At 38.8% G+C, this 141,018-nt stretch overlaps 15 protein-coding genes, 1 non-coding gene and 1 pseudogene across 26 annotated transcripts in view; 7 read left to right on the forward strand and 10 right to left on the reverse strand.

Annotated features, from left to right (window-relative positions):
• LOC129744641 (4-hydroxybutyrate coenzyme A transferase) overlaps positions 1-867 on the forward strand; it is a 6,926-nt gene extending 6,059 nt beyond the window's left edge. Inside the window, exon 4 of the mRNA XM_055737267.1 lies at positions 1-867. This exon is cut by the window's left edge and continues 68 nt beyond it. Within this exon, the coding sequence (XP_055593242.1) occupies positions 1-120 (120 nt within the window). The 3' untranslated portion in view covers positions 121-867.
• A 5,852-nt stretch (positions 868-6,719) lies between these two features.
• Positions 6,720-10,719, forward strand: LOC129738309 (uncharacterized protein K02A2.6-like). Its single transcript, XM_055729493.1, has 2 exons — positions 6,720-9,995; positions 10,114-10,719. The coding sequence occupies exons 1-2, from the start codon at positions 6,720-6,722 to the stop codon at positions 10,717-10,719; spliced, it is 3,882 nt and encodes a 1,293-aa protein (XP_055585468.1).
• A 948-nt stretch (positions 10,720-11,667) lies between these two features.
• On the reverse strand, positions 11,668-13,791 carry LOC129739698 (nucleoplasmin-like protein). Its single transcript, XM_055731197.1, has 2 exons — positions 13,632-13,791; positions 11,668-12,422 (listed from the first exon to the last, which is right to left on the reverse strand). The coding sequence occupies exons 1-2, from the start codon at positions 13,651-13,653 to the stop codon at positions 11,917-11,919; spliced, it is 528 nt and encodes a 175-aa protein (XP_055587172.1). The 5' UTR covers positions 13,654-13,791; the 3' UTR covers positions 11,668-11,916.
• A 3,623-nt stretch (positions 13,792-17,414) lies between these two features.
• Positions 17,415-54,693, reverse strand: LOC129744649 (serine/arginine repetitive matrix protein 2-like). Of its 3 annotated transcripts, none has more exons than XM_055737280.1 (7): positions 54,208-54,693; positions 23,516-23,843; positions 23,250-23,445; positions 19,179-23,118; positions 18,992-19,109; positions 18,785-18,930; positions 17,415-18,402 (listed from the first exon to the last, which is right to left on the reverse strand). In XM_055737280.1, the coding sequence occupies exons 2-7, from the start codon at positions 23,632-23,634 to the stop codon at positions 18,224-18,226; spliced, it is 4,698 nt and encodes a 1,565-aa protein (XP_055593255.1). In that variant the 5' UTR covers positions 23,635-23,843; positions 54,208-54,693; the 3' UTR covers positions 17,415-18,223. The 3 variants fall into 3 exon arrangements, with proteins under 3 accessions (XP_055593255.1, XP_055593272.1, XP_055593263.1); XM_055737297.1 differs by lacking the exon at positions 54,208-54,693 and adding an exon at positions 53,964-54,187; XM_055737288.1 differs by lacking the exon at positions 54,208-54,693 and adding an exon at positions 53,935-54,187.
• Positions 54,694-57,642: 2,949 nt separating this feature from the next.
• On the reverse strand, positions 57,643-58,855 carry LOC129744676 (pre-mRNA-splicing factor SPF27-like). The gene is made up of 2 exons (XM_055737320.1): positions 58,682-58,855; positions 57,643-58,257 (listed from the first exon to the last, which is right to left on the reverse strand). Exons 1-2 carry the CDS (start codon positions 58,754-58,756, stop codon positions 57,682-57,684), a joined length of 651 nt encoding a protein of 216 aa, XP_055593295.1. The 5' UTR covers positions 58,757-58,855; the 3' UTR covers positions 57,643-57,681.
• Positions 58,856-58,919: 64 nt separating this feature from the next.
• Positions 58,920-62,995, forward strand: LOC129744668 (60S ribosomal protein L4-like). Its single transcript, XM_055737308.1, has 3 exons — positions 58,920-59,075; positions 59,434-59,860; positions 61,932-62,995. Exons 1-3 carry the CDS (start codon positions 59,073-59,075, stop codon positions 62,795-62,797), a joined length of 1,296 nt encoding a protein of 431 aa, XP_055593283.1. The 5' UTR covers positions 58,920-59,072; the 3' UTR covers positions 62,798-62,995.
• Positions 62,996-74,389: 11,394 nt separating this feature from the next.
• LOC129744684 (protein tramtrack, beta isoform-like) lies at positions 74,390-94,462 on the reverse strand. Of its 6 annotated transcripts, none has more exons than XM_055737332.1 (7): positions 94,241-94,462; positions 92,516-92,871; positions 81,797-82,226; positions 81,475-81,714; positions 81,263-81,334; positions 78,916-80,056; positions 74,390-76,638 (listed from the first exon to the last, which is right to left on the reverse strand). In XM_055737332.1, exons 2-7 carry the CDS (start codon positions 92,591-92,593, stop codon positions 76,374-76,376), a joined length of 2,226 nt encoding a protein of 741 aa, XP_055593307.1. In that variant the 5' UTR covers positions 92,594-92,871; positions 94,241-94,462; the 3' UTR covers positions 74,390-76,373. The 6 variants fall into 6 exon arrangements, with proteins under 6 accessions (XP_055593307.1, XP_055593350.1, XP_055593314.1 ...); XM_055737375.1 differs by having other exon boundaries at positions 94,304-94,387; XM_055737339.1 differs by lacking the exon at positions 94,241-94,462 and adding an exon at positions 94,081-94,231.
• An 8,021-nt stretch (positions 94,463-102,483) lies between these two features.
• Positions 102,484-103,700, forward strand: LOC129744724 (crossover junction endonuclease EME1-like). The gene is made up of 2 exons (XM_055737409.1): positions 102,484-102,630; positions 102,722-103,700. The coding sequence occupies exons 1-2, from the start codon at positions 102,529-102,531 to the stop codon at positions 103,568-103,570; spliced, it is 951 nt and encodes a 316-aa protein (XP_055593384.1). The 5' UTR covers positions 102,484-102,528; the 3' UTR covers positions 103,571-103,700.
• On the reverse strand, positions 103,606-113,014 carry LOC129744715 (exosome component 10-like). Its single transcript, XM_055737384.1, has 6 exons — positions 112,750-113,014; positions 106,703-106,847; positions 106,325-106,642; positions 104,773-106,260; positions 104,612-104,704; positions 103,606-104,499 (listed from the first exon to the last, which is right to left on the reverse strand). Exons 2-6 carry the CDS (start codon positions 106,844-106,846, stop codon positions 103,687-103,689), a joined length of 2,856 nt encoding a protein of 951 aa, XP_055593359.1. The 5' UTR covers position 106,847; positions 112,750-113,014; the 3' UTR covers positions 103,606-103,686.
• On the reverse strand, positions 108,092-110,233 carry LOC129738311 (probable serine hydrolase; annotated as a pseudogene).
• LOC129744718 (thioredoxin domain-containing protein-like) lies at positions 110,214-111,760 on the forward strand. Its single transcript, XM_055737399.1, has 5 exons — positions 110,214-110,505; positions 110,577-110,901; positions 110,960-111,121; positions 111,189-111,314; positions 111,400-111,760. Exons 1-5 carry the CDS (start codon positions 110,358-110,360, stop codon positions 111,611-111,613), a joined length of 975 nt encoding a protein of 324 aa, XP_055593374.1. The 5' UTR covers positions 110,214-110,357; the 3' UTR covers positions 111,614-111,760.
• Positions 113,015-113,488: 474 nt separating the features above from the next.
• LOC129739701 (mitochondrial import inner membrane translocase subunit Tim17-B-like) lies at positions 113,489-115,684 on the forward strand. Of its 2 annotated transcripts, XM_055731202.1 has the most exons (4): positions 113,489-113,634; positions 113,994-114,188; positions 114,367-114,751; positions 115,087-115,684. In XM_055731202.1, the coding sequence occupies exons 2-4, from the start codon at positions 114,045-114,047 to the stop codon at positions 115,107-115,109; spliced, it is 552 nt and encodes a 183-aa protein (XP_055587177.1). In that variant the 5' UTR covers positions 113,489-113,634; positions 113,994-114,044; the 3' UTR covers positions 115,110-115,684. The 2 variants fall into 2 exon arrangements, with proteins under 2 accessions (XP_055587177.1, XP_055587176.1); XM_055731201.1 differs by having other exon boundaries at positions 114,367-115,684.
• A 355-nt stretch (positions 115,685-116,039) lies between these two features.
• Trnap-ugg (transfer RNA proline (anticodon UGG)) lies at positions 116,040-116,111 on the reverse strand. Its single transcript has one exon. It is a non-coding gene; the product is annotated as a tRNA-Pro (tRNA).
• A 172-nt stretch (positions 116,112-116,283) lies between these two features.
• Positions 116,284-118,049, reverse strand: LOC129739702 (3-hydroxyisobutyryl-CoA hydrolase, mitochondrial). Of its 2 annotated transcripts, none has more exons than XM_055731205.1 (2): positions 117,663-118,049; positions 116,284-117,505 (listed from the first exon to the last, which is right to left on the reverse strand). In XM_055731205.1, the coding sequence occupies exon 2, from the start codon at positions 117,449-117,451 to the stop codon at positions 116,378-116,380; it is 1,074 nt and encodes a 357-aa protein (XP_055587180.1). In that variant the 5' UTR covers positions 117,452-117,505; positions 117,663-118,049; the 3' UTR covers positions 116,284-116,377. The 2 variants fall into 2 exon arrangements, with proteins under 2 accessions (XP_055587180.1, XP_055587179.1); XM_055731204.1 differs by having other exon boundaries at positions 117,574-118,048.
• A 1,266-nt stretch (positions 118,050-119,315) lies between these two features.
• LOC129739703 (MICOS complex subunit Mic60-like) lies at positions 119,316-123,253 on the forward strand. 2 transcript variants are annotated; one of them, XM_055731206.1, is made up of 7 exons: positions 119,316-119,567; positions 120,125-120,270; positions 120,339-120,538; positions 120,603-121,534; positions 121,604-121,832; positions 122,059-122,079; positions 122,171-123,253. In XM_055731206.1, exons 1-7 carry the CDS (start codon positions 119,517-119,519, stop codon positions 122,794-122,796), a joined length of 2,205 nt encoding a protein of 734 aa, XP_055587181.1. In that variant the 5' UTR covers positions 119,316-119,516; the 3' UTR covers positions 122,797-123,253. The 2 variants fall into 2 exon arrangements, with proteins under 2 accessions (XP_055587181.1, XP_055587182.1); XM_055731207.1 differs by lacking the exon at positions 122,059-122,079.
• A 132-nt stretch (positions 123,254-123,385) lies between these two features.
• Positions 123,386-125,304, reverse strand: LOC129739704 (uncharacterized). Its single transcript, XM_055731208.1, has 3 exons — positions 125,109-125,304; positions 124,550-124,968; positions 123,386-124,484 (listed from the first exon to the last, which is right to left on the reverse strand). The coding sequence occupies exons 1-3, from the start codon at positions 125,116-125,118 to the stop codon at positions 123,597-123,599; spliced, it is 1,317 nt and encodes a 438-aa protein (XP_055587183.1). The 5' UTR covers positions 125,119-125,304; the 3' UTR covers positions 123,386-123,596.
• A 3,556-nt stretch (positions 125,305-128,860) lies between these two features.
• On the reverse strand, positions 128,861-129,629 carry LOC129754571 (uncharacterized). Its single transcript, XM_055750749.1, has 3 exons — positions 129,317-129,629; positions 129,068-129,223; positions 128,861-128,942 (listed from the first exon to the last, which is right to left on the reverse strand). The coding sequence occupies exons 1-3, from the start codon at positions 129,584-129,586 to the stop codon at positions 128,922-128,924; spliced, it is 447 nt and encodes a 148-aa protein (XP_055606724.1). The 5' UTR covers positions 129,587-129,629; the 3' UTR covers positions 128,861-128,921.
• Positions 129,630-141,018: the final 11,389 nt, after the last annotated feature.

Genomic DNA, 141,018 nt, shown 5'->3' on the forward strand with positions numbered 1-141,018 from the left:
TTTGGCAAATCTCTGCGCCAGCGTGCATACGCCCTGATTCAAATTGCTCATCCGGATCACCGAGAGGCGCTCGAGAAGGCAGCATTCGAACGACTAAAGACCATGCCAACACCGAACTAAAGCTATCCAAATGCATGTTTTTATTCAGGTAGGTTTTCTAAAATTTAAACAAAAACAAACGTGAGAAAGATATTAACGAAAACTCAAGAAATCCTACTGCCACAAATGAATTAGATTACCAAAATTATTCCAGTTTACCTTGGAAAGCGATAAGGAGTTTTACTTTCATGTATATTTTCCTAATAAAAATTACGCTATTCGAACAAAAATTTTGAAGTTACCTCAAACAAACTGTTTGGCACTATCCAAAGTTTCAAAAATATTATAGGATATAGCGCTTTGAACAAAAAAAACTAAGTAAAAACAAGTAGTATGTTAGAAAACATGATCTAGCCTCACCTACCATGTAGAACTAACTGGTTAGAGAACAAAAAACTAAGGGCATTCAAAAACAATCACTACTATGTTATGCTAAATTGGAAAATCGCAGTTTTTCAGTATAAGGAACAAAATACAAATTACAAAACGATAGTGAAAAAACGAAACAAACATAAATCACATAAAAGTCAACCATCTATCTCCAAGACGTGCATTGCATATTTAAAGAAAAAAATACACACACAATAAGTTAAGTCATTAGGGAAAATCAACCGTACATAGGAGCACATGGAATTACTGAAACTGTTACGAGATGCGGTACCTTCCTTGCTACTAAGAATGGTATGCACTCAGTTCAGTAACGGTAGATATCATGTTCTATCGACGAGAAGCTGCTACCGCAAGGTCATTAAACAGTTTACGCTTAAATCTACCGGGGGTTTCACTTCGATAGTGAGTATCACATGATCCTCGTAGGTGTACGTACTGTGTATAGTAGAAGGCATGGATGGCAAAACTCCTCAGATCGGCTTGTCCAGTGAAAGAGAATGCTATTTTTTTTTTCGTCTGTTCCCCCAAGCTGTGCGAGAAGAAAAATAAACTACAGGATGTAGAAAGAAACATATCAGCTTCAAAAACTTTGGTTGCAGTAGGGAAGAATCTGGTGAGATCCAACCTTTTTTTACAATTTAAGCATTGCATGATTTTTGTATAAAGTTATCGTACATAAAGCATACGAAGCGTTTGATAGGGAACTCCACGCTTTGTTCCCCCTTTTGTGCCAGTATCTTTTGCGATTTTTACCACATGGTTGGCCTGGCCGTAGTTATCTCTGCAATGCATTTTTAAATGTAACACAGATTACGTTGGAAAGAAAAATGAAGGACGAAAGTCTTTTATTTTCTAGGATGCTTACACGTTTTGGCTATGTCGTTAGAAGAAGAATGAGAATCCTTATGTTTGTTTGACAAAATGTTTTTGTTATGTTTTTTTTTATCTTTTGAGAGACCTTTTATTCGACTTCGTGTACTATGGATACACTGAAATTTCATACAGTTTACGATAAATCTTCGTTCCAGTTCAATTACTATACACCGTAGGCCAGATATTTACTATTTTGAAAAGTTTGAAAGTTTTGAACCCTTTCCTTCCCATGGTAGCACAGGTGATCCAGAATTTGGCACAGCTCGCATTCGAAGCAGGTATCTTCAGGGTTCAACACGCAGGAGTGCGTCGAATGAGAAAGAGCAAATAAAACGCAGCTCTTTCGTTCTCGGTTCACGGGCACATTTGATTGCTCGAAATTCTCTCGAGAAATTTGCGACCAAAACGCAGATTGAAAATTTTTGAGCTGAGCGAATTTGCGCGCGCCTATTCGAGAGCTCGAGCGGTTCGAAAACTGCGTTTGCGTTTATCTAGCCGCGTGCGTTTAGGAACACCGAGCATCTACCGTGAGGACACGGCGGCTCACCGATCAGCGCGCGCGGCTCTCTTTAGCACACGGTGTGTGGGCCGTGTGTTCCGTGTTTGGGGGGCGATTCAGAAATCTGTACGAATAATTTAATTAATAGAATTGGTTAAACAGTTTGTAGCGCGCAACGGGATTGGTGGGAGGGTTATTACAATGAATGTTAGAAGTTTTAAAATATTTATAAGTTATAGTTACCAACACTAGTAACTATGAAATTTTTACCATGAACTAGTAAAATTTCGCGAAAAAGGCCAAATTAAATAGCTTTACGCAAGGGTTGTTAAAATGAAACCGTTTAGATCGATCATATTGATCGATGGTTGGAATATTGATTAGTTGTTGTGTCTTTGGGGAGATTAAACGCGAAATTAAAACAAATTAATGATGATTAACGGCACAAGTACCGCGAGAAATTAGTTTAGCTTCGATTTCAACATGCAAACCCTCTAGTGAAAGGGTTTGACTTGTAGGTGGCGAAAAATAATGTCGCGAATTCGCTAGTACAAGCTACTAGTGTTAGTACAGGTAGAAATTAGTTTAGCTCCGATTTCAACTTGCGACCCCTCTAGTGAAAGGGTTTGACTTGTAGGTGATGAAAAATAGTGTCGCGAGTTCGCTAGTACAAGCTACTAGTATTAGTACAGGTAGAAATTATTTTAGCTCCGATTTCAACTTTCGACCGGTCAAGTGAAAGGGTTTGACTTGTGGATGACGAAAAATAGTGTCGCGAGTTCGCTAGTACAAGCTACTAGTGTTAGTACCGCGAGAAATTAGTTTAGCTCCGATTTCAACATGCGACCCCTCTAGTGGAAGGATTTGACTTGTAGGTGACGAAAAATAGTGTCGCGAGTTCGCTAGTACAAGCTACTAGTGTTAGTACAAGTAGAAATTAGTTTAGCTCCGATTTCAACTTGCGACCCCTCTAGTGAAAGGGTTTGACTTGTAGGTGATGAAAAATAGTGTCGCGAGTTCGCTAGTACAAGCTACTAGTGTTAGTACAGCTAGAAATTAGTTTAGCTCCGATTTCAACTTTCGACCGGTCAAATGAAAGGGATTGACTCATAGGTGACGAAAAATAGTGTCGCGAGTTCGCTAGTACAAGCTACTAGTATTAGTACAGGTAGAAATTATTTTAGCTCCGATTTCAACTTTCGACCGGTCAAGTGAAAGGGTTTGACTTGTGGATGACGAAAAATAGTGTCGCGAGTTCGCTAGTACAAGCTACTAGTGTTAGTACCGCGAGAAATTAGTTTAGCTCCGATTTCAACTTTCGACCAGTCAAATGAAAGGGATGGACTTGTAGGTGACGAAAAATAGTGTCGCGAATTCGCTAGTACAAGCTACTAGTGTTAGTGCCGCGAGTAATTAGTTTAGCTCCGATTTCAACATGCGACACCTCTAGTGAAAGGGTTTGACTTGTAGATGACGAAAAATAGTGTCGCGAGTTCGCTAGTACAAGCTACTAGTATTAGTACAGGTAGAAATAAGTTCAGCTCTGCTTTCAACTTTTGACTGGTCAAGTGAAAGGGTTGACTTGCAGGTGACGACAAATAGTGTCACGATTTCGCTAGTACAAGCTACTAATGTTAGTACAGATAGAAACTAGTTTTGCCCCGATTCCAACTTTCGACTGGTCAAGTGAAAAGGGTTTGACCTAAACTAATTTCTACCGGTACCAACACTTATAGCTTGGACAAGTGAATTCGTCAAGTCAAACTCTTTCACTTGACCGGTCGAAAGTTGAATTCGGAGCTAAACTAATTTCTATCGGTACTAATATTAATAGCTCGTACTAGAGAACTCGCGACTTTATTTTTCGTCACCTACAAGTCAAACACTTTCACTTGACCGGTCAAAAATTGAAATAGAAGCTAAACTCATTTCTACCTGTACTAATGCTAGTAGCTTGTACTAGCGAACTCGCGACACTAGTTTTGGTCACCTGCAAGTCAAACCCGTTCATTTAACCGGTCGAAAGTTTGAATCGGAGCTAAACTAATTTCTACCTGTACTAATACTAGTAGCTTGTACTAGCGAACTCCCGATATTACTTTTCGTCATCCACAAGTCAAACCCTTTCACTTGACCGGTCGAAAGTTGAAATCGGAGCTTAACTAATTTCTCGCGGTACTAACACTAGTAGCTTGTACTAGCGAACTCGCGACACTATTTTTCGTCACCTACAAGTCAAACCCTTTCACTAGAGGGGTCGCAAGTTGAAATCGGAGCTAAACTAATTTCTACTTGTACTAACACTAGTAGCTTGTACTTGCGAGCTCGCGACACTATTTTTCGTCATCTACAAGTCAAACCCTTTCACTTGACCGGTCGAAAGTTGAAATCGGAGCTAAACTCATTTCTACCTGTACTAACACTAGTAGCTTGTACTAGCGAACTCGCGACACTATTTTTCGTTACCTACGAGTCAATCCCTTTCATTTGACCGGTCGAAAGTTGAAATCGGAGCTAAACTAATTTCTAGCTGTACTAAAACTAGTAGCTTGTACTAGCGAACTCGCGACACTAGTTTTCGTCACCTACAAGTCAAACCCTTTCACTAGAGGGGTCGCAAGTTGAAATCGGAGCTAAACTAATTTCTTCTTGTACTAACACTAGTAGCTTGTACTAGCGAGCTCGCGACACTATTTTTTGTCATCCACAAGTCAAACCCTTTCACTTGACCGGTCGAAAGTTGAAATCGGAGCTAAACTCATTTCTACCTGTACTAACACTAGTAGCTTGTACTAGCGAACTCGCGACACTATTTTTCGTTACCTACGAGTCAATCCCTTTAATTTGACCGGTCGAAAGTTGAAATCGAAGCTAAACACATTTCTCGCTGTACTAACAATAGTAGCTTGTACTAGCGAGCTCGTGACACTAGTTTTCGTCACCTACAAGTCAAACCCTTTCACTTGAGGGGTCGCAAGTTAAAATCGGAGCTAAACTAATTTCTACCTGTACTAACACTAGTAGCTTGTACTAGCGAGCTCGCGACACTATTTTTTGTCATCCACAAGTCAAACCCTTTCACTTGACCGGTCGAAAGTTGAAATCGGAGCTAAACTCATTTCTACCTGTACTAACACTAGTAGCTTGTACTAGCGAACTCGCGACACTATTTTTCGTTACCTACGAGTCAATCCCTTTCATTTGACCGGTCGAAAGTTGAAATCGGAGCTAAACACATTTCTCGCTGTACTAACAATAGTAGCTTGTACTAGCGAGCTCGCGACACTAGTTTTCGTCACCTACAAGTCAAACCCTTTCACTTGAGGGGTCGCAAGTTGAAATCGGAGCTAAACTAATTTCTACTTGTACTAACACTAGTAGCTTGTACTAGCGAACTCGCGACACTATTTTACGTCACCTACAAGTCAAACCCTTCCACTAGAGGGGTCGCATGTTGAAATCGGAGCTAAACACATTTCTCGCGGTACTAACATTAGAAGCTTGTACTAGCGAGCTCGCGACACTATTTTTCGTCACCTACAAGTCAAACCTATTCACTAAAGGGGTCGCAAGTTAAAATCGGAGCTAAACTAATTTCTACTGGTTTTTGTTCCGTTAATCATCATTAGTTTGTTTTAATCTCGCGTATGTACTATCTTCCTATAGAAAAGTCAACAAATTAAATTCGAATCATATTCTTATTTAATCGATCTGAATCCCATTGTCTAAATTTACTTTGCATTAAAAGTGGTCGCGACAGTCAAATTCATAACATTTCAATGTTACGATTGAAATTTCGTGACATTATAAATATCGATGTCGCCGTAGCATTTCCAAAAAAAGGATGTCATTCTTGGTATCGAAATTTTACTAGTTAATGGTAAAATTTTCATGAATACTAGTGCTTGGAGCTATTAATAATATGTAACGTAGACCTCCTATAATGATTCTTTTAATCCTCCCGCCAAGTCCATTGCCCGCTACCATTTGTTCTAACTATTTTGCTGATTGAATTAAACACACAGATTTATCAATCGGGCCACGGCAAATACAAAACACAAGCCCCACACTAGAGCCCGTGCGCGCCGCCCGGTGACAAAAAGAGAGCCGCCTCAGACCGTTTGGAGGGCCGCCGCGAGCTGCATTGAGAGCCGCTGCGTGCTGTTCTGTTAACCAAAAGAGAGACCTCGCACGCCGCTCGGTTAGGACGCGCAGTGAGCTAGCCGTGCCTGTCTGACTCGGCCGCTCGCGCAGATTTCGGATAGCGCATCTCGTCGACGAGAACGAGTGGAAAAGATAGAGCGAGCGTGTTTTTGTTTAGAGCGAGAGTGCGTCAACGGCCAGAACGCAAACGATGAAGTGTTTTGCACGAGAGAATGGTTTGCGTGTGTTGCGCGTGGCTAAAAGAGTGCGTTTTGTTGAACCCTGGGTATCTTGGATCAACACCATTTTCAGATCCAGTGTGCATATGTGAACGAAATTTGAAGAAAATCGATTTACGGTTTTTATTCTGGCATTTTCCGAACTTTAAATGAAGTGGTTGTTCGACGTTCTATAATTTGACATATGTCCATAGTAATTCTTCAATAAAAACGGGTACTGCCGTGCAGAAAATTGCTTAAGCCTGGCTTACTTAGATTTCATCTAAAATGTTTTTTTTTTCATTGTAAAGTTGTTAGAGATCAAGCAATCCATGATGAGTTTGAGGAAATCTAGGCAATCCATGGTTTTCACTTCTAACAATGTCATAAGAAAATAAATTCATTCTTAGTTAAGCTATTGAAAAGAACAGTCTTTCATTTACAAGACACAATAGTTTTTGGCGACGAGAATTCAAGAATCCACTCAAGCAGTTACGATGTCTCCAGAGTTCGAAGCTAGTCTTTTGCGGATACTCGAGAACCAAACCCGAATGCTCGAAGAATTCACCCGGCAACGAAACGTTCCAGCTCAAACCACAGGCGAAGGATCCAGTCAACAAAACGGTCATCAGAATCCGGAGGATCCACGCCGGCAGAACCAGAGCGAATTTGTGATCGAATCCCTGTCAAGCGGAATCCACGAATTCAACTACGATCCGGAAGCCGGAGCTACATTTGAAGCATGGTTTGCAAAATATGAGGACCTTTTTGAAGAAGACGCACGAAACCTGGACGATCCTGCTAAAGTTAGGCTCCTTCTCCGGAACCTTAGCACTGTAGCTCATAAGAAATATGTGAACTACATACTTCCGAAGAAATCAAAAGAAGTGACGTTTGCTGAGACGGTCAACACACTCAATTCCATCTTTGGCCGTCATACATCACTTTTCAATCTGCGATACCAGTGCCTCCAGCTCCAGAAAAACCAATTTGACGACTTCTACAAGTATGCCGGTATCGTCAACGAAAGATGTAAAGAATTCAAGCTGTCCGAAATTGATGCCGACCAGTTCAAATGTTTGCTCTTCGTGTGTGGCCTTAGTTCCTGCAAAGACGCCGACATCCGAACGTCTTTACTTTCAAAAATCGAAAGCTCCAACCCTACAATGCCGATGACGCTGCGTTCGTTGGCTGAGGAATGCCAGAGACTTCTGAATTTGAAACGGGACACTGCGATGATCGGAAGCACCGGAAACAAGCCGTCCGTACACGCTGTGAAGCAAACCCACTACCGGAAATCTTCGAGCCAACTGCAATCTGAAACGCCCAACACGCCTTGCTGGAGATGCGGTGAAACGCAGTATTCCAAGTTTTGCCCATATCAAACACATGAGTGCAAAACTTGCAAACAGATTGGGCATAAAGATGGATATTGTGCCTGTTTCAAACCGAAATCTCGCCGGAGGAGAAACAATAAACCAAAGCGACCCAAAGCCCAAGCCCAAGGAATATACTCCGTCAACCAGGTGAACATCGCAGCCAAACGGAAATTTGTTCATGCGGACATCAACGGCACAGCTGTTAAGCTTCAACTGGACAGTGCAGCAGATATCAGCATAATTTCTGAAGAGGTCTACAAGCAACTAGGCAGTCCGCCTGGTGAACAACCATCAATCAACGTTGTCAACGCTTCAGGTGACAGCATGGGTCTTATTAAGGAGTTCCCCTGTACAATCACCCTACACGACGTGGCCAAAGAAGGAAGATGTTTTGTCTCCAACGCAAGCGGTCTGAATTTGTTCGGTGCTGAATGGATTGAACTATTTGGTCTCTGGGACGTACCGTTCAACGCGGTGTGTCGTCAGATTTCTACAAAATGCTACCCTCAAGCTGCTCAACTAGTCGATGGTCTCCAAAAGAAATTCGTAAACTTTTTTAGCGACCAACTGGGACTTTGTTCAAAGAAGAAGGTTTCCTTAACAGTCAAGCCCGGTGCCAAGCCAGTATTCCGACAGAAACGTCCGGTTCCATACGCATCAACCGCCAAGATTGAAGAAGAACTCGAGCGACTTCAAAACCTGGGCATCATCACACCGGTTTCGTATGCAGAATGGGCCGCTCCAATTGTAGCTGTGCGAAAACCCAACGGCAAAGTGAGGATTTGTGCCGACTATTCTACAGGCTTAAATGAAGCACTCATCCCGAATCAACATCCACTTCCGCTTCCACAAGACATTTTCGCAAAGTTGGCCGGCAAAAAGTTTTTCTCACAAATCGATTTGTCGGACGCTTATCTTCAAGTCGAGGTCTGCGAATTTTCCAAAAAGCTGTTGACAATAAACACTCACAAGGGTCTGTTCCAGTTCAACCGACTTTCTCCGGGGGTAAAAACTGCACCTGGAGAATTCCAACATATTGTCGACAACATGATCGCTGATTTGGCGGACACAAGCGGATATCTCGACGACATCATCGTGGCAAGTGACACTTTGGAGGGCCACATTTCTGAAATCGATCGGTTGCTACGTCGTATCGAAGAGTATGGTTTCCATCTGAAAATCGAGAAAAGTACTTTCTTTATGCAACAAATAAAGTACCTTGGTTTCATAATTGACGCTGCAGGAATCCGTCCTGATCCATCGAAGGTCAAAGCTATCATCGACATGCCAGCCCCCAAAGATGTTTCAACTTTACGTTCGTTTCTTGGAGCAATCAACTATTACGGGAAATTCGTCAGGTCCATGCACGATTTACGTCACCCGTTGGATGCGCTACTCAAGAAAGAAGTCAAGTGGAACTGGTCGGAAGATTGTCAAAAGTCGTTTGAAAAATTCAAGAAACTTTTGCAATCCGACTTACTTCTGACCCACTACAATCCCAAACTGGAGATGATTGTAGCAGCTGACGCGTCGCTGTATGGAATTGGTGCTGTTCTACTGCACCGTTTCCCCGATGGTTCCATCAAGGCAGTTTGTCACGCTTCTCGAACACTCACAAGCGCTGATAAAAACTACTACCAAGGCGAAAAGGAAGGATTGGCCCTCATTTTTGCCTGCACAAAGTTCCACCGTATGATTTTTGGCCGGCATTTTACCCTCCACACCGATCACAAGCCTCTTCTTGGTATTTTTGGATCCAAGAAAGGTGTGCCGGTCCACACAGCAAGCAGACTACAACGGTGGGCACTCGTTCTTTTACAATACGATTTCAAGATCGAGTTCAAATCAACTGAAAGCTTCGGGCATGCAGACGTCTTATCAAGATTGATTGGACAACATTCCAAGCCAGATGAAGACTACGTGATCGCTAGCATGCAACTTGAAGCCGACATACGCAGTGTACAAGCCGAATCTGTAGCAGCATTACCAGTCGATCACCAGATGATTTTGCACGAGACCAAACAGGACAGAACCCTCCAAAAGGTGCTCCAGTTTCTCCGTAGCAATTGGCCATCATCCACATCCAACGCTGATTTGCTGCAATTTTTCAAAAGGAAGGACTCATTTTGCGAAATCGACGAATGTGTCATGTTTCTGGACCGAATCGTGATTCCAGCAACATTACGTGAAGCAGTTCTAAGGCAACTTTACGTGGGTCACCCAGGAATGCAGCGGATGAAATCGATTGCGAGAAGCTACGTCTATGGGCCTAACATCGACTGCGACATAGAAGATTTTGTTCGGAAATGTTCCAGTTATGCCATAGCAGCAAAAGCTCCGGTGAAATCAACGGAACTCCAGCTTTTCATCCTCAGTCCAATGGTCAAGCAGAGCGTTTCGTCGACACACTTAAACGAGCTCTCCTCAAGATGGGGGAGAAAAATCCAGATGAAGTGTTGCTGACTTTCCTCGAAACCTATACAGGTACACTCCGAACGCATCTCTTCCACAGAACAAATCCCCTGCTGAAGCTCTCCTAGGTCGGAGAATTCGCACCAAATTCGATTTGATGAAGCGTTCCAGACCCCAACCAACTTTGGTGAACGAGAATCAAAACAACCAGTACAACCAGAAGCACGGTTCCAAGCAACGGTTGTTCCAGCCGAACGATAAAGTGTTTGCTTTGATACACATCCGAAATCAGCAACACTGGGCCCAAGGTATCATCATCGAGCGAAAAGGTCAAGTCGTCTATACCGTTCTTCTGGATGATCCCAAACGCAAAGGATTGATAAGATCGCATGTCAATCAATTGCGTAGTAGAGCAGCATCAGACATGACGTCAACCGAGCAGCAAATTCCCCTTCAAGTTTTGCTAGAAGAATTTAAGATTCCGCAATCTAGAAGTGAAGCTGAAGACGTTGGTCAACCCGCTGATTCCGTAGCAGACGTACAACAAGATCAACTGCAGACATTGCCAGAAATCATCGATGAAGCTGGTCCATCTCATCCACGAATTCCTGAAGAGGTTCGAATTACAAGGAAACGAGCTGCGAAAATAACGCCACCCCGAAAGCGCCGATTACCATCCTATTTCCAGTACTACGAACTTTTCTAAGGGGGAGATTTTAGAGATCAAGCAATCCATGATGAGTTTGTGGAAATCTAGGCAATCCATGGTTTACACTTCTAACAATGTCATTAGAAAATAAATTCATTCTTAGTTAAGCTATTGAAAAGAACAGTCTTTCATTTACAAGACACAATAAAAGTGCTTATTGTTCATGTCAAAAATGAAAATGAACGATAGAAGCGAAAAGTTAATCTTTCTCTCCTTAAGGAAAACCCGTAAGATCTGACAAAAGTTGAGTGAAATTTTAGCTGCATCCCATTTGCACTTTTCCAAAACCATCACCCAAATTCAGCATGGTCATGTTCGGCGACACTACAAAGAAACCTCCAAAGAAAAAATGAAGTAGTTAACGGCCAAAAATAGCATTTTTTAAATGATCCCCATCCGAATCGATTTTAGAAAGCAAGTTGATCGAATCAATGATTTCAGGGCCAGACACAGTTAAAAAGTCTCAAATGCATTTTTTTAAGTGAATTTTTATTTGTTTTTCTCAAAACCCTGCCCCCGTATGCGCACGCTTTCTATGATCCCGTAGCACACATGTGTCCTCGTGAGATTACCCCTTCTTTTTGATCGTTACTTCAAAAGCACAACTTTTTCGGTTGAAATATATTTCTAGACTGTTTGGTAGTATTCCAACTTTTCTGTCCGAGAAATGTACAAAAACTAAAATAGATATAAATAATAGCAGTACTGTCGTGTTTTCTAAACAGAGGTAATTCTCTTCACTTTTAGCAGCAAAGCAACGGGGGCAACTTGGGGGGTTGTTTTCTCTTCTTATAAACTAATTTTGTTTTGTTTTTCATATGTTTGTGTAGGTTTTGTTTTATTTCACTGTATTAAAAGAGCAACTTGCCCTTATTTCCCCTTTTCTTCGCTAACTGGTGCAGCTGATGTAGGTTCTTTTTTCGAAAAAAAGGAATGGTATAACCATTTAAGTTGATTTTAGCGTATTTATCACTTACGATCGTTTTACAATTGTCTGCTAGTTGCTGAATGTAATTAGTTCATAATATATAGATGTTGATGTTGTATATTGTTAGTTATGTGGTAATAGTGTACTTTTAAAAGAAGGATCTGGAGTGAGGTGATCAACAAACGACGTTCGCCGTTCATTTATTAGCTCCGCATAGGTTCCTGATTAATAGAAACGACTATTGACGGGTTGCAGTGGGTGGCAGTTTATTTTTTGGGTTTGCTATTTTTAGCGTTATTACTTCCCGCCGGTCCCCCTACGCTTGGCTTCGGCTTTGAGTTGTTGGTCAGCTTCTGTTTCTTCTTCTGTGGGCCATCCTCATCCTCATCTTCGTCGTCTTCCTCCTCCTCAGGAACCTCTTCCTCCATCTCCTCCATGTCCTCAAACTCTTCGACCAGCGACCCGAGCAGATGCTGTCCGTGGATGTGTACCGGTCCCTTGCCCTCGAGCAGCGTGAATGTGACGGGCGAGTCGCAGAACTCCAGATCCAATCGGCACTGGCGGGCCTCGCCCACTTTCAGTACGGCAATCGGAATGCGCAGTGTGTCCCGAATGGTCATCGTTTCGACCTGCACCACGTTGAACTCGTCAGCGGCGGCCTGGTGACCGAGGATGCACTGTTTGATGATGAGCTTGTGTGTCCTGGGATAGTTGTCGGCTTTGGTGTCCGGATCCCAGGTCACTGACTTGTTGCTTTCATCCAAGGTAGATCCTGCGTTCAGATTTGAAAACAAGTTATTAAAAATTGAGCTAAGGTATAAGATTTTTTTTAATGTCTTTATTAAGATATAAAACTTCCAATATCCCGTCGAATCTTGGTGTTCTGCAGTAACTATCACACTAATAGTCAGAATTATTCTAAGCTATGCTTCGTTAACGTAATTGGCGAATTATTTCACAGAAAAACATATTAAAGTTAATAAAATTACAAATTTTCATTCTTCAGTGTATATTTGTACTGAATAATGCAGAATATGTATTTCAGGTACCAGGAAAGGATGGTAGGCTTAATAGCAACACGTTATCCTACCGTGGGACAAAAATGTCGATTTTCGAAGCGATAAGAGTAGTAATAGTGTTTTTTATGCTGTACAAAAAGCCTTTAAAACTAGTACAACTTCTTTAATTAATGACTTTATCCTCCCACGATAGATTTGAGACATATTTGACCCAGTTTCCTTTAAAATCTTTTGATAAGCATACCGTTAGTGCTCTGCCAAAGGTAGGTATTAACCTAACAAGATTTCAAAAAATATGTATTTCAGAGCACTTTAAATCGCTTTTATCGGTCGGCGATGAATTTTGTGTAACCAACACATTAACAATTTACGCGCCTAAACGAAATACAGGCAAAATACAAACATGTCAGTGTGCTGCAAACTACCATAATACAGAATGACTTGAATTCGCATAAGCGCTAACATAACCAATTTGTTTTCAATTTTCATTTCAAAACTTGTAAATCCTAAACTTTTCAAATAGGTTGCCGTTTTCAAATTGGTAACTTGAGGTCAATTCAAAAGACAAAACCCCCTTGGATTAAACAAAAATAAGCACTTCTTTCTTGTAAAACGACTCACACTCCAAAGGCGGGAATGAAAAAAAAACCGGCAAGTTTCATCAGGTAGGGTAATTCTAGATTTTAGTTTTACAAACAATACATGGTACACGTGTCAAAATGTAGAAACTGAAATGCTTTAAAATCAGTCAATTCCCAAAATCCAAGCCGAAAAAACATTTTACTTCGCATTAGCGCTTTTTTTGCTAGGAGGCACCCATGGCAGCCATTCCGGTTCATTACGAAATGGCAGCCAGAGACGCCGACTCGCGACAACTTTCAATTTTCCCCGAAAACCATCAAAATAATACACGAAACGAACGGAAAATATCTCCAATCGGAGGACTATCATTTCGTACTTACCATAAAAGTATTCATCGGCCATTTTAAAGCGTTTATCGATGACTTGAGTTAAAATTCAACAGCAGGGTAATTCGAAACACGGCACTTTTACACCACGTTAGGACTAGCAAGAGAATGATCGAACATCCGTTTTCCGACTCTTTCTGTCAAACAATGAGTGAGCCGCCTCCGTTTCGTTAGCGAAGCAAAAAGAGAAAAAAGCAAAAGGCAAAAGACGTCGTTAAACTACCGCTGCGCTCTCTCGTTTCGCTGGTAATTCGACTGGTTGGCAGCATTGCCACATAAAAATCTTATTTTATCTGAATAGAATCTCAAAAATCTGTATTGAAATCTGTATAGCTCATTTTGAAGCAGAATTAATGATTTTAAAATGCACTTATTTTTTCAAAAAAAAAAAAAACAAATTCGTCACCCGTGAAGATGTACATAGTTTCTATGCATCGTCCCGGGCGACGATTTTGATTGTTAGTGAAAACGCTATAAGACATTATCACTTTTACCGTGGCATCTTGCAAAATTGTTATTTAATTTATTTATTTATTTTTTTTTGGTTTTGCGAACTTTTTATTCCCCGAATAAAACCAATGATTTACATATGAGAATTGCGTCCATATGGCAAGAAGGTTAATTACTTAAGTTTTACGAGCATTTTATAACTAGAGGCTAACTCTGTTTAAGCTTGTTTGATTTTTAAAGGCCAACTTTAGATTCTTGATTGGTTCTCTGAAGCATGGCCGTGTTTAAGATTTTCATATAGAACAAGTCTCATTTTGAAGCTTGTGGACAGTAGAATTGTTTAAAGTATGATTTCATACATTTGCAGGTATAAATAGTTTAAAACTGTGTTGACCGCGAGCATAATCTGGAATAGTGAACAATGGAAAACCACCGCGGGCTAAAAATCTGTATAAAATTTATTAAAATTCTCAAAAATAGGTAATCTGTATATACAGATTCTTGTTTCCAAAAATTTGGAAAAATCTGCATGATTCAGAAAAATCTGTTCATGTGGTAACGCTGCTCGTTGGCTCGCTCTCTTTCCAGCGAACGGGACGTTTTTGCAGCTCTCTCGCATTCTTCGTTGTGTTTTACTCTTCTCTTAACAACTTCGCAGGGAACTCATTCAATGTTGCCAAATTTTAACAAAGTTTCCGAGACGACATTTTGGTTGCTAATTTAAAACTGCTTTACCGCGGACCATGGTAATACGAAAATAATACAACCAGCACAGCACTAAGAGCACTTGTATCCGTGGTCCAAACAGCCGGTTTAGACCCAAATTTCGTGTTACATTATACCAGTTTCATCTCAGCATTTTTTTGAACTGGTTTAAGGATTGTTCCAAAATTTATGATATTTGGATCCAATTTGACGCAGTTCTATAAACCGTTTGACAGTTAATGTTAATGTAACACGAGTGGGGTTGCCAGTTTTTTCACTGGATTGGATCTAATTTCATTGGCTCAATTCTTGTGACCCAAGGATAGACCACGCCGGATACAGGAAATAATCGAAACAAAATTTCAAACGAACACTACCGTTTACAAGTAGAACGCCAGAGAACTGGAATTGACTGATTTAGATACGAGGTGTCATAGTTATTTGACTCGATTATGAAATTAATACTCAACTGATTAGAGTAATCCGACATATAGTGCTCGGAAACAATACACATGTGTTACAGAAACGATTTACAGATTTTTTCTCACACCTAAATTTATCGGCTTAACTTTCTTAAAGTAGTGTTTCATTCATATTGCCCGGAAGTGCTCAATTAAAATAAGAAAGTGCCCAAGGTTTAAGAAACACAAGGTTCTCCATCATTCACAGTAAGTAGGCGAGAAGTGATCGGGTCGCTCAATGAGTTTGTTTACAAACATAAGAATATTTGCTTAGCTGTTCTATGGTTTGTTGGTAAAAAAAATTTCATGAGTTCCGCAGTTGTATATAACTAAAATGGCTGAATCGAGAATTTGACATACGGTAACACCTCCCATATATACACAGCTTGAATGTGCCTGGCAAAATTTGAAGAAAAATATGTACATCCGGCAACTCTTGTATTATTAAACCGGCGTTTGAAGAACTCATGATGAGCGTCTTTTTAAAATGACGTTTGATAACGGGCGGCTGAAAAGAGCAGCCGCTCGCTGTCAGGGCTGCCAGGCGTCCTGATTTTAAAAAATCTACAAAGTGTTTTATTTTTACAATTTACACCCCCAACCATACACACAACTTTGGTGCAAAAACTTAAAACTCGATACACACGAAATAATAACAATCGGAAGACTAAGGACACACCACACCTTGACAAAAGAAAAACTTTATCAGTGGAAGATTGCGAGAGACGAAAACTGCGATCATTGCCAGGTAAAAGAAGATATTAATCACATTTTATTTAACTGCACTAAATATAGAAATAGATCTAAATTTCAAGCTTTAATCATAAATAACAACATAGACACTATCTTAGAGAAAACTGACATTAAAATTTTAAAGGAAATAGCTAAATTTATAAAGATAAATAACATCAATGTTTGAAGTAAAACAGCAACCTTTTATGCACCTTAACCAGTTCAAGCACGTATAAAATAAACAAAAAACCCTTGCTGAGGTAAACAACTAAAACCACTGTAAAGTTTAACCGCGTAAAGATGCATATGTAGCACAAAACCACCCCTGAATCTGACAAGACTTGGCAGTTTAGCTGAACGTCAGCTTGCCATAAAAGAGAAGAAGAAGAAGAAGAAAGTGTTTTATTGAACTAACTGATGAAAGTGTTTTATTTACGACTACAAATCAAAGGCATTTCACTTATACAAGTTTTTGTTTGTGCTGAGTGTATTCATTTCAGAAACTATTTAATAAAGTCTTCAAAATATATGTAAATGGCCCTGATACAAGAAATATATCTAAATTATAATCCAAACTAAAGATTAAATGATGAGAACATCAGATAAATCTGTTTTAAAATAGTTTATGATGATCTTCGGTTCGAAAGATATTTGAACGGTTTTTTTTTATATACACTGCTACCCAGCCAAACTTTAGCTCGCATCACTAGCATAACGCGTCATACGTTAACTGTGTTGAATGCAATCATTTTTCGCGGCGATCTGATTTTTGGAAAAACCACTTGACCTCTCTGCTCATTTTGCACACTGCTATGTCATATAATAGCCTCTAGAACTGTTTAAAATATGCTGATATAATAAAATTAAAATTCTTAAAATGCCGTTTGTGATGATTGCCTGAAAAGTAACATGTCACGATCATGATATTTTTGTAATTTCTTTATTTGAAACGGTTCATACCTTGAGGCTTTAAAGCGCCAAACTAGTTTTGCATATTAACAATTGTTTGCTTAGGTCTAGATCATCACTTTTTGAAGAGAACAGGAAATAGATAGCGAAATATGAAAATAAAAAAGAATTTTAAATGAAGATCATAGCTTTTAGGAAAAGGTATATTTCCAACATGAAATCAATGTCTATCGCAGCTAGTACATCTCTTACTGGGATGATCATGATATGATGATGCATAAAAACTAGTAATTCGTCAAACCACTTTTATTAACTACACAGACTACATCGCAAATCACTTTTAATTGCTCATCGAAACGAAATTCGTTGAGGATTTATATAAAAAGGACTCAAGAATGGTATGATTCATTATTTTGTATTTCTGGTAGGTACTAACTTATCAAAAAAAAAATGTCATCTTGGTAATGATGTGCTACTTTAAGGGATTTCTCAAAGCATTAAGTTTTCTTATACTATTTTAGTGAACAAGCAAATTTTATTGTGTTCATATCTTCTTTTCATTCAACAGGATAACTAATGATTTTCACAACTGAAATCAGCAAAAAATGTCAACCTTCTTTTAAAACGTTCTACATTTTTCTTTTATTATCTGTTCCTGCAGCTTTCTCCTGAGGCACAACACACTTCATAGATATATTATGAAAAACATAAATCAACTTTAATTTTAATAATAGTATTAATAATAATAGCTTAATATCTCTTCAGGTGCTTCCTTCGGGTTTAAAGACTTTTCACCCCAAACAGTGGGTATATCGGTATTTCTTTTAGAAATTTTAAACTGTTTGCGATGATTGAAAAATAATTCTGCGATGATCGTAAGGTCTCTCCACCAACACAGTTAAAATGTTACTTTCAAATTTTCACTGGTTTTGTTGCTGATGGCACCGTTTTGTATTCTAAAATAATGTTGACACATTTTGCGCGCGATCAGTATAAAGCTTCAACTGAAATCTAGTTTTAAGTAGAAGCAAACAAACCAGAAAACACGATGCAACCATCACAGTAATGACAAGCTATATGAAATGATATAGGTATTTTAAGAAAAATAGTAAAACTAGCTATCAATATTTCAAAGAAATAGCACAATGAAAACCCGTTCATTAAACTAGAAAAAAACTATCAATAGCTAGAAACAAAAATGGAAGCTGAGGAAAGAGTTCCAGGCGATGGAAACACGGAAGATATTGCATGTTGGCAATCTACCGACCACACAATAGTACTTGGAGCAGATAAACCGATGCCAGCCATGGATCGATGATCGACACGTGGTCATGATTTGCGTAGCTTTTTGGTTATAATTTCCTTTTTCAGTTTTTTAAGCATTTCCTCAAACGTTTCACCAACGTCTTTGCGAGTAGCGCTGCTTTGTACCGGCAGAGGAGTCATCAACATCGAGCCATCTGGTGCTATGTAGGGGACCGGTTCATGTTTCATAGACATGTCACCATCTGTGGAGAAGGAACAGTTTAAAGAGATTATAAGTCAATGGTACGGTAATGCAAAAAAAACCGGACACCTTTAAGGAACATTCGTTTAAGAACTGTCTTGCGGAGATTAGAGGGTTTTTGCTTGAATAAGGCTTCGGGTCTTCGAGCTTTTGGATTGACGAATGGAAAATAAAATTAGCGATTGCATGCTCCTCATAAATTAAACGTATTTTGTGCAGGTAAAAATACTTTGCATCATTTCAAAGTTTATGAAAAGTATTGATACTATATTTAATATGAAATTGCCATAAAAAAAGCAAATGAATCGTAAAATAATAGAATGAATGAACATCAAATACAAAACAGTCAAAAATGCTGAACAAACAAATAAGAGAAAACTTACCTAAATCAGCATAATCAGTGCGACAGAAAGCACGACGTCCACCAAAACTAACATCGTATTCGCTTAGTTTAGGATCGTTGCCACTAGAATCAATAGCCTTGTATGCGTCCTGTGGCCTTTCAAATGTAACAAACCCATATTTAGCCCTGAAATAAGATCATTCATTAGATGTAGTTTAACGCTTCTCAACAACAACAAAAAACCTACCCTGATTCTTTGTAGTGTATAGTAACTTGCTTAATCCTTCCGTACTGGGTAAATTTGCGTTTGAGGTCCTCCCGCTTAAGCGCTGCCTCCAAACGTCCAACGTAGACAATGTTTCGTTCTATGAGAAGATAAACAAATAATCAATTAGTTAACAATTTTGTTATATGATTTCAATGGTCCAACTAACCAGGTGATTCACCAGGGCGCCTTCCAACTGTCTGACGCGAACGATTCCGTCCTCGGGACTCGGGTCGCGATGATGAACGAGATCGAGATCTCGACCGACTCGATCGGGACATGGATCGGGAATTTGAGGACGAAAAGCTGCTACGGCTTGTTGAGCGGGAAGAATCGCTTCGGGAACGGCGTCTGCTTCGAGGAACACGTTTCTCGTGATCCCGGTCGTAGTACCGTCGTTGACTTCTTTGACGACAACGTTCTGGTGACACACTGGAAGGCCGGTGATGGCGATGATAAGAATTGCTGCGACTCCGACGGCGTGGTGATCGAGAGCGACGGGAGCTGCACCGACTACGACTTCTTCGACGGCTGCTGCTGCTACGGTAGGAGTGAACAGAGCGATGACGAGCGTCCTCGTGCTCAGAAGAAGAGCTTTTGCTGCGACGTCTTCTATATTGGCGCCGATTACGATCACGCGAGCGCTCAACACTGTGACGGCTTTGTTGACTCTGGCGGGACGAACCGCAACTGCTTCGAGAAACGGTGCGTTGCTTTTGGGGTGACAGTTTTTTTATAGGAGGAAAGCGATCAGATGATGCGGTTTGAACACCGATTGACACGCCTTTCATTCGTTGTCGATCTTTTCGTAAATGCATTATAATTTTGTCTTCGCCATGCTGTTCGGTTTTCGGTTGTTCGGCAGGAGCAGCAGAAACACTTGATGGGGTTTCTCCATAGTCATGTTCATAGCTGCCACCGGCTTTTTCGGGTTTGCCCGGAGAAAAGGCATTTGGTGGAGAAACACCAATATTGGGAGATCCCTGTTGACAGGCTTGACCTCCAGATATGTGACGTTTCTCCGAAGGAGCCTCTGCTACAGTGTCAGTCTTGTTGTTGTTATTAATGTTGCTCTTTTTCTTTATAACCACTTCTTGAATGCTTGATATTAGTGAACTACTTGAAATGATAGCGGGCGCAGATGACTGGCAGCGTTTTATTGTGTCCTTGATGTCGGACAAAAGTTCATTTTTGGGAATGTTCATCTTGTCATCCTCAGAGACCGGCGGTTTTTTGTCTTTCATCTGATCTCGATTTGTTTCTTTAGGGTTGATCGTCACTTCAGTGTTGCAACCCATCGACACGATGATGATTTCTTCGTAGTCTTTGTGCAATTTGAGCATTGTTTTTTCTGCATTTTTGTCGTAGGGGATGGGATTGCCATGCTCATCGAAACCGATAGAAGTGATTTCGGCAAGTGGAACGATTTCAGGAACCGTTTTCGGAAGAATCTTCGCCTCAGACGACTTGATGACTGCTTCTTTTTTAAGTTGCTGCATTCGGAGAGCTTTGAGCTTGGCAGCCGAAATCGGATCTAGGGGAGTGGTTTTGTTTGGTATTTTTGTTTCCGCTGATTTGATTTGTTGCGATGAATCTGTACTGACAGTTGATTCAATATTCAGTGAACAGTTGCTAATCGATTCGCTAATTGTGGTCGAAGCACTCGTAATGCTGCTTCTGCTAGTGCTTTCTGCAACAGGCAGAGAATGAACTGATTCTTCTGCCGGGTGCTCTCTCCTTTTTTTGTATTCCTGTAGGTTAAGTTTCTTCTTCACTTTGACTGGGCATTCCACAGGGCTCCTACTGTTACAAGTATTTAAATTAATATTATCACCGCTGCTAGTGCTAGTTGCATTGATCAGTTGGATTTCAGACTTGAGACTCTCTTCAGTTTTATTGGGGATAACTGCAGGTTGTTCACTAACTGCAACGACAGAAACAACAGTCTGAACTCCGTTCAATTTATTTTGATTTATTTTTAGCAGAGAAATTTGCTTCGGCTGCGTTTGAGGTGGTTGCGCTACTACCGGCGGTGTTACGTTAACTATTCGTTCTACTTTTACGACAGCCGGCGAGATCGGTTCCTCTTTGACTAAAACCTTTTTCTCAACTGGACTTAAAGTTTGAGCTGATTTTTCACACGCCCTGTTATCTGTGTCAGCAGACTTGGTAGCGGTAGAGTCGCTTGGAATAGGGCGACTCTTATCACAGTTATCACCCGTTTTTTCTTTTTTGTCAGCTGGTCCCGTCGCTTCAGTAGATCGTTTTTTGTTTTTAGACATTTTTTTCTTCTGGCGAAGCTGATCCAGGGTTGGCAGTAGGAACGGAATTTCAATAGCTTTGCGCACCGGAGCCGTCGAACTTACGAAAGATCCTGCCTTAAGACCCTTTTTCGGTGAACAGTAATCATGGTCCAATTTTATATTACTCGTAGAAGATGTAAGAGGCTTTCTTTTTGAAACATCAGAAGATGGAACTTTGGGGATGGGCTTAGACTGTTTGCTGCTGCTGTTACCATTGCTCTTTTTATCAGCCGTATTTGCATTGCTCAATGTATGTTTGAGCTTGTGATTAGCATTAGTTAACTTACTTTTGGCCATCAGAGACAGCATTTTGTTACGTGCTAATTGTGCACCAGCGCTCAAAAGCTTAGTCTTGTTGTTTGTGGTGGAATTTTTAACGTTATTGATGCTACTTTTCATTGCATTTTTGTCAGTTTTGATTTCATGTATTTCAGATTTTACTGTCTGATGTGGTAATTGCGCTTGTGATATCTGGGGAGTAGTTTTGGAAGCAATTGGTACTTTTGGGAACGGTTTTGGCTGATTTATCATTCCGTTTGGATTCCAAGTGGGGTCAGATTTGGTATCATCTTTTCGCTTTGGTTTACCGAGCGTCCGTTCTATTCCGAAAATCGTTACACAAGTACGACTATCAGTTTCAGAATCCGATTCTTCTGTTTCGCTTTCACTGTGTTCTACTATTCGCTTAGATTTGTTTGTGCAGCTTCTTCTTGTAACCGATGATTCTTGGAATTCACAATTCGAAGATATCATTAACTCACGAAGCACCTTGAGCTGCTTTCCACGTGACTTGGGGGTTTTTTTCACTGGAGAAGTTTTAACATGTTTCTGGCGCTCCTGTTCCCTAGGTCCCGAAGCAGTCGAATCTGTAGTTCCAAAGTCATCTTCTGTAATATATGACGCTAAATCGAAATTGCTTCCTGCTAATTCTTGCACTAATCGATCATCTGATTCACTAGCTCGAACTGGAATACCTTTAAGAGGACTTAATTCATTCACTATTGCAGTTACATCCAAATCTTCGAAGCTCAAACTTGTGATATCATGTAAATTAGGTCCAACAATGGCAACCGGTGATTGTGGTAATGAAAAGGATTTTCTATTTATGCTCGTAGTACGCTTTCTTCGTTCGATAGCCATCATTTTTCGCCGTTCTATAACTCGAGCCAAACTATCTTGTTCTTGTACTTGTTCTTCATCCGAATCTAGTTCCGGGTCTGATCTTTGCACATAATCTGACGGATGACTGGAGGCTGAAGATGTTGCACGACTACTACTGCAGATGGTACTATTGCTACTGCTACTACTATTACTGTTGGTACTACTTCTGCTACTAGTGCCACTGTTTCTGCTTTTGTTACTGCACCTACTTTTGCTACTAGCACTACTGCTCGAACTAGAACTACTGAAACGTCCATCCATCTTATCACTTTCTCTAGCACTTAATGTCGCGCTTGTGGTACTGCTTCCTCCATCAGAACCTTCCTCATCGGAATCACGGTGTAGATTCTGTAACTCTGGTTCTATATCATCACTATCCAAATTTTCAATTACCCGAAGGACATTAGCTTGGTGTATCACGCGGTCGCCTGCGACAACCTCTTCTCCAACAGCTTTGGATGTTTGGTCACAGGGCGCAAATTCATATCCATTATAAAGATGCATCTGTTTCCCTTTTGTCATCTTATGCTGAATGACTAACTCTTCTTCATCCTCCTCCTCCTCTTCTTCCTCTTCTTCGGAATCATAATCACAGTTCGGATCTATCGAAATAACCTCTACGGCTGGTGACATTTCAACGTCCTCCTGCAAGAAATGGATGTTAACAATAAAGTTAGAATCTGTTCAGGATAACCCTATCGGAGTTTTGAAGTATCGGTTCAAGAGCATAATAACAATTTTAGTGGTGTGATGTTTCTGAAATCTCTGATACTTACATCCACTTCTTCCTCATCTTCGAAGTTTTCGCAATCAGCATCTCCAACGATAGAATGGCCAAAAGCGGAAATGGTAAACCGATTACTAAAGACTTGCTCTTCGTTTTGATCATCATTGGCATCTTCTTCATCCGGAGCGAAAGCATTGCCATAGTGATGACCGACTGCCGGTATGCTGTACTGTAAACTGCGGAATCTGCGAAACACCAAAAACCCACCAACAATTGGTCAAAATCTTCTTCCAAGATTCGCTAACTCTAACTTACCTTTCTTCAGGAAAGGCTTGAAATTCCGCCACGTAACCGACAGGGCCACGTGTGTTTACGTAATGCGATGTCACCGAGGTGTTTTTCGCAGACGATACTTTTAAAATCCTTGATTCCATGTTTAGTTATTAACAATAATATTTTTAATAATAATATATTACAAATTCCTATGTTGATACACGACGGATACACTTTATGGTTGGTTTAGCAGAAACTCGCTTTTCAATTGGGAAAAATCCCGGTTCTGGACCACCTCTCTCCAGAACCGAGACCGTCTTCAGTCGACCTGGTCTGATAGAGCTTCAGAAACTAGACGGCCTCGAAGTCACTGCAATTTGAAAAAAAAAGGAAAAAAAACAAATGAATATTACTCAGAGATGAAATCAACAATATGGTAAAATAAATCATTACATTGAACTATAACCAAAACATCGTCTCACTTGTCCTCTTTATATTATAAGCAGTAACTAGACCACGCGGTTCAATAAACGATCAGTATTCGGAGGTAGAAGAACAGCAATGGAGAATGAAACTGATGCTAACTGCCAAATTTGATACTGGGTGGTAAACACGTGCTTTTAAATATGACTGATCTGCAGAGAATTGAAAAAAAACATTTGACTGTATTGGTAACACGTCTGAAAGCTGTAACAAGAAAGGCTTCGAAAATAACGTTGAACATTGCTTTCTCAATGTGCTTAAATAATACCGTATTTGTTTTCACCACCCGAAAGTGTTGCACCTTCCACGATGAAAACGAGCATGAATCGAGTTTCGCACAGACGGCGGCAACGCTATTCAAACCGTATGGAGCACATCTCTCAGATTTCCCCTTTGTTTCCCCTCGTTTTGACAGATTTAAGCTTTTTTCCTCAGATTTGAGCTTTCGTCTCCTATGCTCTCAAGGCAAAAAAGCTTAAATCTGAGGAAAAAAAGCTTAAAAACGAGATTCACGACCACTTATTTAAAAGATGTTGGTCACACGATACATAGACAAATCGTGTAACGTTGCAGCCATCTGGTTTCGCACCCACCTTTGTTGGTGTACGTGAAATCGGCAGTGTCAACAGAAAACATCAAGCTGTCAAAAATCCGTTTGACTTCGAAAATTAAAATGAAATTTACTTTAGTTGATCATTATCTTTTAAATAATATGAAAATTTTAACATGAATTTATATACTATGTTGAATTGTGAAGATTTCAGATTTATTTTGCTTGGTAGATTCGCATCTGGCTCTGATGATAACTGCAATACCAGCTGATTCTGGGTGGTCTATGTTTGCTGCTGCTAGACTGCAGTTACCCCAGCTTGAAGGTTTCGGTATTTTGAACGTTTATTCCTCGTAAATACCTCGAGTACCTATTTCCGTTTTCAGATGACAAAAGAAAAATTCTTGGAAGTCAAATTGGCGAACTCAGATCGCGGAAATCGGGGGAGAAAATTTAGCTAACAGACCGAAACGAAATTCAAGCTCCCAATGCGGGTGTAGTCTCGAACGGTCCTACGCCGTTTGGCCTAAAGTCATTTGGCATAAAGCCGTTTGGCATAACGTCGTTTGGCATAAAAGTCGTTTGGCATAAAATCATTTGGCATAATGGTCATTTGGCATAATGATCATTTGGCATAATGGTCATTTGGCATAATGGACGTTTGGCATAATGGTCATTTGGCATAATTTCCGTTTGGCATTAAAATATAAAAATTTATAAGGTAACATAAAATGTTGCTATTTACTGATTTTCTAGGTTTAATCAAATCCCTAGGAAGGCCCCGTGTTTCTAGGTTTACCCAAAGCTAGGGACAACCCCTAGCCCGGTCCGCAACGCGAAGCGTAAGGACCATATTTTATTAAAGTTCGAACGCGAAGCGTGAGGAGGCTTCCTCGAAATTTTTATCCATCACTTTATGCCAAACGGCCATTATGCCAAACGGCCATTATGCCAAATGACCATTATGCCAAACGGCCATTATGCCAAACGACTTTATGCCAAACGACTTTTATGCCAAACGGCGTTATGCCAAACGGCTTTATGCCAAATGACTTTATGCTAATCGGTATACAATCGTCTCGAACTACCGGTTTTGAAGGGCAACGGGTGGGAATCCGGGACTTGGCGCAACCGAGCATCGTCACCCTAAGGCACCGCTCGAAGCAGAGTAGCTTCGATGCAGCTGAACGCTTCTTGCTGTGGAGACCAACTTATAGGACCCTTCCGAACAAGAAAACTTTTCGATTTGGTCGATTCCACCAGATCTTTGGGTTGGCCTTTTTGCACTCGGATTTGCTGCTCTTTTTCGGCATCGCCTGGCACCGATTGCAGCAAGCCTTCTGGGCACATTTCTTCTTGGAAGCGTTGTTTGCTTTGGAACCTGCCATCCAGGTGAAATTCTCCGCCTCTGTTGGAAACGGCACTGGTATTGAATCCGGAACAAGTTTCCGTTCTTCGGGATAATAAAGAGAAAAAAAAACAGCTCGAACGCAATTTTTACGGTATAGAAATAAACCAACCAGCTGATATTTGTTTACATCGGGAAGCATGTGCTGTCAAAATTCATGATAGTATTGGTGAGAGCGCAAGCAACACCGAATATTTTCAGAGTGTTCCACCCTCCACTTTATGGTGCACTACCAGTGGACTACCCATCCTGAAAACGAGCATGAAAACAGCAAAAAGTGCACTACCGGTAGTGCCCCGGTGCACCACCACACGAAAACGAATTCTCTATAAGGAATATTTTCCATCGGGTTTGGTTCTCAGTGCTCCGTCTTTAGCGCCGAAGCGTACGCCCTATTGGTTGCCCTTCAAAATATTCCAAATCAACCAACCTCTACAACCATCTTTTCCGACTCTGCAAGTGTGCTAAAAGCAGTCGACAAGGGCAGCATAAAACACCCCTGGATATCTTCCATATCACACGAGGCCTTAACGAAAAGAGCCACCTTGGTTTGGATTCCCGGCCACGCCGGCATACCCGGCAACGAATCTGCCGACCGCTTGGCTTCTATAGGTGCCAAACTAACCCCACCATCTATACCCATCCTGCAACAAGACGCTTACCGTGACACCTCTAACAAAATTTCTCTTGCCTGGGAATGAGACTGGTCAGCATATCAAACAGCCAAACTCAGGGAAGTGAAAAACTGCCTCCGCAAATGGATCAACCGAAAAAAAAACCCCAGAGAAAGAACTGCCCTGAAGCGACTACGAATCGGCCATACCAGGCTCACCCAGGGGTATCTTTTGGATAGAGAAGAACCCCCCATTTGCCCCTCATGCAATTGCGTAGCTTCTGTAAAACGTAAAAAGACGTTGAATGATAGGGGATCACATAATTTCGCGCCCTAAAGCATGGATCACTACAAATCTGGACGCGTTAAAACGGGTCTATCTCGGAGCTATGTAAACGAAAAAAAAAGTTTTATAATCAAAATGTAGGGTTTTTATTGCACTTCAAAGGAAAAATAAGAAAAAAAATATTTCGATGTTTTTTTTGATAAAATTTCGAACTTTTCGTCTAGAACCACTCATCAAAGTTTGGACACCCTATTCACTGACCTCAGCGGCCATTTTGTTCCACAATTTCTTCATCTCTGTTGCTTCCCGAGTCGTCCTTCCATTCTTCTTCATCTTCTGCTTGAAAATTGCCCAAAATTTTCCAATAGGGCGGAATTGAGGGCAGTTGGGTGGGTTGATGTCTTTTTCGACAAAATCCACCCGTTGGCCCAATACCACTGTAGTACCTCCTAGCTGTAGTGGCAGCATGCCAAATCTGGCAAAAACTTTACTGGTCTTTTGTGAGATCTATTGTACGAAAAAAAAAAACATTTTTTAAGGCACTCCTCCTTGTACATTTCGGAGTCCATGGTCTTGTTTTTCACAAAAACCGGGGTTTTTCGTCCGCAGCTGCAAATACCTTGCCAGATCAAACACTTTCTTGCCAACTTATCGGCAAAAACGAATTTGAACTTGGCGGGGACATCACCCCGACCAGGGCAGTGCACCACTGCAGTGGCTTTATAAAATTTTTGGCCAGGAAGCTGCCCAAAATCGATCTTCGCGTACGTTTCGTCATCCATGAGGATGCATCCGTCGTACTTCGTTGGAATCTTGTTGTATAACTCCGGGCACGTCCTTTGGCTAATAAATTCTGCTTCAATGTCCGGTTTGGTTGCTTACTGGCCCGATAGGATCGTATTCCTTCGCGGAGAATAATCCTTCTGACGGTGTACCGGTCGACGTTGAATTTCTTGGCGATGTCGTAGTCCGACTACCCTGTGTTTGCCTTGATCGTTCTCAACACCTTCAAATGCAGTTTCTGATTCTTAGGTCCACTGTAACGCTTGGTTTGAACCTGCCGATCGATAGTATGCATCTCACGGAAACGTTTGAGAACTCTGCACACGGTTGATTTGAGCATTTTTAACGATTTCGCGATTTTTTTTAACCCGATCACGTCGGTTTTTAACGTGAGTGTCCAAAATTTATTTTCGTCTCGCGGCTTCCATCACGTGTAACTTCTTTGGAACAAAACGAATCGTAATGAAATTTTCAGCACTGATAGAGGAAACATTTCCGAACAAAGTACTGTCAAAACATTCCAGATCCAACAACTAGGAGCGCAATGGTATAATAAACAGTGCGTCCAGATTCATGGTGATCCATGCTTTAGTGCCGTTGAAGGGTTGGAGTATATTGAAAAGATATGAAAGACATTCAGTGGTGACGATTTTATGGCTTATAAGACATGACCGAACTTCAATAAAATTGTAAAACGAATATCCTAATAACTTATGTTGCAAATGAGTTACCCGGTCTAAACAGGATAGGTTAAAGAGGAAACGAACTCAAAAATTAAGCGATTTTTATTCTTTCGAGAGCTCTTGCAGAAATTGTAGGAAGTAGGAAATCACACGCAATAAAATATGGTAAAATGAATGTTTTAAAAAGTTTTAATTTGATGTTCTGGTTTAGGAAACTTGACTTAAGCTTTATGTTCCTAAGTACGCCGTAAATTTTACCGCATTGGTAAAATATGGTTATACCAGTAAATTCTACTATCGACGATAAATCCTAAGCTTGTAACCTTGTTTGAAAAAACTATTTCATTATCTCCTAGTTGAAAGAAAGGCTTATTTGTGCATACAATTCGTGTTATCAAAAGGGATTCAACATCATCAGATGATTTTTCGCACACGTAATTATAGCTTGCAAATCTAGGTTCATTAAATGACCTGTTTCGATTATGTTATGCAAACAAATGAATAGTGCAATAATTTACAATGCTTGGTAAATTTTATATATTAACAAAGTGAATAATATGGGGCCTAACACGGATCCTTTAGGTACCCCGGAATCAAGGTTGGCCACAAAACATTGCTTGGCATTCTGCGTTTCAATATAAGAAAGCAAAGCAGAGCATTGGTATGACATACTAACACCTTGAATTTAAGTACAAATTACAACTTTTCTACATCTGCTAATGCTTGTTGTCGAGGGCTCAGGGTAGCAGTGGGTGATTCCCAGACATTAAACGATGCGAACACCAACTCCAAATTTTCGGGTAAGTTATTTAGCTCACTTTTTACGGTCAAATGATGACAACTCGCACTTGCAGTTCGAAAAATTTATTTGCACAATTCACTAAACATTTATTATGGACTTTAAACGAACTTTAATAACTTATATTTAATTTATTTCTAACACTTAACAATTATTGCGACTGTATAACAATTTAGAAATTAGCGGCCTGGCCGTCTTGTCGTCGTGACTGAACAAACTGAAGTGAAGAAGGTGATGGCGGTTCGATAGGCCCAAGCCGATCTGCGAGGGCATAGAACGCGAAATCTCCCGCCAAGAAGTTCGCGGAGTCCTATCACAATAAGTTCGAAATATTTCATGCGCCTCAGTCGCCTCACGCGCCGTCGGTGGTTCGCCGTCGGTGGTTGCGCCGTCGGTGGTTGCGCCGTCGGTGATTGTGCCGTGCCGAAATTACGCTGGCTGATGTAGAGGATCGATTTCCATGCATAAACACTTGTGATCGTCTCCTTTCTTCGCGAGCCATTGAGAGCTCATCAGATCATGATCCGGATATCGTGGGTGCCGAAATTATATCAGACAAAATTCCTTTTTTCCGGGAATTAACCACTTAGGAATTAACCATTAGGATATTGTTTAGTTTAACATCACAAATTCGAACGAATCTTCGAATTTAATTACTATGCCCAAAACCCGAAATTTCTAACTCAAAACAAGAAAAAACAATATTCACATTGGAATTTCATTGTGTGGCATCAAAATATCTCGGCATCAGTTGTGCACTTCGCTTCGCTGCACTGAAGCCTCAGTATGTCAGGCACTGTCAGGTATCCATATGGAAAGTAAATGAGAGCAATTATGTCAAGCCCGAAAAAATTGGTAATCGGTATGAAAATTCCAAAAATTGATATAAATACCGATTTTTTTTAAATTTAATCATATAATATTGAACAAACTATTTTTTTTATTTTAATGAAAAACGTCAGCAAGTGCAAACTGTATACATCGATTTCTCCAAAGCTTTTGACCGCGTTCCTCACATATTGGTAATAGACACACTTAGACACCTTGGACTTCCTGAGTGGATAACAAAGTGGCTTGCCTCGTATTTGAACTCCCGCTTGGCCTATGTTAAAGTCAACTCCTTTTGCTCTTCGAAGTTTTTGATACCATCCGGTGTTCCCCAAGGCAGTCATCTAGGACCGTTAATATTCATACTGTTCGTTAACGATTTATGTGACATGTTGACGTCGCATAAATTTTTTTATGCAGACGACCTAAAGCTTTTCCGACAAATTACATCACCGCTAGACTGCATCATGTTGCAGAATGATCTCGACGTTATTATGAGATGGTGCGATTTGAATGGAATGTTGGTGAACGTCAAAAAGTGCAAAACAATGAGTTTATCAAGAACCCGTAACGTGCATCAGTACAACTACACAATGGGTAATACCGTTCCCGAAACTGTTGACACAATAAAGGACCTCGGTGTTACCTTCGATAGCCGGTTGAGATTTCACACGCATATCACTACAATAACCGCCAAGGCTTACGCTATGCTTGGTTTCCTCCGTCGCAACACAATCCATTTCAACGACGTGTATGCACTTAAAACACTTTATTGTTCGATCGTCAGAAGTATACTTGAATACGCAGCTCCAGTATGGGCCCAACTGACTTTGAGTGAATCTCTCGAAGGTCTCCAGCGAGCGTTTGTTCGGTTTGCTCTTCGGAAACTTAACTGGAATCAGGAATCCCTTTGAACATCGATGTAACCTGATTCATCTTGAAACGCTATCTCGTAGAAGGAAGATCCTGCAATGTTTATTCACATTCGACTTACTGAGCGGCAATATTGAAAACAACGATCTCCTAGATTGCATAAATTTGTGTGCTCCTACACGCCCGCTGAGGAATCAAATGCTTCTTTGGATTCCATCTCATCGAACCACGTATGGCTACTACAACCCAATAGACACATGTAACCGTTTTTTTGATGAGTGTGTTAGTATTTTTGATTTTGGTATGTCTAAGCAATCATTTAAAAATAGGTTAAGGCATCTCTTAGAACAATAAGTCTGTGCGAAACAATATTTTTTCGAAGACTAATAAATATATATAAAAAGAAAGTTAAGTTGTTTAGTTTTGATATGTTCAGAGGACGAATGACCCTGCGTTATGAAACTTCCTTCAAACTATATTTCTGCTTTCAATTTAAAAATAATGCTAAAAACCCAGAAAAAATATTCAGTTTTGATAACTAACTTATCTTAAGACCATGTTAAGCTTTTCTACTGTGTCAAATAATTTTTTTACAATATTTTTTTATTGTATTCATCCTATCTTGGTTCCGAAATTAACCCTCATCCGCACTAGGTTTAGTTACCCTTATCAGATTTAGGAGTGTCAATTTGATACTCCAAGCTAAAATCGTTATAACTCTTTTCATATCTAACCGATTACAACAAAACTTACATATATCACTAGAAACCTTGTAATGTCAGTAAAATGTGTTTGAAACATTATATACAGCTAAAGCTACTATTCAGCAGAAAAGAAAAAAAATCGAAAAAACATGCCTCAGAAAAATTGTTGCAGCTTATGCATTACTTCCTAAAAAAAATATCTATCTTATGCATATGAAAGATTAAGTTATGGTCTACTTAATGAAGTCAAGAAATATTTTTTTATTTTTTTTTTAATGAAAGTTCAAAAAAGTTATCTGAAAAACCTACTTTTAATTCGATTGCTTGTAAAGACTGTTTGAGGGGTGGTAAGAGATTTCAAATTGACACTCTAATGTGGATGAGGGTTAAGAATACAACTTCAAGATATGATCTTTTAACGTTCAAAACAGCTATAATCTCTAATCTCTCATGTTATTTGATGTAAAAGTTTTTATCTCAAGACGGTTGGCATCAGGAGAAAAACATGGCTTAATAGGCACTAGTAATCAGTTAAAAAAAACATAGTTTTCGTTTTATTTTGGAAATAATTTTTTTGTCGGAACTAATATTAAAAATCGGTATGAAATCGGTATGTTTTGCCAAAAATCGGTAATCGATATATATCGTTTTTTGGTCGTAAATTTCCTTAAAAATCGGTATAAATGCCGAAAAATCGGTATATGTGGCATCGCTGGTATGTGGCTTAAGAGAAGCAAATCAGAGCAATGCTTTGCTAACGACGCGGTATTACAGACATTCAATATTGAATATGTACTGAAAATAGTATCATAAACAGAATTCACGATTTCACGAAACGCATTTACCTATAATAAAAAAGTAGGACTCACAGTAAAAGCTTGTATCTAATGATTCATCAATACGAAGCTGTTATTTTCAAATTATTAATTGTTAAAACAATTGTAACCATGTAAACTAAATAAAGCATCGTACCACAACAAAGGGTTGCAGATAACAGCTGGTGTATGAGAATATTGTGCTCTAGAGAAGTGGCATAACCGACCCATAGTACATATTAAGGGCCCTCGATCTCTTCAACAGCGTACACAGCCCCCCGTTTTTTATGTCCCCTTGAACATATATACAAAACAATACCGATCCGATCCGATTTAGAGAAGTCACCGATGGCCATTATCGTCTAAGTTCAGCTCAGATCATTCGGCATATGTGCGGCGGTGTCTAAATTTAACCAACGATTAGGTACTGCGAACCGAGGCGAACGCTTTGTGATTTAATGACAAATCTATGCTACGACAACGAGGTTATAGCGCGCGATTCCGGCCACCACCCGCCCAAAAGGTCGCACACGCGCACTTAAGGAATGTGTACGTTCCATTAACCCGAAATACCGAAAGCATGATTGAAAATGGTTTGTACACAAAAAAATTCTTATAAACTTATGTTCTGTCAGTGTTTTGAAAACTTTTATTTGAGAATTAATTTGTTACGTTATATAAATATTTGTCAGCTGATCACCTGAGAAGGGAAGCCGTCTATCAAGCCGCACGAGTTCTCCCATTCATAAATCATAGCCAAGGGCGCCAACTACTATCACAAACTGTCACCGGAGCGGAATATTAAACCGGCCGGTGTAAAAAGAGCTGGGTCAGATTTTCATATCTAGCATCACGTGTGTATGGAGCATCCGTACCTTGGCTACCTCCGTCAATTGTCTTAGGTAATTTGATTTTGTTATCTATTTTCAGCGGCAAGTGTTCCCTCCTCTAGACAAATATTTTAGCACTTGCATAGAATTGCATAACTGTAAGCGAGAGTTCCCGAGGCAGCAAATGTTCCTCGTTAACATGTGAGGATGGAACCGCCGCCGGCTGCCTGTTGGAAGCTGATGGGCTTGAGGCCGCATACGATGGCGAGGTTTGGCAACTGAAAATAGTAAAAATAGATAAGACCATCGTCGTTGTGCTGTCGAAATGGAGCGTTTTCCACACAAGATGACCATTTGATCTATTAGCATGTAAGGCAAATTGACCGAACTTTAGCTGACTTCATACTTTTTTTTTATTTGAGAAAACCGGTGCGTCTTCTTTTTCAAGGTAATACAGATTAGAAACGAACATTAGATTAGAAGGAACTCGATAAAAAATCTTTCTGGTGGCTCCAACTTTCGCTTTGATATAGGTAACAGAAATATATTAGCCTTTCATAAAACAAAAAAAATATATTAGTCTTTGGGATTTCGAAACATTCTTTTTTTCACTTTTTAAATTATGCATCAAACTTATCGGAAAACTGCATGGATATAGATTAAACATTTTTATGCGGAAAAAAAAGATTTATTAAAAAAACAGTACGGTAAGGTGTGCTGCTGGCCGAAGCATTCTCACGGCAAACGAACATAAAGAAAATTCTTGTATTTGGTCTGCTATGTATTAATACACTGATGACCGTTTTACGCGGTTTTTATATACACTCAGAAAAATACTATTATGTATGCCATAAGATTCTCTTATGAAGTGGCGCCATAAGAAAAATCATTGAAATTTATAAGATTGTCTTATGAAGCGAATGAATTCTGAAGATGAACGCCTGCTGCAATGAAAGGTTGTTGCTTTTCATAAGAGGTTCTTATGGAAACAGTAAATCACTTTCTAATAAGAAAAACTTCAGATATTTCATGCTGAAAACATTCACTTTATTGTTTGCCAAGTTTGTTTGATATTAAATCATTAATGGTGACCATCAGCAGCGCATCAACAGACGCTTCCATCAAGGTTATCTTTGCCGCATCCCAATCTTCGAACTTGCGTTTTTTGCCGATCAGCTAGCTGAAAAGTAAACAAAAAATGTATTTTAGTTTACTAATATATTGAACGTTCACATCAAAAACATCAAATCGAACTTACCATTTCGGAGATGACAATAACATTTAACTTTGAAGAAAAACTAGTAACTATGAACCAGCGATTGCTCCGTACTGTTAGATGATGGAAAAGCTGATGGAATCAATGAATGTGTTCATTATTTTTACACAATGCCGTTTCTTCTATTTTTAATAAGAACATCGTATGAAAATTGAAAGAATTTCATAAGACTCTTATGAAAAATTGTTTTACACTCTAAAATGCGGTTCATAAGATGCATCTTATGAAAATTATAATAAGAATTTGCCTGAGTGTAGTATTTTTTCAGCTTGCGCGTTTTATAAATTATCAAAAAAAAATACACCACTGCACTGGATCGAAATCTTTAGATTGCAGGATTATACATATATCTACAACTAAATTAATGTGACGGTCAGCGATAAAAATTTCTAAGAGTTTTCGGTTTCAAAACTTCTTTGTTTGCATGATTATTTTGAATTAACACTAAACGTACCGGAGGCGGTCAAATGACGGTTTTTGAACTTTAAACGATGATTACGCCTTATATAATTGTTTTTTCGCAAATTTAATGACAGGACTATTTTTGTTTTTGAAATGCAAGTATCTTTGCGTTTTTAATTTTTTTTAAAGTGTTACGGTTTTCGAATAACGTATGTGGTATACCTATTCATACCGCGAGCGGTCAAATGACGGCAAACACCGTTTTCGCTAAAACTCCCTTGTTTCTCAACCGATTTCTACCAAATTTATAGTTTTGAAAAGCTTATAATTCGACTCAAATATGTTTCTCAGACAATTTTCAGCTACAATCAATAACTTTAAAGTTATTTACAGTACAAGAAAAATTTTATGAAAAAACATGCTTCAGGAAAAACGTTGTAAATCAGTTATTAAGTAATCGATAAAAATTTCACTTAGTGCCTGAGAAAGCTGAAGTTAGAAGCTATATGTTGCACATATGGAAATTTTTTTTAAAAATTTTCCAAGATCATGGCCACAAAAAATGTAAAAAAGTTGTGTAAAACCCGTACTTTTCAATCAATCAACCGCCAAAGCTGTTCCTGTTTCAGTAGAAAATTTTGAAAAAGTGAATTGAAAAGTAGACGTAATTTGTCACATCCGGCACTGGATTTTGAGTACGTTAACGTAAGGTTTAGGCAATAAAACTATATGCAAAAGAAAGCAAATTTCATACCGGTTCTAGTGGTGTAACTGCATTGGCGGTGCAATGCTTGGCAAAAATATGATAAATAAAACAGTGAACTAGTTTCTGAATTTTGAGAAGTAAGCACAAATTCTTGCATGGCAGACGGGCGCAGTGGGTGGTAATATCTCAAAGCTATTTTGCACACGAAGACGGGTGAAAGGAAACGAAAAAACAAACGAGCATTCGCTCAAATTTTCTGGTTTTACTTTCAGAAATATATTTATTACCTATATTTTTGTAAAGCATTGCACCGCCAATGCAGTTACATCACTAGAACCGGCATGAAATTTGATTTCTTTTGCATAAAGTTTTATTGCCTAAACTATACGTTAACGTACTCAAAATCCAGTGCAAAGCTGAATTTGGGTGTAGGGATTGTCTCAGAAAATCCAGATTCATAAAAAGTTTGCAAAACAACTACCTTTGAAAAGCCGTCAAAAATTATGTATTTAGTATTTTAAAAACCTAAAGATGCCAAAATGTGACAAATTACGTCTACTTTTCAATTCACTTTTTCAAAATTTTCTACTGTAACAGGAACAGCTTTGGCAGTTGATTGATTGAAAAGTACGGGTTTTACACAACTTTTTTACATTCTTTGTGGCCATGATCTTGGAAAATTTAAAAAAAAAACTTCCATATGTGCAACATATAGCTTCTAACTTCAGCTTTCTCAGGCGCTAAGTGAAATTTTTTTCGAGCACTTAATAACTGATTTACCTTTGTCCTGAAGCATGTTTTTTCATAAAATTTTTCTTGTACTGTAAATCAGCGGTGTTTAAACTCGCCTCGGAAAGAATCATTCGGCTGATTTTTTCCGAGTTTAACTTGTTGTGTGCAGATTGATTTTATCTTCGTTCCAATCATGACGTGATTGCACACAAAACGAAGAGAACAGTTCCGAGTTGATGTTTTCCCCTCCTCGCAGGAATAAAATCACACCAATGAAACAACAGAACGAAGCTTACCGTACACGAATGCTCACGAGCGATCGTTGCCCGACGGACCGAGTTAACATTCCTCGCACCCTTCTCTCGCTCGTTTCCCGTTCCCTTGTATCTATCACTTTTAGCCACGCCCCCATGCGTTGTCCGATTGATGTGTTCGGCTGCCGAACGAAAACGATTTTTTCTTTAGTTCGCTGAACTGTTCGTTTGCTTCGCTGATGTTTCTCCCCCGATTGCTGTTTACTCCTGCCGAGTTTACCCGAAGCTTACTTCCTGATGCTTTCCGAGTCGAACTTTAGATAGCATCATTGCAGATTGAGTTTAACGAAATAAAATCGTTCTGCAAAGAAGGGCAAAGTGCGAGTATGTAGACTCGCGATTTTAACATCTCTGCTGTAAATAACTTTAAAGTTATTGATTGTAGCTGAAAATTGTCTGAGAAACATATTTGAGTCGAATTATAAGCTTTTCAAAACTATAAATTTGGTAGAAATCGGTTGAGAAACAAGGGAGTTTTAGCGAAAACGGTGTTTGCCGTCATTTGACCGCTCGCGGTATGAATAGGTATATACAAAGTGTCGGTATGTTTAGTGTTAAAAAACTACTAGCCGATCTCGTACAAATTAAATTTCGCCTTCAACTATTAATATAAATTTTAAGACAATATTGAAAAAAACATTAAACAGTGCTTATGAACGATCTTTTCTCTTGTCTTTCAACTTCAAATTTAAATAAAAAAAAATCATTGGCCGGCCCATGATACGTTCGTGTACGAACTTTCATCTCAATCGGATCCACGAAATTTAGTTACAAAATTTAACAGTTTGCGAAGTATTGCACCACTTTGCTAGGCACCCAGCAGTGATGTCAATGGAATTTATTGTTTCTCAATGCCTAAAGACACACTCCCATTCAACACTTAATTACTTTTTTGTCTAATAAGATACCAAATATTGTCTAATAAGATTGCAAATATTCCCCTCGGGATAATGATTCTTTTAATCACAAGGGAATAGTTTAATTTTCCCGAAATTCGCGATTCACGCGACACATCATTTTCCCTGTGATTTTTGATGAAACTTCGACGTGCCCACAGGAACTCCAACAAACGTCATTAATTCAGGCAGTGTTTTCCTGAATCACGTTAGACACATTGGCAGAGGACTGAACCAGCTGTCAAATCGCATACAAACGCACCGTACCAAATTTTTGGTACCAGAACGTCAGTGTGGTTCCCGAAATTAAACACTTCACCCCATAACAGACTCGAAATAGGGTAACATTTTGGTTGCCAAACGCATCTGTTGTTGCCATACTGCAGATTTAGAATCAATTTTAACAAGGATTATGCTGAACCCTCTGCATTTTGTGCCCAACCATAATTTATTAATGTTACCAAAGATCCCTTTGATTGACATTCCCGAGCCGCAGATATCATTTTAAGGATTATTAGAAAATTGCCTCTGGTTGAAATTTTTGCAATGAGGAAGCCATGTTGCCCCTCATACGTGTTTCACTCGTTTCATTTTTCTTCTTCCTGCGGGTTTCTTGACTGAAAACTTGGTATGGAAATTTTTGTTTTCTTCAGCCCCTTGCACATTGGTTGTCAAATTTCCTTTCTCTTTTCCGCCACTGCAGAAGATTTTAACCGCGAATAATTTTCAACCCTTCATCCATTTTTCGGTAGCCGTATTCGCGTAAAGTGAAAATTATTTCGATTGAGTTCGTTTTGTTTGTTTTAAATCTAGTTGATGCCTGCCAGATTCCTGCAAAACTCGTGGTGGAACCCATAGATAGTTTGATGACTTATTTTTGCACGAGTCCTTTGTCCCGGTTTGGTTCTTGGCCGGTTCGACTTGCATTAGTTTGCTGACATGACCACGAAACGCAAGGATTCAAAAACCAAATTCGCATAAAGCATCGGTAAGTTTCACTTCCATCCAGTGCTTCATTGAAAATAATTGAATTTGTTTTTTTTTAATTTACAGATCACCTGTTTAGATTGTGTGATGTAAATTGTGACGGTGAAAATGTGTTTACATTGCGAGAAAAAGTGTTTTTTTTTTTTTAATTTAATGGAAATAAATTCATGTTGTTTTGAACGCTATGAACGTTTCTTTTATTTAACAGCGATTTGGTTGAATTTTAAAATTAAAAGAGAAAGGGAAGAGGATAGCAGAATTCATTTCAAATCACAGGAGGAAACTCTTTCGAACTTACAGGAGTTTTGCAAAAATCCCTGCAAATTACAGAAGAATACCTTCTCGAACCTACAGGCGGATTTGACAATTGTATTCCTGAGCTGTTTTTGTGTCTTGAAATCGTCCTGTAATTTCAGTTGTTGAAAAAACATAATGAAATCGTCCCGACCACAGGACACAGAAGAAAAGATTAAGTGTGTACGAAGTTACGGTCCTGAACAAAGTTGTTCTGCGGAGAATTTCCTCTAGAAACTTTATAAATTGGCACAAAAACCATTACCAGGCTTGGTTCCACAGAAGAAACAAAAATGATGTTGATTTTTCAGTACAAAATATTAAATTTTCCCATACAAACCTAAAAGTTCAAATTTACGCAATTGAAAACGTTACTTAAAATTTTTTATGAAAAATTATCGATGAGTTCTAAACCAAAAAGGAGTTTTTAAGACACCTGGGTTTGAGAAATAAATAAATGACCCCAAATCGACTCAGTCTAATGGAGTACCCCTTTCAACCTTAATCAGCTCTTGAGTGTCATGTCAATGTTTACTTTATTCGGGTGCATCCAAATAAAAAAAAATAGAATGCTAAAAAAAATTCACTTAGTGTCCAAGAAAGCTGAAGTTAGAACACTGATAAACTGATATAACTCTGCACCACATTTCCATCAACCAAAGGTTCGTGTCTTCACTGCTTAGTAAGTGATTAATACACTGGTTGTGATGGGGCGCTAGCATTCAAAACTTACTCCACGTGATCAGCATTTTCAGCCTGCTTCAATTTTTCTGGGTGCAAAAGTATAAGTTGCTATGATGTTCAATTTTTGTTAAGTTTTCCTCCCAGTGAAAAAGGTCCCGATTGTTGAAATGTTCTAGATTCATTGAGCTTTGAAATTTGAGGAACAAAATTTGAAACGTTTCGAATTAATAGGATCTTAAAATTTAAAAATTAATTTTATTATATAAATGAATTAAAGTTTGACAGTTTTTAAGAATTAATTTTAGCAAATGAATAAAAGTTATAGATTCAAAGACTTTCAAAGTGAAAATGTTCTTTATCTTATTGAGGGAAAAATCGCAGTTATTTAAAAAAGTATCTTCTGGTGAACGATTTAGTGTAGACATTTTATTACAGAATATGCCTTTTAGGTCATCTGTAATTTCTTCAAATTTCCCCTTGGAATAAAATTTTCAAAAGATCATTCACTCTTCTTTAATAAGAATGGAATTGATCCGATACATTGAAACTAAAATTTAAACTAACTGAGTTACATAACTCTTCATAAAAAATATTTTCGAATTGTCAAATGAAAATTGAAAGATTTACGAAAAAATCGAAATTCAGCTATTGGTATCATTACATGATCGGGAAATGAAGCTTAGGGAATGATGAGCTAGTTGGCGCCAGGAGCTCTGGGCGATGAATATTTCTCTCCTAAACAGGGGGAATTATATCAGCTTATCAGTGGTTAGAAGCTATACGTTGCACATGAGAATATATATATTTTATATTTTTTTTTAAGATGATCACAAAAAAAAGTGGTGTAAAACCAGTACTTTTCAATAAATCAACCGTCAAAATTGTTTAAGTCAGACCAGATAAATTTTGAAAAGTGGATTGAAAAGTTGACGTAATTTGTCACATTTTCGCATCTATAGAGTTTCAAAATACGAAACACAGAGTTTTTGACGAATTTTCAAAGGTAGCTGTTTTTTTTAAATTTTTTGTCAATTTGCTATTTCTCAGATTTTCTTGCACTTAAATTACACTGAGCACTGGATTTTGAGTATATTCACGGAAGATTTTCGCAATAAATTCATATTCATTAGAAAGGAAATTCTAGTTACATTAACGCTGCAATACTTTACACAAATATGATAAATATAAAACTAAAAGTAAATCCAGAAAATTTACGCGAACGCTTGCGTTTTTGTCTGTTTCGCTCATCGCGTCGGTATCGAAATTAGACAAAGTTAGGTAGGTTCAGCATTTGAACAAACCACAAACCTAACTTGTACCCCATAAAAAATTTTCGATCTTATACAATCTTTTTTTATTTCAATTTTTTTTTTATTTCAAAATATTTTTTTTTTTAATTCTAGCGTATTTTATTGCAAATTTAAAAGCTGTTTAGCTGTAGGAAGAAAATAAAACTGCGGTGCATACCGATGAGTTTGTTGATTTATATAATCTTTGCAAAACTTTCCATAAAATTATTGAAAGGTGTAGCAAGCAAGGCTGCAATTCAAAAAAATATATAAATGAACTCAGATTTTTTATTTTGAAATGGTCATTACTTTTTCAATTAAATACTTGGCTTCTTCTCATGTTAGAAAAAAATGAAAGTTAAGTAAAGATAAAACCAATACATAATTAAAGACAAACTTCATTTCAAGTTTAATTGAATTCCTGGATGTTCGATATGCAAAAAATCCGTCTTCTATACAAACTTCCATGCAAAACTGAAACTCCTTGTGTTTATTCAGGAATCAATAAAATCACCTCAAATTTTACACAGATATTTTGTGCATCCAAAAATATATGGGAGCCACACATGGGAGCACAAATTTTACAGCAATCTAATACTACATATCCAACAAGAATTGTGTACTACACGGAAAATAATAAAAAGGTAAAAATTAACAGCTAACAGGGTGAAGGCTCGTGAAAATCAAAAAGGTTACATCTACCTTTTCGAGGTGGAACTCACCTCGTAGCCTGAATCGAGCTGAAAAAGGAACAATTCACCTAGAAAAAAGGTAAACACAAAAAGGTATTTTCTGCTTCGTAACAATGATATTTTTTCGAAATATGGTCATAGTCATAGTCAGAACAATAGTTATAAGGTCAAACTCGTCTTCTTTAGTTAATATCAAATTTTGAATAAATTTAACAAATTTGATTATTGATGATCCAGCAGCAGGGCTATTTACCTTTTAAGTCAGTGAATGGGAAAACGGTAGAATCTACATTTTAGCATAGTAAATCCCAAAAACGTAAAATTCATCTTTTTCCTAAGTGAATAAAAAAAGCTAAAATTTACCGAGAAGGAGGTGTAAAAATATCACCTATGCTTCTCGGTTAATTTAACCTTTTTTTATGTTCCGTGTATAGCAAACCTTTCCCTCTAAAGATCGGGGAAAAGAGCATCCCTTTTTCTCCGTAAATCTCGTTTATCTCGTCTTTTATTTTGAGTATAGTTTCAAATTTTTAGATCAAAAGAAATCTGAACAAAGAAATGTTATTTAAGGTTCAGGGCTGGTAGCGGTTTGACAATGAAATAGTAGGGACTTTAGTGACCAAAATTTGAAAAAAAGTGACCAAATAGTGACTTTGAGGACCGAAAAAAGTGACCAAATAGTGACTATGTAGAACGAAAAAATAACTTTGAAGTACAAAAAATGTGACCAGTCAGGCCCGTGCGATGGACCCTTCCGGGGGGGTCTTCAAAATTCAAATTTAGATAAAATTAATAACAATACCAAAAATAAACAATTGAAAAGGAAAGGGTTTTCTTACACCATTTGTCACTCATGTTCAACACAAAAACTAAAAAAAATGACTGATAAACAAAATTTTGGAAACATATTACAATGAATGTTTCAAATTTTCGATAATGCAAGAAAGTAGGAAATTAATTAGTTTCAAAAGAAATTCTTAGCAAATTTGAAATTAAAAAATATCTGAATTCTAAAATAAATGTCAAATCTTGTACAAAACTTAGCAAATGATGGAAAATGAAAATAATTGTTAATTTTTATTCATCTAAATTTGGAATTCTTTTCCTCATTTTTAACTGGAAGTTTAGTGAGAAATTCCGCTGTAATTTTTTAATTTGAACAAAAAATATTTAATCACGATTTAAAATGTAAATTACCGATTACTGAATAAGAAATGAATTTTGAACAGAATTTAATCAATGTTTGATGTTTTAATTTAATTTTATAAAAAGAAGAATATATTTATAATTATTTTAATAGTGCCAGTTATAGAAGCCAGACATAAAACCTTTAATAAAGTAAAATCCTCCATGTTCAACTACACTGACAAAGAAATGTTAGAAAATGAGTAATTATGTGAATGATAAAAACTGATAAACAATTAAAAATAATGAGTTCAAAACTTTTGTTATTAACACTGCGTATTAAAATTTATTTTGAAAGTTGCTACTTAGAACAATTTTTCAAACTTTTTAGATTAATTTAAAAATCATGATCGATCCAAAAATATGATTTCATATAAAAAATATTAATAAAAAGTTTTTAAAGTTTCAATCGCAGGTTTTTAAGTTTTGAATTACAAGCTCTGAGTATTTTGTCTCTTTTGATTAAAATATTGGGTCCTGAAAGAACAGAAGGTTGAAATTATTTTTTTTTTAATTTAAAATTTGGAGTTAAAGGCTTATGGTTGAAGAACACGAAAATTTAGAATTTAAAAACAAGGAAACAATTGTTAAAAATATGTCTTAAAAATTTAAAAAGTTTGATTAAAAAAAATCCGGCAAGTTGATTATAAAATTGTACAATAAAATTCGGTAGATTTATTTAAAAAATTGAAAAAACAGTATGGAAATAAAAAAGATTAGTTTTTAAAAACATTTCAGGAAGAGTTTTTTCAATAAACATGTTTCATCATAACCATTTTGGTGCTTATTTTTTCAATTATTGATTTGGTAAATAGTGTCCTCAACTAGAAATTTTGTCAAATTCGGCCATTTAGTTTTGGTAATAAAGAGTTTATTACTAGTAAAATTGATAGATAACTGATTATGGAAAAATGTCATTACAAGTATTTTTGACATCACAGCAGAAAGTGTAAAAAAAGCTTGATTCTATTTAAAGCTCATTAATTCATATAAAACTTTTATTTCTAAATAATATGTTTTTGATTTGAGTTAACAAACCCACCGAACGAGGAAAGGTGTGCTCTGAAATGTCTAACCTCACTCGAAAAGCGGCGCGTCGAACTGCAGCAAGGTTTTATATTCGACACATTGACCAACTGTATTGACTGTGCTTACATTCTACAACGTGTCAACATTTATGTACCAACGAGAACACTTCGACAACGTCAGTTTCTTTCAATTCCTCACCACCGTACTGCCTATGGCCAAAACCACCCTATTGACAAGTGTTGTGAACTTTTTAATTTAGTGTACTATTTGTTTAATTTTAATATGTGCAAACGTCGTTTTAAAATAGGCTTAAGAAGAATTTCCTAGTTTTTAAGTCATCAGTCTGTACGGTAATTAAACCAAAGACGAAATAAATAATAATAAATATAAAAGCTGATAGAAATATTGCATACATATTTAGAATAGGGGAACCCAAATTAGTTGAAATTACCGTTTAAATTCATTGCACCTAAAAAAATTTAATTTTTGTGGCCTTGTGTAAATTTTTACAACCCTTTTTTTAAGTATTTAGAAGAACAAAAAACACGAAATAAAATTGAATCTGAAATTGTTTTTTAAAGAATATTTCATAACATCATAACATTCGTTATGACATAAAAGATTTTTTTTCATAAAAAAAATGGTTCGTTTCAATCTCAATCTTAGTTACACTTCTTAATAAAAACCAATTCTAACTAAAGACGAGATAGGGTTTTTGTATATCAAGTTTTGAGTTCCAATACAAAAGGTTGATTGAACTAAAAACTAGAATCTACAATCAAAGTTAGTTTCAATTCACGAACGTCAAATAATGTCGTAGATCGAAATGTCTCAAGCCAAGGGTGATTCATGCCGAAATTCCGCCGGAGGCGAAAAAAATTTCTGACTGACTGATCAAGTAATTTACCGTTACTACCGTCAATATTAACACGCGCAATTCAAATTACTTTTTCATTGGTTTATCATCGGTGAAAAAAGTGACTTTTGGTGATAAAAGTGACCATTTTTCGGAAAATAGTGACTTTAGTGACCAAATGATGAAAAAAGTGACTTTTTAGTGACTGACCCAAAAAAAGTGACCAAGTCACTAAAAAGTGACTCGCTACCAGCCCTGTATATAAAACTTTTTTTTTTGTTTATCTTGCGCCTTTTCTATAAACCGGCTCCCAGATTTCAGTTCGCACATTCCTACACTTTAAAGATCTGAAAGATGGGAAAATGTCTCTAATCGAGTTTCTAGCTGGCGATAAGAAGTGGCAAGTACGTATAGGAAAAGCTGGCGTCGGAATCCGCGTTGTCCTTTGAGTGGACGGACAGACAGCAAACGGCGATGACAACAACACAATGTGAGACGCGCGAGGTAACGACGAGACGCGCTGTCACGCTGCTGATAAACTCACGAGTTCACTGACGTAAAATGCCCGACGCCCGGTCGCACTCCGATCAACATCTTTTTATTGGTATTCTACGTCTTCTAGCTTCTATATATGTAGTCTTGACTGTGGGCAAAAAATGTGTGGAAAAAAGATAATTTTTGTGTAAACACAAAACCGCACGAAAACATAACGTTAGGACATAACTATGTATCTATGTGTTTTTCCTTGTCAAAAGATACAAATATTCAGGTTTTAGGATTAATTTGTCCACAATTTGTCGTGAATTAAGTAAGCTATCGAATAAAATATTTGTAAGCGTTAAAAAAACCAATCAAACATTAGACTAGTCGTTAAGCTGGGAAAATAAAGAGGGATGATTGAATAATCGGTTCTCACACTTCTAATCTGGTTCGGTTTTTCGTTCAAGCAGGTATTTCCTCTGTCCAATAAACCGCACTTTAACACTCGTCGCACTTAGCGAGCAAGACAACGCGTTTTCAACTGTCACGAGATTTGGCACGGCGTCAAACGATGCTTTTTGTCGTGTATATAGATATCTATAATCGGTTGATTGACTCAAGAAGCTTCAGCAACGTTTCAACAGATCAATTTTCTAGAATGAAAAAAATTGCTAGCCCTGAATTAATCCGAAATTTGAAAGATTTAGCTCTGAACTACCATTCAAATATTTTCACCAGTACAAAATGCGTTAAAACATTAATCCTTTTTTGAGGTACACATCGAGCTAAAAGTAGAAACAAAGAAAAAGAAAATTCAATCGAAAAAACGGCCGTCATCTGGACGACCAGCAATTATAATCGGTGTCGAAAAAATCAGAACGGAAACCGGCTATAGGTAGCTGTTTGTTTTCTTTATGCACTTTTTGCGCAGCATTTTCCAAAAGACGATGCCCCCGGAAAATTGTTTGGTCCTATGCAGCTTTAACTTATAGAAAATTTTGTTAACTTTAACGTTTAAATTAAAGAAAAAAAAAAGCGTTAACGTACTTTTGATATAAAAAAAAAAACACAGTATTCAAACTGTTAGAAAAGTCATAGAACTTTTAATGAACACCGAAATACAATGAACATGATAAATTATATGATGTTTTTTTTTTTCAGATTTTTAATTACTTGCTGAAACAGTTAAATGCTGCTAAATGCTTTATTTTAATTGAACTACTTCCTTTTACATGGGACTGAAAGAAAAAGCTTTTTGAAGGTTTTCGAATCCCTGAATAAATTTGGTCACACATCTTTGCTTTTCCTAAGAAATCAATACATTAGAAGGAAAAAGTTCCAAACAAAATCACTTTAAACGTACATGTTTAAAAAAAATCAAATTAAACCTATGGTATAAGTTAAAGAAAATGTTCAAGTTTATCAAAAATGTTGTATAAAAAAAATTAAAATATATTTAAAAAAATTAAACTAAACATTCTAAAGTACCTATGTACGTAGGTTCATCACATTTAATTTCATTTTGTTTGATGGCTACCTTTAAGTAGTTGTCATTTGAATCATTTAAGTACAGTAGTTTTTTAAACTTCTTCTGTTCTTTCTGACATGCATACTTTATTTTTATCTATCTATTCTCAACAAAAAATAATACGCACGTCGACCACCTCGACTCTTGACTGTAAAATAAGACAAAGCCGAAGAAAAAAAACCCACTTGCGCTAAATGGAGATCTCACGGGCCACCATCAGCATCATCAACAGCGTCGTCGTCGTCTTCGGTGTCGTATGGCAGCCCTTGAGTCTTTGTTTACACCATAATATGAGATCAGGATCATTTAAACTGGTGCAAATCGAAAATATTTTCAATTTCTTTGTTGTGAAATAAGATTTTTCAACTGCGACACCAGCTGGCGACAAGGTGAAATGGCAATTGGGAAAACCACCTTTTGGAAGATGTCGTCCTTAAATATCTTTTATAGGATAATAAATGTAACTTGCAGAGAACCAAGATAAAATACCTTCGAATTCTACAGAATAAATTTTCCGAACCAGAATAGTCGTAAAAAACAAGAAATTTCAGTGCAATTAACGCTTCTTTGAACTACACTCAGTAACTAAAACTTGCATAATTACTATACCTTGAGCATTTCACAATGCACATTTAGCTGAATAAAAATTACTTAGGAGGATTAAAAAAAAAAAAATTTAGTGTTAATAAATGATACATCCATATCAGGAAAAATACAGATCTATAAAAAAGAAAATAATATGTGTATATGTTGATTAGATAACATTTTCTACAACTTGTGACCTCAAAACAACCAGATGTATTTACAAATATTGTTTAAAAAAATACTGATTATTTATTAATTTGTAAATACAGATTGCTTAACAATGTCCTCGTGGGGTTCGGGACCCAAACAGCAACATCACGACGGATTAGCTACGGGCCTTGCCTGGGGCCCGTGAATTTCATGGGCAGTACCCACAAGCTCTCCAACGAGTTGAAGAGCCGCAAATTCGACATCGTAGCGCTGCAGGAGGTATGCTGGAAGAACTCCAGGGTACGTGCGTTCCGAGATGGTCATATCATCTACCAGAGCTGCGGCAACACACACGAGCTTGGAACAGCTTTTAAGAGATGAGAAAAAGCGCGTGAGCGGGTGGGGACCGATCGACTCACGAATGTGCCGGTTGAGAATCCAGGGCCGGTTCTTCAACATCAGCATCATCACTCGGTGTCGACAAAGACTAATTCTACGCGCAGCTGGAGCGTGAATACGACCGCTGCCCAGAACATGATATTATGATCGTCATCGGGGATTTTAACGCCCAGGTCACCGTACCAAACTCAATCACAGATTTACCACGTTCTGATAGACAGCCGGCACTTCTCGGAAATCATCGACGTCAGATCCTGTCGAGGCGCCAACATCGAGTCAGACCACTATCTGGAGATGGTGAAGATGCGCTCAAAACTCTCCGTAGTGAACAACATACGAAACCGACGCCCGCCTTGGTTAAATTTCACACGACTGAAGCAACCTAAGTTCGAAGCAGACTACGTGCAATCGCTCGAAGCAGCGCTGTCGGCGAAATGCAAGCTTGACGAAGCCCTTTTCGAGGATTGTTGAGATACCATCAAGACAGCCATCAACAGCGTTGCGGAGAACGCCATCGAACATGTGGAACGAACACGACAGAACGACTGGTTAAACGAGGAGTGTAGAAGAGTTCTGGACGAAGAATTGGGTTGATGATTAATACGTCCGAAACGAAGAATACGCTGGCCTGCGGATCCGACACCGACCGAGCCCGCTTGTTAAGTAATAACAAGGTCACCATCGAAGGCGATGAGCTGGATAGGTGTAGTCGAAGACTTTGTCTATCCGGCTCGCTGGTGACCGCAGACAATGAAACAAGCCGTGAGATCCGGCGGCGAATGATCAGCGGAAGTCGTACCCTACTATAGACTCCAAGAGCAACTGCGGTCGAAAAGACTTAGCCCTTGCGCATCAGGCCGGTTGTTCTCTACGGACACGAGACGTGGATAATGCTTGAGGAGGACCTGCGCACACTCGAAGTATTCGAGCGAAGAGTGTTAAGGAGCATTTTTGGCGACCTGCAGGAATATGAAGTGTGGAGGCGAAGGATGAACCACGGGCTCGCGCGACTCTACGGCGAACTCATTATCCAGAAGATGGTTAAAGCTTGACGGATACGCTTGGTAGGACATGTTGCGAGAAGGCCGGACGATTGTCCTGCAAAACAGGTGTTCGCTGCCAATCCGGTAGGATTTGACGAACTTGAAAAACGAATTGTCATTCACACTGTCGCGTGGCTGACGGGACTAAGGGATCTCCCCTGGCTTTCACGCAGACCTCTGAGGCCCCAGCCATCCAAAACCAATGTAATAGGGCTGCCGCTACCGACGGCGTGTCGGCGGCCACCTCAAATTTGGGAGCCTCGGAGGCTTTAAGAAGAATAATATTTTTAAAATTCCTATATTTTGGAAACAAATCCATTTTTTTTAATTCCAGTATGGATAAATATATATCCAATTTTCTGGGAAATGGTCCTTCTGGCGGAAAAATAGTTCTGGGAATTGGTTAATTCTTGCGAAAAATTGTCTGGGCAATGGTTCGTCTTGGGAAAAAAACTGGGAAATATTCTTGCTGGCGATTAAAATTCCGAGGATTCTTCATTCTGGGGAATTGAAGTACAACCCAAATCTAAATATAGATATTATTAAAGAATCTCCGGAAATAGTTCGGAAAGTGCTTTCTGGTAATGGTATAGTCCGGTAAATGATATTCTGGTAAATAGTACAGTCTGGTAAATGGTACTTCCGGTAAATTGAATTCCGGTAAACAGTATACAATCGAGCACTATCGATTTCATGCACACTAACTATTAATAGGTGACGGCAAAACTCGATTTATGCTCGTTTTTGGCCGGGACGGTGCAACACTATCGAGTGGCGAAAACGAATATGGTATGAGTATTTTCAGAGGTTGCCACCGTCCGCGCTCAATTCACTACCGGTGCAAAACTGAGCGCATAAACGAACACAAAACAGCTGAAAGTGCACTACTGGTGCTGCATCGGTGTACAACTGAACCAAAACGAATACGGTATAAGTGGATTATTTTTATTTGATAGCTGATCTACACTGCCGCTGCCGGCAAGTCTGTCCCATATGCAAAAACAACGAACCGAGAAAACGGCTCTAAAGGTTTTTATAAACTTTCGTGGATTTCTCGGTTGAAACTTCACCTTTTCTACTTCTTTCTTCACAGATATTAAGATAATTGTTGTAGAATTTCGTCCAATGTGTTTTGGATTTAGAAGTTGTTGATGCGGAGGAGAAAATAATGATGGGACAGCCTTGCGAGTATATTTCGCATGCGGATTAAATATACCCGCAAAGCTGTTCCATATTTGGCTTTTCTTTTGTCAGTTGATCATTTGATTCTCTCTATCTGCGCTGTATTATTCACTTTTCTGGTTGTTTACTGATAAAAATAAGTTTGAAATGATGTTTATGACATGTTTACTGCCGTTGAAGGCATAATTGTCACATGTTACAAAAAGGCAAAGCGAGAAAAACGCAATCAAAGTTTCACAAAAACACTTTGGTTTTATCGCACAGTTTCGCAATTTTTGTTGACTTTAATGCCGTAGATCTCTAAAGTATACTCCTATCATATGAGCCTCGATCAAATTTTTCGAAAATGAACTGTTTTTTCAATGAAAATCCTTGTGTGACATTTATGCCGCGAAATCCAATGAAAAGTCGAAAAATGGACGCATATTTGTCACACCACGAACATTTTCTCAGTAGTTGTTTGATTTGGAATTTCGTGTTTGGCTCTTGTGTTTTGTTCGTGAATAGAAGCTTAAATTGGAAAAATCAGGTCTGAATCGGATTATTTGAAAGCGTACATTGTGTTTAACGGGTTCGATCAATAAAACGGCACGGGGAGCAATTCGCAGCAGCTCACTCACTGTACAGGAAGCAACATTTCTTCAACTAACTGTCAGTTGCAGTGCTGAAAATGTCGCAACCGCGAGAGAAGCGATACCAGAAGAGGCCAATCAATCCGTTTGAAGTGAATACTATCACTATCAAGACTATCAAGAACACGTATGCCAAGTTTGTTGAAAATCTATTTAGACGTTCCGAAGTTATAATACGTTTATTTATTGAGTGTGATTCGTGACAAATATGCGTCCAATCGTCTCAGTGTGACAATTATGCGTCCATTTGCCCATGTGTGACAAATTGACTTTGAATTTTTCTCGAAATTTCTAGAATAAACTTTATGTTTCGACAAAGAATTTCAATAATACGTATCAAGTGTTGACGATTGGCATCAAAAAGTCAAAAATGTCGAAATGTCACATGTGACAATTATGCGTCCAACGGCAGTTTAGATAGTCAAAGATAAAGAAAGTTTATCGTAAGAATCAAGTGGATCTAAAATAAAACGAATAACAACGTTCCATGAATAAAACAACCTGTACCATCATATTTTTGAAAGTTTTTCGGTCGATTATCTTTTTAGAAAGACTATAAATACCTTCAAATTAAACTAATACTGAATCAGAAACATCAAAGTATCTTGGCTGCAAATATTTGATGAGAAAAATCAATTCAATATGACTTTAGCGTGTGCTACCAGGTACGCGTATTTTTGTTCAAGCAGCAAGTAACAGCATGACAAAAACCTAAAAAACTATTGTTTTGTAGCTGACTATTTTTCATGTTTTACAACGAACAATTCAATAATCCTCATGCGAAATTATACAGTTTGGTTGAAATTACCCATTAGGCTAAACTAAGCTTGCAAAAATTATAGAAATTGTTATTTCTGACTTTACTGTGTACTGTTTTATCTAGTCTAACTTTCGCAATTTCAATGAATGCTTATTTTGTCCACACATTGTATGAATATTTGTGAAATTAACGTAAATTAGAGGAGCAATTTTGAAGCATTCTGTATAAATAGACATATGGGACAGCTTTGCGGGTATAATTCATATGGGACAGACATGACTTGGTATTTTTTTTTTCATATATGTTGAGAACAAAGTTATGAAAGTTTTTAGTCTAAATTGAAGAACTAACTGTATTTGAACGATTTTTGAGATTAACTGAAAAATGACGAAAATGCATATGGGACAGTCTTGCGAATAGCGCCAGTACAGTTGAAGCAGGTTTCCTCTAAATCTTTTTCTTCGATTTGGATAACGTAAAAATATATAATTGTAGCTGAATATTATCTGAGAATCATACCTGAGTTACGTTGCAAGGTTTCTAAATCTACTAACTTTGTACAAATCAAATAAGGAGATTTATAGCAAGTATTTTTCTGGGCTTCCAGGGAGCGACCACAAAAAAGTAATTGATGTATCCTAGGCAATTTTTAATACTTTATTGTGTATTCAACAACCAATTAGGAAACAACATCTAGGAAAAGTATCCTGATTTATGGCGCGTCTCACTGGAACCAACTCCCAATACAAACCAAATAAGCGGAATCCATGGCAACCTTCAAGTGGAAGCTCAGACAGTGATTTTTGAACCAAAAGAATTAGTAGAGTTTTGTATTATTCAATCTCTCCTGAATAACTGTATTTCTTTGACCTTGTGCAATAGTTACATTAACTTTAAGCCTACCGTAATTGCATTGAATAAATTATTATTTAAGTAAAATAATAATTAATGTGAATATAATAAGCATTGCTAAATTAATTTATAACCATATATCATAAGAACAATGTTTGGCCAGATTACACATTTGATAAGGAATTGAAACATGTGAAATGCGTGTGTGCGAATTGATCTGTTTCACATGCGGAAGTTTGCCTGTTCCCTTTCAGATTCTGTAAACCAGGTAGAAACAACAAAAAAGGTGCTTCAGTCTCAATCACAGGATACATGCTTATTGCTCATGCTTTTTCCAGGGATGCTTTTTTTTATCCTCTTGGAAGTTTTCTTGAATTCTCTCCACAAATATAATTTAGGCAACGAAAGTTGAACAAAAGCAACCGAAATATACCTTCAGCTAGGTAGGTAGTTACAGTCACACCTTGCCATGCTTCTTCCACTTTTGAGGTTCTCTATACGTATTGGTTCAATCACTCGTTTGTGATGTGGAATGGAAAAATATTGCGGTTACTGGGAAAATTTCTAATCGCGCGACGGTAGCCTTCCGTGCGGTAGGCTAGCCGGAGCAGTAAACACAGTTAAAAAAATCACTCTTACTCACTAATTTTATTGAAAAGTTAAGAAGTAAATTCTTGAATCAATCTTCAAATCATTATTTTGCAAGAGAGCACAAAACATGAAGTCATCGGAATGAAATATTATTATTCTTAGTATTCATTGAGATTGAATTAATTACGAGCGTTAAAAACCCAGACAAAACAAAAAACAATCTACATTATTGAAAATATTTGAAAACACATTTTTCCATAGCCTGAGAATTAACGAATTTAGCATGACGAAGATTTTTGATGCGATAAATGCGTCTTTGATATATTATATGCTGGTCGAATTCAATTATGTTGTCGTTAAAATGTAACAAATCGTATATGAGAAGTTAAAAAAGGAGTTGTGTACGGTAAATAATCTATTATAGGAAATAATACCATTCGCATCGCAAAAAAATTGGACTGCGCACTCATAACTGCGAAATTTGTGCGATCTGTCAAATCAATATAAAATCTGACGGTTTTCTACACGCTAACCGCTTTTCAGTTAAACCTTATACGGATAACTCCGACTGCAAAACATAGCACGAAATCCAACATTCAATGAATGATCGCTACCGTGTCGTCGAACTCTAAACTTTTTTAAACAACTACAGGTTTTCATTTTTTTTCGTGAATTTGTCCGCTGATTGACCCCATCGCAAACAGGTTTTTTTTTATTATTCATTTTTCCGTGATTTTGACCGCTGATTGACCAAGCTCAAGGCAAACACAATTTTTTGTTTTATAAACAATAGATAATCCGATAATAATATTTGGTATACATGTTTGTTTGACAACTTTTTATTAAATCATCTTTCAATGTTTTCCGCTTGTTCATCCGATTTAATTTCAGTCGATAAATAATCCTTATGTAGAACAATAATGCTCATTTTTTTCTTGAATACTGTAATTTTTTTTACAGTGGTACCCTACGGGAGCCCAAATCAGCTATCGCAGAAATAGAAAAAAAGAGTGGATCAGCAATAATGAATCAAAACCAGTCAGCCAGCCAGCCAGCATCGAACATATGAAGCACGTCTTGTTGGTCTTGCTAGGTTATGTCGTTCATAATATTTTGTTAGGGCTATTTTTGTTTGGAAAAATCCCTCCCTCGAAGATACGAATGGCAGAGAATTTTTTAATTCACGACCAGGAGTTGCCCCAATTGAACTCGTTCAAATTACCGATGGCTTTGAATTAAAAGCCGGGTTGCTTAGTACCTACTTTTAAATTTAGATGTTATTATTCCTCACCGCAGCAGCGCCTGGTTCTGAAACACCCACGTTGTAACTTGATGTATAGTAAATTTATATTCAACAGTTGACTGTATCCATAATCAAAGTGAAAATTTGCGCAGATTGTGTAACACCGGTCGAGAAGTATCGTAGCAACGGAAAAATGCACTTTTCAAACCTTCAAAAGCCAAAATTTTCCGCAAATCACCACACCACGTTTTTTACTTAACATATTTTTTGTAGCTTTGCACAATACACCTACCATTCACTGGAATTTTAATCCTGGGGTTTTCACATTCTTTTAATGCTGGACAACCTCTCGAGGATAACCATCCTTTAAATACACATTCCAATGTAATTCCGCAGTTAATTTTATTGGATATTGTTCCCTTCAGCTGTCCAAGCAACTTTCAAAAATCAAACAAGTTTCCACATTTTTCGACTTCCTCGAACAAAAAAAACAGCCCGATCCGAGTAGTCTGGGTTTTCACGTGAATTTTTTTCAACTTAGGGCTGCTTTTCTCCTCTTGGATATTGGTCTTTTCTTGCCAATCTTATGAACCAACACTGCACATTATTACTATTCACTAGATTTTCCTAAATTCACTTTAACTATCGAGTATTTCAGCGGCGCGCTCCCGTTATTTTTACTTTATGGATAATCTTGCACCCGACCGAAACCGCGACGGCGAATCACATGTATAAAAGTTATCTAATGACAGTTCTTGCTCGGACTGACTGCCGGAGCATGGCACGATGGCATGAAAACCGCATAAACGCCAGTTCGCACTCGCGAAACCAAATAAGCGCAGGGTCGCATCCAGGGATCTTGGATTGTTTTGATTTTTATGTTGACAGTTCAACATGCTTTATTTTGCTGCATGGGTCAATAGGAGATGGGCGTGTTTTTAGACAAGTTTTAAACGCCGCGGCGATATGAATTCAACCTTTAAACCTTTAAACCTTTTGATTTGAAACCTTGATTTAAACCTTTTGATTTTTTTGGGTGATGCAGCATGGAGACAATCGTTTTTTATGGTAAATGTCAAACCAAAATTAACCTTTCAATGCTTTTGCATACAGATGTTCACAATTTACGAACGCCAGCCTGTTTTATTATACAAAAAAAGGAAAATTTAGGGCCCTATTACATAAGACGAGTCACGAGTCATTTTACTCGAGTGAGCCATTTTGGTATTACAGTAGACGAGTGTGGTGGATAGGAGTACAAATAAGCAGTTAGATAGAAATTAAATTATAATATTCAAATAACATTTAAATCTTTTAATAATGAATGCTTAGAGCACCAGTACCGGTAAGTGCTATCCCAGGTGTTAACCCGGGACACATTCTAGGTCTTATTTTAGCTTTAGCAGCTCATTTGCGCACCGGTAAGTGCTAAACTTGTTTCCATTTTTGCCACTAGTGACGCATCGATAGGTGTTGTTGTTGTTTGTTGCTATTTTCGCTTGGGAATTTTCCCTAGACACTTTAGCACCTGTCAAATCAGGAGCTGGTCGGTATTCAAATTTCGCTCCTGGCTCACTTTTTTAACACCCAGGAGCAAGATAACACCTGGTTTGAAACCTTGCGGTGCGCCGTCGAAGTGTCAAAATGGAGTGTTATTATAGCTTTGACACCTGACCGCTGCTGATACTCTTAGAGCATCAGTACCGGTAAGTGCTATCTCAGGTGTTAACCCGAGACACATTTTCGGTCTTATTTTAGTTTTGGCAGCTCATTTGCGCACTGGTAAGTGCTAAACTGGTTCCAATTTTTGCCACTGGTGACGCATCGATAGGTGTTGTTGTTGTTTGTTGCTATTTTCTTTTGTAAATTTTCCCCAGACACCTGTCAAATCAGGAGCTGGTCGGTATTCATATTTGACTCCTGGCTCGCTTTTTTAACACCCAGGAGCAAGATAACACCTGGTTTGAAACCTTGTGGTGCGTCGTCGAAGTGTCAAAATGGAGTGTTATTATAGCTTTGACACCTGACCGCTGCTGATACTCTTATAAACGTTCTCTGGCAACACGGAATATTATTTAGCATTGGGCCTATGATTCGGTAACGCATTCATTGATCGAATTAGGTGTGGGTGTGAGAAATTGAGCAGAATGAATCCTATTAAGGCCGTCTTGAAAGGCTGATGTCATGCTGAAACAACTAGCAACGCAACGTTCCAATAAGATTGCGTTACATTGCATTGGTATGTCATGCTGGCGCGACCTGTGACTTTGAAATTCCCTACAAATCATCACTTCTCTACATCTGATAATGCTTTGAATCGTCTCCTTTCTTTCGGGAGCCATCAAAAACTCATCAAATCACGACCCGGATTGCAAGAATGCCAAAATTTGAACCGACAAAATTCCTTGTTTTTTTTGCCGGAACTGAGAATTCATGAAAATTTTCTCGCCGATTAAGATATTTTTTAGTTTATTATCACAAGTTCGGACAGATCTTCGTACTATTGTGCTTTAAACCCGGAATCACTGCTTCAAATCGAGAAAAAACAATATTCCTATTGGATTTCCTACTAGTCGCGCTACAAAACACATTGGCATCAGATTGGTCGCGCTATACAAAGCGACCAGTATGACAGGTCTGCGCGATTTCCATGGAGATCAAATGAGAGCTGGTTAGTCGTGTGAACGTTGCGTTGTAGGTCGCGTTGCTAGTTGCTTCAGCATGACATCAGCCAAAGTGTATGTGCAACGTGAAAGGATGATACAATCGAATGAAAAAAAAAACGGTCATTCTTTTGGCGTCTTTTGTGAAGGAAAGTTTGTGCGCGAGTGGTTAATAAACATTAAAAAGAAATTCTTTCTTCGGTCACCACAACGAGTCGAGTCGAATTTCAGTCGAGAAGCTCGACTGAGTCGAGTGCTTGAAAGTTCGTGACTCGGCTTTTTCACTCGACTACCGTAATACGACATTTCGCTCGACTCGAAAGTGACTAAAGTCGAGTCGAGTTACTCGACTCGACTTATGTAATAGGGCCCTTAATTTCTTTTTCCGTTAGTAAAAACGTTAAGTGTCGTGTCTTGTAATAGAGTTGTTTTTGACATTTCTTACGCACACTTGCTGAGCGTGTACAGATGAGACGGGACAATGGGCGATGGAATCGAAAAGTTATTCTTTCTCTCCTTAAGAAAAACCCGTAAGATCTGTCAAAAGTTGGGTGAAATTTTAGCTGCATCCCGCTTGCACTAATGCAAAACCATCACCCAAATTCGGCAGCGCTTCCATCGTCTATTAACCTTAAAAACTCTCAGTACAAAAACCGAGCAGCCGGTCGACACACATGGTCGTTTTTTGAGGTTGATTGTCCCAAAACTGAAAAGTGTTGGTGATACAACCTGCACAATATCACGAACACTATCAGCGGCAAACAGGACTATACGTCGTGTGTTATTTGTGTAGCATAAATGCAGCCCGAGGAATACTTGAGGTAGTCAATTTTAAAAGATTGAATAAATTATCTTTTGCTATCCTTTCGTCGCCTTCGATGCTTCAATATTCCCTTTTCAATTGTAATTCACACCCTAACGATGCAATAAAATTTAAAAAAAAAAAATAACGTCGATTAAAGAATTAAATTTAAGTGCGATTTAAAGCAGTAATGAACTTTTCTTTCTTGTTTTCGAACATGTTTGAAAAAGATAGAAAAACTCAGCTTATTTTGTGTATGATACTTTATCATAATGTAGAATGAATGATATATACAACTGAATTAGTCATCGTCATTTTCCCGTTGTGCTTGTATATCACTTTTCCTCTGATGTATCCGTTCTTCAAGTTTAGCACAAGCTTGCTCTATTTCGTAATTTTTTGAAACCAACATAACCCACTGAGCTTCAAGTGAACGGAGCTTTTCTCCGCCCTGTGTCTGTTTCGATTTACGCTTCCAATTGATATCATGTATTTCTTTCTTGATTTCTTCTAAACGAACCTGAGCCTTTGCCTGCATCGATGTTAGTATTTCGAGATATGATTTCCACATCTCACACCCATATTCCATCATAAGTTCCAAGTTGACCGCACGAACAGACTGATGCTCTAATTGGGCCATCGAATTGTCAACACTCTCAGCCCACGCGGACACTTCAGACATTTTACCAGCCGGTGGTGGAGGGAGCTCGTAACGCTTCATACTAAGGGGTTCCATTGGAAGACGGTTTTGAATACGTTCAAATTCTGCAGTCATCAATTCCGTCTCGAATACGTTACTGTTAAGTGCTGGTAAATGTTCAAGATAGTTTTTTGTTGGTCTATAGCGTCGACATTCTTCTTCAACCATGGCCATAGCCTGCAACAGAAATCGAAATTAAGAATTTTTGTTTGAAATAAATGCTCGGCTTCAGGTGAATCAAAAAAAAAATCACAGTGCGCAGTTTGAAGGAATTAGAATGTATGTCTATGTTCATTTTTCAGATTTTTTTTTCCAACAATTGACTTCAGTTAGCGAAAATTTCAAAATTACGTAACAAAAATGATTTACTTCGAAATTAAATTTACGGTAAATTTGACCCTTGATTATTTTTGGTTAAGAATTAACCACTTATTAAATCGCACAACTCAAGCTACTCAAGAAAGTTGCACCCAATTGGAATAACCTAACTTAGCGTGTATAGTAAAAGGCCTTTTTGAGCTGAATGATTATTGCTGATTCATGGGAGCAGCTCTATTTTCGCTCGAAAAGAAGTAAAAGCTTCAATCTTAACAATATTTACCGCTTCTCGTACTCCAGGATCGTCATATCCAAGATCTATGTATGGCAACGCATCTACAAGCACTTCACCAGCCATTTAAAATTAGTAAACTTCACTTTTTGTCCAGAAAGTTATTAAATAAGAAGGAAAAGTTAGATAAATAAATTCGTACGTTCAATAAACAAAACATTCAATGACAAGATGCATCCCATGCAGCATTAGAAACAAATCAACCCCGCCACTGAACTGAAATTTCCGGATCAGCCGGCAATTTTGACAGTTTGAAAAGCCTCTTCAGTCTGTTTCCGCTTTTGACGATTCTTTTTCAAGTCCTCCGTGGCATGGCGGACGTGCTTTAACAAGTACAAGTCGATTAATTTTTTGAATTTTCCTAGCGACAACTTGAGCGAAAATGGTTAGTTGCATTAAAAAATGGTATCTAGTGTGATGAGAGATTGATTGGATGTAAAGTTCATTAGTTTTAGCCTGAAAATTCCGTGCAATTGTTAAAATAATAATTTTGCGATGCTGATTCAAAATGTGTTGATATTGTTGACATCCTGCGAAAGGTTACTTGGATTCCTTTCGTTCAAAGTTTGTTAATACTAGATGGTGTTCAATGGTGTGATTCTTGCCAAATGTGATGAAATTTTTTGAATATCACAATCTGTATTTTTTTATTATTGAAAACGTTATTTGCAATTGTTTACATCCACAATTTCCTGTAACTAAAAATGTGTTGGGGATTCTATTTTTTTTTCTCTATATTTTAGAGTTTGACGGCTTCCCGTCCGCTGGTCAGTATCTACTCTGACAAAAATGAAGCTCTGAAGGACAAGAGCCTATCGCTGCCGTTCCTCTTCAAGGCCCCGATCCGTCCGGATGTGGTCAGCGAAGTTTCGCAGCTAATGCGCCGTAACCGTCGGCAGCCGTACGCCGTGAGCGAATACGCCGGACACCAAACGTCTGCTGAATCATGGGGTACTGGTCGCGCTGTGGCTCGTATTCCCCGTGTTCGGGGTGGTGGTACCCATCGTTCCGGCCAGGGTGCCTTCGGTAACATGTGCCGTGGTGGACGAATGTTTGCCCCGACCAAGACCTGGCGTCGTTGGCACCGTCGCATCAACGTGAACCTCAAGCGGTACGCGTTGGTGTCCGCAATTGCCGCATCCGGTGTACCAGCTCTGGTTCAATCTCGCGGTGAGTTACTAGTTTGTTTCTATGACGTTAATATAACTTACGAACAAGGTCAATATCTTCAACCCCGTGTAGTATTGCGAGGTTTCTTTATTTGAGAATCGACAACATATTCCGGTTGTCCAAAATTAGGAACCAACTATTACTGTATTTGTTTTCTCCACTCGTGGAGTGTTCCACCGTACCCGATAAAAACAAACACAAATCCTCGCCAGTGTATTGCTACCTCGCTCACTCACACGCTCTCTCGCAACACTGGCAAAATTATCGGTGGGCCACCGTCCGTAAGCAGAACTCCGACAGGTCAAAACCAGTGCAACACCGTCCGAATAAACAAACAGTTTGACAGCACCTAGTGGTGCACCAGTGCAACACTAGTGCAACACTCGGCATAAACAAATACGGTATATATTTCTTGATGTACTAAGGGTATTATCATATTACAGAAAAAAATCCTTTAAATTTATTATTCGTAAGAATGAAACTTGAAGTTTAAGTTTAGTTTAAGTTTATTATTCGAAATTACGGTAGCCTCAAAGTTAGCATATAACTGTTGTACAAGGTCAAGGATAGTCAACTTTAAGTGAGATTGCATACAGTTTCTTGAGATTTCACTAGAAGAAAAATCTTAGAATCTAAAAAAATATCACTTAGACGATGGCCAGGATATATCGTATGTATGTAGGATAACTGCTCACATTATTAACATAATTTTGTCCCTCCTTTTTCTCAGATTTTGTCTGATGTTACATACGTCCTTTTGAAAACTCACGCTTGAATTTGTTTAAGGGGCCGTCCATTAATGATGTCACGCGTTAGGGGGGGAGGGGGGGTTTCGATTTTTGTGACAATTTGTGACATGGGGGGGAGAGGGGGTCAGCTTGAGCGTGACATCACTTATCATTACTAAAAAAAAAGAAAATAGCAAAACAATAACACATAATTTTATCCTAAGTTCAATTAAATTATGCTCGCACCATTCATTTAATGAATAATAATACTCACGTAATCACTTTTGGTAAATTTGATGAGCATAAGCAAGTTTACAACAACACTTCCACTGCAACACTCAGGAAAGTCCGTCTCACTAAAATTGTGGCAAAACGTGAACAGGATTGCTTAGCTAGATGATTTGGATTGTGAATGGATTGAAGAAGAGGAACTAGATTTGGATGGTTTCAACATCGACGCTGATGCTGCAGCTACTGCCTCGACTTTCCCGATCATTGATATGGAAAGTTATTAACATAATCCTCGGACTCATGATTGAAATGTGTTTTAAGCAATGATTGAAGGCTTGTTAAAAGTTGTTAACCTTTACTTTCAATTCTTCGAATAAAACTGATGAATTTAAAAAGCAACATTATTAATCAAACTTCTAAAGTGTTGAAAATTTTACTCCAGGGGGGGGGGGGGGGGGTTAGGAAAACGTGACGTAATGCAAAAAGGGGGGTTACGGAAGTTGTGACAATATGTGACAGAGGGGGGAGGGGGGGTTAAAATTTTCCAAATTTTGCGTGACATCATTTATGGACGGTCCCTAATTTGCGTTTTGTATAAGGCGGCTTCAAAGATCGGTTCCAAGCGTCATTAGAATAATCTTTCGGAAATTTTTGATCATTTTAAGTCATTTTTAATTATTTTTTGCTTTTTTTTGTTTGAAAATTTATAAAATTTCAATTATTTTTGTCATTTTTGAGCACTTTACAATTATTATATTGTTTCATGAAATTTATTATTATTGTTATTTTTGTGCACTTAATGCAATTGTTACATTCTACCAACGTTAAAGAGCACATTTAAGGCGTTTTCTAAAATATATTGGTCCTCCCTGTAAAGGCGGAAAATATTAGTTAATATTGTTTCAAAAAACCGTCCCAAACAAAATCGAAAGCGGTCTGTACTACGATTAACTTTCCAGTGTCTTGCTATACCATCTAAATCGTCATTTTTGTTGTTTTTTTTGGAAACCTTAGAAAAAAAAACTTGACCTTGTGTAACAGTTCCAGCTACCTTTTGAGGCAAACTTCAAGACTTCAACTAAATAAATTTAATTGTTTTGTTTTATCCGTAGGACATGTCATCGATGGTATCTCTGAGTTGCCACTGGTTGTTTCGGATGAAATCCAAAAGATCCAGAAGACCAAGCAAGCCGTCGCTTTCCTGCGCCGTTCCAAGGTTTGGGCCGATGTCCAGAAGGTGTACAAATCGCAGCGTCTGCGTGCTGGCCGTGGTAAGATGCGCAACCGTCGTCGTGTTCAACGCCGGGGACCCTTGATCATCTACTCCCAGGATGAAGGTATGCGCAAGGCCTTCCGTAACATTCCCGGAGTTGATACGATGAAGGTTTCTCGTCTGAATCTGCTGAAGTTGGCTCCAGGTGGTCATGTAGGCCGTCTATGTGTTTGGACCGAGTCGGCCTTCGCCCAGTTGAATGACATCTACGGCACCTGGAAGACCAAGTCCACGGTCAAGAAGGACTACAATCTGCCGAACCCGATCATGTCCAACACCGACTTGTCTCGTCTGCTGAAGAGCGAAGAAATTCGCAAGGTTCTGAAACCAGCCAAGAAGACTGTCCATCGTCATGTACGTCGTCTGAACCCGTTGACCAACACTCGTCAACTGGTCAAATTGAACCCGTACGCCGAGGTTACCAAGCGACGTGCATTGCTGGCCGCCAAGAAGCGCAAGTACGAGCGTATTGTTGCTGCCTGCAAGGCCCGAAACATCGAGCTGCGCAAGAACAACACCGCGTTCAAATTCCTGGCCCAGGAGAAGAATCGCGAGAAGCAGCTCGCCAAGAACAAGGAAGTGCGCGACAAGAAGGACGCCGCTAAGAAGGCTGAAGGCCAGAAGAAGCGAGTGGCGAAACACAAGGCGCTGGAAAACGCCCGACGAGCCCGCAAGGGTTTGGCTCCGCTGAAGGGCAAGAAGTAGGAGACATAATTCCAACAGAAGGCTCCTTATATTGGTAAGAGGGAAAGGGCTCTAGGCTGACATCAAGGTCTACTGCTTCTGATGTTTACAACTTTCCTGTTTATTATTAATATGTAAAAGAATAAAAGCTGAGCATTGCGCTTACCTGTGGTACACACTTGAAATAATAAGTCTTATTTTTAGATTTGTATAAATTAATTTCACTTTGTTTTATTTGTGCGGAGGGATCTATTAGTTTTGCTGTAAAGAGTTTTCGGGATTGATTAATAAGGTCATGATCATATACATATTCCGAAAGCCTTTTTTTTTTTTTTTTTTGTAAATTCTTTATTTGAAACGGCTCATACCTTTAGGCTTTAAGGAGCCAAACTCGTTTTGTTTAATTACAATTGTGTGCTTATATCTAGTTCACTTTTAAAGAAAAAAGAAGATAGATAGGGAAATATGAAAATAAGAAGAAATTATAGACGAAGATCAATAGCTTTTAGGAAAAGATATATTTCGAACATGTAGTCCAAGTCCATCACACCCAGCACATCTCTCACTGGAACATAGGGTGGTTTTCGTCGGGCCCGAAGGGAGTCTATCAAATTCGTTCTAGCGACAAGATGGACCTCGCACGACCAAACAATATGCTCGATGTCGTGGTAACCTTGGCCGCAACTACACAAATTGCTGCTAGCAATATTCAAACGATAGAGTACCGCGTCTAAGGAATAATGATTGGACATGAGACGGGAAAATATACGAATAAAATCTCGACTCAGGTCCAATCTATTAAACCATGGTTTAAGGCTGTAGAGTCCAGTTAAATCATTTCCCGATTTGGAAACGATTATTCTTCTATCAAATACTCAGCTTCTAATTTCCACGTTTTCACTCCTAAACTGTCAAATCACTCCCTGCCTCTTGTCCAATGCCGTCTTTGATCATACATAAACTTATATTTGTTGTAGATGTAGACAATCACAACACTTATCATTGAGGGGCGATCCTACAATCCCCCCTTTACTTTTTTAAGACCAATGTTCTACGTAAACATAGAAATACATTGGTTGCCATTGGTTGGTACAATGCCATATTCATCGAGCATTTACCAAATGAGTCACTTTATACATTCGCATTTACATTGAATATTCAACAGAAGTAATGTTCATGTTTCTCTGCGAAATTGCCCTAGATTTCAGCTAGCATTTACACAACAGTACAATGCCATTTTCATCGAGCATTTATCAAATGAGTCACTTCTACAGGAGTACTGATCATGTTTCTCCAAACTTCTGCGAACTTGCACTAGATTTCAGCTAGCATTTACACTATTCTTTCCTTTTTTTCTTTTGAAAAGATCTCTTTCTCCAATTTGAGCAAAGGAATTCTCAAATTTCGCGTAACATATCTTAGATAAATGTCATTTTCATGTGCCCACACATGCATTTTAATGCCCACACATATTCACCAGACATATTTCAAAATGTGCTTGCTCATATAGCTCTTTGCGCTTACGCAAAAACAATTTGAAGAACTCGTCTCCCCGTTTGCACTCCGCAAACATCACACATATGCGCTCACGCAGTACTCCGTATGCGCTCACGCATCTAACGGCATCTCATTGCGCTCACGCAATTTTTCCGCAGCAGGAAATAGTTTGCGCTCACCCAAACAACTTGTGCTCACACAAGGAACTTCCCAACAGCACATGATTTGCGCTCACGCAAACAACTTGTGCTCACACAAGGAACTCCGCTACAGGACATGATTTGGGCTCACCCAAAAAACTTGTGCTCACACAAGGAACTTCGCTACAGGACATGATTTGGGCTCACCCAAACAACTTGTGCTCACACAAGGAACTTCGCAACAGGCGATTTGCGCTCACGCAAACAACTTGGACAACACAAGGAACTTTACTTTCAATATACTTACTAAGGATGCAATCATCATCCCATGGAACTGACATTCAATCATAAAAATCCCTCGAGATCTTCGCATTGTTTTCACAATTACCAATTTGTAGTTCACAGCAGGTCGCGAGGAATGAAAAATAATGTGTACTGCAACTGCCGGTACAAGTACAGCTACCACCTAGGGAAAAATCGAATACATCTGATTTCTTTGGGTGGAAGATTCGTATCAATAAATCATCAACGTTTTCACATCCCATCCTCGTCGCCAATTTGTAGAGTCCAGTTAAATCATTTCCCGATTTGGAAACGATTATTCTTCTATCAAATACTCAGCTTCTAATTTCCACGTTTTCACTCCTAAACTGTCAAATCACTCCCTGCCTCTTGTCCAATGCCGTCTTTGATCATACATAAACTTATATTTGTTGTAGATGTAGACAATCACAACACTTATCATTGAGGGGCGATCCTACAAAGGCTTACCCTTGGGATAATCGAGTGCAGCCACCGACCCTTGTCATCCTCGTACCATTTGCGCTGCCAGTTGACAAGAGAGTTTCTTCGAACTAAAAAGTAAAATTCGTTGAAGGCAATTTCACGCTGGTACGTGTCGCCTTCCATCGCCCCCACCTTTGCCAGAGAGTCTGCCTTCTCATTACCCTCTATCGAGCAATGAGAGGGAACCCAAACAAAGGTGATGGTAAAGCGACGTTTTGATAAAGCACTCTAATTATTTCGTATCTTCTCGAGGAAGTACGGCGAGTGCTTTCCCGGTTTTATCGAATGGATTGCTTCAACAGAGCTCAGACTATCCGTTACAATATAGTAGTGTCCATCTGGCCGTGATGCGATACTGTCCAAAGCACAATGAATAGCTGCTAACTCTGCTATATACACAGAGCATGGTGACTCGAGGCTGTAAGAGGCGCTAGATATTTCGTTGAACACTCCAAATCCTGTTGATTCCTCTATAAGTGATCCATCAGTAAAGTACATTTTATCAGCATCGACGTGTCTATATTTAGCTTCGAAAATTCTTGGAATCAGAAGGGAGCGATGTGGGACCGGGATTCCACAAATTTCCTGCTGCATAGACAAATCAAACTGGACAGAAGAATGATCGTAGTCTGGGCTACAAACACGAGTTGGAGAGAATGAAGAAGGGTTTACCTGCATTGACATGAGGACATGGTATATAGACATAAACCTGGTTTGAAAATTTTGCTCAAGTAGCCTGTCAAAATTTACAATCACCAGTGGGTTCATGACCTCACACCTGATGAGGAACCGAAGTGATAGTAGATTGAATCGATCTTTCAAAGGGAGTATTCCTGCCAAAACTTCAAGACTCATGTTGTGCGTTGAGGGCATACAGCCCAAGGCGATGCGAAGACAACGGTATTGGATACGCTCGAGTTTGAGGAGGTGAGTTTTGGCAGCTGACTGGAAACAGAAGCTACCATATTCCATCACTGAGAGAATAGTTGTTCGATACAATTTTAAAAGATCTTCTGGATGGGCTCCCCACCAGGTGCCAGTGATTGATCGGAGAAAATTGATTCTTTGTTGGCATTTTCCTTTCAGATACTCAATGTGGGCTCTCCAAGTACACTTGGAATCAAACCAAACCCCAAGATACTTAAAACACCTCGATTGAGTGATCGTTCGGCCTAGAAGTTGAAGCTTAGGTTGAGCAGGTCTACGTTTCTTAGAGAAAACAACCATCTCCGTTTTCTGAGGAGAAAACTCAATCCCAAGCCCCAAAGCCCAGGAAGACAATCTGTCTAAAGTATCTTGTAAAGGTCTGAGCAGATGAGACTCAGTAGAACCTGTGACAGACACCACGCCGTCATCTGCAAGTTGTCTTAGAGTGCAGCCTTCAGAGAGACAACTGTCGATGTCATTTACGTAAAAGTTGTACAAAAGTGGACTCAAACATGAACCCTGTGGGAGGCCCATGTAAGAGGTCCTTTTAATTGCAATATCTCCCTGAGCAAAGTTCAGATGTTTCTCACAAAGCAAGCTGTATAAGATGTTGTTCAATAGAGGAGGCAGACCCCGGGAGTGCAATTTGTCTGACAACACCTCTATTGAAACTGCATCAAAAGCTCCCTTTATGTCTAGAAACACTGAAGCCATTTGCTCACGTTTTGCGTACGCCATTTGTATCTCTGAAGACAGCAAAGCAAGACAATCGTTTGTCCCTTTGCCCCTTCGAAACCCAAATTGAGTATCTGAAAGGAGACCATTTGCTTCTACCCATTTATCCAAACGAAACAAAATCATTTTCTCCATCAATTTTCGTATACAAGACAACATCGCTATAGGACGGTACGAATTCGCATCGGACGCTGGTTTTCCGGGCTTTTGGATAGCGATAACTTTCACTTGTCTCCACTCTTGGGGAACAATGTTATTCTCCAAGAATTGATTAAATAAATTTAACAAGCGAAATTTTGCGGCGTCCGGAAGGTTTTTCAACAAGTTAAATTTGATTTTATCAATTCCCGGAGCTGAATTGTTGCAAGAGAGGAGAGCAAGTGAAAATTCGACCATCGAGAAGCTGGAATCCAGACCACACCTATCAGGAGGCACGTTCCGGATTATTTTTTGCACAGGTGTAAAATCTGGACAGATTTTCCGTGCGAAGTTGAATATCCATCTATGTGTATGTTCTTCACTTTCATTTGTAGATGATCGATTACGCATGCTTCGTGCAACTTTCCATAAAGTACTCAAGGAAGTTTCCCGTGATAAACCACCCACAAAATTCCGCCAATACGCCTTCTTTTTCCCTTTGATTAATTTTTTGAACTGATTTTCAAGGGAAACATAAGCATCAAAAAGGACGAGAGTTCCATATTTCCGAAAATCTTTGAATGCTTTTGATTTGTCCTTATAGAGCTTGGAACACTGCTGATCCCACCATGGGTTTGGAGGCCTTCGAGGAACTGATGAATCTGGGATGGGTTATGTTTGTGCGCAAAGTGCACTTTCATGTATCAAACGTGAAAGAAAGTGGTACTCCTCTAAAGGAGGCAAAACATTAATAGAATCGATGGCTGTTGTTATTTCGTCCGAGTACTTTTTCCAGTCGATGTGTCTTGTAAGGTCATATGTCATATTAGTAGAATTCGAAGAGCTGACCCCATTGGTGATTGTAATTTTGATAGGCAAATGATCACTACCATTGGGATCAGGGACTACCTTCCACTGGCAATCCAATGATAGTGAATTTGAGCAGAGTGAGAGGTCAATTGCGCTTTGTCTTGCAGGAGGTTTAGGTACTCGTGTTTTTTCACCCGTGTTCAAAATTGTTAAATTGAAACTATCACAAATATCATAGATAAGAGTAGAACGACTGTCATCAATTTGTTCTCCCCAGACAGTTCCATGTGAATTGAAGTCACCCAGGATCAACCTTGGCTCAGGGAGCACTGAGCACAGGTCCTCTAGGTTACTTCGATCCACTGCAACTCTATGAGGCCAGTACAAACTGACAACACATAAATCCTTACCTCTTATAGTTGTATGACATGCAACAGCTTCAATTCCTCCTGATAAAGGGAGGTGGATTCTATAAAAAGAGTGGCGCTTATTGATCCCCAAAAGCACCCCTCCATAAGAATCGTTGCGATCCAAACGGATAATGTTAAAATCGTGGAATGAGATGTTTGATTGAGAAGAAAGCCATGTTTCTGAAAGGGCAAAAATATCGCAACTAGTTTCATGAAGAAGAAATTTGAACGGATCCAGTTTAGGGACTAAACTACGACAATTCCACTGTATAACAGTGATATCTCCGACCTCTCGGCGTAAATTAGCCATCGAGAGAGATAAACATTGAAATGAGGGGCCAAGTTTGCATCAATTGCTTCAAAAATGTCTTTAATACAGGAAGCATTGTTGTTATAATGCTTTTGATGGATTCAGAAACGTTGAAAAACGAAAAAATTCCATTCAGAATGTCAGTCAACTTAAACAATCCTGGCTGGGAAGTTGATTCTGGAAAAACTGCATTCGTCATAGGGGCCTTTGAGGTCCCTGCTGGTGTTGAATGATTCTGTGGTGAAAACATCGTGCGGAATCCAGGAGGATTTTGTTTTTGTTGTTCTGCAGCATTCGGCTTTTTAGGGACACTGATTGGAGGGCTCATTGTAGGGATTTTCTTTGGTATTTTGGGTGTCTTGGGAGTTGTTTTAGCACGTTTCCGGGAGTTCGCAACGAAAACAAAAGGGTTTTCCTCATCCGTTGTTTCTTCGTTGTCAACTGGCAACACAGAAAAGATGTTACTTGAATGAGGTTGGGTCAGTGGAGAAGCGCTCTTTAAGATAGAGGCATAAGAACGTCTCGATCGTTCTTTTAAAGAGCGCTTCTGTTTATCCCAGCAACTCTTGAATGCCTCGCACGAAGAGATTTCATGGGGTGAGCCCCCGCAGTAGACACATTTCTGCTCTATTGCTGAGCATGCTCCAGCCCCATGATTCTCCCCGCATTGGGGACAGCGTGGCTTATTGCAACAGTGCGACGCTGTGTGCCCCAACTTGATGCAATTTTGACAATGCATGGGTCGAGGCACGAAGAGTCGCACAGGAAGCCTTAAAACTCCGTCAATCAAGACGTAGTGAGGGAGGGCGGTACCCGCGAAGGTCACACGAAATGAAGCTGAAGGCGAGTACTTTGTAACTCCATTTACGACGTTGGCAGTATTGAGTTGACGGCAATCCACGATTTCGACAGAAGTCGAATCGAGGCTCTTGAACTTACCAACGCCGTTGGATTTAACGTACTTCGCATCCAGACTCATTTCTGTGATCACGCCCTCAATCTCTACGTCTCGAGACGGGATGTAAACGTGATACTCTAGAATTAGAAAATTGCTAGCCACAATCTCGTTTGCGGCTTTCGAGTTAGCCACAACAACGCGCAGCTTGTTCGCACGTAATTTTGTAACACTGGTTACAGAGGTCCACCTCGCCAGATCTTTGGTGATCTGTACCACATTAAGAGGTTTACCGTTCTTTTTGGGCCGGATGAAAACCACCCATGGCCCAGAGGAAGATGAGCCTTCAGCATATTTTCGGAGCCGGGTTGTTCTACTCTCAGCTGGTAAAGATGATGAACCACTTTCCGTCTGAGGAACGTGAGCATTTGAGTGACCAGCAGCATCGGGATCCTCCAGATGCTCTTCATTCTCGTAGGTCATATTCTCATCATTACAAGTTGAGGGGTTTAACCCCCCGCCTTCGTTCATATTTCCGCACGGGGGCACGAATGCCTTCCGTGTTAGAAATATGAACGAAGCTATCAATTATCGAAATATAAATAGGGAAATAAAAATAGAAAAAGTAAAGGGAAAAAGAATAAAAAATTACTCACAATTGTTTTTTTTTATCAAAATTTTTTCCTGAGTGCCTGTTAATTGACTCGAGCACGTGGTCCTCCTTAGGAAAAAGATGGCGACGTCAATCGGGGAGCAACCAAACACCGAATCGACCCGTAGCGTAGCTCTGCAACTCGGTCACGGTAATTAAACTTGAGGTTTCCAAGTCCACACTCCGACGGTAGAAAAATCCGGATTCTTGGGTGAATAGGGGGGCGCTATCTGATGATGGATATTGCCGTTGATGGTGATGGTAAATATTTGCTGAAGCGAACCAATTTGGCGATGGCTGATTTTTGCCAATTATTGTTGCGCGCGAGTCTCGGCAATTGACGACCGAGCGGGATGAGCAGGAAAATCACTCCAGGCGAACAAACTGCACTTTCGCAAATAGCACTCCGACTTGGTAAAAACTTCGACACTGCGGTGAGAAAAAGCGTCCGAACTGGTCGAGCGATTGGAACAGAATCCTTCCGAAAGCCTTGTATGGAAGATTGTGAGGACGCGTTGGGAAATTTAGGTAATAAAGTTTATTTTGTTATAGTTATTGATAAGTATTACAAATATGTACCTAAATATGTTTTGAATGTATTGAAATTTTAAATTCAATCTTAAAACGCAGATCTGTTTACACATTTCGGAGAGCGACTTTTTCGTATTGCTTTCTAATTTGGATAACAATTAAGATTTCATTCTCTCAGCCAGATTGAGAACAATACATTTGAAAGGCATTTTGCTCCGAACCAACGTCAACTTCCAATTAATAGTCGAATTTATACATTTCTGTGAAATTTCATAAGTGGTTGTATTCTTTCACCGCGCTATTTTTCTATTAATATTTTGTTTCTTTTTGCCAGTCGAAGGTGGACGCAAACGCAACCTCGATGCTACAACAAACGAAGATTTGGCTTCTAATTGTTCCTACATGTGGATTTGCGTCGGATGATGACAATAAAGTATAGTATAGGTACGGTAAATTATTGTTAAATTGTTGTTACCAATACTCAGGATAACGTATAAATTTTAGGTTATGGACATGCAGCACACTTCTGATTAGTAAATTTGGATTTAACTCACGATCAAACTTATCGAGGAAATCACGAAGAAGGCCGGTAAGTACCTGCTTTTTAATGATTAACATTTATACTTTAAAGAACATTATGTTGTGCTCATAACAAATTTGCGTGTCATGTGTGTGAAAATGACATGGGTTCTTCGTATTATTAGCACGAAGTCTGAAAATGGATTAACGCGATCGAATTTCATACCATGTACCGTGTGTGCAGTCGTTTTCGTAATCTACAAGGCGGATTGCACACCGCATATATTATTTTATTGTACCTATTCAACATATTTGATGATAAGTTTTAATCGCCGATAAATTTATTAATTTAAGTGTGTTCATTGACACGTGCAGCGAGATGAAATGCTAGGTACAAGAATTTGTAAAGGCATGAAGAATGGGCGGATAGGCAAGCATCAGATGAGCTTCGTAGGATAAAGTTTGGATAGGTGTTGAAACTGTAAGTCTAGGGCATTTTTTATTGGAAAGCATGAAAGTGTGGTGAATTCCAGCTCAAGACGTAGTTCGTAACATAAAGTCCAGTATAAGACTGGCCTGGGAAAAAGAATGGGATTTAGAAAGAGAAAAATTCTTAAGGAAAATTAAAAATACCACAACTGTTTGGAAAGATCGATCTTCTAGGGAAGAAATGCGAGCACTCTGTCGTCTCAGAATCGGCCACACTAGGTTAACACACTCAGGACTCTTCAGCGGAGCAAATTGGATTGTGAAGCTTGTGGCGTGGTTGCTTCTGTCCAACACATACTTCTAGACTGCCGGAAATATAATGACACTCGAGAAAAATTCAGGATCGTCGGTGACATCAGCGAGGTACTATCCAATCAAGAGGAGAGAGAGAATTGTTTGATAGAATTTCTTAAAGAAACTAGATTATTAAGAGAACTGTAAAAATGTAAATGTAAATACTTTCTTGACCCGAATGACAATTGTTAAAGGGTCTTTAATAAATATTAATAATAATAATAATAATAATAATAATGAAAGTGTGGTGGTACGCCTTTGTCGTACAGCAGACAGGGGGGTTAATAAATGGGAATAAAACAAATTACGATTCACTTAGATTATTTTCGCAAAGTAGGGACGCCGAGTAGATAAAATGTGAAAAATCAACAAGTAGCAACTACTCTAAGCGAAACCCCAAAATTGCAATCATCGCTAGAATCGGGTGCGCATCTAAGAAAGCACATGTAAGTCGGTGTGGTGCTACGTTTTTGCCCGATTGTGTATTCAGTTCACAGTACACAATCCAACTGGCCTGCTGTGTTTAGGAATGTGTTGATCAAAAATCGATCACGCCTCCTATACAGATTAGTCTGTTGTACGGCAAAGGCGTACCACCACACTTTCATGCTTTCCAATAGAAAAATGCCCCAGACTTACAGTTTCAACACCTATCCAAACTTTATCCTACGAAGCTCATCTGATGCTTGCCTATCCGCCTATTCTCCATGCCTTTACCAATTCTTCTACCTAGCATATCATCTCGCCGCACTTCTCAATGAACATACTTAAATTAATTCAACATATTTATGATTGGTTTTGATTTAAATGAAACTAACTACCTAAAAGTTATCTGAGGTATACTTCCCCTTGAAAGGGTTAATAAGCATAAAAACTAGGGTGGTAATAAGAAAATATTTGAAACACATAAGTGATCAATTTCCAAGATTATTCACAAATGGCCATCCAGAGACGCAAACATCTTTTCTTTTCGAGGACTTGGGGCAGTTTCTCATAGATAATAAAACTGAAAATTAATTTGAAAGTAGGTATAACTGCAGTGAAACAACGTTGTTGTAACTTATAAAATATTTATTGCACTAGATATCTTGAAACACAGCTTCGGTCAGTTTTTCATAACTTTTAACCATAATACATTTTATCATTCTAAATTTTACACTTCACAAAACGACATACCTTTGACAGCATTATCCGGAAACACTAGTGATTACTATGTGGAAAACTTTCCATACATTGAATTTCCATACTTTTCCAAATAACCTTTTAGTTTTTTGTACATGCATAACATAAAAATTATCTAATCATGATGTTAGTTCTTCTCCACATCTAGAATAAACATAGACCTATTATTATTTCAATTTCTGTTCAGTTTTCATTCTATCGTGGGTTTTTGCATTTCGGAAATATCAATTAAATGTAGGTATCTTACCGAAACTGTTATCAGACCTACATTTAGAGGTAGTAGTGGAATACACAATTGTTTAATTTTGAGATTAAAAATACTGATTCGAGTTGAGAATACTAGTAGGTAACTCATAATCTTACTGAAGATTAATTAAGAATTATTAGTTTTGAAAATGTTTTTTTTGCTATATATATTTTTAATATCCCTGTCAGAGTACCGGCAAAGTAATGAACACAAATTTTGAAAATGTTCATCAAGAATGAGACCTAAATTTTACACAAGCATCAGATGAAATAACGAGGGATTTTGTCATACATTTACACCAATTTCGGCCTGAGCTCTGGTAGTTTGTAGTTGACAAAATGATAGGGCGGTTCTGTTGGGCTGGGAGATCGACTGTGATTCTGATGCTGGTGCGGTTGCACTGCACTAGAACCAGATGATTGATTTGTCAGCCCACGCGACGCCTGTATCGGTTGAAGTTGTTGCTGTTGTATCGAAGCAGATGCGGTTGCCGTCGGGATTTGGTTAGTTCTCGTCAGGATATAGGGTACAATAGCAGCCCTGCCCCGTTTTCGACGGGGTAGGATGCCTTTTCGGGCCATGTAAAATCTTTTAGAGGGGAAAACGACATTATTTCATTAGTGTTAAAGGTAAGCATTTTATACCTAGAAACTTTTCTGGAGGATCTCACCTTATGGTCGATATCGGGATGTTGAACATATCGCTAACGGTTTGGAAGGTTTCTCCGCGGGAAACGCATTCGGCTGCTTGGCGCAGGGTGGCCTCAGACCGTCGAACCCTTCGCGTGACCGTACTGCCATCCAGGGTTGCCGACTGTTGCAATGGATGAGTGGGCTGCTGAAATCTTTGACTATGAGCACTGCTGCTGTTAATGACGTTGCTGGGCGATGTCGTGCTTGTGTTGCTACTACTGTCATACTCACACGTTACATTGGCCATGGCAAACTCTACGGATAGAAAGGGTGTTACGGACAAAATTTCTTCCACAAACATATCAATCTTATCAATCAAATGAATATTTCTTTCAAGAAAAAAAAAGACATGGTACGACTTAGTAGTTGTAGTTTTATTGACTTTCACATGTATAATTTTTTGGTGATGAAACACTAGAATAGTTCCAAAATTATAATTTAAGGTAAAATATATGTATATAGATGCTTTCTCTTTGTCTACTACATGCTTCTGCTGTAGGAAAACTCCAACATGGGTAAGTACCTCTACAATAAGGTATATGCGGTTTTAAGGAGGTGCCGAAAATTTTTTTTATAGATAGTAGAATGTATAGAACTAAATTAATGCGCTAAAATAGACATTCTAATCGCTATACACATTGGACCTTAAGATTCTAAATAAAATGGTACGATTGCAACCGAGCGTGACTAAAAGTCGTGTACTACGAATGTAGGGTGTGACCGACTACGAAACTAGAGTTTGTATTCATTTTTTCTTTGTTTTTTTTTACGATTAAAATAGTATATAAAGCCCTTGGGAATAAAAAGCTAATGGTTGATTTATGTATGGTTTGATTTTAAATGTTTGACTAGAAGTGTACATTTGACTTCCGATGACCTCATTATATTTGGGTTCCGATCTTTTGTATTTTCTTTTAGTTTTTAAGGTTTTGGCATTTCAATCTTCTCGTGGAAGTAGATATCTTGTGTACTTTCGAATATTCCGTATGACTTGACTTCTGGCTTGGATTTGAAAAGGTAATATGTTTTGTATCGCAAAAAATATGACATAATTTAGGGATATTTGTAATTGTAAGTAGTTTAAAATAAACGACGGATAGGAATCAGAACAGTTCCTCATTTTTAAATAGTTCAACAATGTATCCAAAATAATAAATTTCGCAAAACTTGTGGAAAATCTCTTCAACCAACAACTAATCTGTTGCATGTACATATGCTTCTGCTTACTAGTCGTTACAAATGAGATAGTAATTTGTGATTTCCAAAATTAAACATTTTCTCGCATAACAGGATCTCATATTTGACTTTGCCAGTTTTTATGTGCGCGGTTCGATATCTGGCAAGGACATTAAGTACTACGTATCATGAAATTTTCGTTAAGACTTAAAATATTTTTTTCTTTAACCAAAGATTACAATCAATCTTTATTTTTTCAATTGACTTTGAGTTGAATGTAAGGTATTAAACGTTTAGAAATAAGCCGAAAACACAGCATTGGTGCTTATTATGCTTATTGATCCACATATTCTTGCTAGAAAATACCGACCGCGATCTTCACAACTGTTTAATAGTCACAAAGCGTGTTCAAATAGCCATATTATCATTGTAAATATCCCTAAATTTTGTCTTTTGTCAGTCGATGGAAACCTGCGTTGTGGGTACTTCTGATAGTGTACTGACTAACTAATGCGTTTTGATGTGACGGTGAATGTGTACTTACGAATACCATAAAATTCAAATTACTTATAGGAGATTGCAACGCAGACAATTTGATTAGGAATAAAACTAAATATAAAAAAAATTAAAAACAAACAAATCGTTCAAGGAAATCTACCGTTAAATGATTCTACTAAACTAGAATTCGCATTTGAACCTTTACTGTTAAAATGATATTCCGCACTTTGTATTCCTCACTACTGTTTCAAAGGTGGAAGTTCCATATGCTTAACATGTTAGTAGTGGAGCTTAAAGACTAAAACCGAAAAATCTATTATAGGTATCTAGCTTTGTTTTGTATATATATTAATAAATTTGTCTCTCTTTCTCTTTGCCATCTGTTTCAAACTGACTATATTCATTTCTGTTGGTTTCAATTGCATACAAGTTTGTTTCTCAAAAAAACGTATATATTGGTTTCTAGTGATTTTTCTGTGACTTTGTGTGACCTGCCGTGTCCTTACACACTAGACCGAGTGTGTTGCTTTCCAACCCACTACCTGACTCTTTCCTTATTTTACTCCCACCGGATAATACCACCCACCCATTCACATACGATTTAAAAACGCGCACACACAAACACACATTTCTGCCACGCTGCAGCTATTAACACGTGGTTGGTTCTTATCAGTTGGCACAGCTGGCATTGCCGAGCAGATGGCGCGACTGTTGCTGTCCTCCCGGCGTCGACATCGATTGGGTCTGTGACGCCTGTTGTAGATGATGGGACAGTAGCACTTCCGGTCCGGTTTGCTCGGTCAGTTCCTTGATGATGCGTTTCTTCTCGGCGGCCTCCTTGAGCTGCCGGGGCATCGGATAGGCGGATTTAATGTCCCACCGTTTCATCCAATTGCGAAGCGTTTTGCGAGGAACTTTGTGGATTTGCGATGCCCTGCGGTTTGGTGTCATTTGGTTGATTTGTATAATGGGAACGAAAAAAAAACGAAAAAGAAAGTGTTGCATTAACAAAACTAAAAGGTGTTAAATTAACAATTTATAATAAACAATAGAATACTGAAACAATTGTAGAAAACCATCAAGTACTTTTTGGGAAATCAGAATATTTGTCGACACATTTGGTTACAGAACTTTTCTTAAGGATTGAGTTGTTATACCTAACAGTTTTTCTTTTGCGAAAAATCTGACCGAAGGCGGTCATTTCTACCTAAGATTGAAGTGTATCACGTGCGTTTACGAACTATTAAGGCTATACGAAGTGAGGTGCCTCGACCAAAGCGGAAGGGGAAATCAAGCGACGAGAATACTTAAATCATCTCGAGATTTATTTATACATTAGGGTGGCAATGGATGTATAGGAAAAATTGCATGGTCGAATTGAAAAAACCGGCCGACCAAATTCTATAGAAATCGCATTTCTAGATCCATGCCTGAAATATTGCACCTCGCGTAACTTTTGATCTCATCGATAGAACTTTTCTAAAACTTCAGACATGCAAGCTTTATATTTCATCAATCACTGTGCAAAATTTCAATAAAAAATGTAGTTTCAGAGATATAGCAGTTTGAATGAGAAAAGCCCAAAAAGTCCAATTTTCGTAGAATTACTGTTTCTCAGGCCACACAAACTCCAAACAAAGCTCAAATTTTGTGTTATAATAGTGTGATAGTTTATCTATCTAACGCAAAAAATTTGATCAAAAAATATCAACAGAGTAAAAAGTTATGGAGGTTCAAAGTCGAAGTGACAGTGCGCTTGCTTCCAATTTCTATACAATTATGAATGGTACTGTACATTTTGTAGATTGGTCCAAAAAATTGACCTGTGCAAATTTCAGCACAATCGGACTTGATTTAGGGGTACCTCAAAGCGTCCAAAGTTTCTGTTTTCTACTTTTCTACCCTCAAAAATCACCAAAGGAGATCGAAATATTAATTTTGATGTCTTAAACGTCCAAATCTGTTTTTATCTTAAAATTTTTTTTTTGTAAAAATCGATTTCCAAATTTTAAACATCACGTAAGGAAAGACCAAAGGAATTCGGGAAAATCTAAATTTTATTTAAAGCCAAATGACTTAGAAATGCATGAAACGTCGAGATCTTGTGTTATCTCGAAAAAAATTTGACCAAAAATCGACTTTTTGACATCTAGCCTTTTTTCGAAAAACCAAAGTCCCAGAAAGTCGATTTTTGGCCAACATTTCTTTTTTTTTTCGCAAGATAACACCAGATCTCTACGTTTTATGGATTTTCAAGTCATTTGGCAAAAAAAAAATCAAATTTTGATTTTCCGCTTTCCTTTGGGTATCCCCTTTGTTGATAAAAGAAAATAAAATAAAAAACGAAACTTCGAGCGCTTTGAAACACCCCTAAATAAAGTACGATTGTGCTGAAATTTTGCACAGGTCAGCTTTTCGGGCCAATCTACAAAATGTATTTGGTCGGTTTGCGAAATTCGACATAACGCATTTATCTGCCACCCTGTTATATGTACATATAATCTCAGTGGCACTGAATGTTCCCTTGAAGAAATCCTTTCACTAAGCGTACACTGTAGACGGGCGTTTCGTTATGGTTCAAAACTCATGCTTGATTTTTTTGCAGAATTTGTATGTACACTTTACATTAGCTATTCTCAACTTCAAGATTTGAATGAGAAAATTTAGTATATTGTTCTGAAAAATGAAAACGATTTTTCTTACTATTCTGGAACTGAGCCTCTTAAGCTTGTAATGCCAATTTAAAAATTCTTTAAAGGAAATTTTCTGCTGAACAACTTTGTCGAAGACCGTAACTTCAGAAAGAATTGTGAGCTGGCGAATAGGGGTAAATATGTCTTTTTGGCATAAAAAAAAATACAATATTAAACTCAAATCACAGCTGGTATCAAATGAAGTATTGGTCTGAACCCAAATCGACTCAGTCTAGAACACATGTCGGGAATGTAACGTCTATAGAAAATTTGAAATGTTAGGATCATATCCCGCAGAAGAAGGACCATGATCTAAAATCGATCTAATGGCCTTTGGCATATAATACTGACTTCTATCCACAACGCCCGGATTACTGATAAAAAAAACAAGTACAAGTTATAAATAAACAAAATACATAAAAATGTTTTCACTAACAAATGAAACATAAATCTAAACACGATTCAGTTCACTCAAAAAGCTGCACCAGTACAATGTTTTGCTGGCATTTGAAACATACCTGTATATGCTCTCTCCGGCCTTAACGTCCATCAGTGCAGCCCAAAGAGCATCCGTGTTGTAGGATCGCGGTTGATTGCCCCGAGGATTGCGCAGAACGAAGGCAGATGGTGGAATCGCTACACCATTCAACAGTGACGAAATTTTCACTTCGCCGCTGTGACTTATGGTCGAAGAGCTACCGCTCCTGGATAGTCGCTGTACCATTTTGCCACCCCGTCCCATTCGCTGTTTCCGCATTGGCGTAAGAAGCTCCGTTCCGCCATTGTTCCGGTCGCTCTTGCTAAACGGCACCCGGGTAATGCTGGTTTCCGAATTTGTGAACGGTAACAGCGGTGGGGGATAGATCGCTTCGTCGCAATCACTGTCACCACCATTGGTGAGGGAACTGTCGTCTGGAAGAATTTGTATATCGAAATCGTCATCATAGTCATCATCGTGGTAACTATGCATCACAGTTCCGCTGAGCTGGGGTAAGTTCGGGGAGCAGATGATGTTTTCGAACCCATCCGTAGATAGCTCGCTGCCGTGTTCCTCAGCGTTGCTGGACGTACTGGTGCCTTGTCGGCTTTTCTTTGGCTTGACGTAGATATCCATCGCGTTTCGGTTGTACACTAGAGAAGAAGGTATACCGGTTGTTCCGGGGTCAGTCCCATCGTCTACACTTAATCTACTACCATCACCACTACCACCACCACCATCGTCACCATCACCACTACCGTCGATACCGTAGGACGGAAATACGAGTTGTCGTGACGCGGTTTTTTTGTTAGTCTTATGTTCTGGAGTCTGTTGTTGCTTGTAGTTGCCGAAAAGGTTTTCGTTAGATTTAACCCGAATAGAGCCACGTGTCAGAATCGACAGCAGAGACGACGATGACGACGGCGGAGGCGAGGAAGAGGAGGGCTGTTTCTTTTTAGGGGACCGTCTTTTAGCAGAATCTTCAATGGTCTGTTGAGCAGAAGTACTGTTGGAGCTAGTATCGTCAGTGATGGTAATTGTAAACGCGTTGGCATGACTATTGCTAGTTCTACTATGACGATCGTCGTCGTTATCTCGCTTCGAAAAGGATGGCAGGTCCTGATCAACTATGTCTTCCATGTACTCATCAATCTCATCATCCGCAATGACTTCGTCGTCCTCTGCAAGTTGGACGGATAAACGGAACGTGTTAGACGAAGTGTTGGACAACAAGAGATGGTAACAGGAACAAAAAAGAGGGAAGGATTGTTTAACGAAACGGAAGCATAAAGGTCGTGGAATCCCTGCGTAAACACCCATCTTCTTTAAAGGTACCCAACTCGCGCGTCGTCATCGGGTAACAAGCTAGAGATTCCAACTAACGTGTCCTTTTAGATAATGATACCGTGTCATAGAATATTGCTTCAAAAGTGTTCAGACTCAACAAGACAAACAAAAGACACCATTTCTAAACCAAAAGAAGAGTTAATGCATCGAACTGTAGTGAATGTTAGAAAGCTGACCATCGAAACTGTACTTTGAAATTGAACTTTTCAAACTAGAGAAATATCACATTTTCAAAGGTGATGGGAAGTATTAGAGAAACATGAGATATCAACAGGCACCGACCGGACTTGAACCTGCAATTTTTGAACCTTGAGCAGCACTGATTGCTTCTTCATATGATCGTAAGTAGCGGCAAACTCGAAGCAATTGATCATGTGCGCGCTCGGCTAAAATCCCGAGTCGATGGGTGATAGAGAAACAACATAGAGATCAATAGTGGGCAAAAAATTCGAATTATACATGGAGTATCGGTAGAAAATCCAGCGGTCGACCGAAGGAGCTCGAAATGTACGCATACTGGAGCCTATTTCGTCACGTTCACCGTTATGTAATTGGCTAACTCGCCATAATACTGAGGTAGAGATTGCGGGTTCAAGTCCTGTCGGTGAGTCGTTGTATCTTTTTCGAGAAATTTATGATATTTACGGCTTGTGTTCTTTCTTTTTTTGATATCTTATGTTACTCTCAGGTACAGGTTTTCAGGTCCCAATACGAATTCAAAACATTAGGTTTGATTAGAAGAATATCATTGTTTGCATATTGGTTTCGCAATCGAAGGATATTAAAAAATAAGGTCATAACATATTTTGTGCATTCACAAAAAATCGACTGCATTCACTTAGAATAAGGTTAGACTGATTGTTACAAGATTAGTTCATACGTTGATTATTCTTAATACAGAAGACAGAAAGAGAATTCATCGATACAATCGAACAGGCTCGCAGTTTAAATTTTACTTGAGTTCGCTTTCTGTGCTATTTTAAATACAACTTAACTGCAAACGAAAAGGTTTTTGAAAGTGTCAAAACGTCAGAACTTACCAGCTTGCTGTTTTTCATTTGCGTCCTGCTCCATTTCATCATCCTCGTCTTCGGATTTTGCGATATCCTCATCTAAAACGGTAAACAAACCTGTTAGGTTCAACATTTCAAATATCTGTAAGTTTAGTCGCAAAACTTAATTTTTTTTGGGGGATTTTAAACCAGTAGGTTTATTCATCCCCATTCGCAAATCTAAAACCATTTATAGATACCTATAACCAGATCTTCCGTCTTGATGACCATATCGTTTCCGCAGCCTCCGTTATCACTAGTGTCGCCCTCATCGCTGCACGTTCGAAGGTTCGAAGACTGTTGCTGTTGACTAGAAGAGACCTTCGACGGCGTCGATGAAGCCACTGGATGTAGATTCAAACTGTTGAGAAAATTGTTTCCTCCTTTGGTACCGCTGAGCGCACTATTCTTCTGTCCTTTGCTATCCGTTCTCTGAGGACCTAAGATAGGGAAACGGTTATAGGGAAACGGTTAGCAGATCTGTTTTCCTCCCAACTGATTTACGTGCATATGTCAACTTACTACTTCCTCTTTGGCCACTTTGGTTCGACGACGACTCCGTATGCTGATGCAGCTGTGCATTTGTCGTTGTCCCTGCGCTACTGCTACCGCTTGTGGTGCTGCCAGCACCGGGACTGGCTATCTGATTGAGATCCAGCGCTGCATCCGACCCGCAGAGTCCGCGGATTTTCAAAATTTCTGCACACTTCATCAGATCAGGTAGACCGGCTTGAGATACGTTCACTTCTCCCTTGTACATGAAATCGACCAGCGCTTGGATGGCCCATAGTTTGATTTCGCGTGGCAGAATGATGATCGGATGCTTGCAGGGATTCTCGCCGAGCAGATTTTCGAAAAAAGTTGAACACGCCGCCAGAACCAACCGGTGACAGTGCACCTGGTGGCCCTCGCAGGCAAGTGTGACATCCACGAACCGTTGGCCCGCCAACAGCTGTAATGAGTTAAGAAGGATCAATATTAATTTAGTTAAAATAACACAGATATCTTAATTTACTACCCGAACAACCTTCTACAATTTTAATTATTTTTTAACTGAATATTAACCTGCTCTACTCAAACCATGAGTTTTTCAGCAACATGAGCTGCTCGAAGCTGGGAAACATAGAAGGTAAGCATTCAGAAGAGGATCGCTTAATTCTCGCAAGGAAGATAAACATGCGACCTCAAAAGTTGAGATCAACGTTATTAGAATACCCACTGGCTGCTGCAGCCCAGATGGCTGCTAGAAGTGACATCCAATTTCTTCCAGGCGACTCCGAAAAAAATGCTTAAGAAAGTCCTAACTTGTATTTCCTGATCGGCTTGAACTCGCTTTACGACCTTATAAACTTTTTTGACGTCATAAGGACACATTTTAGGCCGTAGATCGGAAACATGTCAGAATTGAAGAAAGCTGTTACAACGAAAGGCTATATAACGAGTGGCCGTGTAACGAGGTACAGGTGAGCTGCCAATGTTTGCCACTCCATCACTTTTGTTCAGAAGTCGAAGGAATAATGCCTGGAATGCAGCCAGCAGCGCAAAACTGTAGACACCAATAACGGTGTTGGGAGATACTGCACCATCATTACAAACTTGTATGGAAAGAATAAAATTTGGGGATTTAAGGCAAAACTTGTTTATCGGCCTACTATGAAGTCAAATGCAAAATTTAATCACGAACGGATAACGGGAAAAGGTTGCGCAACAATCCTAGTTTATTAGTAGGCCTATACAGTGAGCGAAATAAGAATAGCACCACTATGAGTTTTGCTTGTTAAAATATCAATGCTTGAAAAATACGGACATTTTCTTCCACAGTTTGTTCTGAATTGCTTAACGGATAAATCAAGCATAAGTTTACTTTTTTTGGACGTAGCAATTGGCGTTGAAGACCAAAAATGTGAAAAAAAGGTGCGAAATAAGAATAACACCACTTGAGTTTTTAAACAAAAACAAGATAATTTTTCAAAATTTACTGTGTAAAAGTGAATAATAATGCTTCTACGAATTATTTGAATAGATAACTGCATTTTAAGGAGTTTTCCAGAATTCCAAAGGTTTTCAAAGGTATTAAAAGGGGGTTTTAAGAGATGCTCCTCTAGCGTTAAGGAATTTGATATTTGAGCTGTAATTCTTTATCAAACTACTTACTTTCTTCATAAAAATGACGTGAAATGATGAAACCAACATTCGGGATTAATTTTGAATCAGAAACAAATGGGTTTGAAATCAAAAACTTTGATTTTGTTCAGTAAACCGCACTTTTTCCAGTTTCAAGTCGTAGATGGCAGCACTATCTAGCAGTTAAAACCAAATTTAGTCTCAATATTGATTTTCCAGGTTTATTTAGGCCCATATTCATCATTTTGAGGTATTTTCCCATCACAGTTTTGTGAAAGTTCACGCTGCAGAAAGCTTTTCCGGATTTGCAAAAGAATCACCAGCACAAAAATGTACAACCGAAAAAATTCCTGTTCATCTCAACTTTCGATTCAATTGCAAATCATACCAATAATACTGCTAGCCTTCTGGTCCATCAAGCTCCATCGCAAAGTATAACTTTATTCTGATAATCGGTCCAAAAAATCACTCCTAGTGACCTTTATGCAATTCTAATTTTTTTTGATTTAGTGATCTTAGAATTTCCAAAGCGTTCACACGGTACAACATGTATTTAATTCTTGACCAAAATAATCCAGCACTCCCTAATTAATCCCGGATATTCGAAAATGGGCATGAATTTGGTTAAATGGCAAGATAGTGCTGCCATCTATGACTTCAAACTAGAGAAATAGTGTTTGACTATTAAAAAATATTGGTATTTTTTAATTCCAACCTGCTTTTTGGATTCAAACTCAACCTCAAATCTATGTTTCATCATTTTGCATCATACTTATGAATGTTAATGAAGAAATCAAGCAGTTTGATAAACTTTTAAGGCTCATATATCAAATTCCTTAACGCATCTCTTAAAACCCCCTTTTAATACCTTTGAAAACCTTTGGAATTTTGGAAAACTCCTTAAATGCAGTTATCTATTCAAATAATTCGTAGAAGCTTTATTTTTCACTTTTACACAGTTAATTTTGAAAAATAATCTTGTTTTTGTTGAAAAACTCAAGTGGTGCTATTCTTATTTCGCACCCTTTTTTCACATTTTTGGTCCTCAACGCCAATTGCTGCGAAGATTCACTAAAATTATAGACGATCAATAACTAAGTTTCTTTTTTTGTGATTTGAGATAGGTACATTGAAGTATGGAAATTTGATTTTATCTACAGCATTTCAAAGTTTGTTTTTGAAAAGTGAATATGAAAGCAAAACTTTTAAATGTTGTAGATACAATTAAATTTTCATACTTCAACTGTATTATCAAGCTGCTTTAACCTCATGTATAATTTTCCATTACTTGCTGTGTAGGAACATGTGCTACTGGCTCTCTAGGCTTTGCAGTAGGGGTTGAAATTAAAAGACTAAACAGGAACTTGTAAGATTTCATAATTCGTGCCTCTGTGGCCATTCTGAAGCACTCGTCTTCCCCCTCTTTCAGCAAACCGTACACAGAAACAAACAGAACCGATACGACACGTACGTTTCGTATAGGCAGATTAACCTTACCCCCTTATTTAGGTCCTTCCTTTTTTTGGAACCCACAATCAATCGACGACCTATGTGTGCATACGGGCGTGATGATGATACATGCTGCTCAGAACGACCAATACCGAACTCATCAGCTTAGAAACCAGAATAAGCTCTAAAGCGACGACGGCGGGTTGGTGGGTTGGTTGCTATCAATCCGTCACGCGAGGTTGCACCTTATTAGCGCAGCAATATACATATACCTATTGGAACGTGCCCAAGAAGCGACCCTAACATCGTCATCGTCATTATTATTTGAATTGGGAAAAAAAATCTTGGCTTACCCTCGCTCTCGCAGATAAATCAATGTAGGTATAGGACTGTTGTAGCATATACAGAGCCAAACCAAACCCAAAGCTGCTCTATATGGTGAGCATGATGGCGCGATGACCCACCGCGCCAATGACGGGTTTCAAATGTAAATTCGTCAGTTCATCAGTTACCGATTACCCACATTCATATATAGAGATGTTACACTATTATACGCCGCTCTAGTCAATGTCGACCGCGCATGGGTCGGGTATTTGCTCCTCAGTCAGTATCTCGATACCGACCGCAGCCCCGCGATACCCTCAGCTATCTCAAGCCAAAGCTAGTGGCTCATCTTCTTCCAGCAGCCCCAGCTGCACCCCATTATTTTTTGTCACACATGTAAAAATGTGCTGAACCTCACATTAGACGTATTGTATTCACGGGTTCCACCAATGACCCTCAAAAAGTGTTTCCCATTCGTGCGCCTGACTATGGTACATATGTATAGATAGTGGATGACAGCTTATCGCTAAGGTGAATGAAATATACCTAGTATGAATTGGAATTGAAATTATGGTAATATCCACCAAAGTTAACATTTTAGACACCCTTGAAAATATTCCATTTTTCCTATTGTAATTGAATAAATAATTTTCTTTGTCAGAATTAGTCACCAAATTCATCTCAAATTTCCATATGCACGCCCAACCGAACAGACAGAAGGCAACAAAACAAGATATGAAAACCCTTTCCTGATAACGACGACCAGATAGTCTCTTATTGGTATTTGATGAGATCCAGCAAATTAAGAAATCTGTAGAGGTGCTTCAAATTAAGTCGGTCAAAATAACGCTTCGAGCAATGATGTATGTGTCGGATTCCCAACGTTAATTGTCTTGTGATTAAATTATCTATTGGTTTCGATCAGGTTCGATCATTTGACAAAGCACAAGCTTCGGTGGTGAATAAAGCGAGTTTCGAGCTCGCCCCGCCGTGGCAGCGCTTTTAGCACTTGATCGAGAACGTTATATCTTTGATTATTGCAAACGATCGAGTCGTGATCAGGTTCGATGGATTAAAAAAAACATTCAGAGCCGATTCACGAATGAAGCGGAACGTCGTCGTTTGCTACACTGTTCAACACAATTCCAGTCGATTATTTGTAGCACCTTAAATTAACATCATTTACGTGTGTATTCTAGGGCAGGGGTGAGCAACCTTTTTAAACCAACGGGCCAATTTAAATTTGAAATCTTGTCAGCGGGCCGCACTTCAAATAACATTTTTTTTCAATAATTGACAGTGCTTCATTTATTTTTTATAACTACAAATTCTTGGCGAAAACAAATCTGAAAAAGGAAAGATAAAACAAATCACGTGACTTATTAAATATCCAATATTGAAAAGGTACATCATTAAATCTTTGCCAGTTTTAAATTTTCTCTATTTATTAATAGTACTTCTTGGCGAACATTCGTTTTTACAACATTCTTGTAAAAACCGTTGGTACTATTATTCATCACTTCCATTTAAAAATCTTCTGGAACTTACCACAGTGATAACTAAGAGTGTGAAAAATATATATTCAAAGAAATCATCGTCTTCTTGTTGGGCGTTGAATCTCTAATTGACTTTCTGTGGTTTTTTCCACAATTAAACTTGTCCTCAAAGCCTAGATTTTTTTCCCTACAAACGGTAAAAACCCCGTTTTTTAAATTGAAGTTCTGTATTGGATCATTGCATTGAAATGTTGAGCAAGGTTGTCGAAATCACAGAAAAATGTTCAATTTCACATATTTTTAAGCAACTATCTTCAAAACTACATTCTTGATTCTAAAATTTTTATCCATATTTCTATCGTTTTAAATCTTATTAAGATTGGGATAGGATTTCTAAAGCTATATTATGACTTTGGTAATGTGGAATGCGAATTATAACTTTAAAAGAAAATTATGTTCAGAACAATTTATTTCTGTTCAGATAGCCAAGCAGCTATCAAATTACTCAGTGCTTCCAGTTCTAGATCAAAATTGGTAATCGCATGCCGGAAAGCAATTGAAGAACTTGCTGAAGGCAATGGATTTAACCTTCTATGGGTACCCGGACATAAGGGAATTTTTGGAAACGAGTGCGCCGACGAACTCGCCAGAGCTGGATCGGAAAAGGAATTTTGCGGCCAGAGCCGGCTGTCCCAATATCGCCATGTTGGTTCAGAAACCAAATTCAAACTTGGTCCTCTAATCAGCATAAACGATACTGGGAAGAGTTGGACACTTGTCACCAAACAAAATTGTTTTTAGAAAAACCATCTCCAATCATACAGAGTTACTTGTTAACTTTAAGTAAATCTCATTGCAGCATCCTGATCAGAGCACTCTCCGGTCATTGTAAACTCAACTATCACATGCACAACATTCAGCGTGCTGAATCTCCAGTAATATGTGATAGTTGTGAATCAGATGTGGAAGATCCCTTTCATCTTATATGTAACTGTCCCTCATTTGCCAGACTACGTTTTCGTACTCTGGGATATTACGCTATAAGCGAATCTGAGTTTAAGAAATTAAACTTTAAAGACATGCTATCATTCCTTACCGAATGTAGAAAAGAGCTTTAATGCTAATAATCCCTAGTGGATAGGCATCTTAAATAGATTGAATTTATTTCTTCCTTTTATAGGTTTTTCAGGTTTCTCAGGTAAATGATGAAATCTTGGATAAAAGAAGGCTAGGCACAACTTTCCCATATGTTTGGATAACGTGCCGCTATTAAGCTTTTGTTGTTTTATTTGGGATTTTAAGCCTCTTGGGTTTATTCATCCCATAACCCCGCTATTAAGCCTACTCTCATTCTGATACCTGATACCTGGGCGTTAAATCTCTAATTGACTTTCTGTGGTTTTTTTTCCACAATTGAACTTGTCCTCAAAGCCTAGATTTTTTTCCCTACAAACGGTAAAAACCGCGTTTTTTAAATTGAAGTTCTGTATTGGTTCATTACATTGAAATGTTGAGCAAGGTTGTCGAAATCACAGAAAAATGTTCAATTTCACATATTTTTAAGCAACTATCTTCAAAACTACACTCTTCACACAAAATTTCTGAGCCTCCACTTAGCAAAAATAGTCGATTACTTTCGATTAGCAATTGGACTCGTTTTACTAACATGATATCAAAATGTAAATTTTGCTTGATTTTAGTAAAAACTAAGTTTATTGGCCGCCTTCTTTTTTTGGCAACAGCCGTATTTGCCGCCTCAAATAAAAAAGTTAGTGCAGTTAGGAACTCGATGCCAGCGGTAACTTTGGTGATCAAGTGGACAACGAAATAGTGACCGAATTGACACCGGAAGTATACAGGTAAGAATCAATCTGAAAGCAGACAGATTTTCTGGTTGTAATGTATTGAATTTTTTTGTTTTTTTTTTCGACCAGGTTGCTGCTGCCAGTGAAGGTACACCATCAAAGCCAGCGAATGTACTGGGAGGTTTCCAAGTCCTGGCAAAATGGAACCTCGGTGGTTCTTGTTGGCCGTATATGGAACCATCGGAAATGGGCAGTTAAAAATTATAGTGACAAATAGTGTTTTCAATGATGTTAAAATTCAGAAAAAATAAAAATGAAAGTGAAAAATTTGTGTGTTTAATTTGAAATCTGATACCTTCCTTGTGTTTCCAGAGAAAAATTATAAACTTTGTAGGTTGAAAATTTGCTCGGACTTTTCCGCCGGGTTTGCTAGAATTTTAGTAAAAAATTTCGGCGGCTAACTTTTTTCTCGTTTGCTAAAAATTAAGTTAAAAAATATTGCTAAATTGATTGCTAAGTTTCTAGCTGGTCAAATTTGAGCAAAATTTTGCTAATTTCCGGCCTCGAAAATTTTGTGTGTTGATTCTAACATTTTTATCCAGATTTTTTATCGTTTTTAATCTTATTAAGATTGGGATAGGATTTCTAAAGCTATATTATGACTTTGGTAATGTGGAATGCGAATTATAAGTGATATAACTCAATTTATCGATGTGTGTTATAAATTTTCTTTAAAATTTCTGAAAAAACATCACAGATAATCTTCAAAGACCTTTTAGGTCGAATTACAAAATTTCAGATATCTATCATGAACTATAGTTATAATAACTTTGATGCCGGCTACAAACAAAAATAATGACTTCACAGACGGACTTTGAAATTCCTTTGATCATGTGTAGCTTCCGATTGTTGGCTTCTCTTCCAATTCACTTTAATGGATTTTGCTTTTCAAAGTGGTAGCAGTTAAAAAATTAAGAAAAATGTATCCTGAACAAAAAAAAAACTTCCATATTACGCTAGGCCAATAAACAATATTGTATTTATGCCTTGAACAAAACATAATAAATGCGAAAAATGCCATAGAAAAAAAGATAACAATCTGAATGATTGTGTGGCAAATGCAGATAAGTGCATATTTGAAAATACCCCTTACAATCCATTGTAGAAAAATGTTAAGGCTTAATTTGAAAAAAGCTTCGCAGATCGCACAAATGTCTCGCGGGCCGCCGGTTGCTCATCCCTGTTCTAGGGCATAAGTACTTGATCTTGGTACACTGAATCCGGACAACATTTGACGAGAAAAAAAAAATTGGCTTGGTCCTGACTAATATGCTGTGTTGGTAAGGAAAGCATAAGCGAGCGGTATTGGTGCTGGTGAGTAGAGTGGCACCACATGGTACTCCTGGTAGCACCTGGTGAGAAGCACGTCGCATCTGAATCTGGAAGAGCTTCCGGTGAGTATTATACGCACATGTATGGGAAAAACTTCATGATCGAGGTCTCGACGTTTCGTGCATTTTGAAGTCATTTAGCGTCGAAATTAAAATTCGATATGTTTTCGATTTCCTTAGGGTCTCCACTTTGGAGATTTTTAGTGTAAAAACCGAAACTTCGGACGATTTGAGGCATCCCTTAACCAAGCTCGAAATTCGACATGACCCATCTGCCTGCCACCCTTATTCGTACGGCGAAGTTTTCCCAGAGGCAATTTTTGCTGAGCAACCCAAAACCATCAGAACATGTGCTAAATTTCACTTGAATTGAACAACTTCAGAAGTAATATAATTCAAACTCTCTTGTGCTCAAAATGCTAAAACCTTTAAAAAAAACTTTTGAATGACAAAAAGTAGTTCCGAAGACATTAGGTGCAAGATCCGGCGTTTTAACATTTTTCTCGTTTCAGTATAACTAAAACACACGTTAGGTCTTTGGGTGTCGTTTCCAAACACACGAAACAGTTAATTTGCTTCGGGTTTTTGTGTTGGAGAACCTAACTCTGAAAACAAATGTTTTTTTCTTATTGTGGATTTGTAGAATCTCGTCGTTTGACACTGGATTCGTAGAAATAGCTTATCAGTGGAAATAGGGCAAAATGGGCAGCTCATCGAAGCAGAAAAAACCGTTCATATTTTAGCACCATAACTCCCGTCACTGTGTTCCCAAGCAACCCAAGCAAAGGTCCCATATCAATATAATTCAATTGACTTCATCGAGTTGAATTCGCTGCTAGATACTACGGCATAAAATGCTCATCGTGTCCCGATTTATGGTGCTTATACTACCCACCGGGAGTTCTCATTATGCCCCTACAGTGACTGATTTTCAGCTTTTGGCAAAAAAAAAATTAAAATGCATTTAAAAACGTTTTTATCTGCTTTTTCAAGTTTTAGCCCGTTAGGAAATAGATTTTTTAGTATCTGAACACGAAACAACGAAGTAACTCACAAATTATAGCTGTTTCCTATGGCTAAATTAGCGCCCTTCTTAAGACTGATTAAATCAGAAAAATCGAAATTTTACATTTTTATACCAAATGACTAAAAAATGCATATAAGGGGCCGTTCAGATACCACGTGGACATAAAAATGAGATTTTTGACCCCCTCCGTGGACAAGCGTGGACATTTGGCAAACACCTACCCCCCCCCCCCCCCCCCCCTCCCCGAATGTCCACGAGGACACATTTGAAAACGTTTTTATTTTAAATACCCTTAATTTGACTGTTAGAAAACACCACTTTTGGCCTTTTTGTTATAGAAATGGCTGATTTTGTAAAACCGAATAAGAATTTCCTGTTATGAAAAAATTAAAAATTTTAAATTTCTCAATTATCATATTTATCACTTGCTTTCAAGTAGCTACTTATTGTTTAAACTTAAAGTGGAAAGGTATGCCATTTTAAGATTTTGATTTAAAAATCACCTTTAGAAAATATTTTGAAAGTAAGTATGTCCACGTGGACATGACCCAAACCCCTACCCCCCTCTCCGTGGACAAGCGTGGACATTTCCTTACCCCCCCCCCCCCCCCCTCCCTTCTAAGTTGTCCAAGTGGTATGTGAACGGCCCCTAACGACGAAATGTGGTGTTATCCAAAAAAAGAGGAGCACAGGATTGAGCTGAAATTTTGCACAGGTCTGTTTGTGGGCCAATCTACAGGATGAATATGGTAGAAAAATTTCCTAATAATCTCTTAGGTACAAAATCCTGAAACGTCTTAGTTCATATATATTTTAGGTCTAGCCGCTTCAATTACGTTATTTTTTTTTTTTAGTTTTAAATTCTCAAGTGGGCCCAAGTGAATGGCAAGACTCGAATAAACCTTTAGTACAATAGCATGCGTCGCACAGTTTAGTGCTTCTTCTAACACATCCATTGCGGATGCGATATTTGAAGAGGCATCGGATTTCCGACGATCGGTGGCTCTCGCTCGCCGCACCCCACAATGGCGATGATGATAGTGATGGCCCCATCATCGCAGCCGCAGCAGTGTGCGCGTGCGGTGTTATTGATGGGCACTTTGTAGTTGATGAAGCACACACGACGACGTCGCGGTCGGTCGGCCGGATCAGAACAGAACCATCATCATCGACCGCCGAAGCATTTAGTCGCGCATAAATATGGCTTTTAGTCATCCACTGACTGTTGGGACCCTTCTGTGTGCTTCTATATATGTATGTAGAAACCTACATATTATTCTACATTTTTGTAAGGTTATTGGGTAGAGCGTTGTGTAACATGATCGAACTCTCACATACATCTACAGGTCTGTCGATGTATATCCGGCTGTGTATGGATGGATGGATCGACGACGACTGCACAAGAGGCATAAGGGAATAACTCTTTACGATGTTTGCTGAAGTTTTTTTTACACAATATACTACTGATAAGGGGTGTGAATCGAAATGCCCTTAGCTAGCGGGTATGTGCCGAGTGCTAGAGCCCCGTGAAGGTTTCCATTCAAGCATCGCACACTTTTGGTGACCGAGTTCTTCAGAATAGCTTATTTGTAAAGTAATTAATTACGTTTCAGGGGAAGGCTTACCTGTGGAAATGCTGCTCCGATGCTACCGAGGTGGCTGTTCCACCGGACACAGAACTGCTGAGACTGACCGGAACTCATCGTAGCGCCGTGGTTGCTTTCTTAGACACTAAACTGAGCAGGCGGCTCAGGTGCTGCTGCTTTCCAAAAGCAAGCTGGCTGCCTTGAGCCACTTGAGACTCTTGAAGGACACCTTCGGTTAGTCGTCGTCGTGGTCGTCGTTGTCGCCTTGGTAGTCTTCGCCGTGACTCGACGATGTCGTCTTGCTACTGCTGCTGATGTTGTTGCTTACAGGGAACACAATGTGTGATCTTCGCCGAGACGACTCTTCACTAACTAATAAGTCACAACACACGGCTCTGTATTCGATTGGGGAAGAAATAAAATAAAATATACAACACACCGACCCGCCATGAAACACAATCGCACACAGCTCGCATCAGAGGTTCGACGGATTAGTCACGAGGGCTCTTTTCCACCATACAGAGTTTCTGTGGTCAATAGGTTTGAGCACACAGGCAAGCGAAGCGAAAAAATCGATATCTTCACCCCTTGCTTGCGTTCTCGTTACCCGGTGCTCTGTTCCGTAAACCACACTGCTGCAGCAGTGATAATAAGCGTTGGAAAAAACAACATGAACGGAGGGTGGAATAAAGGACCTCACGTACCTACGAGCAATGCTTCCCCTAAATGTAGGTCCTATGCGCTCTAATCGGAAACGAAGGAAGAAGACGAAAAGGAAAAACACTTGGACGGAATACGACTCTGTAGCGCATAGCGCACACCAATCGTGGTCGCTGTCCTTCGCCACCCCACCGCACACCGTTTTCCTTGTTCCACTATTCCCCCGTGTATTTGCCACCGTCGTCTTCGTCGTGCGCTCAGTATGAGGTCAAACGAACATCCGAAAGTTCAAAGATCCCTTGGCACATCGCCCTCCCCGATTTTTGTTTTTTTCGGGTGTCCAATGTACAACAGCACTCTTCAAGGGGGCGATAATGGCGAAGCCGAATGCAGTACACCAAATTATCGATTTTCATAGGTGTTTTGTATTCACTTTGAATTTTGGGACAAATTAAAATGTCCAATAATTTCAGGTCCCTCCTGGATGTGTCACAAGGCGGCCACCATTATGCACTTAACCACACTCCTTCAAAAAACCTCCTGAGGAGTGCACAAAGTCTTAGTTGGTGTCTATACACACAAAAAGACACATATGTACTCTCGGTTCGTCTCAATGGCATCCACTATCGCAACGATGCTACCGAGTGGCGTTGATCCTTAAAGGCAAAGCAAAACCCATCTTTACGAGACCCCGACGAACTGTGATAGCACCCGTCGTCGTCATTGTGGACGCCGCGACGCCATTTTTGTGTATTCTAGATTCGTCGGCGATGATTGGGACACATTCGGAGCTCATTGATTTTCTTCTACTCCTCTCGATAGTCACACTAAGCGCATCATAGAAAAACTAATCAAGACGACGACTAACTTATTTTGAGGTCACTAAATCGAAGAAACTTGTCGAGTGCGCTGTGTGAATCCTGCTTGCTAATTATCCAACTCACGGGTATATTGCACAACCAGCCCAGGGTGATTTTTCTATCTCGCGCCTGAGCTTGTTCCGTGTCACGCGTATACGGGATGGACCCCCGATGTATAGAAACTAGATAATGGAATAGGGACTTTTTTCTATCTGGCTAAGGGTAAACAACAATATTCACTCACAAACACACGCACGCGACGCGCAGCAATGGAAAAAATTGAAAAAATAATAAGATTGTTCTCTACACTGAGCGGATCGGAAATACCCGCGTCGACGTCAGTCTACGACCGACTTCCCCTGCTTCTGTTCTATGACTGACGGGACGGGCAGCCTCGGCTAGTATAAGGTTTAATTTCAGCCAGCGGTTCCGTTGGTCTGTGCTGTGCACATGTTGAGCATGTATATACGGAATACGGACACAAACGGGAGTGAAGCTATACAACGCCACAAGTAATCTGAACTGATAGGAGAAATAAATACAATAATGCACACATCACTACCAAACCAATCCATGGCTCATCCGCGAAAACGAGAGTGAAATTTGTTGAATGAGGAACGTGAAGAGGAACCCTCTAGCTTGGAAATGTGCGATCGTTTCCATCGAATTCACGTTCTGTTCTGTCTGGCACTATATGAGAATGGGATGACATTTTAGCGTGTTCTCACTAACCACGTGCTCTGGTGCGTATGCAAGGAACCGTTGCAGTTGGAAACGGTTGTTTGTTAAATAAAATATTAGCACTTGGTTAGCTTTAAAATTCAATTCAATTTGCAAAATGTACGCAGATAAAAAAATTGCACTTCAGAATTTGTAATTGATGAAATAAAAACAAAAATTTTCCTCTTTCTAAGCTCTATTTACACCCCAAAGTGAAAACTTGTTTTAAGTTAAACACACGACATGAACAGGTTTTGAAATTTGTTCGAATACAGAAGAAACAGTTACATATGGAATTCGTTTGTTTTGTTGTTTTATTTGGGATTTTAAGCCTCTTGGGTTTATTCATCCCATACATATGAAATTCGAACCAGTCTGATCGTTTAAAATCTCTATAAAACAGTTTTTATTTCCTATGTTTTCAACATGCATGCGTGCATGAGAATTAAAATACAAACAGTTCTCATAGGTTTTCAATGTTTTCAATAATGGAATCGAATTAGAATAATTTCAAAATAATTCTTGATCTATTCAATACGAGTTATAAAACCAGTTGATTATATGTAATCTCAAAATTCTTTCATTTTGGAGACAAATAAAGTTCTATAAACTTAAACTTGGCACTTCAACTTATCCAACAAGGTTAAGTTTGTGAAATTCGGATAAGTGGTTGACAAGTTTAAGTACCGACTAATTCTGGACGTTAGTATTTTGAGTGTTAATAAGTATGAATATCTATATATACATTCATATATCACTCGTATACATTCAGTACACTCCCTTGATTTTAACACTGAACATACCGACACTTTGTATATACCCATTTATACCGCGGAAGGTCAAATGACCTCTAACACTTATCCGCTAAAATTCTCTTGTTTCTCAACCGATTTTTACAAAATTTATAGTTTTGGAAAGACTTTTGACTTTTTTTGACTTTAAATTTATCTTTATTCAGTGCTTTGTTGATTATTTACATATATATCTTTTTCAAGTGATACAGATTGCTCTTTTCAGCTTTAGTTGATAGTGTATGTATGGTGTTTTTACATCAGATAGTACTATAATGTTTCAAAATGTTTTGTCCAATGATGAGGAACTGTTTGTTAGGAGATTTTTCTAAAGACTACTTATAGCTACTATATACAAAACCTAGGACTACTATTTACAATTAAATCTACTATTTACATGTTATCTTACTATATACAGATTTTGAATAAGTGTATGGTCAGAAGTGTTACATTTTTTGTATGAATTTGGTTTTTGTATCAGAAATTCGCTGATCTACCATCTGAATGTCTGCTACTTCGTGTAAGGTAGAGATTCTGGTGTGACGTGGGGAATTTAGGATCATCCTCAGGATCCTATTTTGCGCTATTTGAATTTTGTTCTTGTGAGATTGAGCACATGATTCCCATACCTCAGATGCGTAGAATATTCCTGGTGCGAATATTTGCTTGTAGATCGCCAGTTTGTTCGTTAGTGATAGCTTTGATCTCCGACAAATAAGTGGGTACAGGCTCCGGATCAGGTTTGAGCATTTGACTAGAACCTTTTCTATTTGCGAGCGAAATAAGATCTTCTCATCGAGTAGGACCCCAAGGTATGTTACTTCGCTGGACCACTCGACCCTTGTGTCATTCATAATCACCGTGCAGGAAGGCGGAGGTTTTAGTTTAGGTGATTGCCGGTGAAGGAACATTATTGATTGGGTTTTAGCAGCGTTGATTTTAATTTTCCACGTTTTTGTATATTCGACAAAGGTGTTTAGGCATCTTTGGAGTTTATTTGTTATTTCACGAGGCTTTCTACCCTTGACGGTTATTGCTGTATCATCTGCAACAGTTTTGGAAAGCTTGTAACTCGACTACATATAATAATATAATTCTCAAACAATATTCAGCTACAATCATTTATTTCAAAGTTGTTCAAAATATAAGAAAAAAAACCGAAAAAAATGCTTCGGGAAGAACCACACCACAAAAAATTTAAAAAAGTATGTATGTATGTCTGGTTCCCCCATCGGTAGCAAGGTCCAGCCTATGTCTGTGTGGCTTGGCCTTCGAATTGCTTCTAGGGCTTCCACGGCCGATGGTTCGTCGAGGAGGGCATCCAACCTTCAGAGACCTACAATGGTTGGCAATCCACTCCGCTTGCAATAGTCTCTTCAGGTTATCCCCAGATGCATTCCCTCTGAAATATTTAGAACGTTTAGTTATTTATACAATGAAACACATCTTACCTTACCTATCGGCAACTTTATTATTTTTTATTTACATAGTATTCCGTCTCACAACATAACTTGACGAACATAATTCCTAAAATTCACTCGGTCCATGGCAACCGTTCTCCAATTTCTCGGACACCCCACGTTCGCCAGATCACGCTCCACTTGGTCTAACCACCTTGCTCGTTGCGCCCCCGCTCGTCTTGTTCCTACCGGATTCGTAGCGAACACCTGTTTTGCAGGACAGTCGTCCGGCATTCTCGCAACATGTCCCGCCCAGCGTATCCGGCCAGCTTTCACCACCTTCTGGATACTGGGTTCGCCGTAGAGTCGCGCGAGCTCGTGGTTCATCCTTCGCCTCCACACTCCGTTCTCCTGTACGCCGCCAAAGATGGTTCTTAACACTCGTCGCTCAACCTTAACCTCGGCAACTTAGGGAATTCGAACCCAAAAGTTTTCTTGCCGATACCAAGACTCGAACCCAGTACGCCTGGGTTACCAGACTCGCGTTAGCCTATCCACTAGACCACATCAGCGCTTTTTGCACAAAAAATGTAAAAAAGTGGTTAAAAATCGTACTTTTCAATGAATCAATCGTCAAAGCTGCTCCAGTCCCAATAGAAAATTTTTGAAAAGTGAAGAATTCTTGACGGCTATTCAAAGGAAGCTGTTTTTGTTTTTAGACATTTTTATCAATCTACATTTTCTTAGATTATTCCAACTCCCAAATTTGACTTTGCACTGGATTTTGAGGAAGTTAACAAAAGATTTAGGTAATTAAACTATATGCACAAGTAAGGCTATTTCATGCCGGTTCTAGTGATGTAGGGGAGATGGGGGCATAATGGCCACCTTAAGGAAAACGGTTATTTAACAATACAGGTTACATTATTGTTTCGTGTTCAGACACTTGAAAAGCCTATTCCCTAACGGGCTGAAACGTGAAAAACTAGATGAAAACGTTAAAAAATGCATTTTAAAAAATTTTGCCAAAAGCTGAAAACCAGCCACTGTGGAGGCATAATGAGAACCCTCCCTGAGGCAGTATGAGCACCATTAATCAGAGCAAGATGTGCGTTTTTGCCGGGGAATCTAGCAGCGAATTCAATTCGATGAAGTCAGGTGAGTCGTAGATTCATCAAACAAAGCAATAACAAAATAATCTAGGTCTGTTTGTAGAATACAAACAATTCACGCACGCTCATACATTAAGTGCTTTGTTCGGAGGATGATGCTACTAGCCGTATAATGTAACAATAAAAAAATCGATCATGAATTGTGAATGGAAAAAAATCACCTCGAACAGAAATCTAACTCTAGTCTTTTGATTACCTCTCCGACACCTTACCAATAGGCTAAATTGTCGGATGAAAACTAGTCAAGGTGTGGCGCTATAAATCAATTTTAATTCGCTGCTAGATTCTACGGCAGAAAATGCTCATTATGCCTCGATAATATGGTGCTCTATATGCCCCTAGTCAACAAATTTAAGTAAAAACGTGTTTTAAAATTAATAAAAGTGAAAAATCAAAAATTTGTTGATGGTAAAAATTGAGAAACAATGTGCACATCATGTTGCAGTGCGTACATTATAGATCAAGGTTATTCTAAGATCATAAGAGCTTATTTCGTGGTGCTCAAAAATTATAATATTTTCGTTACTTGAGAACCAAGCTAGTTTTTTTTTAAATATCTCTGTAAAGATGAAAAGGAGATTCCTTTTTTTGTGAAAAATTAACACTATAGGAAGTACGAAACAAATCCTCATGAAAATTTATTTAAGAAAATACGCAGTTTCGTAGAAAAGCGTAGTTCTCATTATGCCTCGGGTGCTCGTTATGCCCCCATCTCCCCTAATGCGGTGCGATTCTTGACAAAAATATGATAAATAAACTATTTCATTCACCGCTTTATCTTTGCATCATAAAATGTAAAATTCTAACAAACCAAATTATTTCCGCTCACTTTTTTAAATAAAGACTAAAATAATATCAAAAGGAGTTTAAATTAACTTCTTTTTTGAGTTACATTAGTGAAAAAAATTGATCATTCATGTTTTAGATTCCGAATTCTTGTAGAAATTTTTTGCTATGAAATATTTATTCACATAAACCGCTTAAATTAAGATGGCTCATCATACCTCACATCATACCACTCATGGCCCACGATCCTCCATTCTCCCCTACCATTTTTTTATAAGGTACACCGGGGTAAGTGTGGACGGTTTTTCGTATAGTTCAACTTTAAAAAATCATTAGAAAATCAACTGTGGAGCAATTTTCATAAAATTACATTCAATGTGATGCAGAACATGTTGTTTACAAACGCTGAAGAGATGAGCTCGATAGAAGCAAAGCGAGAAAAGTTATCACGTAAATTGAAATGGACCGCTGGTGTCTCCAATTATACCCCGCTTTATGGGGTAAGTGTGGACGGTTCTTTGTTGAATACGTTATTTTATTGCTCGAACCGTCCAAAATTTTGAAAAAAAGTTCATCATACTATTAGTAAGGCATCTTTCAAAAAATATTGTGTGTAATTTATGTTGCAACACACGAGATCCGATTTTATCAAAAACACAGAACAAACAAGTAGGGTAAAGGACTTATTTTGGGCCAGAGGACCAATTTTGGACCACCTTGTCTAGCTCTCTAATAAAACAAATAATTATGATTTTTTTTTAGCAAGCATTGATGAAGCCCGGGCACTTAATGTGATGCATTAATTTTTTTTCATTATTAGTTGCTTTATAAGAGAGCTAGACAAGGTGGTCCAAAATAGGTCCCCTGGTCCAAAATAAGTCCGTTACCCTACTTTACCCAACTTTCATGATCCGAATGCTAAATATAGCTAAATAATACAATTCATGAAGGATGAAGGATAGAAAATTGAAAAAATGTGTTAACATCAAGTCTTTTTAAAGCCGTCCACACTTACCCCAGGCAGGGGTTGGAGACCAAATTTTAGTTTTTTGTAAATAAACTCTGTTTTCTTCGTTTTTAACCGCCGTTTCTTTTTCTAACAGGTTGTTTGGAATGTAAGAATTGTTTCAATGTAGAGTTTTTCATCGAGAGCCAGCTAGTTTACGAGATATTTGCAATTGAAAAAGATGCACATCAACTTGACATCGTAGTTGAAAATAGAAAATTTAAAAAAAGTCGCTGTAAACATCCGTTATTGTATGAATCGTATCTTTTTCACAGTTGTTGGATAGATTACAAGTAAATTGAACATTCTGCATTGAAAGTTTGAGAAAATAGTGTATAGTATCGTTTTAATAGCCATCGTCCACACTTACCCCGCGTCCACACTTACCCCGCGTCCACACTTACCCCGCGTCCACACTTACCCCGATGTACCTTATCCTGGGAGTGACGCGAGTTGCCAACATTTCGTATAGTGCTGACTCCGTAAGCAAAAAATTAGTTAGCTTAGATGAGCTGCCATCGGCTTTGGAGGATCATCTAAGCATCACCTAACCTTTCTTTCCTCAATCGTCAATCGTTTCCTAGAGTCAGGATGTTGAAATGAAGTTTTACGATCACCTCCCTACGTGACTCGCAGAATAACCCCCCCCCCCCCCCCCTTCCTTAAAGTTTACTCCATACTTCTATTAAACTATCATAATACGTAGGCACTTAACATATAAGATAAGGTATACTAGTATCACTGCTGGAACTATGGTCAGTGCTAGAACGGGCTAAAACTATTCGATCCAATGCATACGCCTCTGGCTTGCGAGAAAATTCACACCGAAAACACCAGTCGTGAAATTGCTTCTCACGTTTTTTTTTATTCTCTCTCCGTTTAGCTGAATGTGCTCTGTTAAATCCTAAGCGACAACAGTGACACCTTCATCTTCAACATTGTACTAAAACTTCAATTGGAATCTTATAACGGTTATCTAATAAGAATGAGCCCTCGATACTGGACTCTGCATAAACAAACTGTCGCTTGTTTAAAATTGTAACTCTATAGAAACGAATGCATTTAAGAACATAGAAATAAATGAAAAATGTCGCGTCGCGCTTTTCTTATAGAGAATTCGTTTTCAAGTGGTGGTGCACCGGTGCACTACCGGTAGTGCACTTTTTATCGTTTTCATGCTCGTTTTCACGATAAGTAGTGCACTGGTAGTGCACCATAAAGTGGACGGTGGAACACTCTGAAAATATTTGGTGTTGCTTGCGCTCTCACCAATACTATCATGAATTTTGAAAACACGTGCTTCCCGATGTAAACAAATATCAGCTGGTTGGTTTATTTCTATACCGCGAAAATTGCGTTCGAGCTGTTTTTATCCCGAAGAACGGAAACTTGTTCCGGATTCAATACCAGTGTCGTTTCCAACAGAGGCGGAGAATTTCACCTGGATGGCACGTTCCAAAGCAAACAACGCTCCCAAGAAGAAATGTGTCCAGAAGGCTTGCTGCAATCGATTCCAGGCGATGCCGAAAAAGAGCAGCAAATCAGAGTGCAAAAAGGCCAACCCAAAGATCTGGTGGAATCGCCCAAACCGAAAAGTATTCTTGTTCGGGAGGGTCCTATAAGTTGGTCTTCACAGCAAGAAGCGTTCAGCTGCATCGAAGCTACTCTGCTATCAGCAAGCTTCGAGCTGTGCCTTAGGGTGACGATGCTCGGTTGCGCTAAGTCCCGGATTCCCACCCGTTGCCCTTCAAAAACAGTAGTTCGATACTACACCCGCATTGGGAGCTTGAATTTCGTTCGTTTCGGTCTGTTAGCAAAATTTTCTTCCCCGACTTCCGCGATCCGAGTTCCAAGAATTTTTTTTTGTAATCTAAATGGAAATAGGTACTCGAACGAAGGATTTGCGAGAAATAAACGTTCAAAATACCGGAACCTTCAAGCTGGGGTAACTGCAGTCTAGCAGCAGCAAACATAGACCGCCCAGAATCAGCCGGTATTGCAGTTCATCAGAGCCAGAGGCGAATCTACTAAGCAAAATAAATCTGAAATCTTAACAATTCACCATAATACATAAATTCATTCTAAAATTTTCATATTGTTTAAAAGACAATGATCAACTAAAGTAAATTTCATTTCAATTTTCGAAGTAAAACGAAAACAAAATACCAGCTGTAATGGATTTTTGACAGCTTGATGTTTTTTGTTGACACTGCCGATTTCACGCACACCTACAAAGGAGAGTGCAAAACTCGATTCATGCTCGTTTTCAGCGTGGATGGTGCAAAACTTTCGGGTGGTGAAAACGAATACGGTATAATAATAATGGTCAGTGCTAGAACGGGCTAAAACTATTCGATCCAATGCATACGCCTCTGGCTTGCGAGAAAATTCACACCGAAAACACCAGTCGTGAAATTGCTTCTCACGTTTTTTTTTATTCTCTCTCCGTTTAGCTGAATGTGCTCTGTTAAATCCTAAGCGACAACAGTGACACCTTCATCTTCAACATTGTACTAAAACTTCAATTGGAATCTTATAACGGTTATCTAATAAGAATGAGCCCTCGATACTGGACTCTGCATAAACAAACTGTCGCTTGTTTAAAATTGTAACTCTATAGAAACGAATGCATTTAAGAACATAGAAATAAATGAAAAATGTCGCGTCGCGCTAATAACGCAGAAAGCAACGCATGTGAAAGAGATCGATTGAATTACTATGAAAACCAACGAAACATCAAACCTGGAAATTGCAATAAGGTAAAATATAATTTTTCTAATTTGTGTTCAACGTGTCGGATAAAAAATTTAATCTCATGTTACGTTTGATATAAACTTCAATTATTTTCAGTTCTTACATGCTGTCATAGACCCCGATTTCCTCCAGGATCCCTACGGATCCGAAGTGCTTACCAAACTAAACGAATTGAATCTGAGGTACGAAATCAAGCGGCAATTGATTCCAAGGATTGTTACATTCTACCGTGCAGCAGTTCAACAACAACTAACAACTCAGGGATCCATGACTGAGAAAACTGTGGATCAAAAGCACATTGTTTATCTTCTTCCAGGGGATCGGTTGGTTGAGCACGTAAAAACTGGAAACCTGCTGCAAACGATTGGACAGATCCAACAGCTTTATCCCGGTAAAATCATATCCCTTCTGGTATTTGGTTTGGTCAGTCACTGTAAGGCAAATCGTGGTTGTGTAGGTCGAACCGAAACAGAAACAGCTCTTACGGAAGTGCAGCTTTTCGGAGGTTGTTCGCATCAGTTGCTTGAAACGGCCGAAGAGGTTGGTACTTTTGTTGCTCAGCTCGGCAAAAGTTTAGCAGAGCTACCATATAAACAGCAGCAAGCTGATAAATACAGCCAGGAGCAGTTATACATGGGCAATGAAAAGAAAGGATGTGTCCGTGTTGAAGGAAATGCCGGTCTACACCAACTGTACCAGAACCAGTTGATCAAGATACCTTCGGTGACCCTTGAAGTGGCTGAAGCGATTATAAGTGTCTATCCAAGTTTGAGCCAGCTCATTGATGCTTTTCGATTCGCTGCTGATGGACCAAATTTGCTTGCAGATATTCCTATCCGAAGAGCAGCAGGTCCTATCACTACTTCCATTAGACGAATAGGGCCTGAACTGAGTAAAAAAATTTATTTATTGTACAGTACAATCGAAGGAAAACAAGAGCTGTGATGTTTCGGTTCATATGAATAATGTTTTTTTTTTCAATATTACATAAATTTATTTGCATCTTTGTACAAAAAATCCGATTACAATTATTCTAAAAGATGAATTACTCTTTTTGTAGCTCATTTCCTTTTTAAATTATTACTACTGAAGTTGAACATTTTTTGGGTCTTCTGAATCCCTTTCGCTATCCTACTGTTGGGGTGAATATTCTTTTTTGGGTTGCCATTGCTGGAACCTTCACCAGCTTCAGCATCCTCACGCGATGGTCTTCGCATTACGAATTTACCACCACCTCTACCCTTTTTATGTTCTAGCGGTCTAGACCCGCCCTGAAATCGGGAAAAGTCTACTTTTTTGTAATCGAAATTTACTGGTTTGTTGGAGCTTTGCTGCGAATCCCTGCTGTTTGCGATTGGTTTTCCGCGCTTGTTCTTTTTCTTCTTTTTGTTCTTTGACTTCGTCATTTGACTACTTTCATTCGCTCCACGGATTTCGGTATCGCTATCGCCATCTGCAAAATCGTTTTCATTTTTGGGCTCTGGAAGCGGCTTCAACTGCAGTGGATATTCGCCCTTTGAACGCCTTTCCTTTTTCGGTGGCGGTTCATAGCTGCTGAAACATAACTTGGCGGCCGGCTCATCCGTTTCCGGTAGTATCGCACGCTTCATTTCTCGATCTTCCCGACGTTTTTGAACTTTCAGAGGAAGAGCTTTTTGCTTTTTCGGCTTATTCGATGACTCTTCCTTGACTTCACTTTCTTCTTTTAGTGAAGTAATATTGATAGTCTTTTCTTCAATGATCTTTTCTGAGTGTTCCGGTTCATCTTGGCGATTGCGACACGTTTCCAGGTGTCGTTCATAGGGTGTATTGAATTTGCGATCCTGATAGGACAGATGCAAGGATGTATTTAAATTCTGATTGCTGTCAGGGTGCTGGAAAAAAACCATTGATGGAAAAATAATTAGATTTATCAAAACGACACCTTATTAAAAATCCTAAATATTTTGAATTTAACGGTTTATAAGGATGAATAAAACTACTCACTTTTAAATAATGCATTTCGATAAAGTTAACCATGCGACCATCGTCCGAAGCACTGTCGTCTAAAATTAATCGTCCTTTATCGTCCAATGTTCTCTGAAAAGAAAAAAAGGGAGGAGGCAAATGATTGAGGTTGGTACTTTCACCCTTAGAAGACCACTCACTATTTTGGATTCCGCAAAAACATTCGCTTCGGGTTGCTCTTTGAGTAGTTTCTTCACAATCCGCTGACACGAACCAACCTTTTCCGGAGCATCCAACAAAGTAGGTAAATTAGTTTCCATACCGCTTTCTGAGCTGTGATGCAAGTGACTGGCATCGTGCGGGCAGAAAAGCGGATTATTGATGTCGAAAGTGGACTGCATCTTGTGGCGGGTGTCCTTCTGCTGTTCGATCGCTACCGGAACGGATTTATTGAGAGGAATTTCACGGGCTTTCAGAATGATTTGGTGCAGGGTGTGCAGATGTTGCCGTACCAAAGACGGTACAGGAGTACAGCAAGCAATAATTCCTTGCATTTCTCGGGGAAGTTTCGAAGCTATATCCAGTGCCATGTGCTGCGGCAGAACGTAGCCGGGAGATTCATCTTCCTGGCGTGCCATTTTGTCCCGCCAATATAGAATTTCTCGAAAAGCATACATTTGACGTTGGTCGAAAACATGTTTGGAACGACGGTAAACACTCATAATGGTGTCCTCGTTGATAATCGGTTTTACGTAACGTTGTTTGCACAGGAAAGTTGCTTTGTTGTAGACGGTCTGTAGCAAAGCCGGACCTTTCTGAATGAGCTCATTTCTCATACAATCGTAGATGTACAGCAAATAGTGTGTATCTTTACGAGCGTAATCAATGAAATTTTCTGGAACGGGACGAATGCGCCAATCTGCCAGTTGATAAGTTTTATCGGTTTCAATGTCACAGTAATGTTTGAGTAAAAACTGCAACCCTATTCTTGAAAATTCCAATATTTTAGCAGCTTCAGCCGTATCGAACATATTTACCACATAGAGGGCCAAATCTCTCTGGAGCCACTCGATATCGCTTACTGAACCATGTAGAACTTTGATGATTTTTGAATCGGTAAAAACTTCGTTCAGTACGTGCAGTTCTTCTCTCAGCGCTAGAGCATCTAGAATGTAATCCTTTTTGCGAGTAGATATTTGCATCAAGCAAGTAAACCCTTGAAAACTTCTGTAAGAATGGTGTTCTAAGTCGAGGGCTAACTCTTTGGCTTGCCTCAATTCTTCCATTAGTGCGGGCAACTGATTCTCCTTATCGATGAAATCCAAAGGCGTGTCTTCCAAAAGAATTGGTTTCTGTGGGTCCTTCAGTTTCATGTCTTCCTTCGAAGGTTGAAATTTATCTAGCTCAAACTCGTAGGGATGCAAGTAACTGGCTATGTTTCCAAGATCATCATACTCAGGGAGTACGGCCAAAGGTTTTAGAGAATTTGGCTTGTATTTGATTTTTGGAACGAAAGGATTTAGTTGAGAATTGTCAACTGGAACCTTGAAATTCACCTGCGGTCGGACTATATTGGTTGCCGTAATTAGGGTAGCTTTCACGGCTGGTGAAGATGCCGTAGCATTAGACCTTTCACGATTGTTTTCGTTCCAATTGCCACTTAGCCGATGGCGTGGTTCAGTCGGTATCTGTTGAAAAAAAAAAATGAAAGGAATTTAAATGTGCATTTTGAAACCATAAACCTGTACCTACTTGTATTTCACTAGAAACAAGGACCGTTTCATGCTTCTTCTTGATACCAGCAACTTCATCCAGGTTTGAATTAATTCGTTCCAAAATCGTATCGTTGAATTCCTGCAGCAGCTCGAACTTTTCCTCCCGGTCTCGCAGAACAATATTCCCTTTGACATCGTGCATTTTCAGTACGTCCCCGATGGCGTGCAAAATTTTGTTCGCATGTGAGTCCATGATGCGCACAAAGCTCGGATGAGAGGCGTAAAGGTCTCGAGAATTTCCAGCCGGCAAGGCCAGCACCGAGCGCATGGCGTTCACTATCAGCTTCTGACCGGACTGAAAAGGAAGACCAGATTAACTGATTGCACTATTGATTTAGGGAAATCAAGAACTTACGTCCGTGTATTTTCGAATCGGACTGGAATCAATATCTCGAGCAGGATGCTTCATTTGCGACGCCGATTTTGGAGTTAAATTTTTCCCCGTTGACAACTGTTTGCGGCCTCCTTTGTTGGCAGAAATTGGTGTATGAGGTTTCATTCTATTTTGCGATCATACGGTAAAAGTTGAATGTGATTTTAATAGGTAGCAATAAAACAAAATCTATTGAAAGCACACCGAAAACGTTGAATTTTTCGATGAAAACAAACACACGCATGCACGTTGTGATTTTTTTTTATTTTATGAAAAACTGTCAACATTTGGATATCCGTTTATGGGCGACCCTCATGTCGACTTCCGTTGACATTGAATTCGTATAATGTTTGCTGCAAGGGGCATCATTACACTAATACCGTATTTGTTTTCACCACCCGAAAGTGTTGCACCTTCCAAGCTGAAAACGAGCATGAATCGAGTTTTGCACTAATCTTTGTTGGTGTGCGTGAAATCGGCAGTGTCAAAAGAAAACATCAAGCTGTCAAAAATCCATTACAGCTGGTATTTGTTTTCGTTTGACTTCGAAAATTGAAATGAAATTTACTTTAGTTGATCATTATCTTTTAAATAATATGAAAATTTTAGCATGAATTTATATATTATGTTGAATTGTGAAGATTTCAGATTTATTTTGCTTGGTAGATTCGCCTCTGGCTCTGATGATAACTGCAATACCGGCTGATTCTGGGTGGTCTATGTTTGCTGCTGCTAGACTGCAGACCCCATCTTGAAGGTTCCGGTATTTTGAACGTTTATTCCTCGCAAATACCTCGAGTACCTATTTCCGTTTTCAGATGACAAAAGAAAAATTCTTGGAAGTCAAATTGGCGAACTCAGATCGCGGAAGTCGGGGGAGGAAATTTTGCTAACAGACCGAAACGAACGAAATTCAAGCTCCCAATGCGGGTGTAGTCTCGAACTACCGTTTTTGAAGGGCAACGGGTGGGAATCCAGGACTTGGCGCAACCGAGCATCGTCACCCTAAAGCACAGCTCGAAGCTGGCTCGAAGCAGAGTAGCTTCGATGCAGCTGAACGCTTCTTGCTGTGGAGACCAACTTATAGGACCCTCCCGAACAAGAAAACTTTTCGGTTTGGGGGATTCCACCAGATCTTTGGGTTGGCCTTTTTGCACTCGGATTTCCTGCTCTTTTTCGGCATCGCCTGGAACCGATTGCAGCAAACCTTCTGGGCACATTTCTTTTTGGGAGCGTTGTTTGCTTTGGAACGTGCCATCCAGGTGAAATTTTTTAAAAACAAAAAATTATAATAAACATTAATAATAAATGTCTCAAAAAAGCATATAGAACAAGAGTACAGGAAAAAATATTGAATAAAAGTTTCGTCATTTGGTATATTTTTATAATTTAATCCAAAGTACACCTAATCCAATTTAGAAATATTATAATTTACAACATGCATTCCTTATACTCTGATAAATCACAATTTGCTAACAACCTCATCGACCTGTCTGACCCAATGTTTCCGTAGAAAATCTGTCACAACGGGTGCCACCAATTCCGAATCGGTCAAATGAATGTGATGGGAACCTTTCAGATACTTCACGCGGAACATGGAATTTTGCTTCTTAAGTATGGCGACCATTTCATCGAAGCCTTCTTTGGAACCAGGATAGGGTGAATCGATGGCCTTGATCACCAGCTGTGGCACCTTGATTTGCTTTGTCAGAGCGTAGTTCACTTTATCCGACCATCCGGGAATGTTGTTGTACTTTATTCGGTTATCACGATCAAAATAATATTTGCCGGGAAATTTCTTGGACGGTTTGATGTTTCTTTGCAGTAAATATGGACCAGTTTCTCTCGTTACAGACAGATTCCATGGTTCCTTCAAACAAACGATCCAGCATGTCCTCATACGTGTAGGCTGGTGGTTCCGATCTTTCGCGATTCCTTTTATCGGCTTCAAGCAACTTATTGGCCATCACAGTAGCCCAAGAAATAAATCTTTTCGGGTAATATGACTGCGGTTTAAGGGCATCAATTCCAATCAGAAACTCCACCTTATCTGGAAACATTGACGTGAACATGAAAGCTATGATTGCTCCCATAGAATGCCCCATCATTGCCATCTTATCCCACCGATATTCGTTCATTAAGTGCAACAGAGGCGGAAACGGCACTGGTATTGAATCCGGAACAAGTTTCCGTTCTTCGGGATAATAAAGAGAAAAAAACAGCTCGAACGCAATTTTCGCGGTATAGAAATAAACCAACCATCTGATATTTGTTTACATCGGGAAGCACGTGCTGTCAAAATTCATGATAGTATTGGTGAGAGCGCAAGCAACACCGAATATTTTCAGAGTGTTCCACCGTCCACTTTATGGTGCACTACCAGTGGACTACTCATCCTGAAAACGAGCATGAAAACAGCAAAAAGTGCACTACCGGTAGTGCCCCGGTGCACCACCACACGAAAACGAATTCTCTATAAAAAACAATCTGAATAATAATAAACTCATGCACACGAAAATCATCAAGTCCAATAAAATCCGTAACAACGGAACGATGTACTGACGGGGTGGGCCGTAAAGAAAACCGCTGGATATATGGCCGATCCAATCGTGGACTCGCACATCGCAGCCACACATAGAGGAAGAAGAAGAATAATAATTTAAATTAATTGCTTTAGAGTTGTTTTTCACATTTCTTACGCACACTTGCTGAGCGTATCGCCGCGACTATTACGGCACCCTTCCCTACTAACCTAGTGAAACGAATACACTCGGCACATTGAAACTTTGTAAAAATAAAGGCCTTTAATAAACTAGTTTTAAACTTTAAAAACATTTGCAAGTGTGAATAACTTGCTGCTGAGCGTGTACAATCGGGACAATTAATCTTAAAACCTCTCGGTACAAATGTCAGTGCAAAAACTGGAAATAATTGCTCATATTGGGCTTGTGATATAGCTCAGTTGGCAAGTATGTTGTCTCCTGAGCCGATGTCCGTGAGTTCGAGCCCAAGAGTAAATATCGAACACAGTTGTTCCGGATAAGTTTTTCAATAACGATCCGCCAACTGCAACGTTGATAAAGTCGCGAATGCCATAAAGATGGTAAAACAACTATAATCGAAACAAAAAAAAATTGCTCATATTAACGACGCGTTCTGAAATTGATTTTGGGTGATGCATCAGTCGACCGATTGTTTGGTAGATGTCAAATCACTTTAATGCTTTTGCATACGTTTGTTTATAATTTACAAACGCCAGCACCGATTAAAAAATCACTTTGATAGAAAAAAAAATCAATTTACGGACGCGAAACGCGAAATTATCAATACGCTCAGAATAGAATGTTACAAATTTGCCTTTTAAACATAATTTTATTTTAAAAGTTTTTATCGTAAAGTTTCCTGGGTGTATTTCTCTATTCATGTACAGTGCCCTATGCAGCAAATCATTTCCAAATCCGATGGTCAACGTGCCCACTTTGCTCGCATCTGCATGCATGCATTTTGCATCATGATTGCGCATCGCGTATAAATTGATGATGCCCACCTGTGGATTAATCTGATAAATTTAAAGTTATAATTTTGAAGTTCATATCTCATCAACTGTGTTCTTATTTCTCCGATCTAGCTCCACACAATGTCGAACAACTTAATGTGTTTGACAATCTTTACGATTTCAATTGTTACCGGCGTTTTTGCCAACTCCGGTTTTTCCATTCGGACAGTTAATGATGATGATCTGGTTAAGATGTTCCACAGCCACTCGAATTTAGTGGTTTTATTCAGTAAGTACCTATTTGATAATAAATTATTAAAGTTTTGAAAGAGTTCTCTAGACAGACCTTTTTTTTACTAGCCAAACCCGATTGTGAGAATTGCGATAAACTGGAAGCGGTGTTAGGAAAGTTGGTTCAAGAAATCAAAGATAATCTTGAAGCGGAAGCCGTGAAAGCAGTAAGCAGCCAGATGGCACGCCTATACAGCCCCAAGAAGGAACCAGCCGTAGTATTTTTCAGGCATGGTGTGCCTTTGCTGTACGATGGTCCCGTGAACGAAGATGCCTTAATTGGGAAACTGGTCCACAACAAGGATCCGAATGTGAAAGAGTTGTCCGATGAGAACTTTGAGCACCTTACCCAAGCATCGAGTGGAGCAACAACGGGTGATTGGTTTATCATGTTGTAAGTTCGAAATTTTTCATCATGTTAAAGCTCCTTTTAATGTTAACTCAACTTTTAGCTACACCACGAACTGCGTCGATTGCCAACGATTAACAGCCGTCTGGGAAGCTGTTGCAGCTGACCTCAAAAACCGAATGAACGTAGCACGCATGGAGAAAGACGGCAAAGGGAAAGATACTGCAGAGCGTTTCCGCGTGGGAAGTGTACCTGCTTTTATATTGTTAGTCATTTACAACTTGTTCTGATAAACATTTAATTTGAAATTCATTTTTTAAATTGTATTGCAGTCTTCGACAAGGAAAATATTACCGTTATGAAATTACCAAGTATGACGTGAAATCGTTTGTGTCATTTGCTCAAGACTGGTACAGAAATGCTACACCCGAGAAAGTACCAGCACCTGCTTCACCATTGTACGTTAAAATGCTTCCTATTTCTACTTATGATGTTAAATGAACATTCTATTTGTTAGTATTGACTTCTTTTTTTTCATTTCAGCGATCAAATTGTGGAACGTGCTGTGGTGCTTCTCAAGGATTTACCCGCACTGGTTGACCAACTTCACCGAGACTATCCAACGTTATATTACTCTGCTCTAGCGATGTTTGCATTTGTAGTCCTTGGATTTACCGGAGCTATTGTTCTTGCAATTATTACCAGATGCAAAGCTGCTGCCAAAAGCAAAAAAACTAAAACCAAGAAAGCTAAATGAAAGACTTTTATATGTGATTAAAGCTTTTAAGATTAAGTATCAACTTCCAAACGAGCAAATAAAATCAATCCGATCCAATTTGAGCATCTTATGTTGAAATGTCATGAATGAAATGGTGCATTTTACCCAATAAAAATCTTAACCATCTGTTTTTTTTTCTTCGAATAAAAATAAAAGTAGTAAGTGGTTGTATTCGAAAAATCCTAGTGGTTTGTAAAAAAAATCATCCATACCAAGACAAGACGAAAAATACAATACAACATAATCCCCCTTATTCTGCGCCGCGCGTGAAGTGACGATATTCGAGTCACCCGATTCCAATAGTCGCTTTGGGTGAGAAATGTCTTTGAGAATGAACCTTTTGAGTTCTTATCCTAAACTATTAGTCAGCTGGGAATGAACCTCTGTCACATCGGCTTCGGGAATAAGGTGACAAGACCAGGCCCTGGCAATTTCACTTTCAATCGTCACTCAAAAATGAGCACAAAACGCGTCATTCGAAAGAGCTTCACTGTCAATTCCCTCCCACACCAGCTTTTCTTCACATTCGGCAAACGCTAATTTCACTCCGCTTTCACCTCGGTCTCCTTCGTTCGAAACTGGCAATCGTCAATTTCATTTCAAAACGAAATTCGAGCATATCCCTTTCAGTGAAAGTTTCATTGCGTATACTCGCATACCTCCGAAAACAAAGCCGGCTGATGCCGGCTGGAAAACAACAATTTGCTGGCGCCCAAGGAAGACACCAACAATTGCTTGAAGATGCACACGGTGCCAGGCCGACATGGCCGGTAAACGCATCAACAAAAATACCAACAATTGCACGGGACACATCAAGAAATCTGTTGCCACGCGACTGATTGCGGGCAGTTTCAAGCATCATTGAAATTCTCTTCTGCTGACTTTTGAATTTCTTTCTTTCACCCGAGCAGTGAATATGAGAGGATTCACTTTCATTCGAGTAATGAAAGTGAACTGCTCGAAATTGAAATTTGTTGGAGTGAGACGAATAAAGGGAAATTTCAATTTCATTCTTTCCTTTCGACGATGCCGAGCCCTCACGTGACTCCGACTCGACTCGACTATTGTCACCTCACGCGCGGCGCAGAATAAGGGGGAATGATAAATGTATATACCTAATACTGTATTTGTTTTCTCCACTCGTGGAGTGTTCCACCGTACCCGATAAAAACAAACACAAATCGTCGCCAGTGTATTGCTATCTCACTCACTCACACGCTCTCTCGCAACACTGGCAAAATTATCGGTGGGCCACCGTCCGTTAGCAGAACTCCGACAGGTCAAAACCAGTGCAACACCGTCCGAATAAACAAACAGTTTGACAGCACCTAGTGGTGCACCAGTGCAACACTAGTGCAACACTCGGCATAAACAAATACGGTATAATATAATTTAACAAAATCTTTTAAAAGAAAATGAGTTCTTTTGCCAAACGGTCATGATTGAAATCAACCCTCCGGTCTGATGTTCAAATAACAATCGTTATAATTAATGACCTAATCGTTGTATAACCCATGATAACAACAACTTGAATGAATAGGATGTATATTTAGAAAAAATATATAATTTGAGTTGATTTATAATTTTTTTTCGTTTCTTTTGTAATAGGAATACAATACATTTTAATTCTGATTCAACGAAACCTGATTAAAAAAACTTCCTGTATGGTGTGTTTAATGTGTAAATTCAAAACATTAAAAATTGAATAGTTAATTTTTGTTAATATTGATAATTTGTTTAAAATTACCTAAACTTACTTAAATTTCCGCAACGTGAACTCAGTTTTTGCTGCATGGGCTTATGTCGACTGTTATAAAATTGACATCTTTTTCGAACTCCGAACGCGTGCTGGTCTTCGACTGCGGTGTGCGGAAGAGACAGAAAGAAAAATCTGAAGAACGAACGATGATAAAAGATATTCATGGAAGAAAATTGATGTAACAAACGTGATTCCTGCAATAATTGTGTAAAATCGAACGAAAAAAAAACTACAAACTACGGTATGTCGTGATTTAATGCATAGCAATTTCGGTAAATTGTCGAAAATCAGGCCGAGGATTGGGTTTTGGCACGTTATTGGGAATGAAATATGATAATTAAAAACCATTGCCAAAAAGGTCCTTGAAAATGACATTCGATTTGCGTAATAGGCGTAATGACTTGGGTTAGCTATACAGTCGATTGATATTGGAAGTTGTTGCTGTACCAAATATGAAGATAATGGTTTAATGTAAAACATGATTAACCAGTTATGTAATTTAAGCCAAACAAAATACGCGTCAAACAAAATCGCTTACTGATAGGGAGGTGGAGCCAATTGTGATCGTATTGTGGTTTTTTTGCTTAAAATATTTTTCAGAAAAGTTAACTACTATCGAAAAAATCATACAACAAATCACGCCCTAACACTATGGAGGAATACGCCCGTGAACCATGTCCGTATCGCATCGTAGACGACTGTGGAGGTGCCTTTGCCATGGGTTGCATAGGGGGAGGAGTATTTCAGGCTATCAAAGGTTTCCGCAATGCACCATCCGGATTCAGCAGACGATTGGTAAGGGTCGATGTAACAAGAAAATGTAATTGTAAATTGTATTGACTTAACGTCAGTCCATCGACATATAATCATAGTTAGGGTCAAGGAAATGAGAAAAAAAGTTTCTAGATTTGTTTACACAATTATTTTTCATCCATGCTAATTTCTATCAATCCCTTTATTTCCTTTCCTTTAGGTCGGTAGTTTGTCAGCCATCAAATCCCGCTCACCCGTCATCGCCGGCAACTTTGCCGTATGGGGCGGAATGTTCAGCACAATCGACTGCACACTGGTTCACTTCCGCAAAAAGGAAGATCCGTGGAATTCTATTATCAGTGGTGCGGCCACCGGTGGTATTCTGGCAGCTAGAAACGGTGTCGGCGCGATGGCCGGTAGCGCCATTATCGGTGGAGTGTTGCTAGCTCTTATTGAGGGTGTCGGTATCATGTTCACTCGACTGTCGGCCGAACAATTCCGCTCGCAACCGATCGTCGAGGATCCTTCGGCCCTGGGAGATCCAAGTCAAAATGGGGCCGGTTCTCCAGCGGGTAGCCCTTCCTCAGCGATGCCGTTCGGTTTCGGTCAGTCCGGGCAAAATTATCAGTAATAAGGAACATCGTAGGCATTAGATGAAACACTCTTTAAATTTAAAACGAGCGTTTAGAAAATCGGATATTTGAATGAACGCGATTGACAATTCCGGTTAGAAAGATACGATCAGGTGTTAACGGATCAACAAAAGGCAATCGTAACTATTCTGCCCTCCGTTACAGCTTCGATATATAACATCAAACAAACAACTGAGAACTTTCATTACTAGCCTCCGATCGGTTCCAGAGAGCCACTAACTTACCTCCTGTGATCATTAGCCTGAAAGTGACTCCCGTTTTTCTTTTCTTTTCCAATTCTCTTGCAGGGAAAGAAAAAGGAATCGGTTAGGCCAGTTTTGTTAAAGGATTTTCTTTTTTTCTCCGGTATAAAGAATAAGTGTACTGATGTGCCCGTTTTTGCTTCCGATGAATAAAATTCGTCTTGGCTGACAAGCGTGCGCTCAAGAGTGACTGGAACGTTCGAACGTGATGGGTTTGATTATTGAATGTGTATTTTAGTGTTTAGGGCTCCTATTAATTTCAGTGTAAAATTGAGAACAGGATATCACCAGAATTGGCACCTTCTGTGTCCCTTACCCAGGAACCAAAGGTCGATGATAGGTTAAAACAGCAATCTGTTGATTCCTCGTTTGATTCGAGGAAAAACTAAGTTCAAAAGCAACACAAGTTTATGTATTTTGATATTTAAATACACCAACTCTAATACATCCGTGATGGTTTGCAGTCCAGCAGCCGGATTTGCTGTAAACTGGGTGTCTTTTGAAACCAAACTGTCGCGTATTATGTTCAGTTTTCTGTTCATTCGAAATCTTGCTTTCCTGGTGAATCACGATTTGCAGAAGGATTTTCCTGTTTTGCTGTATATAACAATTGCTGGGATAAATAAAACAGTTAATTTCGAAATGCTGAAACCTAAAATTTGATCGAAAGAAAGGTCCTAGGGGGTGTCGAATTCCAGTTGAAAATATTGTCATTATTGCGTCATCAGCAATACACAGGTTATCAGTTCTATTGAAGGACCTACCTACAGCGACGAGTCACAAAAAACCTGGAGAACGCCGGATGAATTGCTGTTTCTGTCCTCGATTCTACGTAAGTGACATCGTGCTTTTTTAAAACAATATTTCCGTCGTGGTTCAAAAAATAAAATGTGCGCGCTTCATGGATATTTTATGAGGATTTTGTCTATTCGAGAACCGAAGGTATGTAAAATTCTGGAAGGATTTGGGGAATGGCAAAACCTCAAAAATATAACTACGGGCTCAACCGGGATTTGAACCCGGGACCTCTCGCACCCAAAGCGAGAATCATACCCCTAGACCATTGAGCCGCTATTGGCTCATAGGGTCTAAGCATTTCACCGGTTTGTTATTATTATTTCTATTAAACAATTTTTCAAGGTACGTAGTTGACAATTTTCAGCATAAATAATTCAAATATGTACGTAGGTAAATGAAACAAAATTAAAGCATTTTTATAAAAGAATTTCATTCTTTATTGGTCTTAACTTCCGATGGAATATAATTATAAAAAACTAATAAATGCACTTGGGTTTTCCATCACCACTGGATATATCGGAACTTTTTTTCCCCGTTCCTACAGGTTGGCTTTAATTTCATCCTCAAAAACCAGTTCATCTCCACAAGGTAATGGGCCGAAAAACCGATCGACCTGTTGCGAGTTGACGTCATTAAGGGTGGCCGGGTTCCACTTGGGGTTGTTATCACGATCGACCAACATTGCACGGACACCTTCCTTGAAATCGCTATCGGTCACACTGTGCACGGCCATCCGGAACTCCATTTTGAGGCACGAACGAAGATTCAAAGTTGCTCCAATCTCCAACTGTTTTTTGGTGACCTTCAGAGATGTGGGGGACATTTTGGACAATGTGTTCAGAGTTGACTTGGCCCAATCAGATCCGTCTTTGTTGAGGTTAGAAATGATTGCCTCTATAGTTTCGCCGCTGAAGCATTCGTTGATCTGTTTCAGATGTTTGGCCAGAACAAATTCGGAATTATCTTTAACGTTAAATTTTTCCAGCACGTTTGCCACCTCGGTGCTGTTATTTGTGGCAAATAAGGCTTGCTGCAAAGCTTCAATATCTTTGCTGTCGACATAATGAGTAGCGACTCCAGCTTTCAGAACATCTTTACCCTTAAGTCGAAAACCGGTTAGTCCCAGATAAAGTCCAAGTTTTCCTTGCAGCCTGGGAAGGAAGAAACTTCCACCAACGTCTGGGAAAAGGCCGATTGCCGTTTCTGGCATGGCAAACATTGTTCTTTCGGTGGCAACCCGATACTTGCCGTGCACGGACAATCCAACTCCTCCACCCATTGTAATTCCATCAATGAGAGCCACATACTCGGGACGGTAGCTCGAAATCAGTTCATTTAAACGATATTCCTCACGAAAAAATGCCTTCGAAGATTCAGTTGGGCCATTTTCCGTTACAGCTCGAACATCACCGCCGGCACAGAAAGATTTTTCTCCGGCACCTTTTATGATTACCAAATTTTTCGTGTCTCGCCAACCTTTCATTGCGGCGGAAATTTGGCGAACCATGTCCAAATTAATGGCATTCAGTGCCTTAGGCCGGTTCAAAGTGATCAACCCCTTATCCTTGCTTATGTCCTCACAGATGACGGTACGTTCCGCTCCGGATGACATGTTTCGCAGGAGCTGCGCAGTAGGTGATAAACGTTGGATTCCGCGGAACAGTTGCTGCGTAAGGTAAAACAAAGTTTATGAATACATAAATGTTACTTGTTGATTTAGATTCCCAATCATACCATTTTCAAACAATGAATGACCACAACCCGGGTTTGAACTATGCGATTATGTAAGCACGTTTCGAATACGATATAAATTAAATACAGACCCGAAAAGTAGAAGGGAACAATGTTGTTCAATGAGTTGCAATGAAAGAACAACACAAACAACGTGAGTTGGCCGTATCAAAACTGCTTGTCGTCAACCACTATCATAAACTGATAGCGGTTTTCGATGCCTCCGCCGAATCTGCGATGTTCGGCAGCATACTCACCACACCAAGCCATGCAAGTATATAGGTTCGCTCGAAAAAGGGACGGAGTCGCCCTGAGAAAAAAGTCAGTTTTGCGAGAAGTTCACCAATACTCTCAACGTTGTTGTCAAAACATTAAACAGCTGTTTTTGGCTGAAAACAAAACAGTTGAAATAATGAACGGGCAAATGATTATTGCCGCGATTTTGAACCTCTCAGCCAAGCAAAATCGTACTATCTGCAGTCCAGTGCAATCCGGACACGAAAAACGGCAATCCGGAATGAAGAAATCCAGAAGGGAGAACAAAATGACAGCTGCATGTAAACATTGCGCTCGTTCTCACGCACACCTACGTATGGAATAACTCGAAACCCGAAACCTGCTTTTTTATTCTGACGGTTTCAGAGCCAAATCCGGAATCAAAAAAAAATACGCCATAAAGTAAGTTGTTGGCTCAACGTGTCGAAGAAACTAATGGCGTATTTTTTTTTGATTCCGGATTTGGCTCTAGAACCGTCAGAATAAAAAAGCAAGTTTCGGGTTTCGAGTTATTCCATACGTAGGTGTGCGTGAGAACGAGCGCAATGTTTACATGCAGCTGTCATTTTGTTCTCCCTTCTGGATTTCTTCATTCGGTTCTTCACATCCGGATTGCCGTTTTTTGTGTCCGGATTGCACTGGACTGCAGATAGTACGATTTTGCTTGGCTGAGAGGTTCAAAATCGCGGCAATAATCATTTGCCCGTTCATTATTTCAACTGTTTTGTTTTCAGCCAAAAACAGCTGTTTAATGTTTTGACAACAACGTTGAGAGTATTGGTGAACTTCTCGCAAAACTGACTTTTTTCTCAGGGCGACTCCGTCCCTTTTTCGAGCGAACCTAGGTTGCCTCTCGAGCAATAAATGAGCACGATGACAGCAGTTAGAGCGAACCTAGGTTGCCTCTAGTTTGCCTCCAGGTGAAAAAAAATACGGTATAACAGACTATTTAGAAATGGTATAATTTTGATATAAATAAGATTTTAAAGTTTCAATAAAACCTATTTCCTTTTTTTGTTTGTAAGCAGCCTAAGAGTGTATGTAACGAACGATTGTATCCTATTTGGCGCAAAGTCATTATATAATAAAGTTTCTGTATAAAATGTATCCTGTTTGAGTTATGCTTCTCAATAGAGCGCATAAATGTCAAGTGAAAAAAACGAGATACCTCGTGGTTGGTTCGTAATGCGTTAAAATTCCAATAGCGTTGTTTGTTTTGTTGTTTATTCAACAAATTTGAAGCCTATGGCTTCTTGGCTTCATGCTAGGTAAGTTTGATGCGAATAATATGGGCCCTTCATATATAAAACACATGAAAAACAAGTTGTTTTTAAACATGCTGGTGAGCCTTCACTAATATAAATTTTCGACCAGTTAGTCTAACACCGCTTCAAATATTCGCCGTTTTATGTTCGGGCGAAATAGCAAACTGTCACAACACGCGAGCTCCCCGCAAAAAAAAATCGTGAGTTGGGGCTCTTTCAGTAGTGACTTTTTTTCGATCCGGTTCGGTCGGTCAGGAGGTGCGTGCGTGCGCGAGTGCTTTTGCAAAATTCTACCGTGGGGTGAGAAAAATTACCTGCTAGGTGCAAACATAACCCGTTGCTGCTTGCTCCGGACCGAAAGAAAGCGCCGTAGGACGGAACCAGAAACACCAGAAACCGCTGGAAATGTATCGTTTGCTACTGCAGCGAGCAGCTCTGGTGAACCATGGAACGGGGGTAAGTGAAATACGTACTGACTGGGCTGGGTGGTTGTTCGGAATTTTCCTTCGTGCATTTGCGATATGCGAAGAAACGAAAAGATGGTGTTATGTCACCAAAGCAGAATATAGACGCAAATTTTGTTGAGCTCATCACGAATGTCATTATCATTGCCACTCTGAGCAAGCGGTCATTGATAGAGTGATGCACCTGCTTGATTCTTGGGTTACCTGTGGGATCGGGTGAACACTTTTCACCTCATATACCACAGCTTTGAGATCGAATATGTAATGAGCGAAACAAACAAAAAATATTACCTACTTGAATTAATTCCTAATGATTGGGGACCAAAAATGCTTCAAGCTATTCGATTTATGGTCGTCCCTTTATCAGTCGGGATGAAAATCTTGATCATTACTTTGGGGTCCTGGCAAGTTTGTCTATAGCTTACAGCAACACGGCTATATAGTATTCTCAATGTGAAGATCATTTTTAGGTTCTTAAATTTCTATTGCCATATAATTCGAAAAAATATTGAATAATCCTAATACCTTAAAAATGAATAACTTTTTCAGAGAAAAGCTTCTCAGCTGCTCCGGAACTTCGGTACCAAGCGTGCGGGAACCAGCCGTTTGCCACATTTGCAGGAGGCCGGTTTCGGAAAGGTTCTTGTGGTCCTGTCACCCTTTCTAATTGGCGGCGGTGTGGTGGCTTACGCTAAGTAGGACCAAAACTTTTTACAACAAATTGCATGAGTACTCGCTTTAAATGCTGTTTTATACCTTACAGATACGATAATGAATTTCGAAAGTATCTAGTATCGCAAGTTCCTGCTTTGGATCCAGTGCTTAAAACCTTGCTGCAGGAAGAAAACCCACTAGAAGATGTAACGAAAAAGTTGAACGAAATATCCAGCACCATCAGTGGCTATACTTCCAGCGTAACCGGATTTTTCAGCAATGGCGATGAGGAGAAAAAGTCGGAGAAGAGTAAGCACAGTGCTTTTAAATTTTTTGAATTTTTTCAATCAATTTGCTAAAACTAAAATTTCAGAGGCCGATATACCACCCGTGACCCGATCCAAATCATCGGTTCATGTGCCCATTCCATCTCCACCGCTCGCGAAACCTGACCCAATTGTTGAAAAACCAGCTACTTCAACCATTAAGGCACCAGCCCCTAAAATAAGTGAACCAGCAAAGGCGGCTAAACCAGCTGCAGCTGCTACCGGTGCCAGTGTGTTGAAATCCAAGGCCGTTGCTTCGACCGAAGAGGTCCCGAAATCGATCTCGGATCTCGAGCACCAAATCGATGTATCGGCAGCTACAGCTATTAAGGAGTACGGAAAAGCTGTAGATGTATTGAAAAATTATACCGAAGAGGTGAAAAAAGTGGTGGATAATTCGGCCGATAAACTAGACGATTCTTCGTGGGCCCATCTACGCAACTGCACCGTTGCTAGAAATACATCGTTGGCAGCGGCAGAGGACGCAGCTCAACAAGCCCGAGCGAAGATCGATAAACTACAGCGCCTGTTGGACGGTCACGAAATCAAGTGTTCTGATGAGCTGAAGAAACAAACTCGCGAAAATATTGCAGCTTATTTGAATCACTTGAATAAAGCCAAGGAAGACGTTTTCAGAGCTCGGCAGTTGGCTGGTGCTGGAGAAGAGTACTGGAAGAAGGTGGAGAAAGCCAGAAATTACTTTATCGATGAAATCGAGTCACTATTCCCGGGCATCAAGCTGCAGGAAAAGAAGATCGATATGCCAAAAGAAGAACTGGACCTGTTCATTGTTTATGCTTACAGCCGAATAGCGATGTTCCAGAAAGAGCTTCAAAAAACGCAAATCGAAGGCGAGCAACGGCTGAAAAGGGCTCTAGAATCTATTAGAGGTTCGGATAAAGATGAAGCTATCAAATCTCAGCTAGAGTATGAACTCGGAATACAACGATCTGAGCTCAATCTACGTACCCAAAAGCAGGTAGTTTCTGCAACCATTTACTTGTTATTTTTTAGGTGGATCTTTACTCATTGCTTCGAATATTGACAGGTTTTCGAGTTGCAAGAATCTTTCAAAAAAGACTTGCGCCAGCAGTTGAAGCAACAATCGGAGGCCCATTCGGACCATCTGGCCGATGCGTTGTCTCAAAAGGAAGTCGAAATGAAGCGCAAATTTCAGCGAGAATTGGACGAAAAACTTTCAACTGAGCAGGAAGCTTACAAGCTACAGCTCGCAACAATGCTGGGCAAACTGAAGGGCATGGATGCTGCACTGAAGGGTAAGTGAGAATGTTTCACATTTTGTTGGTTTATTCATATCGATTGGTATTCCGAATGTTCCTATAGCAGGCAAAACACAGTTTTTCTAACAAACTAAGGAATTTTATAACGATTGTGTTAGTGTTATGCAGTTTCTTTTTAATTCCTCTCAAAATCTAAAATGATCAATAACTATCACCAATACCCGACGCTAACATTACTCTACTTTTTTCACTGCTACATCAGACATCGATGACGAAATGAAAGGTGATTGCGAAATAAATTGTGTTCGATGTTCTCCTTAAAATACCTTTTTTATACTTCTAACTAACATTTCCCGCTTTCCTCGCCCAAACAGAGCGTGCGGCTGCAGAGAAAAGTGCCCACCAGGCTCAATCGCTGTGGGGTGCCTGCCAATCGTTGTGGTCATCGGTTCGCAACGGACAGCCCGGCAAATCCTGGCGAGAACAGCTCCGACCGCTGAAGGATGAAATCAGTGCCGTAGGCCGGGCTGCCGAAGGCGACGAATTGGTTGCGAGCGTACTGAAGGGCCTGCCAGAGGTGGCCAAAACTCGCGGTGTCTATCCGGAGCATGCCTTGCGTGAACGTTTCATCAAGGTGGAGGAGGTGTCTAGACGCTTGGCGCTCATTCCTGCCGAAGGTGCTCGGCTGCCGATGTATTTCTTGTCGTATCTGCAATCGGCTCTGATAGCCCGCCCCGATGTTCCTATTTCTCGGGACGAGTTGGAAGATAAGCCGTTCGATTTCAGCAAGTTGGACACCTACGATATCCTGAATCGCGCTCGCTACTGGCTGGATCGAGGAGATCTCGTGCGCACAGTCCAGTATATGAACCTTCTACAGGGCGCTTCTCGTAAGGCTGCACTCGAGTGGTTGAACGAAGCCAGACTGCTGCTGGAAACACAACAAGCCACCAGTACGTTAATGGCTCACGCGGCGTCTAGTGGCATTCGATTCCTGTAGAAAGCAAACTTGGCTTTTAATTGTGCTCCCTTCACGTCCTCGGTCCATTTGGGATTGCTCTGGCTAGGGCAACAAATTTATGATCCTTAACTATGTTCAGTACAGTATAATTAGCTTACCCGTCCTCTTCCGGGTTGTGTTTCTATTTAATTTTTAAAAGTTTAACGACATTGAAGACACTAATTGGAGAAAAATGCTTCCCTCCTTTCTGGAAACTGTAGTGCAAATGAAGCATAAATCGTGTGCGTTTAAATTCAGTAGTTAAGGTGATTGCATAATCGATCATGTTCTATTGGTGCTGAGATGAATAGGAAGCCTTTTGAATTGCGAGAGAAAAATATTGTTGTTAATTATGAGCACCGCTTATTATTTTTTTTGATTTTAAGCAGACCTCTAAATTGAGTCCAAAATAATTGTACTTTAAGGAGATTAATTAAATACACATTCTTAAATCCAACGTCTGCTATGGGAAAAACGCTATTTTCATCTTATATCACATCCTGACATTCATGACCTTTTGAATACAGTAAAGTGTTTTTTTTATATCTTTCGGACCAATGAATTTCTTTCAAACAAAAATTATTTAACATCGGTTAATTAGCATGTATATTTATTAGATCGTATCGTCTATTTAGTGTAAAAAGCATCCACAAATGCGCTGTATTTATTTTCGATTGCATTTTCAAATCGCTACCTATTCAACAAAGGTTGAAGGTCGCTTTCTGTATTGCTAAATAACAAATTATCAATCCCCAAACTCAAAACTAAAACTCCCACATTCACTGGCTTCGCTGGCCGACCTAAGCATCGTATTCGGATGGTGCGCAATTTTCGACGAGCACAAACTCACCAGACAACTGACGCTGTTCCTCTAACATCTGCTGCTTGATGGAGTTCATCGATGGGAAAGCTTGGCCCACGATAGCACGGAAAGCTTCATCGGTGCTCATCAGCGGTTCGTTGGAGTTTTGTAGTGCTTGGATGGCGAGCTTCTCCGCGGGACAGGTTGTTTCCAGACCGGCTAGTTTCAGAGGTTCCGGCATTCCCATTGCTGAATGAGCTAGTACCAGTTGCTGTGATATGTTAAGACTTTCAGCCGTGAGGTCAAGCACATCGGCTGATTTCAGCGATAAATCTTTTTGATTGGACAAAAATTTCAGATTGTGCAAGATGTCAGCCTGCATTTCGCGTATTTTGGATGTTGTTTCTAGCATATCTTTGTTGGCAGCTAGTAGTAAGGTATTTTTCTGCAGCAAACTAGTCTTCCATCGTGCAAGTTCCTCCACCATCAGGCTACTGGCCAGAAATTTACTTCGCCAAACTTCACTCTGACCGGCAAGGAACTCGATCTGCTCTGTGTGGGAGGATAAATTTTCAGCAGAATTCAGCAGCTTTCTGGCCAAGTGTAGTTTGTCTTCCGTAAGGACGTTGACCTTAGTTTGGAGATCTTCACCAACGGCAGCTACCAGAAGGTTTTTCAATTCCGAATTAACTTGAGCCTGAAATTTAAGCTGACTTTGATAGTAATCGCGTTCTTTCTTCAGCTCGTCGATCTGTTTCTCGAACTTTTGCTTCTCTGCATCGAAATCCCGTTTGGCTGCGGTTTCGTCACCCTTCAGTTCCTTGCTAGTTATGGTGGACATTTGAGATACCAGCACGTTCAAATCCAGGTTGTTTCTATTATTGACCTTTGAGAAAGATTATACTTATTTGAATATTTCATAGTTCATAGTTGAAGTTTGAAATTACTTACTTTAACCCGATTTTCGTTGTTCCGGTAGGGCAGGATCGGATTAACGGCTCCCTTGTACGGCTCGAAAGGAACAAATCGTGGTTCTCTACTTTTCAATCCACTTGAACCTCCACTGGCCGAGGAAGCGGTTCGTCCCGAGTTTGCCAACCTCGGTACTAGGTTGAAAATCTTTCCTTTGGGAATGGTAGGGGGCAGGGAAGCATTGGTCGCGGTTACCAACTCAGTTGGTCGGTAAACTGGATTTGAGCCCGAGTGAGGTAGCAAACGTTCTAGTTCGAAATCGGTCGGAAGTTTCAGTGGTTGATTTACGTGCGTTGCACCAAATTGCTTTGGTCGTTGATTGATTCCGGTCCCAGAAGACGAAACCAACGGTGCAAGGGCTTCATTTTCCATACCATCGCCCTGGGTTCTGGCTGCGGCTGTTAAAAAAAGGTTCAAATTATTTGTTTATTGCGTCGAACTGATGAGATTATTTAATTCTCGATTAGTAAATCAAAAAAAATCTCGAATGAACCAAAGACATTCTAATGGAATCCTAAAGCAATTTTATGTAGACTACCTGCTTCCATTGCAGTCGGTGATTATTGTTTTATCACGTAATCCAGAGCAAAGCACTTATGGCTGCAGTTTACACAGTATTATCACTAAATTAAATGCTAAAACGTCAATGATATTGATAAAAAACAAAAATATAGATGACCATTAAAACAATTTTGGTGAATTGTGAAGCGCAGTGGTCGATAGAAAAGAGAAAGCCGAACAGCTGATTGTGGCTGTCAGTTTTTATGTTTGAAAGTTAGGCGCAACATAAAATGGGATCGCCTCAACATATCGAAATTTGATTAAGTACCTAGGTATTTAAATCTTTTCATTTTGGTCTTTTGATAATAACATCGATAAAATTCAGTTAATCAAGAGACGGTTATGTTTTAGAAGGATTTCCTTTTCAACCTGATAAACCTCAAATATTCATAGAAAATATTCTAGAGTTAAAAAAATTGACCCATGGGGTGTTACTACGATATTTATTTTAATGTATGTGTTGCGAAAATTGCATTTGCAAAATCATGTTTCTCTTAAAGTAGTCTTTGGAAAATTGCTGTTATTTCTTCAGATTTAGAAGTTATATAATTTTTCTTTAATCTAATTTAATTGCAAACTCAATTCAAGACTCAAAATAAAAGCTTCAAACCTGTTTAGTTAATTAATTTAGTTAACAATTTCCCATTTGAAAATTGTCATGCATTAAATTTAATACTTATTTTAAAAATTATAATCGGTGTGTCTACCTTAAAAGCAAGAAAAACACTTAAAAGCGTAATGTAAAGTTATAAGATTCCCCCAAGTACGATTTTCATTCTTTAAAGCGTTTTGTGAGAAATATTGAATCATTCTAGCTTTTATGCTTGCATTTTCTGATTCCACACTGAACAAAATCGGGCTATAAGCTGTATCAGAAATTCTATATAGTATTTTTGAACTAAAAAAAACGCGGAATGTATGTCCCGCATGAATCAGTATTATACAATTACGATTTCCATTATCTTCTTCCTAAGACACACGAAAGATTAGCTTTATAGTTTTGGATTATTGAAGTACGATCAAGGTAGTCTTTTTTCCATGAAATGGAATCGTTTGGACGCACTTTACGATACAGCGAACGGGTCGTTAAGTAGAGTAACCATTCATTTTTTTTGCTTTTTTCTACTCGTTCTAAAACGGTTTGATCATTCGTGTTATCTTTATCTAATGATCCTCTCATAGAAAGGTAACTCCCGCATAGGTTAATACGATACTCTAAATCTTCCGTATTATTGCTTTCTGATTACATTAATATTAACGTTCACTGATGCGTCTTGGCTCGACGTGCCTGTGCTAGAACGGATAAAATATTATTTCTGGATGATACGATCAATATTCTTAAACACAAATTGATTATTTTTGCAACGCACCGAAATGATAAAAAACTATTTCTGAAAGATACAATTAATGGTCCTCAAAATAAACTGCGTATTTTTGCAACACGCCCCAATTCATATGTACTGTCAGAGAACACGCGGTAAGATAAATTAGAAAAAAGTCTTCGGGGAGTGTTAGTCGTTTAGATTTTACGGATCCAATTTAAAATCGAGGATCACAACAGTCCAAGCGTAGAGGTAAGTAAAATCAAATAAAATTAATATTGTTACGCGAAAGATTTCAATGTTTTTTTAACCGCACATTGTTCTAGGTTTAGAGGAAGAACCCTGCTACCGAAAGCAGCAGGAAGCAACACCACGTAGCAGCAGTGCGAATCTGAATCAGCCAATAGTGCAGCAGCAGTGAAAAAACTGGCATCCGCATGATGTTATCAACGACCGAGCGGCCACTTCTTCGAGATGGTCAAAACCAAATCCGATCATTGCAAGCAACACCCATGGGTTTGCTGCATACGGTGCTACACACAACATCCAAAAAATGTCAGGATATGATGAAAAGTAAGATAAGTATGTGACTCAATAACTACGAATAAAATAAATGTTTTAAATTTGATGTAAATCTTTTTCATTGTATCCCAAAACCAAATTAAAATTATGTTAAATAAACGAAAACCTATGAATCTTTTTATTGTTGAATGAGGATATGCTGTATCGTCATCGTTTTATGGATGAATCATTAAAAAAAGATAACACGTATGATTGAACTGGTTCGAAAAAATTAATCTTCATTTAATCGTAACTCTACTTAACGACCCGTTCACTGTATCGTAAAGTGTGTCCAGACGATTCCAATACTATTTATTCAATCGTCCATTTATAATCCATTACTATTAGAGTAATCTTTATGGTGTCTCGGGAAAAAGATTACAGGAATGGTCAATTTATGATACTGATTTATGCGGGCTGTAGGATACAGATGAATTGTGGAAGAATTGAAAAGCTCAAAGTAATGGTTAAAGATTTTGATCAATAAACACATCCAATTGGATGTTCTTTTATGAGCGTGTAAAAGGCTTTTGGAGAAACGGTTAGGAAAGAAAGAGATGAAGTCAGTCAATTAACGAATTTTGGCGTGAATGGACGCGAGTGCATCAAACAAATTGCTAATGTCCGGAAGATTCAATCGATGAATCCGACAGTCCCTATTTCCTGTTTACTGTTTTTACGATACTGACGTTATTATAAAGCTCTAAGCGTACATCTTTCGAGGAAATGATGGCTAGCATCTTACAAATGCTAAAAACACCAATCCATAGAAAGTGTGAGTGACCTGGATTCGATCTCAAACACGCTGGCTTAGAAGGCAAACACGCTAGGCTATCCTCTACGCCACGGGCTGCGGTAAATTGTTGAATTATACAAAAGGCAAAAATTCTAATTCTTAAAATATAAACATAAAAAAAAACCAGTCTCAAAAGTATAATAAGTAAATAATCAAAAGGATTTAGGTGTCAATGGTTATTTATCTACAAAAATGTTCACGGATCTGAAGGTGTAATTCTGGAGGAAGAACTAGAGTTCAAAAACAAAAATATATAAAAAGTAAAGAGTAATGAAACAATAATTAAGAAAAAATTATAGTGAGGAGTCAAGAGTCAAGAGTCAAGATATAAACAAAAAGTCAAGAATTAAGTGTGCGAAAAGTAAATACTATAGGGTTAAGAAGTTAAATTTTGCTTTGAAGTGAAATTTCAATGGAAAGGTGAAATTCTAAAAAAAGATATTAATAAAAAGCTTCTAGGTTTTTCTTATAAAAAAATTTTCCATAAAGAAATCGAGCCAAAAGCGCTGCTCTTCTTAAAAAAAAATGACAGTCTATATATTTCTGTTCTCAGGTACAAACGGCACAGAGAACAGACATCGGGCCCCGAACAAAAATTTGTTGAAATCGTGTGTGAGAATACCCACCTAAGTTTCAAACCAAATTCGTAAGTGGATAACATCCATAAGATGTCGCTACACACAAAAAAAAAACATAGTAAAATTACTAAATCCGTGGTTTAAATGAACAACACGCAACCATATTTTTGAGTCAATAATGTTTTCTTCTTGATATTACCATGCGCATAGTAGTTTTACTTTGTGTTTATTTTGGCTGCGCATAATAATTTCGACTACGTTCATAGTAAAACTGTTAATGGCAAAATGAGTTTTATTACTTCGTGCATTGTAAAAGTGCAATTTTCCAACATTAAAATAACTCCCATTATAATTAAATTGAGTATCGTACCATGATGCTCATTACCATGCGGCATGTTATAAAGATCTATATATTATGATATTTCGGAAAGCCTCAAAATAATTTTCATTTTTTTACAATTTAAATCTTTATTTCTTCTTTCACATCATTTTATATTTGTACCACCACCCACAGCCGAGGATCTCGGGTTTAATCAGAGAAGGCAGCTTAACGTCTGAAAAAAAAAAAATGAAAAGAAAACGGGAAAAACATCAAATTATAGGAAATAGGAAAACTGTTCAGTTTCCTTATTCTACAGTTAGCAGAATAATTAGAAGAAAAATACAATATTTCACTTACCTGAAAGACTGCATTTCCTGACCTGTCAGATGTGCTGAAACTGCGCCCCGCTAAGTTCACCAGTTTGTTAACACAGCATCCTTCGTCCCAATGATCTAATGTCCTTCGAGGGAGGTTCCCGCGGGTTGCGGAACTTGAAAACAACATCCGCCGACACTTGAGCCAATAGAGAAAAAAAAAAACAGTAAATCTATTTAGCACACGAAGGATTGAAAAAATGTGAAAGAAAAAGAATACGATCTCACTTACCCAAAAATTGCATTTTCCAACCAAATTTATCTGATGTCCGGCTCCGGGTACGTGTCGGTTTAAAGGGTTGAGGTCCTGTTCAGTTGTCGTCAATGCAATCTGGAAACCTTTCGTCAACAGGCACCTGTTACAACTGATCAATGACTTCTGGTGGATTTGCATCCTCCGCCGGGGCATTGTCATCAGCCGATTGGTCACATGTGTTGCGAAACCTGCCACAGGTGCACATAACAAATGAATTCGCACCGGGACATATCCGCGGGGTTTCATAATTTTATCCGGCACCGAAATTGCAACCTACTGATAATGACAACAAAATTAAATACACTCAAACGCAAGCGCATAGTAAAATTACCGAATGTAGGCGTAAAATGAACCACACGTACCCTCATTTTTGAGTTGAGAAATATGAATATAGTATTTCCGACAACACGAAGGACGATATGTCAAAAGTACCATGCGCATAGTAATTGTAAGCACACGAATCGTGCAATATCTAAATATCATGCGCATGGTAATTTAGCTAAGAGGAAATTACTATGAGCTGTCAAAGTCCACATAGTAAAAATACTACGTCGTAGTATTATCGCCCTTTTTTACGGTAGAAATTACTAAATCGTGGTTGAAAATACTAAATGATGGACATAGTAAAATTATCATGACTCTGTATCTGAAAAACCCATGCAATTTTTTTCCGTGTACCAGTACACTATTTTGACTATTTTGCCATTTTTGACACGCTTAGAAATTATGTATGTATGTATGGATCTGTTTGACTGGCAGAGAGTTTTATACTCTATATCACCACTACTTGTTTATATGTTGATTTTCGTTTTTTCGTAGGGCTGCTCCTTTTTTTCATAATTTTCGATCATACTTTCTGTTTTTTAAATTTTCATGCGAGCTTTCTCTAGGAAACTGAGGATTTCCTTTAGTCTTGTTACTTCAAAATTTTGAATAATTTCGATCAGATTGGAATATCGATCCCAATCATAGTGATTCCTTATATGATTGAACTGAATGCATTTGAGGAGTGCATGCTCGGTGGTAAAATTCGTGTTGCATAGTTCGCACAATTTTGTGTCTCGAATTTTCATCACTCCTAAATAATAGGGTGAATAGTCATGGCCACTTAGTAAGCGATTCAAAGTGCGAATTTGAATGTTGCTTAGTTCGATATCCCAATACCAGGGTTTGGTAGAGAAATTTGATTGTAGTTCATAAAATTTGATTCCTTTACTTTCATTGTGCACCATGTTCCTGTACCATAAATTCGTCTTAGAAATTAATACTCATAACTTATCTCAAATGAGGCTATTGCAATATATTAGAGTAACACAATATTTTGTGTTATAAATTTTAAGAACATCTTGATTTTTAAAAAATGCAAGTCATATTTCAATCATACTTTAATCGCTGTCGTATGTCCCTGCATATGCCCCATATTGTTAAATCAATATTGGCGCTGAACTGAAAGTTGAATTCCAAGTTTTTAAGTATGTCTGTCAGTAAATAGTTTTCTAGAACCATGCGCGGATCTACGGGGGGGGGGGGGGGGGTGATGGGGGTGATCACCCCCCCCAAGCGGAAAAAATATATCATCAGTAAAATGATCAAAATTTTTTTAACTCAATTTAGATGGAATATAATTTTTCATGTGTCAAAATATCTTAACATTGACATTACCATTTTTACGCGTGCATAAGAATTCAAAAGCGAATTAGAATACCCGCATAAACCAGGATTGTAACCAAACGTTTTCTCAAAAAATCGCAAAACGATTTGTTGAGGCGTAGATAGAACTTTAGGCAAACTTTTAAATAAATTGTTAAATACATTACATGAATCGTGAATTCCGAATTGATTGTATTTTTAATATGTTGTTAGGTTATGTAACTGTTAAAAACTGTTCAAACTCTTATATGGGAGAACTGTTCTGCAAACAGTTGCGATAACGTTCGTAAACCATTCATGAATAACGTTTTTGTGCATCGAACTGTTGTTGTTACAGTTATTCTTAAAATTTACTTGTAAGTGAACATTAACAGTAATAGTTGTATAACGATTCGAAATGACGTTTTCCAACGTTATGAGTACCGTATTCTGAATAGTAAGGGAAAGTAGCACGCACACACGCACAAAAGAAATTTTTCTTAAAAAAATAAACTCAATTTTAAATTTTTATTAATTTCTATTTTATTCACTAGAACGATATTATTTATTCACATATCAGCTTCTCCATTAGGGGGTGGTTTAATTTTCATCACACGGGCGGGATGTTGGCGTAGCTGCTGGATTAGAAGTCGTACGGGACATATTATTCTTCCCAGTACGACGACATTGCTCCTCCAGCTCCCGGCGCTGCAAAAAAAAACCTTTTTAGTGTATTTGGATCGATATATTACTATAATGTTTAATTTACCTGTTGCGGACATCGCTGGTGTCCTTCTTCCGGTTTGATTTCAAATGTTTGTCCGTATGTCGGACCCTGATCGAAGAGGACTTTTTTGTTGCTGCTGGGTGCTGGGTGCTATGGGAGTTGAACTTCGTCATGGGACAACACGAAACACGAAAAGTTTTTGTTTTTTTTTTTTTCTTCAACTTGTCGGCCTGTCCAGTGGTGCCGTCTTTAGCAATTTTTCAAAAATGTACCAACATGAAAGTTAAAATAAAATAAGATTTATAACTTTTATGTTTCTATGTCGCCTGTTTGTATGTATGCTAGCCTACACATCAAATTTGTAATTGCTGGTTACTTTTTAAAGTGCATTTTATTCAATGACGAATGACTGACAAATGATGTTATGAGTTGCATGGATTCGAAAAGAAACTTTCATATTTATATTTTAAATTGAAGTATCTCGCTTAGTATCATGAAAATAATAAAAATTAAAACTATTTTCGTAAATTTGAACTAATTTTGGAAAAAAACCATCTGGCATCTCTGACAGGGCGTTTCGTTCATTTATGACAGAAAGGATGAACGGTATGTGTAACGGTTCGAGTTCGGTTTTATAATTAAAGAAAAATTGAAGGTAATCGTTCATATCATTCTATAACCTTTCCAGATACCATCACGTTTTCACATTAACGTTCATATTTCGTTCTTATCGTTGGCAAAGTAAAGTTTGGAAGAACAGCTACATTTACAGATAAAATCACTATTTCTGAAACCGTATATGTATCGTATAGACTGTTTGAGATATGGTTTTTTAGTATGCGGGTATTCTTGAATTATGCGCGTGTATAACTTCGTGTTGGCGTCGGGCGTGCGAAAAAGATAAAGCTAGCACCTCACTTTTTAAGGAATTTTCTTAAGCATGACAGCAGTTTTTTGTGCAAATTAGAGTGAAACTTTTCACTTTCACTCTCATTGCTATGAAAATATCCTGAATTGTTTGGTGCGTGATTCAAAGAAAGTGTTTCTTAGATGGAAAAGAAAAAAAAGGGTATAAAACAAATTTAGGGTTATCATTCAAAATTTCGAATTTCAATTCAGATTCAATAGTCGGATTCAGAATAAATAATTGAATAAGTGAGCTAAAATCGAATCCTCAACATATCTGAATTTAAATTTATGATTGAAGGCTACGAAACAAATTTCAGTTCTTGGTACATTTTTTTATAAACGTTAAGTAACGCAATTAACTGTTTTTAAAATTCTGATCTAGTATTAAGATTTAGGAATCACGTTTTTACATTTAAGAAATAATGTTGAAATTCGGAAACAGATTTATCATTCAAATATTGAATTCAAGATTCAAAATTCAGATGCAGAATCAACATTCTAAATGCAGATTCATATTCAGGCCGTAAATATTTTTTTAATCCAATATAAAAATATCAAGAAAATATTTCGTTGAGGATGAAAATCGCAGGAGATCGCAAACTTGTTGATTCAATTTTACAATTTTTTTTAATCAATGTCGCAACTCAGCTGAAAATTTCAAATTTAAAGTAGATTTCAAGTTTATTTTACAATTTTCGTATTATGCAAAATCAAATTATCCACATGATTTTACTTATGGAGCTGTTTATCTTTATTAATAATGTTAGGGCGTGAAACACCCTACAACTAAACCGCTGGGCTCACTGCTGGCAGCCTATTGTCAGCTGATCGACGCGCCAACCAGCGGGATGTAAACATTAATTAACGTGCTTTTATTATTGTTGTCCAAGCGAGTCGCACGTCCCAATTTTAGTCCGTCAATAAAAGTCTTAATTTTAGTATGTAAATCTCGCGTCTTTTTAATTCGTGTATCCGCATTTCCCGGTACATAACAGTGGCGACGAGTCGGTCGTGTAATTTGCGCGAATATCGTAAAATTTTCGCGAAATTACTTCCCCCACGCGGAAACGACGTCGGTGTGAAATGAATACGAGTGAACCTAACCATACTCCCGATCCAACGGCTGGATCGAATGGGTCCGTCAACGGTCTCCCAAGTGGACAGCAGTTCCACCCGGCTGGCATGCAGCAAAGTTTTATTCGCCCCACACAGTTCGGTCAGCAGCCACCGACGGGACTTCTTCTACAGTTCCCCGGGCAACAGCAACAGCAGCAGCAGTCGTCGCAATCATCATCACACCACCTCTCAGCATCCGATGCACTTCTCACCCAGCTCCTCCAACAGCAACAAGCATTTGCCACACAAATGCTCAACCAGCAGCAGGAATTTATGCGACAGCAGCAGGAAATGTTCCTCCGTGCGATGTCATCGCTCAGCGTGCAGGTGCCGTGCAGCCCTGAAGTGATTCTTGATTCACTTTCAAATCACATCAACGAATTCAGGTACGATCCGGACAACAACATCACATTTGCTGCTTGGTACGCGAGATATAGCGATCTGTTCGAGCAAGATGCTTCCCGTCTCGACAGCGAAGCAAAAGTCCGTTTGCTTCTCAGGAAGCTGGGTGCTGCTGAACACGAACGGTACGTCAATTTTATTCTGCCCAAACTGCCGAAAGATTTCCCATTCAACGAAACCGTGCGAAAATTGGGAATCTTGTTTGGTGCAGCCGAGTCATTGATCAGCAAACGGTATCGGTGCCTGCAAACAACAAAATCACCCTCCGAAGATTTTGTTTCCTTTTCGTGCAGGGTAAACAAAAACAGCGTTGATTTCGAGCTGAGCAAATTGACCGAGGAGCAGTTTAAGTGCTTGCTGTTTGTTTGCGGGTTGAAATCAGAGTGCGATGCCGACGTACGTACCAGACTGCTGGCGAAGATCGAGGACCGGGACGACGTTACCCTGGAGCAGCTTTCAGAAGACTGCCAGCGGCTGATGTGCCTCAAACGGGATACAGCCATGATCGAGGGGACCACCGGACCAGCAGTGCAGTTCGTGAAGCAGAGTCGGCAGCAATTTTCTACAAATTCTCCGAAAAAAGTGAAACATACTAGTGCAAACAAAAACATTCCCCCAACCCCTTGTTGGAAGTGCGGCGCAATGCACTACACTCGTGTGTGCCCCTACAAGGACCACAAGTGTAGTGATTGTGGCCAAAACGGACACCGTGAAGGTTATTGTGTAACCGAGAAAAAAAGTGAAAGGCCAAACAAAACTTTTCGGGCACAATCTGTAAAAATTCAATCAGCGCAACAAAAACGAAAATTCGTGCAAGCAACAATCAACAGTGCTGAAGTGCAGCTCCAGTTGGACACTGGATCCGACATCAGTGTTGTGTCGAAGCGTGTGTGGGAGAAAATCGGGAAGCCTTCCACCACCCCAGCACTAGGCAAAGCATCCACTGCTTCTGGTGCCCCCCTTCAGCTGCTTTTCAAGTTCGCGTGTGACATCAACGTCAATGGCCAGCAGCGCCGTGGCACATTCTACGTGGTCGACAAATCGCTCAACGTGCTTGGGATCGATTTGATCGACGCGTTTGGACTCTGGTCGGTGCCAATTTCGTCTTTTTGCGACCAGATCACCAAACCGTCCACATCTTTAAAGCAGCATGAACCAGCACTTCACCACAGCACCTTTCCACCCACAATCGAACGGTTTGGCCGAAAGATGTGTGGACACGTTAGCGAGCCATTCGGGAATTACGAGAGGGGAGAAGATCGGTACCAATGATTCCTCCAGCGACACCGAACAATCTTGGGCGATATCCAGAACAGTCTCCAGATTTTCCACCGATGTCCCGTTGCTCTCTACATCTCCTACTCCTCACCACCAAGCTCTGCTGATATGGTAGGGTTCCAGTCAGCCACCGATCAAACAGCTGTCCAGGTGCCTCGTCGTTCTTCTTGGACCAGAAGACCGCCGATTCGGATTAACCAGCACCAGCTGTATTAAGGGAGGAGATGTTAGGGCGTGAAACACCCTACAACTAAACCGCTGGGCTCACTGCTGGCAGCCTATTGTCAGCTGATCGACGCGCCAACCAGCGGGATGTAAACATTAATTAACGTGCTTTTATTATTGTTGTCCAAGCGAGTCGCACGTCCCAATTTTAGTCCGTCAATAAAAGTCTTAATTTTAGTATGTAAATCTCGCGTCTTTTTAATTCGTGTATCCGCATTTCCCGGTACATAACAAATAATATATTAACTTTTCTTAATGTACTGTATACTATTAATCACAGTCTTCTCAAAAGCCAAATTTCAAATTAAAATTTTCTATTTGGATCAAGCAAGCAACAAATATTTAATCTTTTATTTTATCTTTGAAAGTTTGATGCATTTTTATCGATGTGAATTCTTTTGTAAGAAATTAAAGATTCTCTTAAAACTAACTTATTCGATGCCCGAAATCTACCAGATTCTAGAAAAAATTTCAAACATTTCATCCATATCTAAAAATAAGTTTCTACATTGCAACTGAAGCTTTCATCGTACAAATGAAGCTAACCGTTTTATAGTAGGGCATATTTTCATAAAAATGTTTGTTTTTTACGGCAAATCAGTCCAAGCTTTTAATGACAAACGAATTTTATTCTTTGCCTTATTCTGGGTATCGAATAAAGCTCGTTTGTCATTAAAAGCTTGGACGGATTTGCCGTTAAAAAACAAACATGCATTGTTTTCAAATTTTTTGAAAATTTACTAAATCACCCCCCCTAGAAGCAATCTCTAGATCCGCGCCTGTCTAGAACAGAGAATGTGAACATAAATGTTATAACTGTTAATTACGGGTCGGTATTCCAGTTGATGTTATCTTGTAACTCATGTTTATAAATAACTTTAATCATTTCTACTGATTACTAACCCTGAGTTACAAGTCCTCATCTATCGATCTCAGGTAACATCAACCAGAATATCGAGCCATAGTTTACAATTATAACATTTATGTTCACATTTTCTGTTCTAGAAAACTTTTAACTGATTGTAAAATCCCAACACATACTTTAAAATTTGGAATTCAACTTTCAATTCAGCGCCAAAATTGTTTGAACAACATGAGGGCATAAGACAGCGTTCAATTGGGATTGAAATATGATTTGCATTATTTTAAATCATGATGTTTTAAAATTTATTACACCAAAATTTGTGTTACTGTCATACATTGCACTGGCCTCCTTTGAGATAAGCGATGAGTATTAATTTCTAAGCGTGTCGAAAAAAATAAAACAAAAATAGGTGTACCGGTAGCGACATCTTATGTATGTTAGTCCACTTACGCATTTGGTTTGAAACTTAGGTTGATATTCACACACACGTGTTGAGCTCCAGCTCGAACTCTGTTCTCTGTGCAAACGGTATGAATATTTGACTGGAACTTTGTTTTTTTAAGTAAAAAAATTGAGGAAAAACAAAAGTTTTGTTCAGTCATTACACTTAAAAGATTATATGTTATTAAAATGATTCACACCAAGCAGTCAAACAGACAACTATAAAAGTGTAAGTATTTGGCAAATGCAATTTGGTGAGGAGTATTGAAAGCAAATTTATGGAATAGCAGGAGAAAATTATTTCCAAAAACCAAAAGGACGTCAAAACAAAATGCTGTGACATTGAACAAATAATAAGACGATAAAAAAAATAATTTAAAAAAACAATGGAAAAGTGGATGGAAAATAACTAATCCTTTGAGAAAGAAAAATGGAAGTATTAAAAATGATAAATGCTGAAAAAAAAGATGCGATGAAAAAAATCTACATCAAGACAAGAATAGAGCGAATTAAAGATTCAGAAATTTGATATTCAAGATTTAGGTTTAAATTGGTGGATTTAGATTCTAAGATAGGAAAGAATTACAAAAATTATTGACAAAAAAGGTATTGTACGTCTCGGTGGCCGAGCGGGTAGCGTAGTAAGACAGTAACCTCCGGGCTCTCTGATGGCATTGGTTCGATTCCCATCTCGGTACTGGGTGTTAAATATTTATCTGAATCGGCTTAGATGGTGAATGTTTTTAAAAATATCTTCCGTAAAAACAAGTTTATTACATTGAAAAGGAAAAATTTTTAGACGCAAACAAATGTTTTTTTTGAAAAAAAAAAGGTTTTGCAGAGAAATATCCTAAAAATAAATTGGTTAATAAAAGTTGAAATCTAGAAAAAAAATCAAGAAACCTGAAAACTGCGATTAGTGATTAGTGATTTAGTGATTAGAATAGGTAGTAAAAAAACATCTAAAGCCTGATTTCTGAACATGCACAATAAGTAACCAAAGCGACAATGAGACCTCGGAGATGAAATGAATAACTATTTCTTGAATATTTTTAATAAAATTTGCTTTAAGAGAAGAGATTAAAAATAAAGAAATCATACTTGGAAGATCTTTTGAAATAAAATTATGTCATCTTCAACCAATCTCTCCATTTTTTGTAAGAATTAGTTTTAATATTATGAAAGTATAAACCATTGGAGAGTAGGGGCAAAGGAGATTGTAGGATACAGATGAATTGTGGAAGAATTGAAAAGCTCAAAGTAATGGTTAAAGATTTTGATCAATAAACACATCAAATTGGATGTTCTTTTATGAGCGTGTAAAAGGCTTTTGGAGAAACGGTTAGGAAAGAAAGAGATGAAGTCAGTCAATTAACGAATTTTGGCGTGAATGGACGCGAGTGCATCAAACAAATTGCTAATGTCCGGAAGATTCAATCGATGAATCCGACAGTAACAATAGAGCATATCATCTCCCAATAATGAAAAGATTCAAACCCAATTTGGGGATTTGTTAATTTTATTATTTGTTATTGGATTTCCGGAAAAATTAAAAAAGGTTTAATGTACTTTCATTCATTTTATTTTACATATAGTATACTATTTCTCTAAAATGAATAATCAAAAAACAAACCTGCCGAACCTTTCTTAATGCGCTGCTGCTACAGTGGCCGGCGAGTAGGATTTTCCTTGCATTGGTTCTGTATCCGGAAGAAAAAGTTTCTTCGGATTTATCCTCCAGCCTGTGCCTGAGAATAAAAAAAAGAAAATTTCAGTTTCCCACTATTCAGTTTCCCAGAATACAAAAAGGAATTTTACTTACCCTCATATATCCTTTTCGAAATCTTCGTCTTCCGCCCGAATAGCAAAGACCGTGGTTTTAATATAACCGAACAATGATTTCTAATGTAACTATAAATTTCATCGTAACATCATAATCTTTATTAACCACTTTAATCACCATATTTCATGATTCTTCTTGTGATTTTCAATGTTACAGTGTTTTTCAAGGTAAAATGACAATCCGAACAATGGAAAACGGTAAACTTTAGCTCTTTTTACATTTTCATATTTTTTCGTGTAATGGAAAATTTGGGCGCCATGTTTTGCATTTCTTGCGGTCGGAACCGGGTTATTCCTGACAATTTCTGATTTGCTGGAAATAAAGGTGAAAGAATGGGATCGGAAAGCGACGGCACGGATTATGGTGATAGCGGTGAGTACTGGAGTATATTATATAAGGCTTAAAAGTTATTTGTATTTTTTTTTCTTCCAGATGCAGATGGAGAGAGCATGCTGCAGAGTGTCGCAGAAGTAGTTTCAGCAGCTTCAGCCGTGGGCGCATGCAATTGAACAACCCGTGCAAATATATTCGCACATCCTGTGGTTAGAATGTGCACCAGATCCGTCTCCCGAGAATAGATGCGCGGGATGTAGCCAGCCGGTCGCAGTGCAGGTGATGAAAAAACAATCAAATTAATGCCAATTAAGTGCATCATAGTGATTTTTTTTTCTAAAAAACCCGGATTATCAACCGGGATGTATGAATCTAATGTTGATAATAAATAATAAATGAAATAAATTAATTTATTTTTAATCAAAACATTGTAGTAAAAATGATGACAATCAAAAAATAAATAATAAATCCCACCACGAGCAGATTTTTTTATTTCAGTGGGTTAACAATGAAAATAAATGGATTTTCATGGTTTTACTATGAAAAAATGGAAGTTGTAATTACCATGAACTTTATATTTTTTGACTTCTGAATGTATGGAAAATCGCCATTTTTTTCATGGTCACGCTGCATAACAATACCCCTTTTTCATGGTTATTTTCGTCAATACGATGAAATTTATGGTCGAAAACTATGAATTCCAATGTGCATTCACGGTATCGTGGACCATAGAAATGATTGTGCCAACCACCCGAATAGAATTATACCGTGAAAAAACCATGAAGTTCATGTTCACATTACCATCAAGTATGGTTGGCACAATCATTTCTATGGTCCACGATACCGTGAATGCACATTGGAATTCATAGTTTTCGACCATAAATTTCATCGTATTGACGAAAATAACCATGAAAAAGGGGTATTGTTATGCAGCGTGACCATGAAAAAAATGGCGATTTTCCATACATTCAGAAGTCAAAAAATATAAAGTTCATGGTAATTACAACTTCCATTTTTTCATAGTAAAACCATGAAAATCCATTTATTTTCATTGTTAACCCACTGAAATAAAAAAATCTGCTCGTGGTGGGATTTATTATTTATTTTTTGATTGTCATCATTTTTACTACAATGTTTTGATTAAAAATAAATTAATTTATTTCATTTATTATTTATTATCAACACTTGATTCATACATCCCGGTTGATAATCCGGGTTTTTTAGAAAAAAAAATCACTATGATGCACTTAATTGGCATTAATTTGATTGTTTTTTCATCACCTGCACTGCGACCGGCTGGCTACATCCCGCGCATCTATTCTCGGGAGACGGATCTGGTGCACATTCTAACCACAGGATGTGCGAATATATTTGCACGGGTTGTTCAATTGCATGCGCCCACGGCTGAAGCTGCTGAAACTACTTCTGCGACACTCTGCAGCATGCTCTCTCCATCTGCATCTGGAAGAAAAAAAAATACAAATAACTTTTAAGCCTTATATAATATACTCCAGTACTCACCGCTATCACCATAATCCGTGCCGTCGCTTTCCGATCCCATTCTTTCACCTTTATTTCCAGCAAATCAGAAATTGTCCGGAATAACCCGGTTCCGACCGCAAGAAATGCAAAACATGGCGCCCAAATTTTCCATTACACGAAAAAATATGAAAATGTAAAAAGAGCTAAAGTTTACCGTTTTCCATTGTTCGGATTGTCATTTTACCTTGAAAAACACTGTAACATTGAAAATCACAAGAAGAATCATGAAATATGGTGATTAAAGTGGTTAATAAAGATTATGATGTTACGATGAAATTTATAGTTACATTAGAAATCATTGTTCGGTTATATTAAAACCACGGTCTTTGCTATTCGGGCATACAATTGATGGTAATGTGAACATGAAC

The sequence above is a fragment of the Uranotaenia lowii genome, chromosome 1, assembly GCF_029784155.1.
Source record: "Uranotaenia lowii strain MFRU-FL chromosome 1, ASM2978415v1, whole genome shotgun sequence".
Lineage (NCBI taxonomy): Eukaryota > Metazoa > Arthropoda > Insecta > Diptera > Culicidae > Uranotaenia > Uranotaenia lowii.

Coding starts and splice junctions, on each gene's coding strand:
- LOC129738309 (XM_055729493.1), top strand. CDS start 6,720: ATGTCTCCAGAGTTCGAAGCTAGTCTTTTGCGGATACTCGAGAACCAA. Junction 9,996..10,113: donor GTCCAATGGTCAAGCAGAGC/GTTTCGTCGACA, acceptor TCTCTTCCACAG/AACAAATCCCCTGCTGAAGC.
- LOC129739698 (XM_055731197.1), bottom strand. CDS start 13,653: ATGGCCGATGAATACTTTTATG. Junction 12,423..13,631: donor GGCCGATGAATACTTTTATG/GTAAGTACGAAA, acceptor ATCTGAACGCAG/GATCTACCTTGGATGAAAGC.
- LOC129744649 (XM_055737280.1), bottom strand. CDS start 23,634: ATGGAATCAAGGATTTTAAAAGTATCGTCTGCGAAAAACACCTCGGTG. Junction 23,119..23,249: donor AAGATGAGGAAGAAGTGGAT/GTAAGTATCAGA, acceptor CATTTCTTGCAG/GAGGACGTTGAAATGTCACC. Junction 18,403..18,784: donor CACTGATTATGCTGATTTAG/GTAAGTTTTCTC, acceptor CCTTCTCCACAG/ATGGTGACATGTCTATGAAA.
- LOC129744676 (XM_055737320.1), bottom strand. CDS start 58,756: ATGGCTGGTGAAGTGCTTGTAGATGCGTTGCCATACATAGATCTTGGA. Junction 58,258..58,681: donor ATCCTGGAGTACGAGAAGCG/GTAAATATTGTT, acceptor TTTCTGTTGCAG/GCTATGGCCATGGTTGAAGA.
- LOC129744668 (XM_055737308.1), top strand. Junction 59,861..61,931: donor AGCTCTGGTTCAATCTCGCG/GTGAGTTACTAG, acceptor TTTTATCCGTAG/GACATGTCATCGATGGTATC.
- LOC129744684 (XM_055737332.1), bottom strand. CDS start 92,593: ATGAGTTCCGGTCAGTCTCAGCAGTTCTGTGTCCGGTGGAACAGCCAC. Junction 82,227..92,515: donor TCGGAGCAGCATTTCCACAG/GTAAGCCTTCCC, acceptor AACTCATTACAG/CTGTTGGCGGGCCAACGGTT. Junction 81,715..81,796: donor AAGTGGCCAAAGAGGAAGTA/GTAAGTTGACAT, acceptor TCCCTATCTTAG/GTCCTCAGAGAACGGATAGC.
- LOC129744724 (XM_055737409.1), top strand. CDS start 102,529: ATGTCGCGTCGCGCTAATAACGCAGAAAGCAACGCATGTGAAAGAGAT. Junction 102,631..102,721: donor AACCTGGAAATTGCAATAAG/GTAAAATATAAT, acceptor AATTATTTTCAG/TTCTTACATGCTGTCATAGA.
- LOC129744715 (XM_055737384.1), bottom strand. CDS start 106,846: ATGAAACCTCATACACCAATTTCTGCCAACAAAGGAGGCCGCAAACAG. Junction 106,643..106,702: donor CGATTCGAAAATACACGGAC/GTAAGTTCTTGA, acceptor CTTCCTTTTCAG/TCCGGTCAGAAGCTGATAGT. Junction 106,261..106,324: donor TTGTTTCTAGTGAAATACAA/GTAGGTACAGGT, acceptor TTTTTTCAACAG/ATACCGACTGAACCACGCCA.
- LOC129744718 (XM_055737399.1), top strand. CDS start 110,358: ATGTCGAACAACTTAATGTGTTTGACAATCTTTACGATTTCAATTGTT. Junction 110,506..110,576: donor GAATTTAGTGGTTTTATTCA/GTAAGTACCTAT, acceptor TTTTTTTACTAG/CCAAACCCGATTGTGAGAAT. Junction 111,315..111,399: donor CCAGCACCTGCTTCACCATT/GTACGTTAAAAT, acceptor TTTTCATTTCAG/CGATCAAATTGTGGAACGTG.
- LOC129739701 (XM_055731201.1), top strand. CDS start 114,045: ATGGAGGAATACGCCCGTGAACCATGTCCGTATCGCATCGTAGACGAC. Junction 114,189..114,366: donor CCGGATTCAGCAGACGATTG/GTAAGGGTCGAT, acceptor CCTTTCCTTTAG/GTCGGTAGTTTGTCAGCCAT.
- LOC129739703 (XM_055731206.1), top strand. CDS start 119,517: ATGTATCGTTTGCTACTGCAGCGAGCAGCTCTGGTGAACCATGGAACG. Junction 119,568..120,124: donor TGGTGAACCATGGAACGGGG/GTAAGTGAAATA, acceptor TAACTTTTTCAG/AGAAAAGCTTCTCAGCTGCT. Junction 121,833..122,058: donor CATGGATGCTGCACTGAAGG/GTAAGTGAGAAT, acceptor CTGCTACATCAG/ACATCGATGACGAAATGAAA.
- LOC129739704 (XM_055731208.1), bottom strand. Junction 124,485..124,549: donor ACAACGAAAATCGGGTTAAA/GTAAGTAATTTC, acceptor TCTTTCTCAAAG/GTCAATAATAGAAACAACCT.
- LOC129754571 (XM_055750749.1), bottom strand. CDS start 129,586: ATGAAACCCCGCGGATATGTCCCGGTGCGAATTCATTTGTTATGTGCA. Junction 129,224..129,316: donor TTGGAAAATGCAATTTTTGG/GTAAGTGAGATC, acceptor TATTGGCTCAAG/TGTCGGCGGATGTTGTTTTC. Junction 128,943..129,067: donor CAGGAAATGCAGTCTTTCAG/GTAAGTGAAATA, acceptor TTTTTTTTTCAG/ACGTTAAGCTGCCTTCTCTG.